The following is a 144,179-nucleotide window of genomic DNA, read 5'->3' on the forward strand; positions in this document are numbered from 1 at the left end:
ATTTCCTATTTAAATAACATAAATTTTAGTGAATAGTTAGGTTTGCTGCTACGGGGAAGATGTTGAGTTGTGTTTTTTTTAATTGAAATATTGATAGCTTAGTATGAAATAAGCCAAATTGCCAAATTTGATTAAAATATATCCATAAACAAACAAACTAGAACAGTTTATTTATTCTCCATAAGAATAACATGGGAATTTTAAATTTAAATTTTTTTTTATTTTCTCCGTAGTCAATGAACATTAAAAAAAACTTCAATATACTAAATTATTTGTTTTTTTAAGCTCTTCAAAATGGTCTAGAGAGAAATTTAGAAATTTAAAGTTTTTAGGGTCAAAAATGAGAAAAACCCATTTTTACCCCATAAAACCCCCCATAAACCCCTTGATCCCATGGTCTGATTATGCTGGTTCGCGAACTCGTTCGAATAAATGTAGGTTTACACGTTTGTACCAAATTTCATCAAAATCGGATCAATTTTGCTCGAGTTATCGCGCTAACGGACACACATATATATATATATATATATATATATATATATATAAATATGTATATATAAATATATATATATATATATAAATATATATAAATATATATAAATATATATATATACATATATAAATATATATATATGAATTTGAACGGATGGTGTTTTTGGCCTCTGGGGACCTCAAAACGAAAAAGTAAATCGGTCCCGGGTCTAGGTCTTACCATGAGACCTACGGTAATAGCTTATTCCCTATATGGGAAATTCGCTAAAAGGGGTATTTTATAAGCAGGTTTAGCTACAGAAATTTGTGTATAATGTGGCTAGTCTACTCTAGAATACACTATAGACTTACTGTTATATATGATTCAATGTTAGAAAGAGCGTAACAGGTATTGAGGGAGAGATCTTTTAGTGAAACAAGGCAGAAAAGGCGCTCTAGCTTATTTTATTGATGAATGAGACATTTGCATTATATTGAATAATTTCACAGAACTTAGTTAACACAATGAAAATAGTCATTTCAATGAAATTTAACTTCTTTACTCATATTCACCACATGTAAAATAGTTTACCTTTGGTAGTTGCTCGGTGTAATGTTTGAACTAATTAACAAGATTTCCAATCAATCAAAAAGTTCAGGTGTACTGTTATCGCTGAATTAAATTATGAACATTAATCATGAACATTAACATCAACATCAGTGGTTATAGGTTTTCTATAAAACGTTCAAATTAGTCTCAACAATCAATTGTGTTGGTAACAAATCTATATAAGCTGCTTCTCCTTGATATTTTGGTAGTTCGCGATTTTAACTCCTGGAACAGCTTCCTGGCCTAATTTCACCCGGTGGGCGTCGCCGGAGACTTCCGCTTGAGTGATTGATCACGTGTCCGCAAGACGGCTGTCCGTCACCGCAGTCGTAGGCCTTGTGGTCAAGTACCGCACTGAGGTCTACTGGAGTAGACATCTCACTTGTATGGGCCAGTCGTGCCGAATTCATTTTCAACAGGCATATAGTTGAATCAGCCACATATAGAGTTTGCTACCCACTAAAATTATATTGCCTCCAAATTTTGGACTGTGTTACAAAACACTACAGTATTGACTGTGAATATATATCCTGAAAATTAGACCAATTCGTATATACCAAGGCAAAAATGTGGTTCGGATCCCACTATAAACTGTAGGTCCCTTAGTTGCCATTAGCTGTATGGGCTATTAATTAACAGCTGTGTCTAAGGAATAAGTCGGTCTTAGTTACTAACAAGACTACAAGATTGCGCCACTCATCCTACACTCATCTCCATTCATACTTGGCTTAAAATACCTACTTTGTATGGTCGCTATGTCATTGAAAAGAATAAAAATAGTATAAATAAATTTAAAAACGTTTGGGTATCGGCTGACATATGTAATTGACAACAGAAGACTCTGTCGGTTGCTCAATTCGACAACGTTGAGGTTTATTAAAAGAAACCTGCTATAACATAACATGGAGGTAAAATACATATTTTTTCAATAGCTTCAATAACTTAAAATTAAATACTGAAGAATTTCTCGTGTAAAGTTTTAATTAGGTACAATAAAACCATCCATATATAATGTATTAACGTCTCGTCAAAACGCTGTCGTTCTTACTAAATTAGCCATCTATATTATTACGTTCCTTTGGAAGACATCCTCAAATATTACAAACATAAAGTTGTGTGAGTTGGGTTTCACTAAGCTAGTTAAAAGGAATTTTATGGAATTAAGTTTTTTTTTTAGATTATTTTGTTAATGTTGATAACTGACCTAATACTTTTACTAAACGTTTCTACTATTGGCTATTAGATTAGACAGTTGTGTTATTAATTGGTTACTTAGATTCTAAACGTTTAACATAAACATTATTTTAAAACATTATTAAAAAAATTCATTTCAATGAATGCGGTTTATTTTTAAAGTTCTTCATCAATGTATTTTATTCTTAACTTCATCACACTCCTTTAATCTATGACTAAATATTAAATATGTATCACCCATATTTTTCCTGTAGTAAGACGATGACTGAAAACAGTAATAATACTTATACCGATGTAAATATATATTTTTTTACTGAGAACTTTGCCTTTATAAAATCGGCCCATGTTTTCGATATGATTTAACAATGCACCTCCTACCATTTAATGTACTATTACGTTCTAAGAAAATTGTATTTCGTTTAGCCCATTTACTTTACTCCAAATGAAATTGAACTCCACATTCTGAGGCTGAAGGTGTTGTTTTTCACACAAACGCAATTAGTTGTAAGTGCGTTTTCTCGTTAACTTACACAAAGTGATTTACTCTTCGATGTTACGCGGACTCGTAAAAGTTAATAATCGTAATAAAAGTAGTTATTATAACTCGCAGTTGGGTAATAATCGGCTGCCACTTACGTGTAACTATAATTTACGACTTCAGGCGCTGAATATGTATTTCTCTAGACGCCGTTGGGTTATGGATCTCTGGGTTTATGGCGAAGATAAGTTCGCAAGTTGACTTTTATCGTGGTTCATTTTAATATCACATTCACTATTGTTAGTAATGAAAAATTAGTTATTTCAAGTTCTTTGGTTAAGATACTGTATGGAAGAAAAGTATATATTGCCTATTATTTAAGCTAAACCATTGGTTTAAGCCCTTGAAGCTTAAAAGGGTCCAGTTTAAGTTGTATTCCACCAGCCTGGAGACAACTCTGTAGTCTGAAAGATTGAATGCTGTCTTCATCGTGTCTGGTTTGCACCTCATGAGAAGTTCACCTGTTTGTGATAGAGCTAGGTGTGAGAGGCCCACCAGAAAACTGTGAATAGCATAGTGGAAGTTGATAGAAGGTATTAAATTAATTGAAATAGCACTTCAAACCAGGCAAATTTCGAATTTTTCATACCCTTACTGATTACTGTAAAAGTGTCCACTAATAACATGTTTCAAATCTGTTTGGATCCTATTTTAAAGATGATGGAAGATATAATCAAAATAGGTAAAATTAAATCTCTGCAAAAATACGTGGATTTAAAAAAGCTTAGTAGAACCTCAATCAGTTGAGTAATGGGTTGGATGGATGTTAACACATTAAATATTACTGTAAAAATATAATACGTTACGTAGAAGATGTTTTCAAATCCAGAGATGTATGTTTTTAGCTATTTTGACCTCCAGCTTAAGGGTAGGTTTTGATCCAAAACATTAACACATAGACTTGCTACGATTGGTTGGTGATGGTGTTATTCAAACAATTCCCATCAGTTCAATTCCCACGACATAATTCTTACTCTCTATCCACAAGACCAGCTGCAGAAAAAAGAGAAAACTTAAATTAGGTTTAATACATTTCTTTATTTTTGTCATTGAATTCTTATTACACTTACCAGGAAAACACGAATTTTTTCACTAAAACGTTTTCAACTTCCACATCATGACATGACTCAGAGTGACAGAGGGAGAAGTTATCAAGTAACCCGATATTTTCAACTATCGCAGGATACCGACTCATTAACAGCTGATTATCAGCTGTTTTGTTATAATTACCCCTAGTGTTACGGATAACAACAAACCTACCGTTTTTGTTTGCACTACGTCATTGTGTCACTGTACCAAGAAACGTCCTTTTTAAATTCTTAATTTGAGCCTAAAATATAACCAAATATTGTTCAAATATTAAATACTTACTAAATTACCTATTTTTCATCTGCTTTATTTTATTTTAATTTGCATTAACGACTTGATGATAGTAAAAACTACAAAAAAAATGTATACATTAGGGATCAAATGTTCAATAAAGTTATTTAGCCAAATGACTCACTTTAATTTATAAACGGATGGATTCGATTTCAATTCCTTGCAAGATGTATCTACGTACAAGTATATAACATATGTTCCTATAGATTCCCCATATTTTCCAAACAGCCGAGTGCACTGATGACAATAACAAGAGAAGTTAATGATAGTAAACATATATTAAACCTTTGACCATATAATAATGTGGACCATCCATATTTCTATTCCCAAAGGATGTGTTTTTTCATCATCCAAAGTCAATGATAAACTGTCACCCTACGCTTGGACAACATCCTAAACAATTCAGAAAAGGTAGAATTCGCCGGAAACATTAGTTAGCCATCATAAACACAGCTGATGTACTGTGAGAGTCAGACTTGGGGTCCGAGTCGCAGATTTACCGGGTAATACACCACAGACACCACGGCTCGATATTATTAATAAACTACAATAATTACAGGTGTTCGCCACCCAACGCAGTGTAAACAGAATGGTCACTAAATCAGAACCCTGTGGTGCGCCTCGCCGGTTCCCGCTGCGCTCGACACAATCATTCCACTTGTTGAAAACAATTTACATTTTTATTGCTCATTTTGTCCGCGCGATGCTAAACCAAATGGGAAAACTATTATGAGATCTATTAAATTCACTGTTTCAGACCGTGGGTCACTGAAATATCACCGGACGTTCTGTTGAGCGGGTACCGTTCCCGCCGTTTTTCGAGCTTTCGCTCTTCTTGTAGTCTTATTCAATGCCACAAATACTGAACAGAAACTGTATGTATCATAAACATAAGCATATAATGATAATGTTACTGGCCCGAAAGTGAAAATTATTTAAGATTGCTTACATGGAAATCTCTAACCACATGCTAATGTTATAAGTATAGGATTCGGGCCAGTTACGTAATTTGTTTATATTTATGATCCTTGCCGCTTTCTGTTGTAATAATCGTGAACAATACCAGACTAATTAAAAAAAATCATTTTACGTGTTAAATTGCTAGGCCTACATTTAATACGGTATTCAGGATTTAAAAAAGTCTAAATCTAAAAGTTTAAAGGTTTGCATTTGCTTAAGTCAAGTGACAAAATATATTCAATTGTAATCTTAGTTTTGTTGTTTTATTATTATTCACTTACATAAAAATTTTTGTAATTTCTGTAATTTTTTGTCTAGTTGACTTTTCTATTTGTCGTAACGGGGTGAGAACACAGAAAATATGTATGTGTTTCTCTATATCTACTGTAAATAACAGTGGCACATCCACTAATGATTATCCTTAACTGTGCGATTTAGATTTATATAACTAAATTAGAGAATTGGATTAACCAAATCATCTAAGTGACAGCATTAGTTATTGCATTTGTAAATAGATGCAATGTAAACAATTATGTTTTTTCCAAGGTCAACCACGGGTCACCAATCATTTTATACAACTCAAACAAAAACATCCACGAATGTGATCGTTGGTCTACGGAGGTTAGTTTTTAGATTATTTATAGTGCATATCGGTGCATATATGATTTATCTTTATGTACAATATTTAAGCTCAACGAGATTGGGTAGATTACGTGTGAAACCTCAAACAAATTCACATTTTGCAGGATCGATTAGGATAAATTTTAAACAATGTTAAGTATGATAGTTTATTTATAATCATGAAGATTATAACACAATTCCGTGGTACAGTCTAGTTGGTGGACATTGCCACACCGATTTTATCACATTTTGTTATGTTATTGAATTTTACAGCAGTGTCGTCGTCACTTTTGCTCCTTCACTTGTTGGGGTAGATTACCCAAACTCAGCAGCTGTATTGCATCGCTAAAATGTCAGGCGCCGCCCTTGCAAGCTAAAATAGAATACTGCTCATACTAATTAGGTTTGCAAAGAAACAAAACTTTGGAAGTAAATGGGAAAATTAATACCACATGACTACGAATAATTCCAGTAATTTGAATTGTTTGAATATGTTTATCTTTCAAATGTTATCACTCCACTTCTTCTTGTTGGGATATTTTTTTCATGAACGAGGTAAGTAAACCGTTTTTATCAGCAAAATTACATTGTAGACTCGTCATAGAAAAATACGAAGAGTATATTTTTAATTTATATTTTTCGTGTGTGGCGGACTATAACGAAAAACTACTATTTGTTTTTCTGACTTAAAAGGCAGAAAAGATTACAGTACCATGTTGGCCGAGATTTCAAATCAGAATTTTAAGCGTACTTTGCCGAGAAAAGGTATGTTCATATTTTCAGTTCCACATACTAATGATTATTTTTGGTCCTATGTGCCGAATTTAAGCAAATTTACCTATTTTACAAAATTTCCCAGAAACACAAATTTGAACCAGTTTATCAAAATCCAAACTTACTTTAAAATTATTATATATAATGTTACATTAAACAATCCGAAATTAAACGTATTTTAGAGGCTGACACGACATCGCTGCGATTTATACGGCAGCGAGCAGAGGTTGTAAATTCTCCCGGGTTGTCGGAGCATAAATTTGTTTGCGCGGTGGACACAGACGAGCACGACGTGTGCGTGTGTGTGTGTCTAGGTATGTCTGTGTGCGTGTGTCTAGGTGTCAATAGTTGGACCGCATTAGCCTGTTACAATAAATCATCAAAGACCACACAACACCGTCTGGTCCCCATTAAAGCTTCCGTCGTCTACCCTCTCCGTTCCACACACGACAAACGGGTCGTCCGTCTTGACCCCGTCATTTGTTTACACTAATTAAAGGGAAAACACCGTCTCAAATATTTAGCACGACTTTTTACGCCGTCTATTTTTAGTAGGTTGTGTGACTTTGATAAAAAGGTATTTATGAGCTTTTTTGGTAGAGGTAGAGTAATATGTTAAAAGTTCTGTTGAAGATGTATCTACACACTAAAAGTTGTAGTACGTTTGTGTATTTTAAAATTAGATTTATAAACATTGGAAAATGTAATATCTTGAACCATTAAAGTAGATTTTGACATTAAAAAAGTCTAAACATTTGCCATCAAACAAAGAATCAAAATCAAAATCAAAATTGTGTCAATATTTTAGATGTTGGTGCGGATTATACGGAAACAATAAAATACGTCTCCAACACTATTCTATGATTTCAATTATACTGTACAATTTTACAAGACAGAACTACTTATTCTGCTAAACCATTACAGATTGATAATTTGGGATCGCTTCTAATTACGTAACCTGGAGTTGAACACATAAATTAGTAATCTCAATGCTTTGGCACACTCTAATTGTAAATCCCTGACTTATGATTATTTAAGTACACTTGATCTCTCATAACATAATAATACATCCTTGGCTGATGATCTAAGTACGCTTTAACCCCCTTCACAATGGCTCTTCCCTGAATGCGAAAGTACGCTTCAAGTACTTGATAATTACATTCAAGTACGCATCCAAGCACTTACATATCGTAATTTTAATCTCTTGCTGATAATCTAAGTACCCTTCTTCTTCCGAAATAACGCAACATAACCTAATCTATGCTGCGATCAACGATCTAACCAAGGACGCGTGTTAATTCCAGTCTGCGCATACAAATACATCGCCGTCTTGCACGAACCTGCCGACCCAAATATTCTAAACGTCCTGTCTGCAACAGTACACCAATACACCTGCATGCTGCTTCCTGGCTTAATACTCTGGAAAACCATAGTGAGGAATTGATTCTTTATTTGGTCATTATTCAATCACAAATATGATAAACCAAGGAAATACTAAGAGATAAACTCATCAAATCAAAATACAAAATATTTAAGATAGAAATAATTACTCACTCAATTCTCTGTGGTGATCATGATACAATATTTTGGCCGATAGAGATGTCTCGCAAAATTTTAAAATTCGTCAATCGGACTTAGCATGACATACTGACTGCTTTCAACCCAAAACTAAATGAGCGAGGAACGAAATCACACTTTTGGTCCGTGTGATGACTATTAGTTTGTCCTGCATCATTTTATTGATGTAAGTAATTCACAAAACGAATGTATTATATTATTGATCAATTTAGGTTGGCTCACGTGATTGCTCTCGTTGTGTTTTGCTGTAAAACAAACAACTGTTACAGACGCATTGAACTGTTTGCTGGTTTTGGTCGTGTGAGGAAAGTTAGATCATAGTCTAATGAACACAGTATGATTAATTTATGGTTAGATGCACCAGATATCAACTTCAATGCAATAAGAAATGCATGAAAAATAACTTAAATGTTGTATAAGTCTGATTTAGAAAGTGGAACTGAAGTACGATAGTCTATAAAAAATGCCACAAATATAATACCACAATCATTGGTACAAATGAACTAAAATTAAATTATTAAAGTATTTTTCTCAAATTCATTCGCCTTGCCAGACTTGGTCAACGAGGGAAAGTGAACGAATTTAAAACAAAAGTTTAAGCTGCAGTCTCGTAAAATTTAGGAACTGTCAAAAATATTAACAGGGCATAACTCGACACTAAAATTATCCACCCCTACATGGAATTTCTTTCAAGGGTCAAAATTGATACTTTGGATGTTTGGAATTTTTTAGAGTAAACCTCAATAAATAGAAAGTCGTTTATTGTAATTTTCATTAGAGGTTTTACTCATTGCGACCACTCAAAACTTAAAAAGTAAGAACTTTTCACATTTTAAATGATTTTTAACATTCCAGAATGTACAATAAACGTGAACAAAATTTTCAAAAGTCTATAGGTTTAATGGAAACATTAAATTTCCATAAAAAATAATCCTGCTACACGCATTTACGCAATTGAAATTTAATACTCTACTTCATTAATTCACTAAAGTGGACCGTTTGCAAAATCACTCATTAAACTATCATTATAAAAATAATTCAACCCAATTATTTCTATTAATATAGTAATTAGGTAGATACATTACAATGAAAAACACAATTAAAATGTTTTACAACACCACCAGTTTAAACCAGTTTGGAAATAATATTAATTGACATCATTATTAACTAAATAATTAGACACTTAATTATTTGTGTTACCCATCACTTAGAAAGAAATGACGTTTGCCATTTGGACTTTGATCATGGATTGTTTTGCAACAATATTTATTTTACATTAAAACTTTTTTGATCCTAAAATAATTGTGAAATATTTTCAATTAACCCATGGTATATTTTATGTTAAAGATACAACGTCTCTTAATTCAACGTTCTGTTGTTTCTACAGTCATATTCTTTGTGAATAAGAATTTAAAATTGTATTCCTTGATTTTACAACACCGTAACACAATACTACGATTTTCAGAGCGATTATAGTTTATGGAGAAACCTCAGAAGTCGCAGTTTTATGATATAGGAAGAACGTACTTCGTTGTTGAGATGTTGTAAGGAAAAGGAAACGCATGGTTGTTTTACCGTGTTTCTTCGTGTATTTTTTATTAAGAAGGAAGCAGCCACGTCACTTATATTTGGACGTTTTTTCCTGCGGTCAAAGATAATACTTTTGTGCTACTTAGTCTCACAAAAAGAATCGTTCATGAGTGTTGCGTTGTAAATGTTCAAGTGGAGGTATTGTATGTATTGTTGGTGAAGTTGAGAAGGAATGTTTTTATTGTCAAAAATGTTACTGTCCGAGGTTGCTGTTGTAGCTTTTTCACCAACTGTGTTGCCGTAATGGTTGTCTTGTGTTGTACTTTTTGTTATGCATCATACTTGGGTTTTTTTTTGTGTTTGTGTCACTGTCGGAGTTTTATCTTGTTGAAGTTGTGTTTTTTGATTTATTGTAAGTGATTTGTATGCTGACGACGCTGTTGAAATTATCAACTGTTTTAGGAGAGTTTATGTTGAGGTAATAGTTATTTTTGTGATTGGTAGGCCTACGGTCTACGTATTGTTGCGACTCTTGTTGCCTACGGTGTTCGCTGCTAACCACGTCACTGCTGTGGTTAACATTCGTTGTACATTTTGTGGTTTAAACTACTGTAAATGGCTTTGCTGTGGTTATTGCGTACTACGGTTTAACTTTGTTGTGTTGTTGTAGTCTACTGTTTTACATTTGTTGTAATTGCTATGGTATACATACAGATAACTGATGTGTGCTATATTGAGGTTGTTGCAGTTAAGTGTCTACTAAACTGTAGTAGACAGTTTAGTAAAAACTAAAGTAAAAAGTAGTAAAAACTATAGTAATACCCCCGCCGCAGCAAACCTGCCGTCTAAGCGAATTTCCATTTGGCCGAATTGATTTTCAATTGATCTATTTAAGTAACATTAGGTTTAACGAGTACCTAGGTTTGCTGCTACAAGGAAACTAATAAAGTAGTGTGTTTTTAGTAAAATATTGATAGCTTACTATAAAATAAATACATTTGCCAAGTTTGATCAAAATATATCCATAAACAAGCAAACTACAACATTTTACAATATTCTCCATAAGAATAACATGGGAATTTTAAATTTATCATTTTTTTAGTTTTCTCCGTAACCAATAACCGTACAAAACACTTTGATATACTGAATTGTTTTTTTTTTTAAGCTCTTTAAGAAGGTTTAGAGAAAAATTGGGAAATTTTGTGTTTTGAGGGTAAGAAGTGAGAAAAACCAATTTTTACCCCATAAAACCCCCCATTAAACCCTGTTCCCATGGTCCGATCATGCTGGATCGCGAACTCATTCAAGTTTATCCCGCCTTACACCTTCAAACCAAATTTCATCAAAATCGGATAAAAATTACTCAAGTTATCGTGTTCACGGACACATATATATATATATATATATGAATCTATATATATATATGTACCTATATATATATACATATATAAAAATTTGAACGAATGGTGTTTTTGGCCTTTTATTGACATTAAAATGAAAAAGTAAATCGGTCCCGGGCGTAAGTCTTACCATGAGACCTACGGTAATAGCTACTTCCCTATAGGGAAATTCGCTAAAAACTACAAGTAGTTTTGCTGTGGTGTTTGTGGTGTACAGTTTAGATTTGTTATCGTTGTTGTAGTCTACTGTTTATGTCGGTGTGTAATGTATCCGTATCGGTGAGGTGGAAGGAGGTGTTCAAATATGTTGTTGTGGTATACAGTTTAGCTCTGTTGTGGTTGTTATAGTCTACTATTTCTGTCGTTGTGTAATGTATCCGTATTGGTGATGTGGATGGAGGTGTTCCTATGTGTTGTTGTGGTATAAAGTTCAGTTTCGTTGTGGTTGTTATGGTTTACAGTTTAGATTTGTTATGGTTGTTGTATTCTACTGTTGATATCGTTATGTAATGTATCCATATTGGTAAGGTGGAAGGAGGTGTTCAAATGTGTTTTTATGATATACAGTTCACATTTGTTGTAGTTGTTGTAGTATACAGTTTAGCTCTTATGCGGTCATTTTGGTCAACTGGTTATATTGATACGTTATGTATCCGTGTCGGTGAGGTGGAAGGGGGTGTTCATTATTATGTCTCGTAAATGCTTTGCTAAGACTGTTTGGTATACATTTCAGCTCTGTTGTGTTTGTTGTGGTATACAGTTTAGCTTTATTGTGATTGTTGTGGTCTACTGTTTATACAGGGTGATTGATATAAGTGTGCCAGCCGTTTTATTCGAAAACTATAAGAGATATCAAAAAAAGTTAAATGGTAACTGCCATGTATTTTTTATTAAAAAAATTGTAGTCAAGTCAAAAAAATTATTTTAGCCGCCATTTTTCCAATATGGCCGCCCACTTTGATTTTTCTTATGGAACACCCTGTATTTTATGATGTATTCTGAAAGAAAATGTAATTTTAAGACGATTTTATTCTTGTGATTTTTTCATAAACCTAACCGTTTCAAAGATAATAATGGTTTAAGTTGTGAAATTTTGAATGGGTTTGAATAAAACAGCTGGCATGCTTGCTTAGGCCTTTATCGAAACTCTTTCTTATGCAGAAATTTCAAAACTTTAACCATTATTATCTTTGAAACGGTTAGGTTTATGAAAAAAATCACAGGAATAAAATCGTCATAAAATTACATTTTCTACCAGAATACATCATAAAATACAGGGTGTTCCATAAGAAAAATCAAAGTTGCCGGCCATATTGGTAAAATGGCGGCTAAAATAATTTTTTTTACTTGACTAAAATTTTTTAAATAAAAAATCCAAGGCAGTTACCATTTAACTTTTTTGATATCTCTTATATTTTTCGAATAAAACGGCTGGCACACTTATATCAATCACCCTGTATAGTTGTGTGCAATGTATCCGTGTCGTCGAGGTGGAAGGAGGTGTTCATATGTCTTGTTGTGGTATACAGTTTAGCTTTATTGTGATTGTTGTGGTATCCAGTTTAGCGGTGTTGTGGTATACAGTTTAGCTGTGTTGTGATTGTTGTGGTATACAGTTTAGCTGTGTTGTGGTTGTTATGGTATACAACTTAGCTGTGTTGTGGATTTTATGGTATACAGTTTAGCTGTGTTGTGATTGTTGTGGTACACAGTTTAGCTGTGTTGTGGTGGTTGTGGTATAAAGTTTAGCTTTGTTGCGGTAGTTGTGGTACACAGTTTAGCTGTGTTGTGATTGTTGTGGTACACAGTTTAGCTGTGTTGTGGTGGTTGTGGTATAAAGTTTAGCTTTGTTGCGGTAGTTGTGGTACACAGTTTAGCTGTGTTGTGATTGTTGTGGTACACAGTTTAGCTGTGTTGTGATTAATGTGGTACACAGTTTAGCTCTGTTGTGGTTGTTGTGTTACGAAGGTTAGCTCAGTTGTGCTTGTTGTGGTACACAGTTTAGCTCTGTTGTGATATACAGTTTAGCTTTATTGTGGCTGTTGTGGTATACAGTTTAGCTGTGTTGCGGTGGTTGTGGTATATAGTTTAGCTTTGTTGTGGTTGTTGTTGTATACAGTTAAACTGTGTTGTGGATTTTGTGGTATAGAGTTTAGCGGTGTTGTGGTTGTTGTGATATACAGTTTAGCTCTGTTGTGGCGGTTGTGGTATACATTTTAGCTTTATTGTGGTTGTTGTGGTATACATTTTAGCTTTGTTGTGGTGGTTGTGGTATACAGTTTAGCTGTGTTGTGGTTGTTGTGGTACACAGTTTAGCTGTGTTGTGTTTGTTGTGGTATACAGTTTAGCTGTGTTGTGGTTGTTGTGGTACACAGTTTAGCTGTGTTGTGGTTTTTGTGGTACACAGTTTAGCGGTGTTGTGGTTGTTGTGGTCTACTGTTTATATCGTTGTGTTTAGTATATCCGTGTCGGCGAGGTGGAAGGAGGTGTTCATATGTCTCCCAGATGCTCTGTCGCGGATGATTTCCCACCACATGGTCTCTCGACTTCCTCAACTCTGACCTGGCCTGGAACCTGCCACTTCCATCGTCTAACCCTTCCCTCCGGCTCACCCGATACCATCACGGGACCTGGGGTTAAACAGGAGCTTCGCCCTTCAGGCATCAATTCCGTTGTATCTCATCCGTAAGCGCGTTTTGTTAGTCTCAGCTTCAGTAAAACTAAAACCGTGGTTCAAAACTTTGTGTTTTCAAGCAGATGATATTTTAGGTTTATACTGGCTCTGTTGCTGGTAGTCCTGGGAATTTGTGTGTTTATGACTACTATTATTAGTGAAGCTTAACTTTCTAAAAAATAATAATCCTAAATCTATATTTGTTTGAATGAATATAGATTTAGGCAACATTTAGTGTCGACAATGCTGCTTCAGATTAAATAAAGTTTTGAGTGAAGTGAAATATGTTTATTTAGGAAATGTGCTTAATATGTACCTATCTCTTCAGTCACACATTACTGTCAATAATATTCCATGTTAATATTAACCAAACTTCATCACAGATAGAATGTCCTATTGTGTAATTTAATTATTTTCTAATACGCCGATTTTTAAACCCATGACAAACTAAGTGGACAACTTATTGCAAGCTTAGCTTCCTTAATGTCTCCATCATCTACCCCATTATAACAACTCTAAGATATAATTTCTATTTTTGTTTTTACCTCAATTCCATATGCGAAATATACAGACTTAAAGTATTAGAACAATTTGTCCTACACATCGCGGTATGTTGTGAATAAGTGGATGTGGATTTAATATTTTAATACATTCACCATTTACTGACGTTTACTATGTTAAAAGGGCAAAGACTAGGGTATTGCGTGGTGCAGAGCTGCTTGCTTTTACAACTGAATTCATTATAATAATGCTGAAGGTAATTTGTAAAACTTTCACATTAAATATTGCCAAGAGTCTACAAAAGATAATATCCATACGGTTTTTACCACTAGAGTTGTGTTCAACAATTTTTTTCATCATAACATATAAACAGATTTATTACGTGTGCATATATTACATAGTGTTATAAATTTTGTCTGGACAAGGTTAAGTAGTACAATAAATTGAAGTTAAAATTATTTATGTCCTCTGTGATTTATTAACCGTTATCACAATTTGTTTAATTGTAAAGCCATTATATTTCGATATTGAGGTAGCCATTCTTCATTCTCCAAAATCGTCCAGTGAATCGAGTCTAGTCCTAGAGTAGACCCGTGTGCACGCGGACTAATTATATACCTAAGTATACTAAATATAGGTATTATTTTACTAAATAAATGGCCTTCTGTATGCATGCGTACAGACATTTATCAGTACACGTACTAATATAGAAGTTGTAAGTTTTGTAATAAAAATTTAGTTTTTTGTGTCACCGGTGTGTTGGGAACTGAGTTGAAGAATGGACACAAAAGTGTTGAAAACACGGTATTGTTGACGTATATCACTGATCAATTTAACATAGGTCTACTTATTGAATTCTTCATAAAATTTTACTTTTAAAATTGTCTATATTTTTAACATGAGTTTTGACATAGGAACATTGTGCTTATTCAGTGCAAAGGAAATATGTTTTGTGCAAAAACTACTGCTGGTATCGCCTATAGGGGTAATTAGGGAGAAACTGATAAACTGTGCTTCCTTTGTCCTACGTGCGTTATTTGGAATGTATAGAATTACGCGTGTGTTTAGAATTCAAATTGCTAGTTGTATACTTTATTGACAATTTCACAAATAGTAATACTATTAGTCATCCATGGACAAAGTACTGCAACAAGTACTTGATAAATTGAGATTTTAGAGGTTATCGAAATCGTAATATCCAACTTATTTTAGAACAATACAAACTGTAGAGTTCATTAATATCATTAATTGAGTTTCAAATTTATGCCATAGCTAACCGAAAGAAATAATTCAAAAATTTATAAAGCTCCTCCCCAGGTATCACGATAACTTCTAACGATTATAATCAATTAATCTTCACTCATTTGTTCACAATTCGTTGAATTACTACAACTGGGCACAGGTAAGCCAACAAAATAAATTTTACAGTTAAAAAAGAATTTATGTAACAGACTAACTCACCAAATATTGGCGTGTTATCAGATTCTTCTTGAATCGTACTCCCTAATTTCAACTAATTAATTTAATTAACAGGGTTTGACATGTATAACCTAAAGCGATACCGGATCTACGTAAATTATGACCATCATGTCATTAAGAATAACTGTTAGGCAATATGACAATGACCTTTTTGACATTATAGAAATAATTGCATACATTTAATTGCATTATCTATTTTTAGCATAATTACCCCACTTTAAATAGGAATTAATTGTAAGCAGATAAGTTTTTGTACTAATCACATTGTGCATGTTGTGGGTTCATGTCGTCAAGATAGTGACGTGTTTGTCAATTTACTGACATTCTGGATTTCCAAATAGAATATGCGTTATAAGTATTGTCAATGAATATTGTGCATTGTTTATTTTATCACTATATCGCTTGCAGTCTACCTTCCCGTGTAACGAGTTTTTGTCATACTAAATCATTCCTAAGGTCAATTTATACTGTATTACACTGTATAATATGTATGTATTATCTCTCATGTATTATTTATTACATACCTTTTAATTTATTGTTATTTGTTTAACTGTACAGTATAACTTACATACAACAACAGCTTCAATCTCGTACAGCAAAACATTATTTAAAAGCATAAATTGTAAATTGTTCAGCCTGATCAGAATACTAAAAAACAATAATTAATGTTTTATTTCCTGTATACAATAAGGTAGTTTCGGTGTTAAGAGTTTATTTCTTGTCGTTTCATCTGCTTAGATTATATCCAGTTATGAAATGTATTATTTACTGCATAGTTTAATTTATACTACAGTGTACACAATACATCTTTATTACATCATTCCACTTCGCAATGTATATTACAGGGGGTTCTTTCAACACCAAACACTTTGGTTACACATCCCAGTTTCATTCTATAACCCTTCCACTTCAATGTGCAAATGGAAACACCCGATTTCACACCCAAAAGAACCCTTGCAGCAGCGTGATTTTTGTCACCTGAAATCACACTCAGTTTGAAAACAGAAAGAAATCCCAATTAGGTAGATTTGAAACAGTTGAATACACCGCGACCCTGTATTGCTAATTATTTTCGCTAATTGATCAGACTCAAAGACCCCAAGTTTGGGGTCGCGATGCAGTTTTTGACTTTACAACCCCATTTCTTGCCTCTGCCGAACCTTTTTACTGCCATCGCGCAACGGCATCGTATAATATAGTCTTGAAAAGGGTTTCATACATTTACCACTCACAAACACTGTTCATACAGACGATGTGATGACTTTATAATGTTCCGCAGATACAATGATACAAAGATTTTATTTGGCTTATCAAAAATATTGTTACAGGCTATCTCAAACAGTGCCCCAGCTTAATAAGCATAAAATTTCACTTGTATTAAAACATGTATTACACGGATGTACATTCACATTTCTTGTCCGGACTATATTAAAATTATATAGTCACGACTCTCTTCGTTATTTTGCTGAAAACTCGGGACTTGTTGTTAAGTGTCAAACTACGGCGATAGTGCGTATTATAAACCGAGTGAGTAGGACAACCGAACGCATGTTTAACGACCAATTATAAACTGTGTTTAGAACGCAAAAAAATGGTATTTGATTCAAAACTGTTGAAATTTTAATTTCTAACGATCAAGTTTATTATACTTAACCTATTGGTTAGTCCTACCTCTCTACTCTATTCGTTAGCAAAAAATGAACTCACTTGGTTAACTCTAACCAATAAGTAGGCCTACTAATTAATTGGCGTTCAAAGTCATCCTGGTTTATAAGTTAAACCTGGACTACATAGAATAAACTTAATACAAAACCCAGAGAACTCTAGGGCAATTTGGGATATTATAAAACTCATTTTACGGTAATAAGTCTAACCTCCAAGTCAAATTAAAAATCTGTAAACTACCGAAACACAGTAAACAGTTCAATCAAACTAAGTAGCTTACACTGTTGGATTCTTATGTAATTTTTACCAACTGCTTTCAAATTACTGTCTTGATTACTCAAAACCCGTATTAATAGAATTTGGTTAAGTGCAGATTTAGTGTACACTCTATTCCAAAACTCCACTTAATAGAGAACACACGTTTAAGTTGAAAATCGACGATGGTTTTACAAATATTTGCATTTTCGCGGCGAGAGTATTAAAGTCTACCCAGAAAGCCGAAGGGCTCATTTCCCTGTGTAAATACAATTCGTTTATTTCATCCAGAACGCTGGAGTAGGCAAACAGAAAGAAGTGACAAGGAAAAACAGGAGTGGAGGAGAAAATCAATAAAAGAGTTTCTTGAAACCTCCCTCCCTTTCCTTCGCCCGCTCCCCTTTCTCAGGGAAACGTAAGCCATCTTGATCGTGTAAATGTGACGGTGTAGTATCAAAAATATATTGTTGGGTATTGAAATAAAATGTCTTTATTCTGTCCAAAGGTGGAGATTTGTCAGCCTGGTGATAACAAGGAACTTTGCACGTTTTCAACTTAATTTCATTGGACTCAGTAGATTTTCATTCTATGTTTGTAAAATTTCCTGCGCGATTATTGTGAATAATGTACCATGTGAAATGAGAAAATATGAAATATTTGTATTCGATGAAGAATTATACTGTACATGGCTCAGATAATTAAAAAATAACATTAATGTGTTCATTATTCTATCCCTAGGAGATTATCTAGTGTGACTGAACTCCTAACCTAACTAGTAAATAAAAATCATTTTCTTGCATTTTGTACGTCTTATCCCAAAATTAAATTTGCTTTGAAGACTCTTTTTGTCTTTAAGTTTTATCAACCCGTACTGTTGTAGTGAGTTCATTTTCGCTTTACTATCTTACCAATTAAACGTTGTCTAAGTCCTATTCTGTATGTGACTTTTAGCTGGTCCAACGTATATAGAATAGCATAAATTTAAAGTAGACCTATATTTATACATTTTCATTTCTAGCATTTGTGGGTTCAAAGTATGGATCTTTTAAATTTTTAAAATAAAATTATTTAAAAATCGGACGTAAATGGTAATATTACAAATAAAAGAAAAAATATACAAATAAAATGTATCTTAGTTGAGGGAAAAACAAGTAAGTCTATCACTATGCAACACAGTTCACATGCCTTTACAATTCCTAACTTTACATTGCATGCATTGTGCACAATAAATCAGCTGTTGTATGCATACTTCATGATAGGCATGCATACTTCACCAGTGAATGTGATGTTTATAAGAAGTTCATATAGTTCCTACTGTTGAGGTCATGATTTACTGCCAAAGTATAGGCTACATTTAGATTTGTATTAAACAAGCAAAACATTAATCTTGTTACTTGTATATAACAGAGCAGTTGACGTTTCAATGAAATGGTAAAATTTATAGCTATTAGATTGAATTTGAACGAAGTTGACTTAATTTAGTTACATAGTGTGTTACTGTAAATTATTGTTTTTTGTCGTTGTCTAAACATAGCATTTTTTTTAACCGATTGACCAATTTATTATATATTTTTTATAAAGTCATTATGTTTGAAAATGATTAACATTGCTATAATTTTAAATACTGATTTCCAAAGATAACGTGACTAAGGATAAAAAAATTTTGACACCATCACACTGTGAGAGAAGTTAAACTTTTTGTTTGAAGGTCAGTTTTTTGGTGATGGTATAAGTTCCAAGTTTATGTTATTTAAGGTACTATTGGGAACATTTTCCATCACAGAAAAGAAATTTGAGGACTTTTCGGGGTCTAGAATCTGATCCCATCCTAAGGAGAGAAAGTACTAAATAATAACATCATTAGGTTTGCTTGGATTTGTGTACTATCCACTATCTTACTCATAATTTTTATCTATCTAACAATTTTATATTTATTTATTTTCGGTATAACATAATCTAATTTTTGGCCATACAAATCTTGATAATACCATTCAACAATATTCGTTATCTTCAAAATAAAAATCCCTTCTGTACGCATAGAGATGGGATGCTTACCAAGTATGATACTGGGTATGACTCTCAATTTTGATTCCGTAGTCCACTTCTGGTGCAGCATCGACAGTAGTGGTGAGGTGTTAGGATGGGGCCCAGGATTGGAGGATTCAGGAGGCGTGGCTAGTACCCATCCTCCCATACTGCTCCACTGTACACACCAGATCATCTCCTGACTACCATAGCTGCTAGAATCCTGCCCATCTGCCCATCTACTCACCGGTGTCATTTGTGTTTCTTATACAAGTGGATTTTTTTGTCTAATCATATCTCTGACTAGATAACAGTTTATCATCGATCAACCATTCTTATGATTTTTGTCATAGCATGGCCACCAATCGTTAAAAATTATTGCTAAATTAGGGTAAAATATAGGTACTGCATTTCCATTATAAGTTCATTTAGCATTATCTGCCCATCCACACTTTTGCAGCAGTGAATAATTACCAGTGAATGATACACTCTCGAGTTAATAGGCATTCGTGTTTCTTATACTATTTAAGTAGATTACCTTTCTCATACTATTTTGACTATCGTCGTATATCACCTATGCATAAAAACATCTGCCTTGCCAGCAAATGTTAAAAATATTTTTTTTTTAAGTGGTGAACATACTAAATGTGATTTTCTTAGCTAAAATACTTCAAAACATGGTCTTGAGTGTTTCATATAATCTCATATAACATACTCATATAACCCTTTCATATAACATACTCTTAGTTATTAAACAAATTTAAAATGTTCAAATACAAAAAATTAACAGAGTATTAATATAAGTTATTGCTGGTAAGCATCCTTACTGAATTAAGGATCACCAAACGAAGTTTATATACAGTACATACTCAAGTCCGGTGAGCAATTTCGCTTGGAACACATCATGACTAACCGCAAACCATTTAAGATTTTATCAATCTTAGCTGCATTAACAAAACATCATAATTATTGATTGGGTTTTTATTATTTAGTATTTATTACATGACAGGCAAACTTAGTGACTGAAGTCATATTAATCCAAATGAGATGAATGTATTTAATATCATATCATATACAAAACTGCTTGTAGCGAAAAATAATTATTTTGAAAGAAAGAATTGCAGTATATTTATGGGGAACAATAAAATCATAAACTAAATTTTTTATTAATGTGTCACCGTAACCGTTCTATATTTAATTCTATTACCTATTAGCTCATTACCTATATACCTATTACCTATATTCTATGGTATATACTATGGTATATTCTATGGTGGTTATATGCATACTTCACCAGTGAATGTGATGTTTATAAGAAGTTCATAAGTTACAAGAATCTCTGAAAATAATGGTCTAAAATCTGTCTTCTAAAATCTATAAAGTAATCAAAATATGGATGTTTCCACTATACTCAACCCCATATTTAGACCCCTTTTTATTCTCTGCGGCACACCGCACGCTGCTGCGTTCGGCCATGTTAGCGTTTAAAATGGATAGGCGATGACCAAACAAAAATATATGACTTTTATTTGTCAACTGTATTTGACAAGAAAATATAGAACACATTATTTTTCTAATATAATAGCAAGTGTTAATAATTTAAAACTAATTTCAAATTATGGACACATATTTATTACTAAGAGCAGAAAAACAGTAACATTTAATGGAGATGTGAGGTCCTAAATAAAACATTGCCTGAAGTGTCGCAGTATATATTTTCGTTAATATATTACAAGTACAAATACAAAGGTGTGATAAACCGTTCTTTGTACAAACAAACAACCATTTCGACAACTCGCATCACACAGACAGGGTCAAAAGGTGGGAAATTTGTAAAAACATGTAATACATGTGAAATGCCATTTCATGGTTGTCTTACAAAGACAAACTATTCTAAACAAATATATTTTCCTCTGCTTTAGGTTCTTAATTTTGAAACCTTAAATAATACAATAGCGATAGTTTGGTTCAAATAATTCCAAATAAAATCGTTTTTAAAGCGCAATTTCTCACAAATAATTTTTTCGTCAACATTTAACCCTGCTCACAAATGTACATCACAAATATTTTACGTAAAACTCAATTTGTAGGAATATTTACATCAGCTAAGTAGTTTACGATATAACCACATTAAGTTAAGTCACTCCCTTACGATTGCTTCTACGTCCCGTATTTAATCTTTGTTACAAAATAAAACAAATAACAAGAAATATCAAACAAAGATAAAAATAACAAAAGGGTACATAGTTTTGTGCTCATAGCGTAAATTGTGAAAGGACAATTAGTTATACTATTCTTAATTAGAGTTTTTACTCTAGTTTATAATTTTGAGAAGCACTGAAGGTACTTAGTTTAACTAAAGGACGTACTTTCTCGAGTACTTATATGCGTATTTTACAATCGTATTTACATAATATCAGAAGTGCGATGAATCTATTATTCGATTTGCGAATGTTTAGTTTCTATCGATGTCAATAAATAAGTTAAATGTTTACATCAGTCCTACCAGGCTAGGGCAACTTATGTACAAACTAAAGTACAACTTTACACATTACCTCCATTACGGTAGGTAATTACGAGCAAATTGTAGCCTAAATATAGCGATTGCTTACTAACTAGTTTTTGATGTCTCAGACACTGAGAGCTGTACCGTAGTCAGTCATTGGGAGACATTGGAAATGATTTATTTATTTATTAGCAAAATAAGTGGCAAATTAGATTATTTTAGTTTGCATTCTCTAACGTTGTACTGTATACCAAATTTAAAAAATGACAAATGTATGAAACTATATATAAATATTCAATTCAAGAGTGTCAACTAGTTTTAAGAACTTTTTTCATGCATTAGATACTTGATTTAATCGACTGTCCTACCGGTATGATGTGTCAGGGCTGTAACAGTTTGTAACAGGGCACGGCAACCTGTTACTTTATGGCCTAGTTGCATAGTCTGAGTAACCTATTTCTTAATAACACGACTGAGTAACAGCGTAGCAATAACATGTAATGTTTGTGGCACAACTACATCTCAGTCCTCTTTGTTGGTGGCGCCACTATTTATTTCTCTAGCAGCTCGGTTGGATAGCCAATGTAACCTGTTACTTAGCAACTGCATAGTCACAGTAACCAGTTAGTAAGTTGCGCTCCAGCCAGGAGTGCGTGTTCGCCGTGTAACCGTCAGTAGGCGCGCCGAGCGTGATTTAGACCTTGCGCACGACGGCATAAACAAAGCGGCAATATTTGTGCACTAAGTGACATTATTTACGGGACACCCTGTGCACGCAGTGTCCGCCTCCGCGGCAAGTGCATGGCTACACAGTTACTAGACGTTGACTTCCGCAACACCTCATTATGCTGCGGCCACCAACACGACCTAATTTTTATGCTATTTAAGATTTTAAACAAATTTCTTTATGTTAGCGTTAAGTAAAATGTTTTTATAAGTATTGGATTTTAGAGCATGAGTTAGTTCAAATGACTATTTTTTTTTATATAGAGTACCAAGGCAACGTAAAGACGTAGTTATTATAAATTCACATTGTTATGGCAATTTCTAATTTTACAACCGAAGCTCTGTTGCATATTTAATTGGAAAGAACAATGGAAACATTTCAAGATGATATCCGCCAACGTTATAATAGTACCGCTAACAAGAATTAGGTTTTAACGGTTTCCTCATGAAATAAACGTGAACATTTCCATGGGGCAAAAACACACAATAATAATAAAAAATAAAAAATAAATAAAAATAACAAGATGTCCTGTGCATTTCCATTTTCGTGATGTACAATAACCATACGTCTTACCGCTTATACTTTTCTTCAAACAAAGAAAACACTGTCGACACTCTTGAATGAATCATTTACTATTGGTTGTAAAATAACGTAATTAAAATTTGTTGTGGACATTAATGATATTGTAGTAAAATTGCAGGTTGTAAGCTTTGCCTTAAACTCCACACTTATCTTGGAGTATACCATCTTAGACTATGAAAAGTAGTAGTAGACATCCCATTTCCATGTACCAGTTGTAGCTAGTTTTACAAATAAAATGAATGTTTCTAATTATACATACTGAGCTATTTGGGATTTTCCGTATCCAAACAAAGATTTGAACTACACCAATCTAAAGGGACAAATCAATGTAAACTAGCATTTTGATCACATAAATTATCTTAATATCAACATTTACAAAGAAAATATAATTTTGATATTTGCTTTGTCGTGATGTTCCAGTGAGCTGAAAACCTACTGCGTCTGTTTTAGGACTATGTCCACTTGTGAGCGCCTCATATGTCTTCAACTCCGAATGGGATGTCTACACTAGTATCTAAGGTCAATGTTACAGTTTAGTCTAATCATTACACAATATCTCGTAAACAATCACTCTGTTTGTCCATTCACTAGGAGCTGCACTCTAGCGGCGACGGACTCAGGTAATGCTGTGGACTGCCGTGGGGCGGTAGATGGTACGCCGCCTCCAACGCCGCCCCCGAGCCGTCCCCACACTTGTCTCCGGACTTGCCGCCTCCAGACTCCTGTTTCAACATCATCCGACGCCACTTGGCCCGCGCGTTCTGGAACCACACCTGCGAACAACGACGTGGATGAGTAAACCAGAAGACATTGTGGTGCTTGGATGAGGAACTAATCAGTGGTGCCTCCAGAAATATAATATCAGTGTAATATAAACTATGAGAAGGGGAATACTAAAATTAAAAATACTAGGCAAAGTTCTCCTATAGGGAAATCTATTTTCAACCGTCTATAGGATACATCCTGAAATAAATTAACAATGCAATAAACCAAGATTCTTGTATTTTTTACTCTGAGGTTTAGATCAAGATAAACTTTTCATGACAATTCTGTCCCTTTTTATGTGGTTTAGGTCAATGGTAATGGTCCTCATTATGTGGTTTATGCGAACGTAAAGATTTATTTTTTGTGGTTTAGGAAAAATAAATGTCAATACTTTCAAGAAGAGTTACTTCCTTTTATCTGTCGTTTTAGTCAAGATTTTCAAGATCAACGTTATGAAAATGTAAGCTCGTTGTAAGATTGTAAATTCACGATAACTTGTAAATAAAAATTAATTTTAGTCCACAAAAAGCAGAACAAAAAGAACGCGACGACTTTTTCTCCGTTCGGCCTAGAGTTTCAAGCACGATCTCCGCCCGTGTCGATTCGGATCACGACTTATCATCGTGACCTCAGACCCTGATGATCCCAAATGACTCCAAACAGATCCTAATAATATGACGAGCGCTACGATTTGTAACCGTTTATAACTTTGAAATTAACCTATAACCGTTGTGCTTTGAGGATATTATCGATGCGTTTGATTATAAACAAATAAACACCGAATAGTAAATGTTTACGAATTCAAGCAGTAGTTGTAATCAGGAACTATATTTCTGCAATATTTAATCAAAAATACAAGTAATAGACCTACTTTAGAGTATAATACAACATGTTAAAGTGATATTGGTACTTATTTTTTGACTGTGTGATTTTTCCAAAGGTAAAACTTTATACAAATTGCAAAAGACATGATTGTTTTCCACACGTTTCAGAAATACCAGAAAAATTAAAAAAAATTAATAGTCATGATAAGTGTCAAGCTAATCAAGCTAAAGAAGATATATTGTTAGAGGTGTGTACGTGTGAAAGAGAGCTTAAAACTATACAATTTTCTTTTTGGACACAATTGATTATTGTAAGATTTATCAGTAATTGATCACAAAAAGTGACTCATTGATCTCACTCTAAATTTAGTGGTAATTTGTCATAATTTTGAACAAATAAACTATCGAGGAGTATGGGGAGGTAAGATAACCTAAATAAATCATCCAAAAAGGCGGTTGTTGAACATGTTAAAATACTCAACACTCATGTTCCTAACGATAGGCCTAATGTGAATCCAAAAACATTGCACCAAAAAAGCTAAATCCGTGTTAATTATTCGCCCTATTTATTTTACGACGCGAACATCAAAGTGGAAGTGTCGCGGTCGACAAATCATAGAAACAAAACTGGTGCTAAGGTGTGTAATAAGCGACATTTGATAAACGACGCGCGCATAATGAGCGGGGAGGCGCGAGGAGCGATTAGGCGCATCTAGGCATCCCAACGTCTGTAGCGGCGTCTGTAGTGTATAGTGGCAGCGGCTCGGCGCAAATTAGCAGCAAAGGCGACGCGGTGTCGTCCATCTTGTGACGGAATTATCATTGTTGAATAATGACGAAAAACGCGCGAGCCAACGCCGGTTATGAGCGATGAGCCGGCGATGCCAAGCGCGTGGAAAATAGTGCAACATCCGCTTTGTTGGTAGGATTCTATAGTTTCCGGTGTGGAGATGAAGTGGAAAATGTGCTCTTGGGAAGATTTATTTACATCAAAGAAAATATGGGACTGTTTGTTGGTGTTTTGGTAAACAGTCAATCCAATCGGCAAGAAACAAAATTTTAGAACGCAGTTTTATTTGCGAACGTTTCTGTATTACAGTCTCAAAATTAGATCAAATGCCTGACTTTTGACTGGTTGTATTAGTACAGGAAAAATACTGTATGAACAAAATAGTTCAGAGATGAAACTTTGGTTGGTCCTCGGTTAAACCCGTCCATACGATCAACACGAAATTTGTGGGGCATCTTTCTGTATCTAAAGTTGTCTGTCATAAAAATTGACTTAACTTTTAGTTGGTCATTACACCTCGGGCCTTTAAAGTTACCTTGCCTAGCAGATAGAATTATTTTATTAATTGGTTTGTAAGAAACAACGAGAAAATCAATGTTTGCTCTATTTACTTGTTGTTACGCACTAATAAACTTAAACTTTTTCTGCTAATCTGTAGATTAATGCTAAATATTAATCTTACGAGCAGGGTGGATTGTAGATAGTTTAAAATTTAATTTTTGGGTGGATTTATAATTTTAATCGGGTTTTATGTTTGAAAACCCTCTTAACTAAACCACGAAAACACTTTTTTAAAGTTTATAAATACAAAATATACGCACGAAAAAATTTGTTCAAAGTAAATTTTAGCCAATAAAAATTTGGTCCCAAATAGTTTACTAAATTCTTGCTACACTTTCGAAAACCTACTTTAAATGTTTAAAGGGCAGGTTTAAAGAGCTACTCTGAAGTAAGCCCTCTCGACCACTCTACTCTCCACTCTGCTGGGTCATTCTCTGTGTGAACGTAGACCGCACAATACCAGACATTAATTACTACATTCCAGCCTTGGCATTATCAGGACTCACCCTACATGTGTAATTACAGACGTGTTAATTGCCTGAGTAATTGTGTGAATTACCTTTATTTCAATCGATACCGTGTCATCAGTGCGCTATGGGTTTGAGTGTTCGTTATAGAATGTAAGTTTTAATTGAGACATGAAAGAGTAGTAGCATTGACTTTGGTGGGAGTATATTTTAATTAAGGAGTATGTGTAATCATTGGTAATGAGTTTATTGATGTTTCATATACCATTGACTTTGTATACTAGACTACTAGTGTCCATTTCTAAAATATGAAGCAAGAGTCAATGTGAAAATGTAGCTTATCTTGATCAAATATGAGTAAACTATCGAATTGTGGTTCTGTAATTAATTAAACTAAATGTTTGCGTCGGTGTATAGGCCTACTCCACCACAACAATGACCAGTTATTTTCATTTCGTATTTGACCACGTATTTCTGTAGTATTTTGTCCTCTACCACGTGTTTAGAGACTACACCAACGGCTTAAAGATTTTGCTTTATTTGCAACATGTTGTGTTTGAAGGTTTTACTCTCCGACTGGTTTACAGCAAAAAGTACGATGCTAGCTCCCAAAAGCATTGATCCAATAAGAAGCACTTATCCCAAATTAATCCGACTCAGATTTCCCAAAAGCAGCCCCTCCTGGCATACGCTCACGCACACACACATGCGTTCAATCCATCACAAGTCGGAAGGAACTTGCCCCTTCATCTCTGAAGCGAACCAGAAGTGTTTTATTCCGAGGTTCAGCAATTAGGGAGAGAAATGCCCCGATCTCAACCGAGCCTGGTTCAATTCGGCAATGTTGACAGATATAGAACCTTCTCCCCTTTACCCCCTCCCCCTCCTACCCACAATTTGACTGAATTAGTCTACAGCTTCTATCATGTGGTGAGTGAGGTTAGGTTTGACTCTTTGGACGGGTGGGTATTTTCGTTCTTTGATTTGACTCATAAAAGGTCGCCGGTTGATTCTGGGAAGTCAGAGGTTTGTGGTGGTTCAAAACTGGATCTAGCCAACCTTGATCATTTAGATTTTCAGAATTGGTCTTGGCTAAACAGTAGATCTTTGTCAGCAACAAAGCTACATCATCTCGCTTCATTCTACGGTATTTTTACTTTGCTTCTTATCTTATATATTAAAAAAATTTGGTTTTTCTTTTCCGAGTTCGTTTGGCTCTTCTACCCGACCGATTTTCATGATTGAGGTCTCAAATTGAAGGTATGCACGCTCAGATTTGCCATCAAGCATCGGCATATATTTATCTATAATCCTACTCGGCTTATACGTAAAAGAAATTTGCTCCCCATGTTATTCTTATGGGAGTTAAATTTGGTTTATCTTTGCCGAGTTCGATTGGCTCTTCTACCCGACCGATTGTCATGATTGAGGTCTCAAATTGAAGGTATGCACGCACAGATTTGCCATCAAGCATCGGAATATAGTTATCTATAATACTACTCGGCTTATACGTAAAAGAAATTTGCTCCCCATGTTATTCTTATGGGTGTTAAATTTGGTTTATCTTTGCCGAGTTCGATTGGCTCTTCTACCTGACCGATTTTCATGATTGAGGTTTAAAATTAAAGGTATGCACGCACAGATTTGCCATCAAGCATCGGGATATATTTATCTATAATCCTACTCGGCTTATAAGTAAAAGAAATTTGCTCCCCATGTTATTCTTATGGGAGTTAAATTTGGTTTATCTTTGCCGAGTTCGATTGGCTCTTCTACCCGACCGATTTTCATGATTGAGGTCTCAAATTGAAGTTATGCACGCACAGATTTGCCATCAAGCATCGGCATAAATGTATCTATAATCCCACGTGGATTATACGTAAACGAAATTTGTTCCCCATGTATTTCTTATGGGAGTTAAATTTGGGATTTTTTTGCCGAGTTCGTTTGGCTCTTCTACCCGACCGATTTTCATGATTGAGGTCTCGAATTGAAGGTATGCACGCACAGATTTTCCATCAAGCATCGGCAAATATTTATCTATAACCCCACTTGGTTTATACGTAAAAAAAATTTCCTCTCCATGTATTTCGTATAGAAGTTAAATTTTGTTTCTCTTTTCCGAGTTCGTTTGGCTCTTCTAACCGACCGATTTTCAAGATTGAGGTCTCAAATTGAGGGTATGTACGCACAGATGTCCCATCAAGCATTGGAATATATGTAGCTACAGTCCAAACCCGGATTATACGTAAAATAAATTTGCTCTATTGGTAGTTAAATTTAGTTTTTCATTTCCCAGTTCGTTTGGCTCTTCTACTCGACCAATTTTCATGGTTGAATTTTCAAATTGAAGTTATGCATGTCCAGATTTCACAACAAGCATCGGTTTAAGATACAATATACAAAATAAAAAAAAAATAAAAAATACAAGGTTAAACCCGTCGAAATCAACTGTTGAGGTAATTCTATTTTGGAACCATTTGGTTTGTTTGTGATTCAGCACTATGCCAATCTTAATAATCATAATTAATTACACAAATGATGCCGGAATTTTACCGAAGGTTCTTATATGAAAATAAATAGGATAACGTAATTAGAATTGAGTATAGATATCAACTTTCGTTTTTTCGTTTCGTTTAGTTTTTTGTTTTGTTTTTGTCTAAATAATCTACTTTTATTTGGGCTATCGGTATAATATCGGGCTATACTTTTATTCGGGCGGAGGGTATGTTGAGTTGAGCTGACTCTGAACTTTAGTTTCAAAACATTTTCCAATAGATGATGACAGTGAACTATTGCAATTCCCTATTGAATTCCTCAACAGCCTTGAGATGACTGATTTGCCTTCTCACAAATTAGTCTTAAAGGAAGGTGCCATTGTGATGTTATTAAGAAATTTAAACTACACAGCAGGTCTTCTAAACGGAACAAGACTTATTGTCAAGAAAATGTATGAAAACAGTTTAGAAATCATAACTGGCACAAATATTGGACCACGTGCACTATTACCCCGCATTGATCTCTCTCCATCAGATTCTACAGTACCATTTTCTTTCAAACGAAGACAATTCCCCATAAAGGTTGCGTTCTGCATGACCATCAACAAGGCGCAGGGCCAAACGATTGATCGAGTTGGTGTGTACTTGCCTGAACCAGTATTTAGTCACGGTCAGTTGTACGTCGCCTTATCGAGAGGAAAATCTTTCTATACTGTAAAAGTAGAAACTAAATCAAAAGGTGGACGAACAGCAAACATTGTTCGGAAGGAAGTATTATAAAAGTCGTAATATTAATAAAGATTACCAGATGGAGGGAACTACACCTGAGAATATGCGTACATGCAATTCTACCGACAGAGATGTCTATTTTACAAGAAATATTGTTGTTAATAAAACATTCTTAATAAAGCCTCATTCACGCTGTGTTACATATGAGTTAACAAATGTACGTGCTTTCTCTGTAGGTGCTTTTAGGAAGTGTGTGGATATTGTTCTGGATTAATTGATTTTCAAAACGGAATAAAATACATCGGGACGATTTTCTCTGTGTTATATGGAATGTGTTATACTTTAATTTGGTCATAAGGCGAAATTAATCCAGCAGCCCTATAAGAGTTTAATTAAAATTGTACCGCCCTTATTAAGTTTAGTATTTTATTTTTTTATTATTAATTTCGATGCTGCGGAGCAGCACGGGTCATCTAGTTCAGTTTAAAATACCCAAGTTGGTGTCCGTTGCTATCTCACAGTAACAATAATAATAATAATAATGTTCATGAAAATATTCTTTAATGAATATTTTTCTAAATCTTAATCTTCAACAATTGCTACGAACAGAGATAGTTTTGAAGGGTGAGACATAGCTATTCTCAAGCGTGGCTTGGACATTCTAATTACAAGCAAGGATGAAGTTCTAGGGAACAATATCCTAGTGGTAAAATCAAAATTGCATTTCTATACCATACATCGCTACACATACACCTATCGTAAAGTGAACTTTCCATCGTGTTGTTAAAATTTTCACCAGTTTTAAACTTAAAAGGAAAATTAAGCAACCGTTGGACACTGTACCGCAGTATAATACCGTTTTATATCATACTCCGATCGTAGTATCAAAAGTCGAATTTCAGTAGTGCTGTCTTCCATATAGGAGGCTCATTTTACTATAATTGTTTTAAAACGAAAACTCGCCTGGTGGTGAAATGGCTGGTTCTAAAAACTGGGATGTCTACTTCAGCATGTTAAAATAATGATACTCGTACAACTACATGTAAGTAATACTCGGAAGTTCTTTGCATCAATCCTATAACATTCGCTCCAAGCTCTTGAATTACATGAACCAGAAATTAAGTTTCATTAACGTTCCACCACTAGCTCAGTGGTTACGAGTAGTTGCCAAACATTATTTTGATTTTTGCAGTCAGTCTACAGATTTGGTACTATTATAAATAAACGACAGCGATAAATTTAAAGCGAATTTAACTCCGCTAGAAGGCGGGAGACAGAGGTTGGTAGTGACAGCCAAGATAAAACCAAACATCGTTATCATATTTTTTTCTGAAACGTGGTACTAAAAAGAGAATAACCATGGCGGTATACTTAATCTATATGGCGAAACCCAATGGGTTACACTTGATTTAAATAACACCGACATTATAAGGCTAAGTACTTTACGGTGAAAATGAGTGAAGTACAGTATGTATGTTGATTGAATTAGATGAAAGTTTTGAAACTGACTAAGATCAGCTTATCCTAGGCAGAACCATTTGAAAAATGATCACGAAAAGCTGGGTTTTGATCATCAATACATCAACGCTATCAGGATGTATTCTACTTTACATTGCGTGTAAAAAATGTGTATATTTGCTTCAGTCGTGAAAAGTAAAAGATAGGCCTACATTTAAGCCATCACAGAACAAAGCAATGTCCAATAATTTTGTTTGAAGAATACTGAATTCAAGTTTAAAATCCAACATTTACTTTTCACCATTTCAAACACTCAAAATAAAAACCCGTCCCACTTCGTCACACATTTTTGCTTACAATGTATCAAATATCTCAATCTCCAATTAGTTGTTTCAAGCAGCTCTATAAAACCGGCGGTGACAAATATAACGGTCTTTTTACTGGACGTAAGTCCTAATGTATTATTCAATTGCAAGATGCGCGCTCGTCCGCCATTGGAACAGCTGATGCAGTTACAGGTTAGCCACCTTCAACAGGTGATTGCGCAAAAACTCGCAGTTGGCCATACTGGAATTCCTCTTTTGTTTTTACGCGCTCCGAAATAAAATTCAATTATTTGTTCTTCCCAGAATCGGTCTGTTCGGATAATTTGTCGCCTTTATTGATGACATCTGCAGGACCTGGGAACAGGTGGTGTTGGAAATGTGGAACACTGCGTTTGGTTTGTTTTTTGTTTTAATCTACTGCAAATTTGTAAATGTTCAAATATAGTCTTGGCTCTGGTTTTTAATAAATCTATTGTTCAGTAAAACTTTGAAAACGATTATGCTACTACTATCTCATCAAAAAACTTCTAACAGTATTTTTTGTTCAGGGCCGTTGCCGCTAATGACACATTTTGAAAACAAAACTAGTATTTAACTGAAGCCCTAAATATTTTTAAATAGACAAAACATCTGAATTCCTTAAATTTGTAGTATAAGCTGTTTTAAATAACCATATCCTATTATCTATATCACTATTAGTCTACAAACAGGTATATCATCAATTTCTAAATAGGCCATACAGTATATCAAAGCTATACAACGATATACTCTGAGTACATGCCAGTAATGTTGTAAAGAATCTATATCATATACGCTTTAAAGACTTCATTAGAAGCTTTTCACTAAAAGAGTATATTTTAAACTGAATCTGAATATGAATGCAGGTTGAGTTAGGTGTGTTAAATTCCTTGTGTACCTTTACTATTGACTAAGATAAGTTTTTGTTGGCCAGGATCATTGTTCAACTACAATCCCATGCACTGTATTTCCATTACACAAGAGTGTTTACACCATCAAAGATCCGTCTATTCAGTACAGCACAATGCAAGTACGACGTAGACAACAGGTCGATAGGAGCTCGCGAAACTCCATCAGCCCGGCAGAATTTAATAGTCTAGGATAAGAAGGTAAACAAAGGGCAAAGGAAAAGGTTTCGTTCCGCGCCGGTGAAATTAATTCTTGACGAGTCGTTAAGAAATAAAAATACGAAGAAAAAGCGGGAACGCGGCGCGCACCTCTGTGATGGCGGACGACAAATGGAGCACCGGCCGTTGAAATATTAATTATGTGCTTTGAGACGACAGAAAAACGCCACGGAGATCTGGAGCGCACAAACGCTAGCTCCTCGTTTTTCTCCCGGCGATTTCCTTTTTTTCCCGGAGGATACACGACATTCCCTCCATAATACAAGCGACCATCCGCATTCTCCGAGGGCCAGATCAATGGAGGACGGTTGTCGCGATGGCAGGATGATGGCGGCTCCGACTCAAGTGGTGAAGACTGCTACTGCTCTGCAGTGAGGGAAGATTTATCGTGTTTGATAACTCAGTTAATACCGAAACCCCACATAGGCTGACGTTAACCGAAACCCCCGGTCTGTGAGACCCCATTTGAAAAATAATGGACCCCGCTTAGAAAGAGTTTTAAAACGTTCAAGCATTTAGTCATGTATGGCGAAGGAAAAATTTTTGATTTTAAAGCTTTTAATAAGTGTTATTGCCTAAAAAAATTTAAATAGTAACTATATAGGCTACACAATTTACCTCACTCCATTAGCCTACTCTCCTTTTTCACGTATCTGGTTGAAAATTGAAATACGTCACTGTCTCAATGCAGCTAAGTAATGATAAATTATAATGATGAAAAGCAACTCCTTTGAATGAATTGAAATAAGTGTTGTAGTTTATTTCATTTTAAATTTGAATAGATAAAAAACCAAATCCGTCGGTACCTGTACAGATCTATTTCATCATAAACACACCGACAATGAACTAATTTTCTGTATATGAATAGTTGGAGGTATACTTATTAGGAACAGGTGAAAGCTATAATGGCTATCGGCGTTGAAGACATCACCACCGGTTATGCAAAGACGAAAATCCCGACAGTTTATTTATTTAGGAAAGTTATCTAAACAAAACAAACCTACGCGATGTAAATAATCGATTATAAGTAAACATCCTGATGGACGTCAAGGAACACGGCGAAGATGGGGAAGTAAACTTCTACTTTCCCTGACCTTGGAGGCGGTAGACGGAAGGTGTCGGGACTACTGGTGGCTCAGTAAATTTTCCACAAACAACACAGAAATATTGCAAAGCAAACTCACGAGCACCAGAATTTTCTTCAGGAAAGACTTTAATCCCCCTAGTTTCGCATTGTTCACTTTATCAGCATCCGTCACTTCTGAAAATATGATGTTGATGGCTTGGCTTCTGTTATGAGGCTTCCTTAGGTGTGAGAAGCAAGACTGACTTAGTGTTCCTGCTTCGACTTATACTAGGCCTACCTCAGCTGAAATTCCTTTTTACGTTCCTGGCAGCAAAAGATCCAGAGACAGTTTCTCAAGGACTCGTCGCTCTTCAAATCATGGGCACAATGCGCCGGATCACGACTGTTAGTAAAACTTTGTCATACGAGATTGGCATCTTTAACTGTTGTGCCTCCAAAATTAAGAAGGTATAGTTTCCACTCAAATTCATTTGAAAACTTAAGATCGGCTAAATGCATCGCTAAGTTATCAATTTTTAAATATTTTCCTATTAGTGCTTTTTTCTACTCCTTTTGGCATATCTCAAAAGTTGCATCGCCACGTCTGAGGCAATATTTTCAGTCACTTTTCATGACCCTATTCATGGTTTCCTATGCTTAACAGATTTTAAAATCTTTTTATTAGTCTTAGAACACACAACATAGGATTTTTGTGAACCTAGGTGGACCGAAAATAGAGAATGAAGCCAGAACTCACCTGTAGTACCCTCTTAGGCAAACCCGTCTTCTGCGAGAGCTGCTTCAGGTCCTTGGCGTCGGGGTTGTGGTTGATGGCGAAGTATGACTTCATCGTCCTCAGCTGATGGTGTTTGAAGGACGTCCTCATCCTCTTTGTCCTCTGGTGGTGACTTCCGTTGGCGCCCATCCCCGGAGTCCCTGGGCCGAATGCCACGTCGAGGTAGGCTTCTGCGTTCAAGTCTGAAAAAAAGAAGTAGATGAAGATTTCGGAAAGTCAAAAGTTGTGAAAAGACTTAAATTGTTGCGTTGAAGAAACTATTGAGTTTTTTTTAGATTTTTTGTATGGATCTTCTTAGGGCAAGAGCGTCGATATACAACACAGGATTATTAGAGGGAAACAGGAATTGTAAGATTTATTTTTCTTATCGTGATCCAGAAGAACAACGTCATCACAAAGGTAGGGAATTTACCCTGATACATACCTATTCACATTTACCAAAGTATGGCGAAATTACAGATTTGTAACGAAAAAAACTATTAAAATATTTAAAAAATACCATCAGTATACGGTAAACTAAAACGGTAACTGGTATACAGTATACGGTAACCTAAAAATACCCCAATATTTTTACTATTAAAATAAAATACAGTATAACTCATAACACTGTTACATTTTTTATACATTTATTTTAAATTATTATAAAACTCAAAGTAATCGTGTTAGTATGCTACAGACTACAGTACAGTACTAAAACTAGCTAAAAACCTGTAGCAAGACACTATCAATGTTAAATCATCCACAACAATTGATCTAAGTTTTATGAAAATAATCAATCAAAACCAGCTCAGACGGGGATTGGTTGTTGACACACCCTGTATAGCGTACAGCGGGCCAATCAAGGCGTAAGCGGCTTGTACTGACAGTAGCCAATTAATTTACCCAAATCTGACATGGAAGTGATTGCGCTGTAATCTGATTGTGTTTTTAGACACCCTTGCGCGGATTACCAAAGTAATCCCCAGGTAGCCTAATCAAGTGTACTTGCCTGCTACCGCACCCCCTGAATATCCCCCCCTCACCCCCTTATAACGCCGATGTTTCACAATATCAAACACTGATCTGATTAACGTTTGTCGTAACATGAAGCATAGTAGGGATAAACAGTTGGAGTATCTGTTGTAGACTCACAAGCATCGATAGAGATTATCATTCGATGCGATTTGACAAACAATCGAACAATCGACTAGGCAACGGGTTCGTCCTGGTTTTGGTTTACAGTCAAGTATTAAACAAGTTACACGATCGCAACACATTTTCCCATTCATATGTTTAATAATGTCATTCCTTTTTATTAAAACGTTTTTATTAGGTCGCTTTCTTGTCCGCTACAAATTTTGCAACCGATTTTATACTAACTTCCCGATGAGCTAGGGACTTGAAACTTGAAACATATCTCACAAATGGAAGACAATGCAATATTATACAATTTAATTTTCATATTTCCCTTGGGCTACGCCCCATGGGCTTGTTTTTATTAAATCGATTTCTTGCAAATTTTGATACTTCCTGATGAGCTAGAGACTTGAAATTTGAAACATAGCTCACAAATGGATGACATTGCAATATTATATCATTTAATTTTCATATTTCCTTTCGGGCTACGCCCCATGGGCTTGTTTTTATTAGCTCGCTTTCCTACAAATTTTGATATCAATTTTAAACGATGTTCCCTATAAGCTAGAGACTTGAAATTTGAAACATAGCTCACAAATGCATGACAATGCAATATTATATCATTTAATTTTCATATTTCCCTTGGGCTATGCCCCATGGGCTTCCAAATTTTTCATGTTTACATTTTGAAAGGATGTAAATATATCAACTAATTTAAGTCAGCTGTAAATACTTAAATTTTGACAGTTCGAAGAGCAGAGGTTAAGAGGTACAGGTTATGCTCCCAAGAGATTCTTTATACAAACAAACATGTCAAAATAAAGATAAACAATCTGATTGCAGGTATCAAGGTGTTTGTAAATAATGTCAATTTTTGTTTATTTAGTATTCTATAAAGTAAACAATAAATATTTCGAGTGAATGCATTGCAGAGAAGTACTATATTTCAGAAACATTGCGATTAAATAGATTGATATATTTATAGTTAGTAGGTAGGCCATACATGCAATCCAATACATAATTATATGCAAAGAAACTCAAATAAACCTTAGATTTCCCACATGCCTCTGTCTTAATCTGATATAGATGCTTGAAATAGATTTAACATGCACACACATTAAAACTAAAAAGTATAAAATAATTTATAAATAAAAAACTTTTTTAAACAAAACGTTTTTAAACGCCCTAAAAAGTAGAAAATAATTTACAAATAATTTATAAATATGTTGAGAGAGTATAAGTACTTGTACGATTTAAAACGAAAAACGTTGGGTGCATGCAATTAATTGATAATAATACATTAGTTCAGTAGGTGAAGGTAATTGTAAACTATCTATTGCATGCACCCCACGTTTTTCGTTTTAAATCGTACAAGTATTTATACTCTCCCAATATATTTATAAATTATTTGTAAATTATTTTCTACTTTTTAGGGCGTTTAAAAACGTTTTGTTTAAAAAAGTTTTTTATTTATAAATTATTTTCATTCATACAACACTGTAAAATAGGGCCATCTATTTTTGGGGGTGGGGGGGGGGTTGAATTACCCACACTTTTATTCAAAGAATTACAATTAGATTAAATGTTTGCATTGTTGCAATATTACCTACTGTTGTTTACCAACAGCGCTCAGCTCAAGTACAGCACAGTCAATTGACAACATCGAAACCTTCAGAGGTAGAACTAAACAGATTATTCATTGACATAAACATAAATTAATTTTCATAAACAATTCTATAATATAGATTTAGATTAGATAGTTTGGATGACTACTATCGTTGAATTTTATTTTTGAAAAGTTTGTATTTTGTTTGAATAGTTATTGTGGAAATGATTTAGATCTAATCTGATTTTAATTGCAAAATCAAAATATTTTTATCCATCAAATTTTCAGCATTATTTGAATGGATAGTTTAGGGGGGGGGGGAGTGTTTCGTAACGTTGTGATGTGAACGGGTTATCAGTTGATAAGGTGACCCTCGCAGGATGTCTGGCAGCTGATAACGAATCTCACTCTTTCTCTCTCTTTTCATGTAGACCTAACTCACAAGAACGTGGCACCGGTATGATGACAGCTGATCGACCATTAATTACGATATATGACGAGGTCAATAAGAAAACCAATGATCGAAATCGAATGATATATCAAAAACTGTTTAATAAATTCGTCTTGTTACTAACGTCGAACTCTTATTAGAAATCATCCTCAATTGAATTCCAACGACTATAGCTAAGTTCAAATTCTACACCGTTTGGGATTGGACCGGCAACCTTCAGGAGTAATCGCCTCCAACTCCAACCATTCGGCTACCCAGACAATTTTAATATGACCATCATATATAACCTTTTTTACATGAGTGCAAACATATGTAAATAGCTTATATGACGTGTGTATGTTGGTGTGTAAAGCGCGCCCACACATGGCAGGTTATGTTATTGTCTACACACGCTGTATATCAGACACAGACAGACCTTTATAGTCAGTAAATCACATCTTCTTTAAATAGCCGCAGGATTATAAGCAATAACACAACGACAGGTCGGCCGAACGCGAAATATTGGCTCTCAGACTATATATCAACAGCCGGTGCGGGTGAAAAATATATATCAAACTGGCTGGAAGGAATCCATGTGTGAACGGAAATCGGACGATATAATATTCGAGTGTTGTTCTATTAGTTTTTAGAATGAGAATTTGAATTTTTTTCTCAGTACAATGAGTAGCCTATATTCAATCAATCAATCAAAAGTAAAGACTTGGGTGGTTGTTGTAAGGTAAATATGAGTGAAAAAAGAAGTGTGGATACTCTGTGGAGCTTGGTTTCAAAAATAACAAAATTTTCAATTTAAAACCACTTTTTAAAATAATAATTTCAATAAGCCTAATAAAGAGCTATATAATTTGTGGGTTTGATTGTAAGGTCGGTTATGAACAATTCATCAGATAATTCTGATAAGACATGTGACAGCTATGTCTAGTAACATAGACCCGGTTATTTATAAAAATATAAACAGTAAAATAAAACACGATTTTGTAGTTCAAGCATGAGCTAAGAAATCAATAATCCTCCTTATAAATAATTTGTGAGTTATTAAAAAAGATCCTACTTAGAATCTCACTGCTGTTTTCAAAAGGTACAAATATTCCCAAAAATTAAAAAAAAACAGGTTCCTTATCATTTTAATATTTTTTTAGCAATGTCAAAACAATCAATAGCAGTAATCTAAACAGGAAATAGTTACAGACTGTTCACAAAATCGACCTGGTGATATTTCATGTATTTTAGGCGAGTTCTTTAACCTCCTAGTTAGTTACCCAGCAATATTTATAAATATTTCTGTGGTCAGCGTACACAGAGGAGGGATATATAAGTGACCTTGGCGGTGACTGACAGTATTGTTATTAGTGACTCAGCCAAGGACGTTATAATCACGTGACTAAGGAGTCATCCGACTTACAACAGCCTAGGAACTGATAACAGCGGCCTGTCCTGCATTGGCTCCTGCTTAAAGGATTGTTTAAAAAAGTAATAATGCGTCTGTTACAATTACCTCAAACATCGTTATTGCTCTCGGTTTTGTATAAATGTTGAAGATAGTATATAAAAATATGACTAATAACACTTGAAACATTTATTTACACTTATACTGCTGACTTGTTAAATGGTTAAAACAAAAGATGGTAAGTGGTGATCGATTTCGATTGGGGTATCCAATCAATATCAGACCCAATAGGCGAATCTTATTGATCATCCACCATCTTTATTATCATCATCACCAGACTGTCTAATGGGCCTGATGATGATGGGAGTGTCCAAACGAAATCGATCAACACTTATAATATTTTATATGTATTTACCGTCTTGTGACTCAAACAGTTAAGGTGTAAATATATGTTTCATGTGTTATCACTTGAAATTCTGTGTACTATTATTACATTATTTTTTTAAATGATAAATTCTTGATTTCGCATCAATAAGCAATTCTCACTAAGCAACAATTATTTAGTGTGGTTCCTACTTAATCATCTAACTTTTAATTGAAATATTTTATAAACTAACAAATAAACACCCAACACCAACATTCCCCGTCAGAATAAAACTAAACTCAAGAGAAGCAAAACCAATCGGTGTAAGCCCGGGGGATGAATAAATAAACAATACATCGGTTCGACGGGAAGTAATTTTTTACTGTGACGTACTCGTGTAACCCGGCTAAAAAAAGGTACGATAAACGACCGAATCGAATCGAATTCGTGCCTCTTTAAACCCGGCAACCAACGTAGACCGTACCTCAGTGAAAAACAACGAACGCATCGCCTGGAGCTGACTCCTGAAATGTATTACGACCACAAACCAGACACAGAGATACAGCTGGAGCTGACCGTCCGCTGTCCGCACTCCGCTATCCGCAGTCCGCAGTCCGCAGTCCGCACCTAATCGAACGTTTATTTACGGTCCGGAACGGTAATAATCTTGTAAGTGTCAACCGGACGCTTTACGATATTTTGAGTGGTTTAATAATGTGCCAACGAGGCCAGCATTGATCGTAAACTAGAGAGTTTAGGAGTTTAATAAATGTATGAACGTATGAATAAAACATCACCAAGGGGTTAAATATTAGAGCGAGGTTTCAAAATAATTAATTTTAAATTTGGTTTGGACGTGTAATTATTTGAATCATGTAAATGTTTACGCTGCGCACAGAGTTACCGAGTTTTTTAGTTTGTGAAATAAACACTCGAATTTTATAATTAATATATACCTTTGTTTGTACCTAATGTGGGTAAAGGTGGCAGTATTTCAATAATTCAATGCAAATTGGCGATTTAATCTTGTTTAGTGCAAAACAATTTTTTGAAACGTCCGGTTTATCGTTTTCGAATCCTTTGAGTTGGAGTAGATATGCATAGACAATTTGGTAGAAAGATTATTTTTAAAACCTCGCAAAGTGTTGTTGAGAATAGTCGATCCCGCACTCAAAACTGAGACGATACACGATAAGTTGGCAACGCACTCAAACCACAAAACCCTCCATTGCTCTGAACTATACAAAACGATAAATCAATTATGTAGATAATCGATGACTTACCAAACCTAACCTAACCAAACAATGACGTTTTGGTTTTACGTTTTACACGTCAAGTACTGTATCTTCCACAGAAGAAACATTCCAAAAATGTGTTTTTTACCATCCTTCCATCCTAATTTGTAATCTGATAAAGGGGATGCAGTATATTTTAACGGCTGAAAAAGAAACTAACCAAACCAAACAAACAAGTTTAAGAGTAATTGAAACTTTATTTAACCTAACCTAACCAAACAATCACGTGCCCACACCAATAGAACAGACAACATAACAATTACTTATAACTTTTACTACCGGCTCGTGCGAGATGGAGCAGGATCAATTAAAACTTACTGGACACCATATCGGGAAGTCGTTCGTCCGAAGAGAGTGACGAACTGCTGTAATTGGTGGACGAACTCGCGGAGAAAGCCGAGGAAGAGTTGTGTGGCGTGAGGTACTACTGAGGTACGCAACGTAACTACGCTACGTGCTACGTGATAAACCGTGAAGTTGACGTAGTGACGTATGTGACATGACAAGGAAAAGTGGGAAAAGTGTGTCGACCGATACCAAGTGTCAGGGTTGCCTGAGGTGATTAATGTCTGCGTACTTTACTGTAGCAGAAAAGTGGTTTGGGAAAAGTGTTAGTTTGAGGATTTTAAAAGGGGACTTTACAGTATTCTTATCAAGTAGTACAGACTGTTAAGCAATAAGTGTAGATATTAAAATTCGTGTTATGTCATAAACCTAAATATTTGTACGTTTGAAATATATTTGTGGGTTTTGGAAGCAACTGCATCGGAATCTTATTAAACTCTAATTACAACTATTTAGCTTCTGATAAAAATTCTAGTACAGTACATAAATAAAACCAAGTGAGCACTTTTTTACTGCATGGTTAATACACAAAGCTCCGTTATAGTTGGTCGTAGTTGCCCTAAGCCCTAAAGTCTCGTTCCCTAAAACTCCTTCAAATACTGAACATGGTGCTGAAGAGGACCAAATGCCTCGAATAGTCATTGGGATCATTACCAACTGAAACGTCACGACAATGTCACAGGATTGGATGGGTTGGGTAACGTTATTGCTAATAAGATAGGTTGAGTTACGTTAGGTTGAGATGAGTTAGGTTATGTGAGGAGGGAGTTGGGTAATGTGAAGTTAGGATGGGTTAGGTTATGTTAAACTAGCCTAAATAATAGTCATTTTTGTCAACTATTATCTACATACAAAGTTCATCGGCAACTACTTAGCACATTCAGAGAAATGCGCATCTTCTGCAGAGTTTCCTATGGACGCGTCACCACGGCTGACGTCTCCCCACAGGAAGCAGTCTCCTTGCTCTGCTGAGGACAGATGATCCGTGTGATTCCCCTCATCACTGTCTAAACAGTTCCGGTGGTCACGTGACTGTCATACAGGGTGTTCCGGTGAGGGACGGCGATTGAGACGGATTATTGCGGGGACAATTTGTGCAACGAGATGTTACCGGAGAAATCAATTTTGGTGATAAATTATGATCTAATTTTCTCATCTGAATCACTAGGATAGCGACGTACTTTGGGTATGTATTTTTCGCATTATGAATGTTGATTGAGCTTGGAACGGGGGGGGGGGGGGGTACGCGTAGTTTGGTATTTATTAAAAAAAAAAGCTTAAACAGCGAGGCAAAACTGAACGATGCCATTCAAGACCCTGCTTTCAACTGTTTCAGTGTTTTTATTTGTTGTTCAGTTGGTAATCGTGTTTGTATTACCTTACCGCCGTGTACAGTCTGGTACAGTCCCAGTCACAACGTGCTAATGGTTAACAGCCCCAGTAAAGCCAGCCGTCACTTTATGACATCTTTTGTTCCGCTCCCATAAACTCGCACATTATCGTCCACTTGAGATCTCCTTCGTGAGTATTTTGGCCATTCAACATTTGTTTGCGATTGTGATAAATATATGTGATGGTGAAATGGGGTTTAACGTTTTTGTTTTGGTGGACTGTGTAATAATTTATTGGTCCAGCGAATAAATTGGTTAGAATGATACGCAAAGTGATTGGAAAATAAAATTACTCAGTGTAAAGTATTGTCCATCTGTTGTTGGAGAAAGTTAATACTCATTATGGGTTTTGACGAATTCTTTTTTTGTCACCTCATATATTGTTACTACATTGTAAACTATTATGAGAGCATTGTACTGTCACTGCAATGTTAGAGCAAAAAAAGGAAAGAAAGTTGTACCGTACGTCAAGGTCTGTTACCGTCAGCTTAATCTACTGTCAAAGTATTCAGCTATACGTTTGATCATAGATAAAACAATGGTTTGATGTACTGCCAGCGTGAAAACTGCCATTATTATATCATTTTCATGTGAACGTGAACACAATGTGCTCTAAGGGTGAGTTACTGCCAGCTAGATAGTATGTCAATGTAAACTACTGCCAGCAAACAAAACTGTTTACGAGAGTAAGTTACTACCAACGTAAAGAACTGCCAATGATATATCAACGTGAACAACCGTCACTGCCCTATCAACCTCAATGTCTTTGTCTACCCAGGGTGCTGGAGCGTGCCCCGCGGTGTAGGTTTTTCCTCGCTCGCTACGCTCGGACGAGTCGCCCAGCTCGCGCACTCGCCGCCAAATCGATTACGATTGCCTATCAAGGTCGTACGATGACAAATCGCTCGCTCTTCGAAGGTGTTTTGGCGTTCTCACGACGCGATGATGTGTTGTGCCGGTCGTTGCTCACTGTCTATATCTGGCCATGGGTAAATGTTGATCATTCCGATAGCATTGGGCCGTAACATTAAGATATTTCCTGCATCGAGATAATGCTGTGAAAATTTTAAGAAGAAATATAAAAGGTTAAGTTGTGATTTCTTTGAGTAGGTTATATCCTGTATATGGCAGCTAATAGTATAAACCAAGCCGTTATCGTGAGGGCTTTCGGTGTGTTATTCGAGGACATTTTTAACTTCCTTCAAGAGTTTTGAATCTAAAATTGCCAATCAAACAGACACAACAAAATATTGCCACACAGATGTTAGTAAAATAGTACATCCATTCTTAGATTGTTAAACAGCATGCAAAATTGTATAGGCTATTGACTGTAAGAAACTGAAGAACAAAATCTAATAATTTGTCCACTTTAATGGAAAGTGGTTTATCGAAAAGAGGATACAGTTTCAGCGGCTTGATGTGTATACAGAATACTCTTTCAGCAGTTTGAACCTTTTCCTTTTACGAATAAAAACAACAGGTGAGGTGATAATATTCTAACTTCAGTGCAATACAGTCATCAATAGCATCACTAATGTTAAACTACAACTATTAGTCAAACAAAATCCGGCATACTCACAGGACTCACCTAGGTTCGCAGTCATGGACTCCAAGTCCTTCGGTTTCCTCTTCCTGGGCCGTCCCTTCTGCCGAGGCGTGGGTGCGCCGTTGAAGAAGGCGGGGGGTCGCGGCTGGTCGACGTGGGGGTGCGGCGGAGTGGCGGCCAGAGGCGGCGTAGGGCCAGGGCCGAGGCGGGGGTGGTAGTGCAGGTCCCCAGGGTAGGGGTCTGGTGGAGGCGCTGGAGGCAGCTCCTGGTAGTGGAGGCGGCAGAACACCGCTCCGTCCCGCATACCGAAGGTGTCTCCCTTGGCCAGAACTGTCTGACAGACGGCGCAGGAGAAGCAGTGGACGTGAAAGACCATCTCTCTCGCTCTCATCACCAACTCAGACGCTAGGATGGCAGCTTGGCACCTTCCGCAGCGCTTCATGCCGAACAACCTGCAAAAGAGGTGAATAATTAGGACAAGCCCAATTGATATAGTACACCTTAGTGCTATGGCAATAGTGTGTTGCGATTAGATTGAGACTAAATTACCAACTTCCAACTAGGATGGGAACGCAATTATGGGGTTTTCTATTGAAGTGGATGATAGCTATGTTCCGGAATTAGTTTAACTGTTACGTTAGCTCAATGATCAAGAACAACACGATCTGTTTCAAACTATCAAAAATGTCTTGACTTTTCTCATGATCGAACCGGAGACCTTCTGATTGTTCTGACCTTGTGAGGCTAGCTAATAACCACAAGCGTAGCAGCTATGAATACTGTATCTGAATTCCGTCTATTTTTCTCATTCAGTAGTCAATAAATCATAACCCCTCATAAATCCGCAGTCAGCCAAGGATTTGGGAGGATGTAAAAATGAGCGTCTTACGATAGAAATAGTATTTCACCGTCATTGTCTCTCGTTAATTAAATACTAAAAATTCGCACGTTCTGGTACAAATAAAGTGTCTTTTGTATGGAATCTATCCATAACCACCCGTTTATAACCAAAGTGTCCACAGTACGTTGCTATGGGTGTGGGTGATGGGTGGCCGAGTTCTGGTAGTGGCTGTGGACGGTGTGGTAGGTGGGTAGGTGGCGGGGGTGACCACAGCGCTATCTAGTGGTCGACGGCGGCACGACCGTCATAACCGCATGGCGATAGACTCTGTACCGTGTGTGTGGTCAACACACGACCAACACGACCCTGGAAACTATGCAACTACCGCCAACTACAGCTGCAATCTCCAGACTACTACATGCGACATTCTCCGCAGTACTTCCAGGAACTGACGCTGCTAGACCTGCCTCTCCACTCCAGTCACCGGTGTCACCGTTCTATGGAGATTTGCAAGTGATCCTATGTTTAATCATTGGTTTTAGACACGTGTAAATATTAGCCAAAGTAATATAGTGTCAAATTAAGATATTGTACAGAAAAAAATTGAGTAAATAGCTGATTTCGTATGGGCGTAAAACCACTAGTTGGAACCATTTTGGGAAAAGGTGTACAGCCACTACTCTAAAAACTTCTGAAACTGTAATTTGGAGTTTTGTTCTTCAGAGCATCACATATCGCTAGCGACTGCAATGATAAGATACTACAACAGACCAGTATTTAACCAACATTTGAAGTACTATATCAGCACGACGCTAATGGTTTCGTAAAATACACGTCCCATATAATTATATATTTCAAAAAAGTCATTACGATGTGAACACTTAATCTTTTTTCACCATGAAGCGACCTTGAGTATTCTCCCACCACTTTATCACGCAGACACAGACAACACGCACGGTCTACGTCGGTCGGCGGAATATCGGCTATTAAACAATAAATGTTTATAGCGACGCCGCAGACATGCGCAGCACAAGAGATGTAGTGCGCAGCGCCCGACAACCGCCGCAGTGCAGGCAATTGATATATCACATCGTGTTTATCAATGCGCCTTGTTTACAACTAATTACAGCGATCGACTCTCCGGGAAACGCATATAAATGCCGCTTCCAATGCGGGATAGTTGTATAGATTTACGCGGCAAGTCGCTGGCTCTGTCAGCTACGTCTTGTGTTTTTATACAACGTCATATGTGTAATATGACGTTCTGCGAGGAAGGTTTATCTGCCGATCAGGTGGAAGAAATCACAGCTGTTCCTTCGTGCTGGTTCATGTACGAAACGGAATCCGTTTAGATAAACGGTAAATTGAAATGTCAGTCAGATGGTGCAACATTTACAGTTCGCCAATGCAACAAAATACTGTCAGTTATGTATTTATTTAAAAGGTCTGACTGAATATTTTCAAGTATATACGGTAGAAAATTAACCGTACAATTTTGAGAAGCTTGAATAAATTTCTCATCGGTCCAACTAAACGAAAGATTTTATTTCATGATTCTGATAAGATATGTAGAAATTTAGTCTGTTAACGATTAAATATAGGCCTATATGCTTTCCAGAACGTATAGACGACATATTGATGTAATTTTGTATGACTGATTACAAAATAAACTAACAGGTTTAAATAATCGAAGTATGGTGAAATTGGATGGTTCTGATAGGATAGGATGACCTTCGTCTAATATTATATCAGAATCAGAAACGGCAGAGTAGAAAACTGTTTGTAAAATTTAAACAATTGAAAACTTAAGCTGCTAACCAATATAATATATCTTCTTTGAACTGATAGAATCAATAGCAGTATTAAAACAACCTCTTTATAAAACCCAGTAAAAAAGCTTAAGCCTCTCGAACGTAGAATATTGTTATACCTTAATTGTTGTAACGAGAGGTGAGCTGCGAGGGCCCTTGAGGCGAGAGTCAGCTTGTAAATGAGTCTTAGATATTTGACTAATTGGTGCAAATCGTCCTTGTGGCTCGTATTTCCATAAACCTCGTGTAATTGGGACCGAAAAGCCGCGAGTTTGACCCAATTTCCTTTACCGACAATGAGACATCTCATGGTTATTCAACGTAGACGCCCAGTCCAGTCCAAGATTGTGGATGTGGTCAAGATGGAAAGCCTGCGACTGACTCAACAACAGCTATACTAGGCGACGTTTAATTAACTTTCCAGTAAAAAGTGTATTGACTTTCATAAGAACTTGGCACAGGTAGGTTTTCGATGTTGACTTTTACGGAAGATCTGTTGGAGAAAAAGTGTTTTGTAATGTTAAAGTTTACTACATAAGAGGAATGTGGAAGATTTGAGAGAAGTTGCTGATCACAGCAGCTGATCGGATGATTGGTTCCAACGCCTTCACAGCTGAAGGTTGCTGATTAGAATCTAAACAAGGTAGATTTTGAACTCAGCTATTTGCCATCAAAAAAGGTAGACTTTAATTTTAAAGACTGCTAATTTTAAGTGATTTCACTCAAAAAATTATACCAGCCATTTCTTATTACTGGAGTTAGATGACCTACATGCACATTTATATTTGACATACTCAAATCATGAAGGAAACATAAACGTTCAAGCAGAATATGATATCTGAAGGTCCAACAGCGATAAAATTCTAAGCCTCCACAAGGGTTTTCAACACATTTGTTATTTGCATAGATCTTATCGCACATCTTATCGGGTATGTTCCCATGGGGAATGTATGGACCCCTAAAAGGAAAGAGACATTTAAAACAGGTTGCGACATTTCGGCAGCGCAACGCCCACTGGACTTTTCGATGCCCAAATATTTGTTGGCGAAGACACCACGCTCTGCCACCGACTTTTATTTGCTGTCTTGGAATTTACAACAGGCAGAAAGGTCCGACAATGTTTTCAGCTTTGATAGCGCGGACGTTCGGGAGCAAATGCCGATCGTAAATTATAGTGCTTTATTTTAGAGCTCTTTGATTTGCAAAGTGGTTTTATCCTGGTCAGTTTCAGATTTATCTTGAGATTGAAAAACGATGTTTCCAGTCGAGTCTGAGGACATTTCCGATGCAGATGTTGTGTTACTGATGTCGAATGTTGGATGTTGAAACTGGTGCCTGTCGAATGTAGATGTTGAATGTCTGACTACTTTTCTGCACCCGTTTCGAAAAAGAGAAACGGCCGTTATACAACTGAAATGTTTCATGACACATTGTAAACTGTAAACTGATTGGCAGTCAAAAGTTTTTGCCACATCACGCGTTGATTGAGCAAAAGGTTAAATTGCTGTAGTTTGATTAACCAGATAAACTCCGGAAATAATTTAATTTTTATTTTGCAAGATACTGCAATAGAAACTCCTTTGTAGGAGAACGAACCTAACTTTTAATTTCATAGAAGGTTTTTTACATAAATGATCAGTTTTATCTACGATTAAACAAGAATATATTTCGTCTCAATACAAGGAAAAACTTGTGATTTTCCCTCAAATTTATTATCCTATTATAATTCAATAGTAAGTATAAACAATTCCATAATGTATACAAGATGATACAAGTCAACAAATTTGGAAGGGTTGAAATTACAGAATGTTCCAAATCTTCGTTCCAAAACCATTCCCAAAACCGTTCCAAAACCATTCCCACCGTAAACCAACTGGTTTATGTACTCGGTCGTCGCGGGGCATTCCAAAAATGAATTTGAAGTATAGAATTTCAGGTGATATTTTTATGAATTCTTTCCACAGGATTCCACCCAATAAATCAACAAGCATTCCGTAAAGGTCGAATTCGTTTGCGACTGCATACTTGGAGAAAATATCCACTGGAAATGTCACCGACGTATATTTTTTACATTTAAATTTATTTGCTTGATAGTCAATATTTCATATCGTAATATATCTCGTTCAAGAGTATAAAATTTATAGTTTTATGATGCAAAATCCTATGTACAGTTATTTACTTGTAACTATGGTCTGAGTCTGGAGAGGGTCCAATAACTTTATTACCTACTCGTTTGTAAGGTGTAAACATTTATTCATATTTTGATTTCCACCATCGATAACTTTATTTCTTATTTTGAAACAGTTGAAGAGAAGGTACAGTAAGTGAGGTACATTGTAACACTGCTAAGATTCGACCAGTCTTGATGGAATAGAATTGATATGATGGTAAAAGTTATTGATAAGTTTAATTATTTAGGTAAAGGGACGTTAAATCCGCAGCAAATTTACCAAAAGTTCAGGAGTTTAGAGTTACCAACGATCATATTATAAGAAAGTTTAGACTGACTCTTCAAAAAGGTTGTTTAGTTGGCGTAGACACATCAATTGCAAAATAATAATATAACACTGGTGTTATTTTCCGAACAATATTTTAGCGTCATTTATTGTTATTTCAACTATACTGTACTGCAACAATCAATTTACACATTTACATTTCAGATCCGGGACACCCTTTTCCAAAAACCCTTTCGCTTCCCACCGGTCTCCTGGAACGCTAAACGCTACCCTCTGCAATACCGCAAATCAAGGGTGATCGACAGTTGTAGTTGTGAATGCCCGTGGACGGATGGGGCGCAACCCTTCAACCAGTTATTTTTTAGCGAGTTTGCGTTACAAACAAGAAACAAACACATTGAGACGACCTGCTGCGCGCGCGCCGCCCCGCGAACAAAGGCATTCTACCCGACCAATAAAAAAACTGTTTTATTGTGAGTGAAAAAAGAAAAGAGAAACACAGTTGCAACAAAAGCATATCCGAGTCTATTCAGTGGTGGACCCGCCCACCGTACGGCCGTGACGCCATCTATTGATAACGGTGATAACGAGCTTCCATCTCACACTCGCTGTCTCTCTCTCTCTCTCTCGATCTCAAACTACTGGTCTTCGGTCTTGGATCGGTCTGGGTCATTGAAGTGAAACGTAACTCAAACGTCTCAAAAGTATTAGATTAATGTTAGCCTTACATTGATTGAATCCTGCAAACTTATTTCATAAAAGATCGAGTGTTTGATAGTTAACAATTAAGGTATTTTAAAATAATGTGATGTTGTGTAAAATAAAATATAACCCTGGACTTACTTTTTATGTCCTTTTCCATTCCTTTTTGGATTAGTAGTATTAACTCTTGAGGGGCCAATTCACATTCAAGTAGGTCTATGATAGATAAAAGGGTAGGCAACTGCAATGCTGAAGCTAATGCAGACTACATCATGAGAAGATACCCAATCCAAACAGTCTTTAAACAGCGACTCAAATTTTTGCTGGGTATTTCAAGTGGATTGTATGAATATGGAAATTTAAAAAGGAGTGAGATATCCTGTGTAGCGTTGTCACTAACTGTGATTGGGTAATTCTTCGACATGGTTGATTGATATAAGGATAGCTAGCCTTAATTTTAAACCATCAAACGCTACTGACTTTTCTGAGGAACAAACCGTTAACGAACTAATTAATTTGTGAGCATTATAAGCAGTCAGACATCTACTCAGCTTCTGTAAAACTACCCTAATTATTGTCTAAGTAATTTGATGATAGAGGATAATAAGGATAGGGTATGACACTTTTTTGAATATGGCTTTTCTTTACATACTGAGTAAGGCGAAAGGGAAAAGAAAAATATAAAAAGAGAGCGAAAGAGAAGTTAAAGAAACTAGTTGATTCAACTGGTAGCCTCTAGTCCTAATCCACTGATTGGGTTAACATGTGTAACAACAGCTAACGATAAATACATGGATAACCCTCTTCAAAACCAGGTGTTACGATTTTCACAAATCACCAACCCATGAGATGGTAAAGTCCACTGAAGCAGATAAGTTGAATAGATCCTCAGCCTACATTGTTACTCGTTGTTCCCTTGCCTTCTTGATCCGTTAGTCGCATTTGTGCAAGAGCGTAAACAGTTTTTTCTCCGGAAACTAAAGATAATCCGCATTAGACGATGAGGGTCGGTTGCGGTCAAGTGGACAAAGATTATGTGGGACTGGCGTTGTACAACGTGGGAACAATGCTAATCTGGGGCTACGTCCCCTAGACCTCAGGTTAACTGGACAACAGATAATGCTGCAGGATTAGGTCATGCCCGTGCCCTAGGATTGGGATAACAAACTGTCCCTGGTCATCATCTGTGAAGCTTTGGGAACTTTCGAAAGAATTAACTACGGTACATTCCAAAACTAACGCACATGGGGCTTAATACACTTTCCGTCCGATAAAAAAATTGAAGATTTTATGTTGCTTGGTCAAGATAAAGCTTGGGATAAGAATAGGCTGATGACACTGACTGGGTATAAAAAAATCGTTTATTGTGATTATGCGCCATAGAATTCTTTGTTTGAGAATTTCGATTTTAACATTGTTGTACTGAAATATGGTATCACTATTTACAGGGCAATGCAGTAGTTGAATATTGGACTACCATAATACATATTCATCTGAGTAAAAACAGCATAATTGATTCTGGCTGTATAGTTGAGTGTGCCTTTGCCAATTCTACGAGAGGTATGTAAGGTATACTATATTCAAATACACATTATAGGCTACTACAACTAGGTTTATACCGTTACAGAAACATATATTGGTAGTTTTAATGCTTTTTATTTCATGACAAGCTGTTGCGTTTCCACACGTCATGTTAGCCACATTGACCAATGCAGATGACCACGACACTCTATAGTCTGATCCTACAATTACACGTTTGACTGCTGAGCGATTGCAACTAGCCTGTAACACCTCGAAGAAGACATCACATCAACCCCGACTCCAGATGAATGTCCAGTTCGCACCCGTCACCCAGCGGTCCTGCGGCCCAGTCAAAGCGGTCTCGCGTGCGCCCTCGCTAGTTTTTGTGCCGGTCCGCCTATCATCTGTTTATACCCGTGAACTATTATGGTTCTTGTGTGACCCATAAACTTGTTGCAGGAGATCTCAAGCACCCCACAATTATTCATTCCTTTACGCCGCGCCGACTCCGCCTTTGCCGCGCCGAGCCCCTTGTGCAAACTTTATGGTAATTGATTCGGTGGGTCACAATATTGTGTATTGTGCCGGGCAAAAACTAGCGGCTCCATTCACAATGTTCACGGTGGTTGCCTCCATCTCAATTTGGAGCCTCTTAAACCGTCATAACCGTCCATCAAACGTTGTTGCCGCCGTCGTTTGATACTTGCTTTGTGGCCTGGGGTTACAATGGTGTTTAGTGTTATAGTGTTGAGTTTTTGCTTGGAAAGTAAAAAAGATGCGAAATTCCTGATTTCAGGTGCATCTCAGAACTCACAGAGAATTCATAGGCCCAACTTTATCAACTTTACTCTGTCCATAGTTCATTTTTAGGTGTACCTCTTCCGACAAGTTCTGCCACAGTTGCATTAGTTGCACATTATACCTCACCTAGATAGAATTCAAACCCTCAGTTTTCTATTCAGGTAACAACTATTCAGTTACACTTCAGTCTAAATGATCTCGGAAGTAAATACAGTAGAGTGACAAACAAAACCAACACAAGGTCGTATGTTATATCGTTCAGCTAAATGAAGTTAAATTTCAATTTTAAGTTTACGATCTGTTTGTTAGACAACCAATGTTTTGAGACTGGTAGTAACATTTCGCACATTTGTAAACAATGTTTTGCTATATTTACAGACAGGTAAAAGCTAAGTCTAATATAAGTCAGTTGAGACTGAGACTACACCTTGCGTACAAATGATCAAAATTATGGATACAGACCGTCTCGAGAGAAATCTGTTACAGAACTGCAACAGCTTATAAGATCTAGAGCTCAGATAAGTTGACGCGATGGTAATTAAGATAAACGTTTGCTGAAACTGTATATTTTTTTTAGAATTCCTTTATGTATCATTTGAAAGCTTAGCAAACTATGTAGAGAAAAGTGTGTTTAATATTTTAAGCATTCAGCAGTATGTACTCGATTGATGTATGATAAAGAAAAACATTTATTAAATAGTAGGTATACGTATCAGTAAATATTAATATTATTACAGAGAAAACAAGTTTTATATGTAACAAAGTTAGTTTCGATCTAAAGTATGACAACATAATTTTAAATGCATGATGTTGCTCGTGCAAAGCTCGTGTAAGCTCTTAATAAGTTTTGTTTTTCTTGTGTAACTTAACTATATGCATTTTACTATGTTCCTTAAAATATTAATCCATCCAAGCATTTAACAAATGTTATGAACTGCAACAATTACTTATATATTATATATTACGTATGCAACAAAAATAATGCCAATTCCAGAGCCTAGCAATATACTATAACACTATAATGCCTAGCGACTTTCCTATTTGACAGCATGAATTATGTATTCATAGTCAACGAATCGACATCACTTGATTCATATCCTCAAGATAATTGGGGGAAATATTAAAATAAAGAGACAAGAGACAGATGCGAACATAAATAATTCAGGAGAGAAATGATTCATGTGAGTGTGTCTGGTTTACATGTTTGTTGAAGGACTAATTATTGGGACCACAGACAGCTTCCCACCTGAGGTGGCAAACAGCCAGAGAAGAAGAAAAATGGATTTCACTATTTTGGGAAGAGAATACTGTACGTAAAAAGAGAAGTTTAAGAAGTGAAATGGAAACGTTACTTATTTGATAGTGCAAGTCCTTCGATGCTCAGGTGATCCGGTTGTCTTGGTTTGATGAGGAGAAATCATTATCCTGTTATAATTAATATACGTTCTACCTTCAATTTACATGTAAAAGTATATTAATGCAAACGCACATGTAAAAGTCATCATACTGCAGAGAAAACACGGAATATAACACATCGACCCTGACTAAACAGTTTAACACCTCTGTTATTAATAATATAAACGTTATATCTATACTATTATATAAAAATCTAATGGTGTCTGTCTGTATGTGTATTACTAATAGGTGAAAAAACTACTGAACCAACTGGGCTTACATTTTACAAAAATATAGCTACCATACCAAGGACCATTATAGAACTATTGACATTTCGATACTGACCGTGGGCTTTGCCCCTTTGGCTTTAAAAGTTCTGAGGTGAACATTTTAAAAGTAGGCTAAATATTGATTGGTCTCCATGGCTGCGATGAGAACCCTAACAATATTTGTTTACATTTGCTTTGACATTTAAATGTAAACCAGAAGATCTGCCAAACTGCATATTTCACAATTTCAGACAGCTGATACAAAGAAATTAAATATAATATTTTTCCATAACTATGAGGTAGGTTCATTTTAATCTAACCTTATATCATGGATTATTTATTCTAAAACTATGCCAATGATTATAGAAAAAAAGATTCTAGAGCCGTTGTTGTATCAACTCCGGCTTTGCTTTGGATTTTTTAGAGCGTCTAAGTTATGAAAATAATGTTATTGATATGTTTTCATGGAAACAGTATGAAAATGACTATGTATAGATGTTTTGTATGAATTTGTAGGCTACTTGGAATAAATTCTAACTGCTTAACATGTGTTAGATTAACTTAACATAACTTGCACATCACATTGTTTTTTATATGTACATTTAGGTAAATTAAGTTATTGTGTTTTGCTAAACGTATGCTTCAATTAAACTAAAGAATATCATCAATAACTAAATTGTATGTCGTTGATTTTTGTTTTCTAAAATCTGTTGTATATGTGTAACTATATTTAATTATCAAATGGTAATACAAAATACTCTTATTTTATCTTAACATAGCTTTCAGTTCACATTTACTTTATTTGATACATTTATTATTTGTGTTTTGCCACACCACTGATTAAATCAAACCAAGGAAAATATCATAAAACTAAGCAGTACACAGTGTTCCTTTGTTTTTAAATTCGATGAAATATCTGTTAATATGTTTACTTGGTGGTAAGTGTGAAAATGTAAAGGCAATGGAGGATGGAACTGATTAAAAGAACTGGTTTCTATATTAAGTTGTTTTTTGATATTTTTATTAAGTAGAATCAGAGATGCAATGAAACATATACTGTATTTGCTATTACTTTTTTTAGTCCTTGATGCTTTGATAATCATATTAGTTTTGTCTGCTGTCTTTAATGCCAAATTATTTTTTTACCATTTTTTATAGTACCTAACCTATAGATATAGTTTTTTTAACATTTCAAAGACTATTGATAAGGCATAACAATATTTCTAAAGTTTATAACAGCTGACTTGGTGTTGCTAATGATTTATTGTGAGTGAAGACACTGAAAATGGAAGGATTTGTGATTTAATATGAAGAAGAGTGAAATTTAAAAAATGTCCATTTAAATTTAATGATTAGTATTTTTACAACTTCAAATTTAAAATTTAAAATCTCAAAAATAAAGAAAAAAGATATGTAGTTAAGGGAGATGAAGGTAAATCATGTGTGTGAAAGTTTTATTTGAAGATTTGGTCAGTTTTTCTCATATCAGCCTACACAAGATTTAAAATTAATCAAACCCAAAATGGTGGTATCCACTACTTACCAGATGTAAAAGTCATAACTTAAACTATATTAAGGCCATAAAAGTTGAATTTTGTTACTAAAAACGTTGGTGGATGTGTAGCTATTATAGGCAACAGATGTAAAGATTAAAATGTTTCTATTTTGTGTCCTCTTCCCGTTGTAAAGCACGGGTACAACAGCTAGTTAGTAGATAAAGGAATAAAGGCAAACAAATACGAATTTGGTTGGATAAAAAGTTTGCCCTAAGAATGATACAGTTGGACGACAATATAGTTCATCATACGGGACACAAGTGTCATTTCAGCCCTATTTCATTTTAATCTGGATAAAACTAGTGTTATTGCAACTTAAGGGTCTAGTGATAAAATATACTATATTCTTATTCTGGCATACTAAGATTATGTCGAACAAAAGGGGTCCTTCTATCTCCCGCGAACCCCGGAGCCATGAAGATACCAATCCCACAATCCCAGGAGCAGCTGCCTGAGTCCTGCGTAGTCCAGGAGCGAACGGCAGACAGGCATCCACGATAACATTCTTCCTCCAGGATTTACAACAGGTGACGCGATGGCTGCCGCTTCTGTCGCACGATATGCAAAAAGACTCTTGTAAACGGAGATAAAGACATTATTTTAATAACTGAGGGGCGGTATAAATAAAGGTCGTGTCAGGGGCCATAAAGAAGCTGCGGCGGCGGCCCCCCGCGGCTGCTACGGAATTTCGTCCACGCGGCCCCACCAAGCCTGACAAATTGTACACCTTCAGGAGCATGACTTAGTGCGCCTGTCCTGAATATAGAGAACTTTATATGACCAGATAGGAGAACTACAAGTCAGTTGTCTGAGATACAACTGCGTGGTATCCTCGGGCTCTGGACAAATATGGGAGTCAGGAGCTACTGGTAGCTAGGGACCTATGAGTAAGCGACTAGAGATAGGATTGTGTAAGTTGAGCTGTTAAATTTTGAATCATTTAAGTTATTTAATTAGATTGCTGTTCCTTCTAAAAACAATGGTCTTGAGTATATCCTGAAAGTACCTATTTATGTGTTAATGCTCATTTGCCTCTTGCATGTGGTACAAAATAAAATTAACACGTTGAACATGCGCATGATCATGTAACTCTTAGCATGATTAAAAATGTAAACACCTAAGAAGAATTAGTAATGTAAAGTTCATAAATATGAAACTATAGACATTGCCTTTGACTATCAGTACTGCTACTATCAGTATCAGTACTGAAATATAATCCCATTTAAATATGAGCTAACCTCATACATCAATGCACCCCTAATATATTGTGGTACTGAATAAAATACTAATTTCTCTCCTAGTTTTCGAAACTTAAAACTGATGTGCCATTAAAGGAGCTATATAGCTGAGAGTAAGTTGACCTTTAAGTTAATTTTGGTAATATAAATCTCACAACCATTGGTAATGTCGGATGTTGTCTTGATAGTAATAATCTTGTAATACAGTTGTACATTAACACACAACCCACGTTTCACGCTTTAAATCATTACACCGACTAAACTAAGACTATTCTACCATCATGGTTGTTCCGATGGTAGATCGAGACACTGAGTAAACCACGTAGTCCACTCATGAGTCGTAAACTCTATGTTAACGTTTTATACCTTTCTGATCGCTATCCACTTCCAATCCTCGTCCGCTTATCCAACCAGTCCGTAGAAAACGAGGCCTTTCTTTTATTCATCGCGAGTATTTTCCTAGCTGAGCTACAATCTGCCTCATCAAGTGTCTAGCAAGTGGCGCTGCTAGCGGGCGAAGGCTGAACTATTTTTATCAACCTGGTGGGAACATCGGAGTTGGTTGCATTTTTATTGTGGTTACGTGGTTAGATATTGTACTCAAGTTCCATGGTTGAAGAGTAGTGAAGTCTAGAAAAACGGGAGAGCCGATGGAGACCAGGTCAAGTCCCTTCAAACGCACGCCCCCCACAGGTCTCCATCGGCACTCCCGTTTTGCTAATACTGAACATCCCAGTAAGCTAATTACCCTATGAAATGCCACGATCACGTCTCGGCAAATTCAAATACTCTGTCCACAAATGAATTTGTATGAAATATGGGTATCACGACAAGTTAAAATGTGAACCTAACCTAATGCAGCTTCTAATTTTTTTTAACTGTCTGACGCTCTCATATAAAGGCGTCAAACTTTATCAGCCGCTGGAGCAGAAAGACTTAACTTGATTTAAAATTAATTAAAACTTAACTTAACTTAACTGTCATCTAATAATGATTTAGTTTCATTGGTAATCGTACAAGTGACGCCAAGATGTATAGATAAACTGCACGCGTCAACAGTGCGTGAACAGGGAACCACCAACTCTGAGATCACAGTGTTTGTCTAGAGGCGTCATTACCTTAACCACACGTTACGATAACAAAGGTAAATTAATTTAACGACCGCAGAAATCCACAAGTACGAAACCCACCGGTGCCCACTAAGTAAAAAGAGTAAACAGCAATTTCTAACTGTAATTACACCGAATACGCTATTAAATCAGAGATAAAAATAAGTGCACCAAATAACAGTAAGCGAGCGATGGCAATAAGTTCACTTCCTACGGGTAAATTGAACAATAAGATGCTTTTTATCTCCGGTCTCAAAGAGCATGACGCGCTACCGGGAACCCCAAATTAAACTAGGCTGCGACCACGGTGTATAATTAGGTCACATAAGAATCACGGAGTCCCGAAAGAGAGATAATTGTCAAAACACGCCGCCAGGGAGCGTACCCTGGGTCTTGTCCACTCCGTTATCTCGGTCTGTTGTGTAATTATCGGTGGTTGTCAGCATATGCGTGACCGCGTTCACTTCCTTTACACGCGCTTTCATATTTATGTTAAATTTATTTTTTACTTAGTTTTTTGTTGACTGTGGGAGTGAGGGGCCAAGCGAAATATTTGACGAGATTATAGACTCGTGTGCAGTGAGATCAATGGTTGAGAGGAAGGATACAGAAAGAGGAAAAGAATGAAAAATAGTAAACCTAACGCCATATTATCTAACCCAACCTAATCTCAGCTGAACTAAATTAACCTTATACATTCTTAACATAACATTTCTAACCTAACATTCCTGGGGAAGGGGAAATGTAATTGTTACCGATGCGATAACTTCTGGGCATATTATCGAAACATCCTTTTGGCAACTGTGGTAAGTGACGCATGATTCATTTATATAACAATAATTTTAGCGTTATAAAGTTTTAGGATACTTAAGGAACACATTATTTCCCCCTTCCTCAGCATTCGCTTTCCCTATCCCTACAGACCGTAGTTGCTGTTACGCATAAGGAAAGATACACTGAAAGAGGAATGTGTGTCGACAAAAAGCAAAGGGAGGTACACTATGAGAACTACTATTTTAAACAAATCGAATACCAAGATGAATTCTAGCCTTTTATGGTACCGATTACCACCCTCACTTCGTTTATCCTTGCAAACTCGCGTGAAACGAAAACCTCATGGATTGAATTCTCACAGAAATAGTAGTGGACCTAAACTGCTCCCTTGCGGCACACCACAGTTGTCTTTGTTCAATGCGATTGTGAGCGAGTGTGTGAACAGTACACGTTTTTTCCTGAATATCATTCCGACCTAGCCTTCTACCGTGACGACTCGTATGTATACATCACTGTCAGGGTGTCGGCGCAGGAAACTGATTGCTATCGAATCTGTTCTTCTGCCAACAAAGTTATAGACCTGAAACTGGAGCAGTCAAACCTTGCGACTCACACAGCGACTTGCACATTATACAATCTGTTCCTAATATTGAAAGTACTCCAAGATATTGGCCTACAGTATCATCTATACTGTCGATTAGTAGAAAATTGTAAGGTTATATCTGCCCAGTTTTAGTTGAGGGATTTTAATAATAATTGTTTACTGTTTGTTTATTGTTATTTACTTAAGTATTACTCGAATACTTTATGTTTAAGTATACTCTAAAACAAATGAGAAACGTGAACTAAAGTATTGTCGGTCATGAAAAAATGCATAAAAAGGCTTCAAATTTTACAATAGGTAATGCAAACTGATTGAATTGCAGTGTCCAACAGTAGGCTTGTTTTATGAGCTGGCACAATTGTATGAAAAAGATATGTGCTCCATATACTAATCCCTATATCTAATCTTGTATTGAAAACATAAGATGTAGACACCCATGTATATATATATTTAGATTTGTGAAATTAACTTTGTCAACATAAGTGTAGGTTAAGAAAAGAGAAGGAAGTCTTATTTTGTTATGTTCCTTTGGAGCCAACACGTTAAATGTAATTATGTGATATTACTGTGATTAAAAGGATTTCCGATGAGATTTCAGTTGGGAACCGCTTCTTATCCAACGAAATTGAATCAAGGCAATTGAATAAAGATTTAATTGAATAAAGATAGTAACTTCATTAAAAATCGTACCCCTCTTCCTACAGCTGGTAAAACCCTCGAACGAAATACCACGAGCTTATCCCAAAGCCGATAAGGAGTCCAGCGGAATTCAGTTTTATAAGTTCAAAGAGGAGGATTCCAATAAAACGAAAGGCTCGAAATGCAACAACTCATAACTGGACCGTCGTTAATAAACTCGGCGTTTTATAGAAGCTGTCAGTTAACGAAGCTGCGAGTTATCATTGAGCGATGGAAGAGATAAGCGAGGCGCTACTGTGTGTGGTCGGTTGCTGACTGCTGGCAGTAAACCGAGGTTTTAGCAGCTTCTGCATTAAAATCAGCTGCTTAGAGGCGGCCACCTCGTAGCCTGTCACCGCCTCCGTAAATCTCCGACAGAGACGTTTGTTTACGCTTAACTAATACGTAGTAAAACGTTTTAGAGCCGCCCGACAATCCCTTCAGAATGCCTCAATAAAAGAAGGAACTGTTAAAGTTAATCGGTGAAATCTGAATGAAAGAAAAGTGGTTGGGTTAGACAATGGATTCTGCAAGTAGGCTTCTCTTTGTTGGTGGAATCGAAGTTATTGGGTTACGTTGATTGATTTTTGGATACTACAGGCAGACTTTTCGTAATCGCATGTAAACTGGTTTATTAAGTTAACCTTTTGACGAGCAACAGCAACAGCGTAAAAAAATATGGTTTAAAGTTTAAAAAGTTTTAAATTAATTGGTTGGATAACTATTAACAAATTCTAAGCATTATAGCACACTCTACATCAATTGAACTGAAATGACCTCAACATTGTCTTAAGATGAATTATAAGGTTTGTAAGTCTATTTGGGGGTATGTTTATAGTACTGTAATGAAACTTACCATAAGACAAATCGATTTACACCTCAAATCAGCAGTTATTACATAAGCCACTGCTTACCGATGCGATATCTTGTGTATGAGTATGAGGAATATACCATTTACTGTACCAATATTTCGTAGAAAGCTAGAAGGTAACAAAACTATAGTTTGTACACATAAGCATTATCGGATAATAATTGCATATTGTTGAAATGTCAAACTATTCAAAACATCTAAAGGCCTGATTCAAAGAGCCAATCAACCACCAAATGATTTTAAATCGGTGAGGTGGGATTGTTTATTTTAGTGGCGAACGTTTTTGGCAGGTCCCAGCAGAAATAAACCGAGGCGCAATCTGTCGGAGAGATCTTCAACTATTTTTACTCTCGCCGTCTCTCAGATTCTTCGGAGGGCTTGAGTGACCCGAGCAGCACGATCCGTCGATAGACTTGTCGCCACTTGGACCGATTAAAACCCGAGATCTTGATAAAGTGACCGATGAGACAATGGTAACCAAATACAACGCAGAGGGGAAAAACTGTATCTAGATCAATTTAATTCTGAGCAGACATGACGAAAATGTTGTGCTGACTGGGTACACATATTGAATAGTTCAAGAATAGCTTGAAAATATATGAAGAATGTAGTAGGTTACAGTTTAAGATCTAGGCTGAAGTATAATGGAAGATCGTAGAGAATTGAATTGTGATCAGTGATTTCATTTGAACTAGTCTTGAACTACTTTTTATCATGGACTAGGAGAGACGATTCACTTTCTGTTCTTAAAGTATCTTTCGATGAACTGCATTTTTGGTTAATTCTACATTCATGAGACAAGTCTTTGGTGATAAAGTTTTGTTTGTGGTACCGTAGTTAATTGTGATCAGATTATGTATTATTGCATTTTTTGTGAGGAAAAAACAAACGCTGACAACACTTAACTGGAATTTAGATTAACCAATCCCAATTTTTAGCTATGAATCACACAGTATGCATCTTTACGAACCAGAAGTAATGTCATTCATAAATCGTCATCACCACCCTTGGCAATAGCCAGTTAGACACTTTCCACCAATATTTCACTTATGAAGTATCTGAAGAATATTTGTTCATAGAGCTGCCATTCTGTTTTTTTAAGAGTGGCTTACACGACGATCGAGTCTCTTTAGTAAAAACCACTCATGAAAACAGTTCTTGAAGAACCATCGTTTATCCGTTCACTTATGACTTTCGTTTCAGAATATATTTAATAGAACTGTCTCTTATAATAAACTTTGCTAGTGGAAACAGTCCTCGAAGAATCATGGTATCTCTGACCCAGAGAGCGCCCTTTGATGTTAACGATGTATGGCTCTAATGTCTAATGTAATCCAGGTCTGGTACTTCCCAGAGAGCACAGAATAGAAATATTCTGTGCTCTCTGGGTACTTCCATGCTAGTGAGCTTGTACACTCCTGACGCTGAAGATACGCTGCTGCAGCCGCATTCCTGACTCCTTCCCTGACAGGCGAGCCTGGCGCCGGTCTAGCGCCATTGTACATCTCTCACGAGCCTTCTATTGTTGGAAGTTGCTTTTCATATTCGACATTGATTTTATCCGACGCGGCATTGGTAATTTGTAGCACTGCGCACGCATTCGTGTTCCCACCCGTCGAAATCTTACGACACCTTGATGACGTCACTGACCCACCGTCAAGTTCTTGCTGTTTCATCGTCTTCGTGCGTCGACACTCCCAACACCTTATCTGTGTTACAGGTCTCAACTCCGAACGCTTGGTGTGCCTTCCGTCGTAGTTCACTATGTCGATCTTAATATGGTTACGAAACATCTCTCAAGTGAATGGCTGAATGATAACTGTTTTGCAGAAAACTATCGTATGACTCAAATTGTCACTGCTCGGCAATATTTGGTTCTGAACCTCCTTTGGTTTGGCTAATCGGAGAATCACACTGAGCAACAGTAATGTAAACTTAATTCTATGGGACCAATAGGAAACAAGCCTCCCTGTCCCTCAACACTTTCCCGTGAAAGGAGAGTTTTTTTTGGGGGGGGGGGCGAGTGTTGAGTTGTTGCTCTTAACTCTAAAAATTTAAGCTGTACACATCATTGTATTCTGCATTTAAGTCCTTAAAATGTGGTTTTCATATAGCCGAAAAGCTTAGTTGACTAATAAGCCCACAATTTATATTCAACCACGATTACCCAATTCTTTGATAGACTAGTATTTTGCGCACATTACGCTTCACAAGACATAAGCTTGACCGACAATCCCAACAGTCCCAAGAGAGGACAGCCGCGTGGAGTGAGGTGTAAAGATCATTCTCGGGACACAATGTGCCCACATTTCGTCACGTCCAGCAACACGGTAGCGCCACGGGGGACCCCACACCCTCTGTCGTAAATAATGCCTAAACGCGAGTACAGATCCATATCAAGGGTGGCTCTTGAAACTGATCCTCGCATCGCTCAGTGGAAACGACACATTATGAATGTTTCACTTCTTTACGGCGCGTTCTCCCAGAAGAGCCAAGAGCCGTCACTGCGGGTATTCCGCGGTGGAAGCCGCAGGGCGTAAAACGAACATGCGGCATGAGAAACAACAAGAATGTTGAATACCTTTTAGATTTTGACTGATAAGCTTAGGAAGGATAAAGTTTGAAAATTGAAGAGCTCATGTTTACCGTAGAAGCTGTGAGGTGTTCAAGGAAGTGTGATGTATAGGAAATGAAGAAATCAAGAATTTTTAATATCTTTTTTAAATTATGAAGTATTTTAAGTTCCAATTAGGAAATGGAAGTGTTTATACTACTCGTAAAAGCTGGAGGGGGTGTAACAAACAAATGCATTTAGGATGGGAAAACAACAAAAATTACGCAAACATATATGCTTAAAAATCCTTAAAATCCTCCAGGGTGTAATATGAACAAAATATATACGCAGGTCTGAAATAAATAATGATTTTAATGTGACGAAGTAATCTTACTAATATATTAAAAACCCGTTATTATTATGACAAAAAACTCGATTGTTCATTAAACTGACTTAACGCAATACTTATTGGCTCTTTACCAACCACGTGTAGTTAATGTTGTATCACAGACAGAGACAGCCTTATCAATTTATTGACTACTTTGTCATTTATTCCCTGTCGTAGATAAATCCATAAAAACTCGCTGGGATGGTAATAAATCAGAAAATAAAAGTCACAGGTTTCTAGAGTTTTTACTGTTGCGTTCAAAGTAGTTAATATTAGCTATATTAGAGAGTCGTAAATTAAAACAGTAAAATAAATGCTATAAATTTATCAAGGAAATCATAAATTTTATGTTACATCCTTGATTAAGCCCTCAATATAATGTTAAATTAGTTAAATTGTTATAGATGAATGGACATTTTCACACATATAATAGGCTACTTGTATTGTGATTTTTTCAGTTGTTATCAAATTGATGTTTTACCACGAAAAGCTGACGTAAAGCTTGATAAGGAACAAAATATAATAGAGGTTCTATCTTTGTTTACTAGAACTGATTATAAGATGATTTATAATTGCTTAATAGTTTCGATAAAACCCATAAGACAGAAATTAAATTCAAAATTTAGCAGTTTTCTACATTTTTAATGTCATTGCCATCTATATTTTAAATTTAATGCAAACAATACAACAAATTATGTAAACAATGAATGCACTTTCAATTAAACCGCTGTAGAGCGTCTGCAAAACCGCATTTCCAAACCGCGAACAGATTCGGACAGCTCCCATCCCACATAGCCTGGGAATGAGCCCTTCTGTTTAATGGTTGAGTCGAAAGGAGGAGTTAATTTGGGAGTAATCCTTGTGATCAGCGTCTAAACAATCACTGCTGGAGGCTAGGCTTCTGATAATGACACCTGAGCGAGGCTACGATTACTTGGGTCCTCTTCCCGCGCCGCCGCCAACTTGCTGCAGACTGGCAAAAACTGACGGGATAACAACACCTTTCAACGCGTCTAAACACTGGCTACTGTTTAATAGCTGGGCTACTGTCTGCCCCTGTCTCTTGTTGGGTTTGTAGATTGAAAAAACAGTTATGTTGAACGTTTTGGCTCAGAAGGTGTATGCTTGGTATGTTCTGGTCCAAATTATTGATGCTGGACGTTTCTAAAAGTTATAGTCCTCCATCTTTCACAGCAAAAAGTGCGTAGAGCTAACCATATTTAATATGAATTTAAAAGTCTGTAGTCATCTGATATGAAGTAGAACCTTATATCAGAATCCGAATGCTTAAGGATTTTTAGACCAAAATGTAATATGCTGGACTTTAATGGACATGCTAGTTCCTCCCCAATCCTTCTTCAGGAAAGATTCAATGTACGACCCATGGTTTACTTGGACCACGGGAAATTATTATTCGTAGCTATTAAAAGGTCGGAGTCCCGAAAGGGGACAATATGAAAATTCTTTGGTTCTAGTATTTGCTATACTGGGTCTACAAGCGTTACAATTCTAAAACCTCTCGTCATAGCAATGACCCCTTCTCTTTGACCTGTTAATTTTGTCGTCCTAAATCTGGAACATGGCGAGTAATAGCATCTGTATTGGTTCAGGAATGAAAACATATATTTCAACTATATATTAGAGAGGTGCTCTCCTGTGCTCGCTATCAAAATTTTACTATACGTTTAGACTTATTAGACTAATTTGTGCTAATAAACTGTCCAGTCAAGTTATAGAACGAGTGTAGAGTGTGAAGTTAGTTCCTAGAAGTAACCCAAAACACTCCGGTTCACGAATGTTCCTTTACTTCCCACGTCTCGCTACTCTGCTGATACCGCTTGCTCCACGCAACTTCTTGCGTCAAACCAGGTTGATTTATTTAGGTTACACTCCCATCCCGTGTCCAGTGTAAGATAGGCTATCACCGTTCCTGACACTTTCTCGCATGCGTATCGCCGTTTTAGAGTTTCAATGCTAAAGTATATTTCAACTAGCCTTAACCCTATGTTTTAATTTATACTTTAAAAGTTTTACCTTTTATTGTCTGTCAATAAAACTCATTAATCTAGTCTAACTGGGTTACGTGGTAAACTTACGTTATCATAACTTGTTTGCCATGTCTATTGCATGTATGTTATGCAAAGGAAAACAAAGGATTTATCTTTTTTGAGTAGCTGTCTGACAAGCATGAGTTACATTCTTTTCGGTGTTAAACCAATTTAGTGTTTCACTGATTACTGTTCTTAACCTTTACTTTGTTATGTCGTTTCTCTGTTCTATTCCACTTTTCAGTGGTCCGCCCATTCCCTTTTCCGTTTTAGTTGTCGCGGTTTCAAGGGTTCTAGCATTGACTATACATCTCTACCTCTGTAGACGTGTATAGTCAATGGTTCTAGTGTTCCGCCGTTGTAGGTGTTCCGTTTTTGGTTGTTAGTATTCGTGGGCATTCACTTTTAATAACCTGTCACTAGGAGTAAGATAATACCGTCGCCACGACTCATGATTCAAACTAAACATTATTGTTGATTAAGTAACTCATTATTTTATTGTTTGGTCAAATAGTAATTGCATGAGGATAGTGCGTTAGGTTATTCTTGTGATCATGCATATACTCTTTTGGTACGAAAAGGGCGGAATACCGTTGAAAAACAAATGTATATTAAAGGTGGTTGAACGGACTGCCACGATATTTTCCCAACACTGAACAATACACATCACAATTAATTAAGATTTTACAGGCAATTGAAAAAAAATTGAATTCCAATTTGACATTAAGAGTATGAACGAAGACCGAAATTCAACGATAGCTAATTGATATACAACGGTTCCTATAACTTGACACTCCATCCATTAAAACCTCTTTACTACGAACCTAATAGCTTATATAAATCACTAGGTCTAATAAATCACCGTCAAAACATCCATCCATGAACTTTCGGATCGAATGAAAGAGACCAATGAAATCAGTTCTGGGCGCCACGTGATGCAATAAATAATGATATTTTGATGGAGTTATCAGACACATTCCTGGGCGAGGTCATCTTCCCAGAACTGATAAGACATCCTCGACCGCAGCGCCGCTTATCAGTCGGGCTACGGCGAGAAAACAACTCATGCGAGATGGACCTGTTTATGGAAATGACCGTAACTTCTATGGGTGGTTGCAGTGCGACTTGGGATGCTGAGATTCCATATCTGCATGAAATTTGAGTAGTATTTATTTTGTGGATTGAAAAAAAAAATACTCCAGAAAATAAACCCAACAAAGTACAAAAAAGATTTGTGGCTAGAACAGAACTGTGTTTTGGTATTTTCTCTTGGATGGATTCGGAACTTACACCTCATCCAAATGTGACAAAAAAATCCAAGGTTTTGCTGATTCAAAAAATAATTTTGAGAAGTTTTAGCCCTAGAACGGCAGAACTACTTTTTTAGTAGTTTTGAATACGTTGTAGAAATTGAACTGATTGAGGTCAAGGCTTTTATGGACTTTCAAGCCGATGACTTGAAACTTTACTCACGTTTATAATTGATTATTGGGCTTTGAATACTGGAACCAGCCATTCCTATTTATTGACAACGCCACAGAAGGAATGTCACACTATTTAAAACCGTTCAACTCATTTTCAGGTTAAAATAAGAAGCACCGTGCCCTGTATGAAAATGCTAATAGGTATCCAAAATATAGCGTATTAAAGTGGTCTCGCTGTAAGCTAATGAAATAAGTGAACTAAACGTTCACTAAGTTTTTAACCCTATTTTACATTTTTGTATAATAATCCGATAATCTCGGAACAGATAAGTCTTATAAAGATGACCGCCTGGTCGAGGTCGAACGCAGTCCAAAACACCGTCAGAGCAAACTTTGTACATAAACAATGACAGACCAAACTAGGCACATTTGACTTCAACTTTACTTATCTGAAAGCGTAAGTCATAAGGCCAACGATACCCAAGATCAGACTTTCAACAAAACAAAAACTGTCTGCTGCATATAAAATATTTTTTTCTGAACTTGGTGTATTTGTATACTTTGGGTATAAAGAATCAGTGAGATTCGATGGAAATATGAAATTGCATTATATGCACATTTTCTTTTGGTAAAATGATTTTTATGAAAAATATATTCTCTCGATAACAGAGGACAGAATTGCAATAAATAATCGAGGTTTCTCGATAGCAATTATCATAAAAGTATTATAGCTTATTTTTGATTGAGAAATCCGTAACGAACCCAGCGACTGCCCTTGAAACCTGGATGGCAACCCTAAGTCACCGAACCACTTTACAACTTTAAACAACAGAGGCTATTTCCGTTAACCTTAAGGCGGAAGCTTGATCGTCATGAGGAAATGCAGCTGAAAACGACCGTTGTCCGTCGTTTAAATAAATGTCGAAGGCATGTCCTCGCCCACGGCCCAGGCTAATTCAATTACTGACAACATTCAATACACCAAGCAGCAATTAAATTAGCATTAACACCAGTGTCGGATGGCAGGTGGTAGATAGCATCACTAGACTATTGTGCCGGCAGCATACAGCTGTTGATCAGATTCCGTCATAGTCATAACTGATGAAGACTTCACTTCACTAAGTGGCGGGAGATGCGCCAGTGGCAGCTGCCGAGATCCTAGGATATGCAATAAGTATGTTGAAATGAAAGTTTTAAGTCTAGAGTCAACTCGGAGGTTTTAACCTTAGGCTACGAAAGGTGGTTTAAACCTATTTATATCTGGACCGGTTACAAAAAGATTTTCATTGAAATATATACTAGACCTCATAAGATACTAGTCATAGAAATGACAAGGCATTTCACCAATCATACTTACCAATAATTAATTAATTGTCGTATAAAATATTTTTCCAAATTAATTGGGTGTCTGTAATGTCACAGTGAAATGTATTCGCAACGTCAAATTCCTTTCGAACATAAATACAAGTAATTCATACTTCCTCGGAACGCTTTCCCGCAATGACAGTTAATTGAACTGACTCCAGCGACGGTAACTGTCGCGAGGCATAAAACGATAACTGCTCAATAATCCAAATCCGCTATGCATAAAAACCGGATGCGAAAGTCACTCAAAACTGGTCCCAACGGCGGTCACGTCCGCAGCTTCCGTCGGAGCGGTCGCCGGGAAAACGATTAGACGGTTTTTTGTACGGCGGTCTATTTTTTTAATCCGGCTTTTTATCTGCTCTTTTTACGTGGTTGTTTGTAAACCAAACTGTACACCGCGGCAGGTCTCGTTACACAGAAGCGATGGTCTGTGACGGAATGACTATTCGATTGTGGACGTCCTGGAGGGAGAGGTGGGATTGGATGGGTGTCTAACGGGAGGCGTAGATGATCAGCGAAATGCAACTATTGCAAATTGAAATACGATTTCTTTAGCAAATGTAGTATGCAAACAAAGTAAATAGTACAGCGGTCTTCTGTAGCCCTGTCTAAGTATGGTATCCACTGTGTTTTTACCCTTTACAACTGCAATGATCTTCATATAGATCCGTTGACTAGATTCAAAAAGTCAAAGTATCAAGTTCAGTGATACTCTTTGTATTCTTGGATAGGACGAAATTACAAGTGATTTAAACACACATACACACAATCAAAAGGTCTTCTTACTTCGAGAACACAGGAAATTAATGTATCAAAGACAAAAATCAACTAGGTGTATGTTACCGGTGTCACCCACCAATCCGGATATCCTCTTCTGCATAACTATAACAACTCTGAAGACTGAATTCACCTTGAAGATTCAACTGAAACCTAACTTCCCAAGACCTTGGTGCTTCGTGGTGCTCGTGTCTTACAATTCAAATCGATCCTCCGGGTCACCTTGAGGAAGTAATAAACCCTTCAAATTAGACGACCTGGTAACACAAGCAGTAATTGCAACCTTGCAGCACTTGGCCGATCGCTCCCGTGCGAACCGCACAGAGTAATAAAGCTATAATTTAAAACTTAAAGCGGATTGATTTCGGTTCCCAAGGCATTAGTCCCTATTACTCCGCGAGGCCCCACTGTGTGCATACATTTGCTACCGCACACAAACTGAGCTTCGCGTGATCGCTAAACTCAATTAAATCGAATGATCAATTGCTTACTCCCGGGCGAATGATATTCGCCAGCTAATAACAGATTCGCCCGCTGAGCCGATCCGGCGCCGCGTGTCATCAGAGGTTTACAAATTGCTGCCCACCGCTATTCAGATTCTCCCATGCCATTTACATCAATTCCTTAACCATAGACTCGTAGCCGTTAGTTATACTGTAATCCAAGTTGCAGTTGCAGAGGTTCGAGAAGTCTTCATCTGCGGTGCAGAGAATTTCTTAGCATTTGCATCAAAATTACAAAATTGCGATGATTTTTATCAAATTTCCTCATCCGAGGTGATAGTAGAACTTTCATTACTTGAGTGATCAGTTAAGTACAATCTTACTTGTTGAGCCCAATATGACTTCATTGCACCAATATACCACTGTTGCAATTACTAATCTCAGATGGTAATTTTAAATCACTACGCCAAGGTGGTTGAAGGTTGAATCCACTTAACGAAGTTCACGCTTGCCCTTACAAACCCATTCCCAACAGACTCTACCTCGATACACCTTAATGTCTCTATCACACCAGGCCCGATTTCCCATTGTTTCCCACATTATCTGGAGCAGCTTGTGGGAGCTCTCGTTATACAATTCGCTATTTTTATCGCATTTGGACTTTTCTGAAGTAAATGACCCACAACAGGCCGACTCACGATTATTATTGGTTCGGGGGACTCCTAGGGTTTCGAATAACCCATTACCGATCATTACCAGCCATTAGGCAGGGCACGAGCAGGGGTCACGTGGGGTCTACGAAATTGTACATATCTGGACCACGAGCACGACCCTACACTAATCACACATGGACTTTCTTTGCCACTCAAATGTCGAATGTAACGAACGAGGATGTGTGTCAACGCCTAATTGAGAATCATTTCGAAACCTCTTCCTTGTGCAAATAATCGGCCGACTGACAACGGATGATTTGTGAAATCGGACGTCTGCCAAGATGAGAAAGTATTCCGGGTGATAGTTGGCCAATGTAATATTGTTTACTGCGGTGGATTACCCACTAGATTGCGATTTTATGTAATGCCAGACTAGGATGTATAGCTAAATTAAACTACTTAGAATCTGGCGCTCAGACAATCGAGAGAGCGCCGGTTTGAAACCCAGCGCCGCTTTCTCTTACAAATCTTACCCTTATTATTCATATTATTTCATTAATCTGCTGGAGATCGGGACTACCTATATTCAAAGTATCATTTTTATATTTTGGTTAGTGGCATTTTGAACTATTTATTTTTAACTCTGGCAAAGCACTCCAGATCCTTCCAATTTTGTAAAGATCCGTACCCCTCACACGGAATGGCTGTCCAAAATGTAACTCCAGGACGGTTGCCGTACTATGCGTAGGTTTCGCGCACGTTTCCTCTGCTGACTGCTGGGTGGCGCTGCACATTGCGCGGGAAGTCTAGCGTTGAGTCTAGGGGTCGCGGCCGCGCCCCGCTGATCACAGTAACAGTTAACTACGGCAACTCAGCTGATTTCAAATTGAAATGCGCTCAACTGCGTGTTATCCCTGCCGGGTTGAGAAAGGTCGACCCGCGCTGAATCTCCAACCCGCCGCGCCGGAAACACGGCTACCAACACGCGAGTTCTTGATTCTGAAATGACCTTAGTATTTACGACTTCCGGTCACCCATTACTCATTTAGGTTATGAGATTCGCACAGCTTTTTGTTAGACGATGATAAAACGTTTTGCCAAGTGAATAATATTAGTGCAGTAGTTACTGTGCGCTTTGAGGTTTGGTTTGCCATGCGTCCCGAACTGGATATTATCAGTATGAGATATGATAACCCTTGAAATATATTAAAAGAACTTTAAATTTTTATATTGTCTTCTGAGAAACTTTCCTTCCTTACAGCCAAGAGTAATGTTGAAAAGCTTGATCAGACAAGGAAACAAGCCAAATATCCTTGCAAGGAACAAACAATACCTTGTAAATTTGGTGTTCTAGACAACCCCCTTTAAAATTTCTGACTTATTGAGAAAGAGTATTGAATGGTTTAATAAAAAAAGTTTCTTTACCTATCTTAAAGGTCTCTAATCACAATACTGAATACCCACCAAATTTTGAATTTACATTCTTTTAAAAACTATTTCGTAATAAACCATTAATAACAAACAACTGTTGGTACCTGACGTTGATGAATTCGGTTATTTTTGACTCGTAAATAAATAGTATGTCTAATTTTCAACCCACTATAATTCTCCTAACCCATCACAGAAGGTTTAGAGTAAACCACCTTTCCACTCACTCTGAAATATCGTATCGTATCCAATCATAGTAAATTATTATTGTGCAGCATCGACCACATAATAATTAACTTATCTTATCACACACGTGCCTACGTAGTTAGTATTTAGTTAGATATTGGCGAATCATTTTGCCATGTTAAACTTATTTTAGCAATAAATCAGTCTTATATGAATGTTTTAGTATATTTTTCCTATTCTATAACCAAAAAAGTAAGTTTTTATTTACAATAGTTCACCCATCAGATGCTGATTTAATTTAGACTCTCAAAACAGCGACGTCACCTTGGTGCGTATTTTTTAACAATGATTTTTGCTATGAGTTTGCTTGCAAGTATAGGAAATTATTGGGATAAAAATAGCAAAACTGATTTCCTTATCGGCAATCCTACTAATAATTCTTGATTCTAGAACAAACAGTCGGAAGAAATTCAAAACTTAACTAAAAAATGAAGCTTTTTATTCACATAGGTGAGTGTTTATAGTTCTTGTCTGGTAATCACTTGAGAAAACTTAGCTTGTTGATGGTTCTAACTAAACCCAGTATGTTCATTTAGAGTTATCCCATAGACTGGTCCTTGATGGACCCTATTAACTATGTTTTGTATCAAGAACCATCTGATCGTTGTAAGTAGAAAAGATGTATCTTATTCTTGCAATACTTGTCATCACATTAAAATCCGCAACCAAATTTGTTGGCGTGATAGAGATCTCATCTAAACTAACTTACTTCCAAAAACAGACCTAACAGGTCCAAACTCCAAGATCACAGATATTTCAACTTCTAAAATGCCCGGAGAAATCCTCTTCCCCAGCACCCTGAACCAATTAGACATCTCGGACGGCGAAATGCAGATGAGGTTGACAACTCGCCACCCTGAACTGCGGCATGCATATGCATATTGTGGGAGAAGGATAGCCTAGATACGAGACCAGAGACTCCTCATTCATTGTTCTCGGGACTTCCGTTCTCACCGGGACACTCTCAACTCGATAACTAGGACCGCTAGGTAGAGCCTATCATTACACGTGCTACAGCGTACCCAGTACAGAGAACATCGTGATAATGCGAGCCCCTTGTTTATGTGACCGCCCTTCGTGGGCATCTGGACGAGACATCTCGGCTGGAACGAGGGCCATGGTCTACCGGCGAATGGTGCAGATTGCGCTGATGTATAAAATGTATGGGTAGGACAATTGTATGAGTATGATTGCGACATTTGGTAATGTGTTACTTGGAGCATCAATATACATGACGCGTAAAGTTTTATAGTCTACAAACATTGATCATGGACAGAAGCAGACAACCCTCGGTAAAGCTGTTGTAAGGATTTAAATGAAAATCAACTAAATGAAATGATCTACATACAGAGTTTGCTATTGGAGTATAGAAAGTGTAACTAGAACGAGTAACTAGAAAGTGTTATGGTGAAGGTTAAGGTTTGATTACCATTATCAATGGATGTTACCACATCGGGAAAACATATAAAAAACATTTCACCACGAATTTATAAACTAATTAGCCAAAAATACGATCATATATCACAAATAATTAGTTGATTCACTGACAACGTTGATAACTGACCACCCCGGTTGAATAGCAACGTCAACACATGTTACGACATGCCACCATGTCACCACGTATTCCGTCAATGATTACAACTTGGGTAACAGCAAAAACCGTATCAGCAGTTGCACGAAGGCTGGTCGTGGTCTGTGCTATCAGATTGTGCAGGGCTGGGGTTAGTCTAGTAACCCTGATATGTTATCAAGTCGCCTATTGTGGCCAGTCTCGGTTGAGCGTGATTCATTACAGCTATCTACGGTGGAGCTGGTGCTGACCGTTGCAGCGTTGCCTGGAGGCATCGGGCGCCCGACTTGTGGCTACCGCAGATAGCAAATACCTCATTGTCATTGTAGGTGGTGGAATTTACTATACTTATTTGCATACACATTTGCTATTTAATATGCTGAGGTTACTTTGTTTGTTAAGTATACATACAAGAGTAAAATATCTTGTCTGATGTGTGTATTTTGCAAATCATTGGTTGTATTTCCCTGCTTCAAGAACTATTAATATTATACTATTGTTGGCCTCCGTTTTTTAGCAGGATGGTCTGGGATCTTATGCGTGTTTAGCCGCATGTTCCACACTTCGAACTATTTTTTTAGGGGCTTTGAGTCTGTTGTTGAATAGAAGACTTTCAAACTGAGCTTGTGCAAGAATAACAGGTGAATTCTCAAACATACTAAGCTATGGATTGTGGCAATGCAAAAGGAATACATCATTGTACCTCTTAGTCAACGTTAAGTATTGTAATTGATTCATAAGGAACTAGGTAATTATACTTGCCTTGTGTGTGTGTTGGATGTACACAGGGTTATTTAGTTGTTATATCGTCGTTGTTTTATAAGGATATGTTGTTGTATAAAGTTTTTATATGTCTCGAATTTAAGATTTTTAAAATACCATGGCTGTTGAAAGGTTACCTCAAGTAGACGGACCCAAAAGAACCTGAGCAGCCTCTGGAGCGCGAAAAGGCTGTGAGCTCGTAATAGGTTGACAGAATAAAGGTGTTGTTTAAAATTAGGTGTAACGTCAAACTCCATAAGACGGAACGAAAGCAAACACTAAGTGAACAGGACAGTAATTGGTTCAAGCTCTTCGCTTGGTCGATTAAATGTGTCCAATCCAGCCAGCTGTGCAGGCGTCTTCTCTTAGTGAATCTATTTATGTTTTATCCCCTAATAGTTTGAGAGTGGGATTTGAAGAAGAGGATCGGTTTTGAGAACATTGGTCTGGTGCACCAGAATTGAGCGTATTGAATTGTTTTTTCTGAGTTGTTACCCAAGCTGTTCTGTAGTACAAAAGGTATTGTCAGAAGTTTATTGATTCTTTTCATAAACCCTTTAGCAATTGGTTGCGCGAGTAAGTGTTTATGTCTGTGTGATAGCAAGATCGTAAAATGATCGCATGGATTGCAAATCTAGAGACGCCAAGTGATTGTGACATTCTTATCAGACAATAGAGCATTAACTTGGCTGTTCTTCCGTGCCGATCTTAACGATCTTACGGTGTGATACATGACTGGTGACATGTTTGACAGAACCTATTTCAAATGGTTGATGTTGGGCACAATAATTTAATTACTTTCGGCGTACTTTGTGTCCATACAGCATTGCTGAATATAAATACAATGTTTGAGACGTCACGTGCAGCTTTTAATAGCTGATATATTAACTTTTTATTTGGATAGGACTGTTGTGAAATGATCAATGGACAAAGACAGCGGGTCCAGTTTCAAACCAGTAAGTACTACCGTCTTTCTAATGATCTAACTGGTAGCCTACTGATTGTGAGGGAGACCAATGCAAATCTACTCACTCAGCTCCCATCCAATACTTTAGTACCAACCCTACACCTTTTGGATTTTGAAGTGTCTATATTTATTCACTCCACCAATGAAGAACGTTGAACGAATGTTGGAAGCGACTTGAGAATTCTAAGTCACCCTAATGATTCTCGGGAATGTTATCTCGCCATCAGCAACAGCTCGTGCAGAGACAAATTCGCGTCCAGAGACATTACGTATGCAGCGGGCACCTGATTTATACAGGAGGTAACGCCTACGGGGAGTGTTTGACAAAAATGTGGCAGAGTCACAACACGGCAGCTCCCCACGACGACGCCCACAAGGCCCTGGGTGGCCCTTGGAGTCCGGGGCCCGGGCCCTGGGATGTAACAGGACCTGTTCCCGGTAATTAAACGCACAACATTGCTGCCGTGTCAACGGAACCCGGCAACACAAATCTATCCTGGCGGGGATGTCGGATTTCCAACTTTTTGTGCTTTCATGGAGGTTTCCATGTCTTAATTTGAATTTGCTGGATCTTTCTGGGAAGGTGGTAGCAATGGACTAAGCTGTGTTGTTCTCTTATTTGAGTGGGGGTTTGAGAGTTATAAGTTGAGGAAGAACCTAGACCTCATAGTCTACCTTGGTGGTATGCTGAGTACACTACAAAAGGTAGTATATTTGTACGACGCCGGGACACCAGATAACTTTATCGGTGAGTGTTAAATGGATGAGATGGTAGTTTTTTACTGACTAAAATCATTTGGTTCTCTGGCCAAAATCATTTGGTTCTCTGGCCAAAAACATGTAGCAAGATGACCAGGGTCGACTGGGTTCAGTACCGAACTGTCAACAAGAGACCGACTAGTTTAAAGAGGAGTACTGTAACCACTTATCTACCCACCTAGCGTAACCCCATACTGTATTGCATTTTGTATGGCCAGTTTCTGTTCCCTTAACTCTTTTTAAGTTGGGAAGGGTACGAACTGACTGAATGAAGATTCTAGACTTCAATATTTGTTCACATACTCAATATAAGAAGATATATGTAAAACATTACAACCGGGTACTTTTTGGTAATTATAAATGGAAATGCTGAATTTATCGCATGTACAGAACTACAGAGCTGCTCACGGCACCTTGTCATACACCAGTCTACTTTGTTTCATTACATAGTTTATGTCCTGCCTTGCTGGAGTTACGATCGTGTTCATTATTATCTAGATTCTCCACGTTTATGGCAATGAAATAAGTTTTTATTGACTTTTGAAGTCATAATTCCTAGCACTAAAACAAGGTTTCAGTAGTTATGATGAAAACAGTTTGAGAATAGCACGTTTATAAATGGAAAACAGTATTAGATTGTGTAGGTTGTTACATATCATGGTAATTCTTCTTTCCATATTAGCCTTATAATTTCCGTGCTTAAATTATATTACCTGATTGTAGTACAATTTCACTAAATCCATTTAGCGTAAATGTGTAAAGATGAATCCTGTTTGCAATGCATCCGGGCCTTGAAAGGGATTCTACAGAGATCACCAAGAACAAGCCTCGACATAATTATGTTTTCACGTTCCACTAGAAACCGCCTCCTCCCAGTCAACGTAGAGTATTGAAGGAAACTATTTCAACGTAAATCATTACGATGCTAGGAGAAATGTTGAACTTACGAAAACAATCAAGAACACAGGTTTTTTTCAAAACATGACTAAATTCTATCGAGTACGGTACTTGATCAAATGACTCACCGGTAATAGTCCTTCTTGCAGTAAATGTTGCCGTCTCTGGCGAAACAGGTGATCTCGCCGTCCAGCGCCCGTCTACACTGACAACACTGCAGACAACTACTGTGCCACCTCCTCTCCACGGCGAAGAGGTAGAATCGGTCGGATATCCTCCGTCCACACCCGGCACACACAACGTCCTCGTCTTCAGGAGCAGGTTGAGGAGGAGGTTCCTGCTTGGGCTCCACCTGGTGGTACTGCAGAGGAACCTCTCTCCTCTCACGGAACTCTTCTTGTTGGCAGCTCTTGCGGCAGAACCCCTGGTCCTCGGAGGCCGGGTCGTAGTGTCCGCAGTCGCGGCAAGGATGCGTGAACTCCGCCTCCGTCTTGAAGCTGCAGCAGCTCGTGGAGGAGGAGGACATAGAGTCGCCTGCCGGGTGGCAGGTGGTGGGCAGGTTGGGACTCAGGTCTCTAGATGGGTCGTACGCGGCGGCGAGCATGTGGGGCCTCTCAGGATGATGCTGCTAATAGAAAAAAACTCAGATTAGTTACAACTCTCCAGAAGCATTTAAGCCGGTGAAGAAGAGTTATTATTACACTATTAAAAAAACATACAACAAATAAAGGAATGTTGAGCAAATATATTTTTATTTAGTAGAGTTTAATTAACCTAAGACTCTTTAAAAAGGACCAACACAAGCAGTGCAGGATAAGAAACGAAAGATTGAACTAGATAGCTGTTAAATTACAACACAAATAATTATTTCAAACTCATGACAATCCAAATCAATAATGGTCACTCATTATGGAACGCAAACACAATTTAAATCTATAATTCGCCTAGACAACTAGAACAGGTTCATGTGTCATTATAGACAGGTGCCCTAGCGTGCGTCGTTGTATTAATACACGCTTGTAGAAGGTTGGTCACCGTCATTATATAAAATTACACGAATCCAGGGGTGGACTCGTTTAGCATGATTACGGTAGTTTAACTTAGCTAAAGGTCAAGTGGCTTCCTATGTGTTGACAGTTAAGTCTGGGTTTTAAATTAGATTTAGGAGCAGTATGCGATTTATTCACAATTGCATACACATGTGAATTACATGAAATGGGCGTAACTAGAACAATATGAACATTTCTGCTGCCATTATTATGTACAACTTAGATATGTGCCTGCCACAAACCGCCATGGAATTAGTAGCGCTAGAAATATTTATATTTGTTAAAAAGAAAAAAGAAAAAAAATGTAAATTTTGTTTGTTAAATTTTTGTGAATCAATTGGACCTCGCCGACAAGTTTTGCAAACTTGGCGAGGCCAAGATTTTGTATGATCACAAATAAATATATTTGAATTTGAATTTGAATTTGAATTTGAATTTGAGTTGACTGAACATTTGTTTAACCAATTATCCACTCTTTTTTGGTGAATCGGTATACATCTTTGACTTCTTAAGACAAAAAGAGAATATTTCTTAAGTATCAGTTCAAAACATCAAAACCAATTTACCCCCAGCCCAAAAATAGACATTTGGTGTGTTACTGAGTGTTTATTTTATCCTGATATGTTCATATATTTTTCAAATGTTCGTGGTTTTCCTTAAAACAATCAAGAATATTGTCTTCTTCGATTGCTTTAGTCGTCTTTGGTTTTCATGTTCTTTTGGTCAAAACATTGGATGATTTTCGATTGTTTATCTACAACCTTAACTTCAGACCAATCGATGCTTGCCAGCTTTGAAGATGAGCACTTTTGAAGAAACAACTAAGTCTTTAAAAGCAAGCCAGACAATAACAATGCATAATGGCAAGGCCAAATATTTATAGACAGTTAAAATTATACTCTTCAAAACATGACCCAACAATCGTTTGAGCTACCACGCGTGCAAAGGAACTCTTGTTGAAGATAAGATCAAGCAGGAAGCATAACGGGCTCATGAAAACTCGACTCGTATCATTGTCGCATTGCCTTTTGACAGTGCTTAACGAGCGAAAAACCAAGTTTGAACAATGTCGTTCGCTGGTAGCTGTTTTATAACGATAATGAAGTGTCATTCGCGAATTTCCGGAGTCGCGCCTGGGGGCCAGAGGGGCAGAGTCCCCAGCCCGTGACGAACGTCTTCATCGGATAATTGTGGAACACGAGATCAGCAAATAGCAGGGTGCATAGTGTAATTGTTGGATAAACGGTGAGAAGAGTGCATCCAGCTGCAAGAGATGCGATCTGGACTCGTGATGCAGCTTAAACAGATCCATCAACGTCACGGACTCTGGTGCATGAGTGGGACCTCTGGCCATACGGTGTAATGGTATTATTCAAGTGTGAATCGCTTGACTTGATCGTAAAATGTAAAGGCTAAGTGTAAGAAAGGGACATGTGGCTTTATTTTTTCCTGTACAAATAAATAATTTTCATTTTCATTTCAAGATGGATTTCTTTAGCCTTAGAGAATATGATCATTGTTTGAAGAAGCTGAAACCAAGTCGTCCACTTCAAAGATTAGTCTGAGATGTTACAGAAAAATGTTTAATGCAAGTTAAAATAGTAAACATTTCTGGTACCCAATCACAGTGAATAGTAAGATAAGGTACTTGCACTTTTCTTACGCATTAGGTTTATAATTTTTGTCTCAGGAGTTGAACTCAATTCGAGATGTTTATAAATTTGGCGAATTTGACGAAGCTACCCCTAAATGATTGTTAGGATTTGAGGAGAGCACGTTAATAGCATCAATTCACTACTTTTACCCTAGTCCAGCATATCATCATAATTGAATTTTAAAGATGAAATATATTTTCATTGTTATCAAGACCTCAGTTGCAGCGTGGAGGACCGCTGGGTAGCTGAGTGGTTTAGTGCTCGCCTGTTTATACATAGAAGTTTTTGGCTCGATCCTGAGAAAATTCAGTAACTTAATGATAGGTTAATTTGGGCTCGCGCTTGCCATTGGACAAATAAATTGTCCCGAAAAGTCTCCATTCAATCACATTATCCTTTAAATACACACCGTGATAAGCGTCGTATGAATCTAATGTATTCCAATAAGTAATTTTTGGCAAGAGGAACTGTGAAGCACCGCGAGTAGGCCTACTTGTAGGACTGTCATGTAATAAACAATGTAAGGAGAGATGCGCAGCCTAGTCGGTGCGTGACGTACATTACAAAGTAAAATTACTCGGTGGATTGCGCGATAACGGAATAAAGGTCCAGCGCGCACAATGCACTTCCCGGCGAAGCGCGCAACCGACCACCTCGGCGCTGCCCAATCAATTATCCGTTGGAGAAATGTTTGGAGGGTTGCTACTTAGTAGGGCTATTTTTCTTAGCGTACAGCAAACATTTTCTTGTGCTTTTCAAAACCGATTATAGGCCTAGATGAAATTCATAAAATAAAATAGATTGAAGATACGATTTATTGTGTTTTAACATTAATAAGGTTGTTACCGTACGCTTTACGTAAGGGTGGGTGGAATTACACGTGTTTATGTATGACTTTTTAAATTTTCTACCTATTGGGTACTTTTTAAATATTTATTGCTATAGAACTGTCCTAAGTCTAGCCTCAACAGTAATCTAACTTCAACATGTTTTTTTTTTTTAATAGCTTCTATAAATTGATAACCCATTGACAAGCGTCATCTTGGTCCATCCAAATTCGATCCCGCGTGATATTGAACTATCATCCTCCAAATTTAAATACTAGCAATACATTGCCTACTCAGGTTTGTGAAACAAGAGAAAAGAAATGAAAATGTTAACACACTATTTCAATAGACTTTACAGACATAAATCAAATTTAACCCTAGTTATTTCGGGTTAGTATTGTATTTTTGTAATTCGGCATAAAAAGAACTTAGTGTTCAATAAAACTTTAGAAGGTGCTGAAACACCACGTGTGAAACAGCAAAAATATTCCATATCGACTTAAACTACTTAAAGCCACATTTTGGACACCCTGTTCTCTCGACCTCCCGCGTGTGTTCTGACGTCTGTCTTCGCAGTTTTATTTTTAGAACCCCTCGTTTTCACCTGACAGTGAGATGACAACTTATTTGAGGACTCTTCAACCGTAGATCGTCCTACCTGAGACCTGGGGCAGGTCCAGGTCCAGTGGAGGTTCCTGACCTCAGCTGGTCAGTGGTCGTGGTTCTCAGTAGAGTATCCGTGTATTGTGAAGGCTCTTTACAAATAGGGACATAATGTGTAGCGTGTTGGGCGCTGCGGGGGTTCGACCCGCTGCGGGTTTTGAAAAATATAGTCCCGTGGAAGTAGTATAGCCGAAGATCTCTTTAAGGAAGGTTCTAATCTGAGTACAATCGTGTTTACCAGGTTTGGATTAGGTTTTTGCACTTCAGGGTAAGGGCTGTTCTTGCTGGGCGTCTGGACGAGTTTTTCAATCGTTTGTTTGGTTTTTAACGTAATTTGTATTTTATAAGGAAGCAGTCTAAGACCTGGTCTTGTTACTATTAACGTCAAACCTTTGTAAGATAGTATCATTAATTATTAGGTAAGAGATATTTTTTTGAGGTTAGGATGAATTCTTATCTACATCCAGACCGAATGCATTAATTCATATTTTAACAAGTGTTGTTTTTAGTAGCTTATAATTATATATTCGTAATTAAATATAAATCAAATTGAAGTTATTTTTTTCAGTAACAGTTTTTTGAAATGGTTTGTCTGAGAAGCCTAGCGACTGGAGTGCTCGCCTACAAATGTAGAGGTTTATGGTTCGATTCCATCTTAATCGATTCTGGACCTTAATGCTATTTGCCATTGGACTATAATTGATACAGTAATACTATATGACAAAATGTCGGCGTTACATAGTATCAAAGCGGCGTTTCCAGACAAAACAGCGTAAAAATGCTAATGGTGTTGAAACATTTGAAACGAAATTAAACTAAACCTACGCCAATTAAATACAAATCTCTTTATATTTATGTAGTTTTTTTACAAACTGCCATTGGCGAAGGAAACTGAAAAAAGACAACAGTCAGAATAAGTCTACTAGAAACAAACCGCATGTTTAACTAATTTAAATTGAACTTTTTCCACTGGCGATTTGTTACATAAAACACTTATGAATTACATAAACCGCAACTTGCGTAACCGAGATGCACATAATTGCAATGTTCACTATCAGTTGGCATTATACAAATGGCTGAGTGTATGTGTGATAAGGCGAGTATGTTGTACGTACGCACACACACACGCACACGCGCGTGCTACTTTCTAAACCTCTTCTCTCACGTCACAGCGTCAGCCACAGGACAGGTGTTGCTAGACGCAGGTGCGGAAACCTTTGTGGTGTTTATAAATAAAAATTGTCTTTGGACGTCATCGAACTCGAAATATATGTTTTTCAGCACTTATAGATTGACTTCGCAACAGAAGGTGATCGAATTAAAATAATGAACAACACCATTGAGAGAACGAAATAGTTTCTACACACAATGGCATCGCCATAAAATAATATACCTATGAAATTTTAAACCCATCTAACTTAGCCAAGTTTACGACAACTGCTTAATTTTTCATTCCACTATGTTCTATTTGAATAACCTACAAATAATCTTAAAATTTACTCTAAAGTAGTGGAGGAGAACCCCCATTACAATACTGTAAACCAACGTAACGTCAAGTCAAAGGATCGTTCTCTAAAAAAACGCAAAATAATCCAATGGCGAGAAAATATTCAGTAATAGGTATAAAGAACTGGTGTGGCAATTGTTAGTTGTCAATTCTACAGTAATACGATTCCAACAATCATTAATTGTTCCATTGTTATTAATCTCTAATCAGGCAAATTGTTTGTACTGTACTGTATGTATGAAATGGTCTTCGTTCATTCTCATACGCGACTTCAGAGCGTACTTCTAGTTTATTGTGACTTTATAAACTAATGAAATTGTTAAAATTTGTTTTCTTACAGTGTACTGTCAAAATCTTAATCGTGTTACGTAACGCCAACCTTTTATCATCAACTGATACATCGAAGCATTTTATTGTTGTTTCGATTTTATTGTGATGCATCGAAGCAATTGCTACATCAGCATCTCTCACGCTACTGTAGCAATGCAGCAATGTGTTAGATGCCATCTAGACAGGCATGTGAGGGGTTTGGCGCCGCACAGTGACAATGTAGGGGATGCTGCAGCTACTGTTGACTTCTGGGAACACTAGACTCCAGATACCATCAAGACATTCATAGTGGCAATGGTAGCCGTTATCTCTCGTTTCCATGGCTTGGCGACGATCTGATAAGGGAACACGCTTTCTTCAATCATAATACCTTGCAGAACACGCATGCACTGTGCGTTCTTATTTACATAAGCCAGAGTTGGAGGTATTCGTTGTGTGGATTATGTGTTTGTAGGTTATGTGGGCTATACGGGGGGATATCGTAAAATTTGTATTGTTATGTATGCAAGAATGGTGGGGAAAACTAAATTCACAGTTTTAAATACACTGAGTATTAGGTCCGAAATTTTGGAATATGATACGTATTTTGCCAATTTAATACTTTTTATCTTAGCAATATATCAAATAATGTATTGGTTAGTACTTTTAAGCGTTAAGGACGTTATGTGTGTAGTAAAAGTGGTCTTCTATACACTTATTATTGAGCAGAGCGAGCGAAGCGAGCGAAGCTCTTATACTACACTCCTGCTTTTTTATTACAAATACTCCTCCTGAACGGCAGAAGCGATCTTCACGAAATTTAACACAGTCATAGTACCCAACCATGGGAAGGTATAAATCTGAAATGGTACAAATCGGACCATAGGAATATTCCCTACATTAATGCAAACTTTTAGAAATTTAACATGGGCCTTATGGGTTAATTGGTTGCCATGACATTATTTGCGAGTAAACAATAAAAAGTAAACAAGAGCCTCGACATATGTTAGTCAACAAATCTACCACATTATAAATACAGTACAAAAGAAAAAATCTGATGAATACTAAAGAGCATATTAGTTAATTGCATGTAATACGAAGTGATTAACAATCAGTCATATATTGAGTGATTAAAATCATGACGTTTATATTTAATTGTATAATCGTTCTGTTCTTTTTAACAACAATGAATAGTCAACTAATTAGGCCTAGGCCTATGTAGCGTGGAGAAGGAGAAGTTAAAACGAGGGCATTAAAAAACACTATAACATAATTATACCGACAAAAATCACACTGCCCTTGATTTGCAAATAAATTTGTAAAAAAATGTACCTGTAGCTAAAAATACAAAATAATTTTACGAAATGAAATCACAACCACTTGGTTTACAGATAAGGTTTACAACTAAATGGTGTAACTTAGACAATAAAATCCCAAAGGATTAACACTAATATTGCTGTGTGCACTTCGAAAAGAATTAATCATTAATTAAATTAGAACTATATGCTCCTCTGTCAAATTCATGAGAAGATGTAACAACGTCGTTTTAAACCAAATATGCCTACTGGTAGGCCTATTGTCTACCACCTCGCTTTACTCTGCGATACTAACTTACAAAATAGTTTTAAACATTGCCATGTAGTAGTCTAAAGTTAGGTTGGAAAAAATATATAGGTTCCAGCTACTAGGAATAATAAGGTTTCAAGTTAAGCAAACTGCTTATTTTGATGTCATTATAAATGTTATGTAACGTACCGGTAAACCAATTCCTAAAGTTTTCACTTATTCTTTGTAGTCTACATTATAGTCGTATTGATAAATTGTATTGCACCAAAGGGAAATTTTGAAAGTGGTTGACAATATATTTCTTACTTTTAACTGCTGAAATAAAACTAGACCTAATTATATTATCGATTAGCCTATCTCACTTATTCGCTGTTAGAAAATTATTACAAACAAAAATTTAATGTATTTATATAAAAAATGCATTCTTATCACAAAATTAAATTATAAATGTCTCAGATAAAAAAACTGATTAGTGAAGTTAAGAGAAAATCATATTTTAACAAAATCAGAAGCAAAACTTTAAGGCCGCCGAGGAGATTCGAACCTGGGATCTCAAATAATGCACGTTATTGCCTTTTAATAATTCAGGTATCGCATAGGTTTACCATGATTCATTTGCAGGATATAGAAATTATTGAGCAGAGCGTAGCGAAGCTCTTATCATTGACTTTATAACTTCTCTTATACTACACTCCTACTTTTGATTAATAGCATTGAGCATAATTTACTACAAAATGAATAACCATAAGGGTTGCCAGAATTAGGCTAATGCACCATATTGCGTTTGGATACTGTAAATAACTTTTACAGTATTTTATGTGAGCAAGACGTGCCATTAATGTAGACTTTGAATATGTACTGCAATTCCTATTTGCAGTGTACAAATAGGAATTCCATTAAGGTGAACCAAATATAACACTCATAGTTTCGATACTGCAACACAATTCGTTGACATGAACCCGACGCATAATTGACTTTAAATACTGCACATAGACATCCCATATAAGTGAAGCAGAAGTAGGCCTAATCCTACCATTGACTTCGGATACTGCAATTCGGCATTTTATTTAAGTGAACGAAATAAATGGACCATGATTTAGGATACTGCAAGTAGACTATTCATTTACATGTACCATTGAGTTTGGATACTACAAGTAAACAATCCGTCTACGTGAACCGGACGTACAATTGACTTTAGAATCTTTAAATTGGCATTACATTTATGCGAACCAAATATATCATTAGCATTGGTTACTGAAAGTAGACATTTAACTTATGAGAACCAGATGAAACATAGAATATGGTTCCTGCAAGTAGACAATTCATTCACTTAATCCTGACTTATGATTGACTTTGGATACCTACTGCAAATAGGCATTCTATTTAAAATGCGAACCAAATATATCATTGACATTGAATTAATATGCTGGCTCCGCTCAATATTGCAAGCAGAAAACTGCATTGTACACCTAGTTTTAACTTGCGAAAGACTGTAGGCTAAACATGTGAAAAATATGTTACAATGGCAATCTATTTCGAGTTCTGGAAGTTATGTTTTTAGAAAAATGTATAACTAATTAAAGCTTTCAAAAGATAGAGTAAACAAAATATTTAACGACAACCCTGCAAACCTGTGTGTTAGCTATTCCATCACGAAATTGGAATGCTATTTTATCAATCTTTCCATAACAATCAATTCTTCCCCTTTCTTGGGTATTCACATTGACCTAGATAAAATTATTCCACAACGTACGACTTTACATCCTGTCGAGTAGAAACATGCCCCACCAGCCCTTGCTGCTATCCTGGGCTGCGTTTCCGAGAAGAGTATATTGGTGAGACTAGTTCTATTGTGTGACTCGCTAATCCCTTAATTCCTGCCCCAAACTGAACATAAGGCAACTATTTGCAGTCAATGTTTTCTCCACAATTATAAATTGTCACGTTGCATATGCTATGAGTGAAGACTCGCAAATGTGTAGGTAGTTAAGTAAAATATGGAACTAAAATTAAATATTTTTAGGGGTTGAAACGGGTAGAACTATATAATTTTTTAATGGATTTGTTGATTGAATCAAAATGGAATACAAAGAGAGTGAAAAATACATAAATGATCGGTCATTATCACACAGACAATATGTTTTAATATTTAGTATTTTAATATGTTTCACCTAAAAAAAAAAAAAAAAAAAATGTCAGTGCAAATGTAAGTGCAATTTAAAAGGTTGAGTAACTTTACTTAGATAAACAATTGCTACAATATAACTTACACACATAGCTGAAAAAGCCGCTTCTCAAAATTTAAGAAAAATAAATAGTTTACCTTTTAAAAAGTCGAAATAAAATGTCCCCCCCCCAACGTTTAGTACAAAAAACACAATAAATAAAATAAAACAAAAAATAAAGCGGGTGTTTCAGTTATGACCAAAAATGCTATTCCTATGTAAAATAACATTTAGCTTGATGTATGTGGTGGGGTTTTCACGTTCTATTCTATACATAAAAATAAGCTGCAATCATGCAGTTTTGTTTGCCTAATATTTTGTTTGGAAATCCCATCGCGAAATTTTGAGTTGATTAATGAAAAATCCAATTTAAATAACATCTTCTTAAATTTATACTTCAGATTGTTTACGCCTACGTTATAAACTAGTTCGTGATATATTAAGGGTGTGTTAGTGGCAAAGTGGTAAACTTATCGGATTCGATGAGTTTCATGCCCAACCGACGCCCACATAATAAGAGGCATACAGTACTGGAACACTTTTACAGAAAATCGATTAAGATTTAAAGTAACTTCTTAAAATGACTCTTACACTGACAAAATACATCAAACTTTTTATGATCCTTCGAGCCGGATATTTTTAAAATGTTTAAATGTCATGTGAAACACAAAAGAAACAACATATAATTTCCCCTTTAAATCCCGAACCTTTTTTAGTATTTAAACAGCATTTATGGGAGATAATAAACGTAGTAGGCATATAATTCATTAAATATGATAAAATCCACTTTAACTTTCACAATCTTCCCCCTCCGAGCGTACGTTGCACAAGACGCCACGCGCCGATATCTCGTCAAATTAACTGGACGATATTACACCGGATATCCGCTACGTAATCTCTATCCAGAAGATATCCACACAGCTGATTACTAATCCGAAGAGAGCGGACGTGTAGTAATCGCGTAAGAAAGGACAATGTCTTAACTTTTAATCGGTAAATTATTCAGCCTTTCACGGGTCTTATGGACCGCAGAGTAGTTAAATGAAAATAGCTCATTTCGTGTATAAAAAATATACATAATAAAAAATACAAGTGTAATTTTAATAGTTGTAAAAATGAGCTAAAATGTTGATTTATGTGGGTACTGCTTTGGGATCCTGAACAACAGTTTTTGGTATATTAGTACTGTATATACCCAGTAGACATATCATCACCGTGTTTAATTTTTGCAATGACTACCAAGATACTAGATGGGACATCGTATATTACCAACTGTATTAAGATTCTTACTGAAAGATATCATAACCGAATAAGTATTTTGCTGAGAGTGCTAGTGTCAGTATCTTTTATTTCCTCTTTAATTTTTCAAAATAAAGATGCTAAAGTGTACAATAAACTGTCCTTCCAGTTTTGGTTTGATCAAAAAGTAGATACAACAGAAGTTAGTTGTTCACCGCAGAAACTGTCAGAGACTCAATTCAATTACGTCAATGTATATCGTTATAATGCTTATGTATACTGAGTATTGTCATTGCTATTAGAAAACTCTATAGCAACTCTATATTGTATTTCCTCTTAAATGCCGATGGCTTGGACACTGACAAAATATTTTTGTGGCCCTTCGTGCCGGATACTTTTACAAATGAGAATTTATCAAAAAACCTAAATCTAGAAACGAAAAACTTTCTGGTAACTTTCTAAGCTACATGTATATCATCATCATTGCACAATTTCCCCAAATCCACCAACCCATACATCTTACAACAAAGAGACAGACCGAGGACGATAACGAGTAGGAGGCCGTGTCACCGCGGTCGCGGATGTTGTAGAGAACAGCTGAAAGTTAAGTCCGTAGATAAGATCTAGTGTAGACCGCTAACAAGTAGCCCGGCGTGTGTGGGTGGGCCAAACCGGCAACAATGCGCGTGCGCAGACAGGCTACAATCAAACTATCATAGTGCAGCGCAGTCGCAGTAAATAGTGCAACGGCGCAGTGCGCCACGACGCGAGATGGCGCTGGCTAGTGCAATCTGGTATAGACTTTGAGGTTACGTTTGAGTAATTTAGTTGCCAAAGATGGTTAAACATCGTAGCTGTCCATTATGTACACAGCGAACTGCTATATTTGTACACGTATGCAAAAATTGTTAGTTCCCTAGCTCTGAATTATGCACGTAGCGAAGTGCTAAAAAAAACCAGCGATATAATTGCATTATTTTAGGTTCAAACCCAGCTTACTGTGCTTCGCTCCCCATAACATGTACTCGTGTAGCAAATGGGGTTTAGTTAACAAAACGTTAGAGTAATTGAACCTGAAGCATTACCTAATAATAAATAGACCAAAAGAATGAAAGACACAGTAAAAGAGTTTGAAAATTTAAAATCGATTTCGATGATTTTTACAATGTTTAACGTTAATCAGTGCTCTATATAGTGTTCTAGATTTGTCAACGCGCACCATCACTACTTCTTTGCGCATACACGGTTAGTTTCGCAAAATTTAAAACTGTACTTGGTCAGGATCCCGCCACATAAACAAGGAGCGACCAGTTATCGTACAGTGTAGCCCTGCACCGTAAGAAACCGTGGGGTACAATTAGCTTTTAATTATTGTACCCCACAACAATTATTGTCAGCGAACCATGGGCGTCACCGTCTTGGCGATGTGAACAGACAACGGATAATTTATCGTTTCCCTCCGAGAATACACGGAAGGCGCGAGAAAAATATGGCACTGGACGATGAATTTCAAATTTGACACGGGAAAACTCCCCGGCCGTGTCGTTTTGCCAACGTAACACGTCCGAACAAATTGTTTTGAGCACCGTCAGTGACCACGAGTCTGGAATTAAATCAGGCTCGAAAGGAAATGTAAATGTACGACTCCACCCAGACGGAATTGAGGTGAAAATTATTACGCTTTGTTGTTTTGTTTGACAGCTTAATTTAAACGGCTACAAATCATTTTGCATTTTGAAAACGAGCTATGAATAAATACTGTGTTGAAATTAAATACTCGTATGATAAACTGTCACATACATAGTTTGTAACTGATTCATTTTTTGCTTCAAGATACAAAATAATTGTTTTTTTTAATTTAAAGATAGAAACAGTAGTTGGTTAGCACTCGGTACAACAGTCTTTTGACTAACGATATTCTTCAACCTGTCACGATATGATATGTTTAATAATGACAAACTTCCGACATAGAAAATATTTCAAACGCACATCAATCAACTGATTAGCACATATTTTACACTTATTTTGCAATTTGTTCGGAATTGGAGCAAATTAATAGGGTTAAAGGCAAACAGAATTAGAGGCAGTTAAGCTAATAGCCGATGTGGCTAGCAGGGCGCGCCGAGCGAGCTATCGATTACAAGGCAATAATTATCCGGTAAGCCTCTAATCACGGTAATTAACATAGTTGCGTGAACGTCTCAATCTGCGACACTAGCGATCTGGCGTACAGCGGCGACTTGGACAATTAGCTGTACACGGCCTGCAGATTATCTTACCGACAGTTCACGGTGGTAACGTAGATTTGTCTTATGGAACAGGTGAAGAGTTGTTAATGTATCTTCTCATAATAAGCCTACAGTATGATTACACATAGATTCAAAGTCGATCTTATCAGCGGTACACCAGCGGATTATCTTATCGACGGATTTAAGTTTAAGTTAATCTATATTTTTATAAGGATGGATTGAACACACGCTCTTACTTGTGCACCTATATCCACATTGTCTTCTTACAAAAGTATTATGTTACTTTTGAAAAAGTTTTAGCTCTGGGAGCTATCAAATCAAACACCAGTAAAGAGTGATCCCTTCACTCGAGAATTTTTTTCTAGAATAATATCAAATATGGTGACTGATCCACCTGGTTGCAGCATTATCAATTACCTCAAAGCCATTGGCGAACGGCAGGATTTGTCATAAGTACAGTATTGGTACACTGAAAACCTTCGTTGAATTTACCTAATAATCAACTGGCGTACAAAATTATATACTGTCTTTAGAAACTCTTAGCCTTTGTAAGCATCCACTTACCCAATGCATCCCGGGTGTGTACTGGGGTTGCACCTCATACACTCCCATGAGGGTGGGTTCCGTGTTCTGGCTACAGCAGCGACTCCCACCTAGCTCCTGGACCTGCACGTCATGGTCCTAGAGGCTGTCCGCTCCTCCACACCTGTAGACAGACACTACAGTCAAATACAATGTTGCACTCTCCTTCAAAGTCAATACAGTCAAATATAATAACAGAGCTTTCATGGATTTTATGGATTTTACTTTTTTGGAAGGAGCACCTGAAACAATGTAAGTGTACAAAACGAATCCTGATGTTTAGGCAAATTACTGGCGAGTTTTCAATAGTTCCTGCCGTAAGATTTGTCGTATCATTGCCAATCTGATTCTCTTGTTGTCCCATACCTCTAGTTTTGAACCTCAAATCCCTTGACCGTTTCTAAACGTCCTAATACCTCCAACGATTCTTCAACCCTCACTTCACCATCACCCAAATCTCACCACAGAACATCTCACCAATATGTCAAGTCAAACCATGTAAATTCGCATCACAACAACTCCAACATCTACAATGAACCAGGACTAACCTTCCCCTCCAACTAAATGAAACCAGCTACCTCACCACCAAAAAGAGACCGTTTGCCAAACTGTAGAACAGCTCTAGCTTTAAAATATTTTCATCACAAGCCAACCCCTCCACCCAATGCTAGAAAAGGCCTACGGCCTAGAGCAACTTCTTTCCACCCACTGGAAATTTATGATCATCACTGTCGGGGAGGTAGAACCCCAAGAGTTAAAGGTTAAAGTTAAATATAAATTTAATATTAGCGAGTCAGAAAGAATACTGAAATTCATTTTTGTCAGATTTGTTCCACATGTAACAGAGTTTTTCAAAATAAATTCGAAAGATCAAAAGCCATCTTCAACATTTTACACCCCGAACGCGTTTCAAAGAATTGTTTTGAACACGAAATGTTGGTAAACACGATGAAACCGTGTGATTTAAATGGCCAAACGTCGGCCGCGACTGTCGGGTGGAATTTATGAACCGTCGCAAGATCATTAATTGGAGCGAAGGGTAAAAAGCACAAAGCAGCAAGCAGTAGCATTGACAAATCCCGAGCCTGTAGAGGCGCTGCGGCTGAAACCCGTACGTTCGGGTCACTTTCCTTTAATTAGTCGACTAATTGGTCTAAGCTATTCACGGCTGTATGGTGTATATTTAGCATGATAGGTTCACGCCTGCCAATGCCTGGAAACATTCTGCGTCGACCAGACGAGTGGCTCCAACTCCTACACAACGTTGGTGAGGTGAAATTTACATATATTTTGGATTTTAATTTTGATAGTAATTTAGCGTAGATTTAACGTACCTATACGTTCATCGTATACATCGTTGATTCTATAATCTATCCTTTCTAAGAGTAGAGTAGTCTTTTTTATTTTTTGGAAACATTTAGTTGGCATTACAGCTCTCAAACGATACTAATACTAATAATAAACACACATTAAAAGATAAATCTTCTTCAGACATTCAAATTAGAAGAGTATTTTACTTACTCTTTTCAAAGTCATTGATACAAGCAATTTTAGATTTATATATCCCTAACTATACGAATAACTTAGACCAGCATAAAGTTTCAACAATTTGCTTCCATAAAGCTCTTCGTGAGAATTGCCCATGTAAATTTGCTACATAATACTGTATACAATAATATATAAAAATACTCACCTAGACCTATATCAAACAAACGGGCTAAAGCCAACGCCAACCGACCCACAGAGGCCTTTGTCCGTTAACGCGTTTGCAGCAAAGCCAAGTGAGATAATTAGTAATAAATATACATGAGGTAAGAAATGGTATTAAACAAACGGCCACGGCTTGAGACATCTTTATTTTATTGTGTTATGAATACGAACGATCAGTGTAGGGGCGTGTTGTTGTGACTGGTTATTATTGTTCGTAATTAAAGCTCAGGTCGATAGTTAATTGGTTGGTAGACCGGGAGCTACGAAGATAATTTATTAGGACGTGTTAATTCCAAAACTGTCCCGGTTGGAATCGACACTGTGATAACTGTAAGGTGAGTGACTCTACTGAATACGCATTCGTTTGTTAATTTTCTGATGGGATTAATGTGCAGTGCACAAAGTAACATTAATCAACCGAGGAAAATGATACAACTACACATTGATTTTTAAAAACAGCACAGCTGAAAAACAACGTAATAATAGTAATCATTTGTTTATTGCAGTAGAAAAAATTACATTGCAATACAAACGTCAAGTACATAATGTTTTTGAACAATTAATTAATCCATGCAATTATTTACATTTTGTCAGGTTAAAACAACAAAACAAAACATTAAGGTGAATTGATAAAAAGCAATCGATGACTACTATCAATCAATCAACCAGAAAATGTGGCATAGAAACTGATTCTTAACAGTTAATTATTATTTACCCTAGGCATAAAAATTAATACCTAACCTATTGAAAACAACGGTTTTCGATGCAGTTAAAACTATTCCTGAACCAAGCTTTTCAACACAAAGTAAACAGTCCCAAGCTGTCACTCCCGAGCTGTGGACGAGTTTCCGAATTTACGTCCTCATTTAATTTACCTCCCATTGTTTGAGGGATTACACGCTAAAGTTTTAATTATGCCTCCACGTCGACATCTTGTTCAGCCCGCTATCAGTGACACATCAGCCCAGCAGACATAAGTCTTCTTCAGCACGTACTCTGGCAATTACGGTACCGTTTAACGTGGTCCGTGCCAGTTTCCTGCGAATGAAATATGATGCGGCTTTTAGCTCGGATCTTTCCGGCTGAGACACTCCATGAATATTTCAGCCCCAAATGTGGCTACTTAAATCTTTATTTCTCTAATACAATCGCACCTGTAATTCTGCTCTATAGTTTATAGGCCGTAAACCCCGCGGAATGGGCGGTTTGCGACCTCTACAAGAAGTTAGGTGTTGTAGTTTTCGTTTATATCTGCGATGGTTAATTCATTAGGCCTTAAGTTTTTAAATACTTCCGTCAAATTAAGGTGGTGTTCTGTTACGAACAAAATAATAGGGGTTTAATTCGTAAATGTTATTTTATTGCTAACTGACGACTTTTTAAACCCTCTTATACGTTGTGGTGATTTTAAAAGATGGAACTGATTTAGAATGAAAAGCCCATATATATTCCGTGTTATATTTAAGTTAAAAGAACCACACAACAGTTAATTCCAAAGAAAAACCTATATTGACTAACAACCCAAAAACAAGAAGCAGTTGGTTCACTCTTTCGGAACGTTGATACAAATTTATTTCGCACGATGGACAATTTAAATTATAAATGCACGATAAGCGCTTGAGACAGAAACTATAACATATTAAACTTAAATGTACAGGTATGGTTACTTAGTTGTTTAATTGACTTTTGGATAATGAAATACCGTAATCTAATCTATATGGGTCCGTCATCACATGGATTTTATCTACTGATAATAAATACCTCGACCCCTCTAGACCATGTCTGAAGTAATGAGGAAAACAATCCCGGAAACAAATAAGGAAAATAAGTCTATATGGGCAAATTATAGCTAATAGTTGTTCAAATAAAACATAGATGAACTATCCAGCCACAGACTGGACTACTGTTAAAACTATGTTTTCTCTCTAACTTTTCGATACATTCTTTACAGGTTCTAAATATTACAATAAATCGGCCTTACAATTTGTTGAGGTTAAAAACACGTTGCGTCCAACGAAAATCAGTCATTTAACAACTCTCGGGGATCAATTAGTTTATATTTTAAAACTAGGTACAACTGTTATCGTGAGATCGGCATGTCTAGATCAATTCATAGTCACAGGTATTTTAGGTAACAACACTCTCAGAGTTGTAATCTTTAACTAAAGAAGGAGAAGTTATCAAGTAACCCGATAGTCTCAACTATCGCAGGATACTGACTCATTAACAGCTGATTATCAGCATTACTACATTATTAGCACCATACATTTCTATTTTTTGTATGTCATTGAACCATTGGCACAAGAAAGGTTCATTTTTACATGACAAACATAAGCGGAATTTACAATGACACACAGTTCACGAATTATCATATTACCTAGGTATTACCTCGGTTGTAACAATTGCGCAACTAACGTACGTATACGATATTCCAAATCGGTAAAAAATTGTATGTATATTTTTGTCACCATTATGCTCTATGCAAGTAGATAACATTTACATTATTCATTATGTATCAACTAACAGATTCTCAAATTACATTTAAGAATTAGGTTTGGCGTTATCCTCAGGCTGTTCACATCAGATGAAACACTCGTCCACAAGTAGGCCTACTTCACTGAAACTATTTAAATGCTATTGAATGATTAACGTAAGCATGTACACGATTGTTAATACCAATCGATAATCGGTAGGCTATGCTGTAGCGCCATCATGACAACAGAATAAAATAGCAAATTTACCTTACAACATATAAAAGTCATTGTGCAATTTCACAGAGAATTACAATTCCTCCCAAGAATATAAATGTTCACCCGGATAAATTTATACGATAATGAAACTTTAACAATCCGGGATTAAGTCCAATATCTTGTTCGGACGTATTATATATATTATATCTTGGTTTATATATTGCCGTGATTGGCTCAGAGCAGGGGCACCTCATTACCAAGTTAAGTGAACATAAACTGAATTGTTTTCACTTTCCCTGTTTATGGCCAGTTTCAAATGATTTATGAACGCCTATAAACGCCCGTCGGCCGTACCGCGGCTCTTTTTACACGCGAAAATCGCTTATCGATGCCTTCATTTCTAGTGCTTTACGGTCGAATTTCGTTTCCAAACAATGCATATTTATGAACCATTGTTGATTGTCCAGAAGCCTATTGTGAATTTAACTATTGTTGATGATAAAAAATAAATTAATAGCGTAAAAAATAATGATCAATCTTTGTGATGAAATGAAGAAGTAGCACAAATAGCACAACATTTTGTAACGCATAATTGTTTTTCGACAATGTCTCTAAGCATAGATTACGAGCACCCTAAATAGAAACTGTTTGAAAACCATCAAAGAACTCAACCTGTCTTCACACTAGAAATCGGACGAAGTCCAAAATAAAAAATCCAAATTTTGACAGATAATAATAAAAAAAGAAAAAAAAACACAAAGCGTCAATATATATAAAACAAATACTCACAAAAATCGCCGTTCAAAGTCGCGCTTCTCAGTTTACGCGTTACGTCATAAATAATTCAAAGGCAATGTTCGCACGATTTATGACGTAGTTGGGTGACGTGATTTGACATGACGTGACTTTGGACGTTATCAGATGTTATGTTGGTTTACCGGACTCACGCTGCACGCACCCGAAATGCCAATCATGCGGCGCATTAACATCTTATTTATGCTCTTGAGGTTTTATACGAATTTGGCTTTTAGTGGAGACGGTGGAAATGCAAATTCCTAAATAAAACAGGTGAGTCGATGGGTTAAAGTGGTTGTCCGACATATGATACTGCAAAAATGAGTAGTTTATCGTTCAAAGCTCTGTTCGTCTGCAGCTACGCATCACCCTCATCACACAGCTTTTCTCAATTCATATTTATTTGACTTCAATGCTTTAGTTGCGATCCCATTTCGTAACATGGATATAGCTGTAACTACGTAAACGATGGATGATAAATTGTCAGATTATAATTTCGATCACGATTACAAAAGACTTATTTGTACGCATTGCATTGTAAACTATTGACATTGACATACAGGTACGTGCCAATGTCGATTACGGTTAAATACGATCGACCGTATAAGTATATAAAAAAGTTATTATTTTTTGTACCTAAATAACTTATTGATCAGAATTGTACGAGTTGTCAAACTTACAGAAAGTAAATAAAAATAAGTCTGTTGACTCAGAAGACGTTAAATATAATTATATAAAAGATGGACCACGCTTGGGCACTCATAAAGTGCGTGAATTGGAAACTACTAGGAATGACCCGTAAAAAACGCTGTCCAATATGTGGATTATATGTTTATACATTTATACAATTTTAGCTTCATACTTTTAATTCGTAAAAATAACAAAAACACTGAATAAATAAAACATCGTAGCGTTGTTTCGCCGAAGCGTGGTTTGATGTTGATGCAAACGCAAAAATAATTGGTAAACGCCGCACGTTGACTGAAGTGAGGCACATTTTGTTTGCGGAGAACACACAAAACGCGCGCGTTCTGAAATATTAACACACCTGATGCTTGTATCTCTGCTGTTGCTCTTTTTCAAAAATAATTTCAGGACCTTTGTTCGTTAAAATTTATTTTTTACAGGTGTTGCTCATTAGTCAAATAGAATTTTCGCTATAAGAGATGTAAAAAATCAAAGATGTAATAAAAAACAACGTTAATCCTAATTTCATATTTTTTACCTTAATAGGACCACACCAATATTTGTTTTTTTACCTAAGGCCAAAAAGAACACAATCCACCGAACACAAAACAAGGTTTTCTTATACCAAATTGATAAAAGGATATGCGGTGCTAATGTTTTCTTTCTACGTTACTTAAGAAGTTTTCTATAGAAATCCACTATTGTTGGCAAATTAACGTACACAATGTTGCACAAATGTGTACAAAAGTCTGTGCTAAAGTTATTAGGAATTTGATACATATTAACATAATTAAATGCTGATACAAGTAGTCATTACGAATGTCGTACTGAAAACTAAAACATAACAAAAGGTCGACCACTTCTGAGCTATTGCAGCCTACCTACGTAACAAAACCAGAACACCAGTAACATTTGGAATGGTCGCATATAAAGAAAGTTGAGGAAATACACCATTAAAGTGGTCATAAACAGACAATTATGAGTGTAATATATGTGTGCAATCTTCATCTGATGCGCCGTAGAGCATTGTTGGACTCGTTGCACTTCGCTCTAATGCATATGTTCACACGCCGTGGCGGAGTTAAGCCCTTGTAGAATCATGTGTTGGATTTATTGTTTAATATTTCATATCAGTGAGGTTACAAGGCTTGAGAATGATTACGGTTAAACTGGTGTAATAGAGACCTCACAAGTAGTAGGATTTACAAGTTTGGGTATGAATATTGAACTCAAACTGAAATTGATTTTGGGGTAAGTACAAAGTAAATTAAGTGTGTTGATGCGTATCAGAGGTTACAAGTCTAAAAACTAGCTTCCCAAAGAATTATTTTAATTTCTTCTCAAATGCCCGTTTTTTTACACAATTTCTTAATTACCTGCAAACGGATTTGACTGATTTGAGTAGATGATATTAATTGCGTGTTCTAAATTAAATTTATAATAATATTCATTGAAAATTTTGGAGCATAAATAATAAAAACTCCATTGTAAATAGTTCCAACGATTACAATTAAGGCCTGTTAAAAATAAAGGAAACATCCTTAAAAAAACCCATAGACTGCTGACTAATACCGAAAAGTATTTAAATTTGAATGTTTGTTTACCGATTCTTAAGTTTGATCTATTGCATTTTTCTACACACTGTATACAAGAAGGTAGCAAAATATGTTGAAAACTGCGCAACTCTATATCAGCTTTCCAACCAAATGCTACACTATTGAGGTTTAGATCCGCTTATGTTCACTTTAGTGTTTTTTTTTTTTACATTTTAAAAATGGATAATAGGCATTTATTTAGCAATACTTGCATTTTTGTTTCAGTTTGAACAGTAAAACAGTAAACAATTACCTTTATTTTCTATTATTCCAACCGCCAAAACAAATAGAAGCAGATGCAAACCTCAATAGTGTAGCATATGGTTGGAAAGCTTATAAAATGACGCAGTTTCCATTAATTTTGCTACCTTTTCAATAATATTTTCTTTTAGTTATTTTTTGTTTGTTTTAACAATTAACTTATACAGCACGGAATGAATGAACGAACGAAGGAACAAATTGTTTACATTGTATGTGATAGATTTTCACCCAATTTGTACACTATAACATACATACACCAAATTATTTGCATCGTTTGGAGAACCATTGATTTCCAATCTATATACTTTAATAACTCCCACTTATAAAATAATAATTTGTTAGTGAATAAATTGCGGTTTATGTATTTATATACATATTAATTCAAACAATTGCGTTTGAATAAATAAATGAAACAAATATTAATTTAGATCTACTTAAGATCAACTTAAATGTCGCGTAAAGGAATAAACATTAAAATATTAAGACTGCACAACATCTACTCGTATAACAGAGTTGAAAAAATAAAAATAAATGAATTTTACCCCTTGTACCATACAAAACGCCTTATGACAGTGCATTGGACATTGAGAAGGTCATCGTCCTGTTTCATCTAAAGAAAAGTCAATAGCTTATTGATGGTTCAAAACTGGACCCGGCTGTCCTTGGTCATTGGGTTTCAAGAACGATCTCGGTTAAAAAAAACAGCTGATCTCAGTCTTTCAGTATTTGCAAACTGCACAATTATGCTCACTCACTCAGTACTCATACTGTACTCTATGTATTTTGGTTAATGTGTGGCATATTTGCCGTCCTAGCAAAAAATCCGCACAAATTATGAAATCCAAGTGCTGAATTTTGTGGTTAATAAATATGTCAACCTATTATAAAATGTGTTGGTTTGTGTAATAATTTGCGTTTTCTAATGAATTGTACCATTGAACATTTAAACAACAAGAGACTCCATCCCCATGTTAAAATTGTCGCCAGTGTTAAAAAAAACCATCAAACAGCAATTGATGTGCACCAGCAACTGATTTTGCTGATCTAAAATATTTCTTTCTGTAGATTATATTACTGTAGAATTATAATTTCAGTATTTCATTACCCACCAGTCAATGAAAGTACCTAACATATGTATTAATATATATTTTTTTTACGATTATTGGTTCATTTGGCACCCACTGCAATTTATCTTAATAAATTATAAGAATGAATATTGCTGTCAACAAACAATTAATTCATGAATCCAATATTGTAACGTCTTGAGGAAATATTTGTTGTATTATCTGTATTTGTTAAATTTCTTCGATTGTTATTTTTGTTTCAATAAAATGGTCTTGTTATTTTTTGCAATGCTGTTTTGGTCAATGCTTGATGGACTTATATTGTTATTTGTAATACAATTAGATAATTCTTTCTGCTTTTGTGCCAAAAACATAATAGTATATGTAAATAGTGTATCTGTTGATATAAATATAAAAAAATCCAAAATGTTATGCGTGAAAATAAAAAAATATAATAACCTGTTTAGTATGCCTAGATGAAATAGTAGCTATGTATAAACTAAATAAAGAAGCCATGCACAAACTGGGCGGTCCAAAATATAAATCACTCAACCAACCGAGGCAGGTTTTCAATTTCACCCCTGATCGCTATCAGAGACGAAATAATGAAAACTGTGATGATGCTCGATTTTAAATGCTAGCTAAGTGATTTATAACTTGATTCGCTGTCTACACTACTGACTAGAGATTATGTAAATAGCTGACAGCGGAAAATGTGATAGTTATTTCAAGAGTAATTCTGTTGAAGTTAAATTTCAACTTTCATATACTAGGCTAGTAAAGCCAACACGAATAATACGTTTTCGTCATACTGCAGCAAAAACATTCGTTTTTAATGCATGCGTTGAGGGTCTAAAGTAGGATTTTTACTCTCTAGCGAAATTTCGATTGTGGTAATCGTATCGATCGATATTATTTATCGATTGATTTATTAGGTAAGGGCCTATTGTTGTCGATTGCTCGACACTTTGAGAGATTATCTTTACATACAAATTATTTCGATTTCTAGCTTTGTTTTTGTTAATGAATGATGCAATATGATGAAAAATATAGTTCACCACACGGGTAAAAAGTGAATTTTTAACCCTCGCTCATTTACCGACCTCGGCTTCGCCTCGATCGTAAAACTTGACCTCGGGTCAAAAAGAGTCACTATAATTCCTAGTGATGAAATATACTATTGTATATATATATTTGATACATAATATTATCATTATTACATTAAAATATGATTAAAGGCAGCAAAGGAACAACACTTAAACATCTATCATGCAATTTTAGCATACATATCTTTAGTTGAGTCAAAAAATATTGGCAAAATGTATGATTGTCGTATATTGCTTCCAAACACTTACATGCATTATACATCTAGATGTATTGAACATTAAGACTATACCTATTATGAGTTAATGAGAAGTCGTAAAAAAGTAAAATCCGAAAGTTAACGGAAGTCTGTATAAATTGTCAAAATTATTTTAATTTTTATTATAAATATTCATGATCGTGACGCAGCCTCTCCAGCTTATGCTGGTATCAAGAAGGAGGTAATAAGGTAATAGTAACAAGTCAAAACTATAAAATGCTCGGATTTGAGTGAGGACCAAAAGTCTTGTTTTTATACCTAAGAATAATAGTATTATTTTTGTTACAACAAACATAATTTTTTCACAACAAATGCATACATACATCGCCAATGTGCTACAAGACAATTTGAGAATTTTAAAAATTCAATGATAATACTCTACTAATACATATTTATTGTGATAGATACAGTGTACATATTAAATGTATTAAACAATATAGAGTGACACAAAATAAGTGGATACCTAGATGTATATAGTATTGGAGCTCTCGGTTTAATTAACGCGCAAATTACTCTATTACAATCCGATGAATACTAAATAAATAGTATATGGAAGTCAATAATTCAAAATTTACATAAGTTTTATATGCATACAGGTATGAATATAATTTTATTACTAAACTGAGCCCAAGATTTGTGTAGTTTATTCAGTGGAAATAACCCGTACGGTATACTACAATTTACCCATAAAAACTTTAAATGCATTATAATTTTCGGAAAGTGCATTTGTGTTCACTCTTATTAGGCTACATATAAGTTTAGGATTTTGCTCTAAATATATTTTTTTCTTTTACGACCTACGAATATTTTAATAAAAATATTTTACTTCAATGAGTATCTACATTGAGTACTGAAATTAAAAATAATCTATTTGCTGTACTCGAAATAAGTTATAATTTCAAGCTACGCCATTGTTTCCGGAATCACCATTTGAAAATAATTTTGTAATTTATTACTTAATTACCAAAATAAGTTCAAATTATTATTCATTATAATTGATTTAAATGTATTTATTTATTTATTGTAGAACTGTTGGGAGTTTTTGTAGAAACATGTTGATTTAATTTGAATTAGTAGTTTTGTGATCATCCTACCTTACTCTAACTGACGATTCCAAATGCATATACCTACTATTAATTGTCAAAAGGAAAATAAATATTCTTATTTTTATTTTTAGACCAACTATCAATAGTAACGTTTAAGAAAATTATGTAAGGTCAAGAAGATTTAATTTATGCAAACTCTACTTAGAATTAATCGTTTGAGTTGTAAATAAAAGAAAAGAGTTTAAGTAATATTCTAACATAATATTAATAAATTACCTACAGTAAAACAGATCCGGGTCAGAATTTTACTCGGCTATTACTTATCTTACTTTACAGAAGTTTATTATTCAAAATACAAGCCATAAGAAATATAATAAATTAGAAATATGTTTGTCTCTTTTACTTGGACCGCCCTAACCTTCAATGATTTGTAAAACGCATCTATAAAGTAACATGACCTTTGGCCCATGTAATAAATAAGGCTTTATCTAATATTTAATTTCAGAATTTAAATCGTGTGCGTTTCAATTAAGCCATTAGTAAGACAAACGTCTAAAAATCAAGAGATTTATTCAATTTAGATAGCTTAGTTTAGAATTCACGTCAACAATATTAAAAAAATATATATATATTGTAAAAAATAAAATTTTAATTTAGAATTTAACTTGTAATTTCCATAGCGTTTAAAAGTGCAATTGAAAGTGTTAAACTGAAAACTAATTTATGTTTATAAATGTGAATTTGCAATAGGCTACGTATAATTGTTGTCCGTAAATTAACATAAAAATATAAATTTATAAAAGGAAGCTATGCATTACTGTTGTGCAAATACAATCCAACATTAAATGTAATTGTATGAATTAAATTTCTAGTCTTTAACTGTCCTTTTAATGTATGTATATCTTTGTTTATTTTTATATTGTTATATTTTATATTATTATTTTTTTTAGTTAATAAAACGCATAAAAAAAACTTGAGTACAGTATGTGAAATATTAAGTAGGCTAACTATAGTGATACATTACATATTGCAATTTCATATATACTCTAATTTATAACTTCAAACGTGGACATACATATACATGTATGTAGGTCTACACTCATATACATTCACAATAAATAAAAATGTTGATCTTATACTCATTTCTTAAATAAATGACAATTTAACTATCAATGAAAACAAATGATGTAAACAATACAAACACAAGATACTTACCACCGTGGAAGACTTAGCACCAAGACACTACACACTTCACAACCAAGTTCACTAGACACCTAAATATCACTGGCATACTCATAAAAGCTTGATTAAAAATCCAATGTGTCCTAGGAAAAAAGCGCGTTAATTAATAGTGCTCACGTTGCACTCGAGTTTCGCGTAGTGGCTCGCGCATGTGCCGGGGACGACCGAGGATGAGCGAGTGTGCGCGAGACAGCCGAGCAGCGCTGCAGCGGCCGCCGCGAGAACTAAGCGCAGTGGAGGGGGAAGAAGGCGTGGCCTGGGTGGTGGGGATGGGCGGGGCGTCGCGTAGAGGGGCGACAACTGGAATATTGAATGAGATTATTTTGTTGTCGAGACAAATACACGGCCCAGCCATGTCACCGCTGTTCGGTTCAATTGTGCCACTGGTTTAGCGGTGGGATTTTCACTTTCTTACAGGATTGGGTGTTTAATCTTGCGAGTTGAGAGTGTAATATTAGGCGAAGTAGATGATTTATTTTGCTAGACGTAACTTTGATCATTTACTTGAGTACTGAAGTAGGCATCCCAGTTATACCTCTGTTGTCAATTTGTTTTTATTATAAAAGAATGCATTGAAAGGTGGCTGTGGCTAATCGTAGTTAAAAAAATTATTAAACACTGCAAAGAACAAATAATGCCCCCTCTTCATCATCTTATCAACACATCTTTAGAGCAGTCCAAAATTCCCAAAAACCTAAAAATTTCAAAAATCCACCCAGTACATAAGAAAGGAAGCAAACAAGATCCAAGTAACTATAGACCAATCTCCAACCTACCAACAATATCAAAACTCCTGGAACGAACTGTCTACAACCAGTTAATAAACCACCTAGAAACAAATAAACTTCTTTCTACTAGTCAACATGGCTTCAGAAAGGGGCTCAGTACAAATACGGCCATAGCTAAACTATGTGAACATATAACAACACTCTGGGAAAGTAAAAACCATGTTTCAGGAGTGTTTTTGGACTTACAGAAAGCTTTCGATAATCTAAATTGGGAAATCCTCTTCAACAAATTAAAAACCTTTGGAATTAAAGACAAAGTTCTAGAATGGATACACAGCTACTTTACAGACAGTTACCAATATGTTGAAATAGATCACCAACGCTTCAGTTCGATAGTTTGTGTACAATCCTCCCTCAGAAGAAGTACAATAGGCATCCCACAGGGCTCGATACTCGGTCCACTATTCTTCATAATATATATCAACAGTTTTCCAGACTCCTTAAACCCTGAACAGAAATGTATTCTATTCGCCGATGACACTACCATTCTCACCCCCATCCAACCCAAAACTGACAATAGTAACACAATAAATTCAACCTTGGACAAAGCCACCGAAATCTGTGACACATTGAGCCTAACCATCAACAAAACAAAGACAGTACATATAACCTTCATGCCCAGCAATAGACATGGCACAGGAATTGATACAGATCCAGTCTCGACCATAACAAACTCAAACTCGACAAAATTCCTCGGTGTATTCATTGATAAAAACCTAAACTGGAGTGACCACATTGATTATCTCTGTAAAAAACTGACGTCTGCGCAGTTTGTAATTAGGCGAATCAGAAATATTACAAATGAAGAAACAGCGTGGGTGGCCTATCACTCCCTGTTCTCATCACACCTGAGATATGGAATAGCGGCGTGGGGATCAGCAGCTATTAACAAGATTGACAAAGTCCTTATCCTTCAAAAGGAAACCATCAGAACTATACTGCGGCTGGATTATCAGGAACACTGCAAACCCTTCTTTGTCCAAAATAAAATCCTCACCGTTATTTCACTTCATATTCTGGAAACCATCATCCTGGCCATAAATTCCTCGCCCAGTCTCAGACAAGATAAACACAACTACAATACACGAAATAGGGCAAACATTGATCTTCCACAACACACACTCACAAAATTCAGCAACTCCCCACTGTACACTGGTTCATATTTCTATAATTTACTGCCGAACTCTATAAAAGCCATTGACAAACACAACACATTTATTTACAAGCTTAAACAATATTTAATCAATAGGCCCTACTACACCACAGCAGAGTATATCGAGGAACACACTTTTCAACACCTTAGATAACGGGACTCACTTCGAGAACCAAACAGATGAATCTTGACGATTCCCCAATCACCCGATTGCGGAGAAGACTTCAGAAGTAAGAAGTAAGTAAGTAAGTAAGTAAGTAGTGCACTACACTATGAGCTTCATCAGCCAAGAAATTCTTATGGAAGACAAGTTAGGCCGTTTGCAGACTGCAGAGCATCCTGGGCAGTGTAGCCACCTGTGCGAGCCCGTTGAAAAGGTTTTGTATTACGGATTTCCCGGGATGTTTTGGTAAAGAACTTAAAAACCACATCACACAGAAGAAAATTGCTAACAGGCGTTATAAAAGCAGCCAATCTAAGATATGCTTGCAGGTTTCTGCCCCGTGAATGCTACAAGCTCTATATGTCTAATGTAGAAGCAAATATTTCCTCGAACTTTTAGGGGAGCCGTCAAAGCACAGAGGAAAACATCTGATATACCTTACCATATTTATTTCTATGGAATCGAAGCAAAGGATCCCAAATTGAAATGCACTCTTTTTGCCACTTTCTTCAGTTCAGTGTGCTCCCCGTCATCGCACTCCTCCATTACTCATGGCTATCCAGTCTTGAACTCTATTATATCTATGACATTTAGCAAGAAAGAGTTCAACCTAAAGTTGTAGCGCTTGGATATAAAGACGGGAGCTGGTATTGACAACATTCCCATTTCATTTCCTAATTACTGCCGTATCCTTCTGACTGGGCCCCTCCAAACACTTTTCAATTGATCTTCATTCACCCATCTCAGAATGGATTTTTACGATGTAAATCTACAGTTTCTAACCTTTTGCTTTTTCAAGAATATGTAATGCCCCATGGCTGCCTCCCGGAAGAATACACAAGTCGGCGATGTTTATATTGATATGACCAAAGAATTCGAAAGTATTGATCACTCCATCCTCTTATCTTAGTTTGAAGGATGTGGTATTTTTGGCCCTCTATTATCCTGGTTTTCCAGCTATCTGCAGGGTCACATGTTAACAGTGAAAATTGGCACATCGATCAAGATTACCTCACTTCTCTCCATCTTCTGGGGTCCCACAGGTTTCATTGCTGGGTAAATGTCTCTTTAACGTCTTAATCAACGACCTCCTGGACGTGATCAATGTCGATGCTTTACAATTTGCAGATGACCTGAAGATTTACTTAAGTAAAATCATACGAAGATCATCAGAAGTTGCAGCAAAGTCTCTCTGTATTCGAGGAGTGGTACGTTTCTAATGGCATGTCTGTCAATCCCAGCAAATGCTCTACAATAATATACTACCGATCAAAGTCTCCAGCTGAATACCAGAACCTGATATTAGGTATTCAAATCCCAAAGATCCAGAAAATAAAAGATTTGGGTGTTTACTTTGATTTCATCTTTAGCGAGATATAGAACCAACCCGTTAAACAATGCTAGAGAAAGGATATAAACTTATATTTACCATATATTTACCATATACAAAAGCGGCATATAGGTCTAGTTGCCAATACAAACACATTGATTGTAATTTGAAAATTTTATTGATAATTTAAAAAGGGAAAGTGCTCAAGAAGTATGTGGAAGTGACTGTCTTGTAGAATATAGATAAAACTAAATTTGAAAAAAGTAATGACGATGTACAAACACTTACGACAGGTTAAAAATGCACTTTAATTATTGTTAATTCAATTCAACAAGTCATAAGATACGTCAAAACAATTTAGTCAAAAGCAAATTTTACGTTTACAAATTTATATACAGTACCCTTTGCTATCAAGAACTACTTCGAATACATTTGAATTCGCCCTGATAATTTCGCATGAAGAGAGTAAAGAGGAAATATTTGACGTGTTTGTAAAATACAGTTTTATCTTATTGTACTATCGTAAAGTAAACATATTATGTCTTTGAGAAGGCAACAACCGTCAGAGTGTAAAACAGTAAAAGAGGAAAACGATCAGTGAGTCTCCTTGTTCCCCTTTTGTTAGGTTCAAATCAAAGCGTAACTAGCTCTTGTCTTGTTGTATTAGAGTCATGCTGCCTCATGAGATGACCACATCTTTGAGACAAAACCATAGATCACACAACTACACAACTGACAGGATACGTGGCTCTGAGGAATCACGAGAAAACACAATTTTGAGGCAAAACTACTCTAAAGGCTACATTTGACTAAACGACTCTATAACAACATGGGGGCAGATTAACTCTGAGGCAACACGAAAACACGGCTCTGAGGTTACACGAGACAACCCGACTGACGAAAAATGACGCAGAACAGTTTTGTTGTCTGTGGTTGCCACAGAGTCGTTTGTCTCGTGTAACCACAAAGTTGTCACAGAGCCTAGTTTTTCGTGTAGAGTGTTTTTCGTCAGAGCTGTATTGTCTCCTTTGAACTTGAAAAAGGTTTGTCTCAGAGTCTGGTTCTCTCGTGTTGTTGCATCAGAGTTCGGTTCTCTCGTGTCGTTATCTCAGAGTCTGGTTCTCTGGCATCGAAGTATACACAACCTTCAAGTAGTGTAACACAACTTGTGTTATATACTTCGATGTTCTCTGGTGTTGTTTCCTCAGAGTTTGGTTCGTTGCCTCAGATTCTGGTTCTAGTTCTCTGGTGTTGTTGTCTCAGAGTCTGGTAATCTCATGTTGTTGTCTCAGAGTCTGGTTCTCTCGTGTTGTTGTCCCAGAGTTTGGTTCTCTCGTGTTGTTGTCTCAGAGTCTGGTTCTCTGGTGTTGTTTCCTCAGAGTTTGGTTCGTTGCCTCAGAGTCTGGTAATCTCATGTTGTTGTCTCAGAGTCTGGTTCTCTCGTGTTGTTGCATCAGAGTTTGGTTCTCTCGTGTTGTTGCATCAGAGTTTGTTTCTCTCGTGTTGTTGTCTCAGAGTCTGGTAATCTCATGTTGTTGTCTCAGAGTCTGGTTTTCTCGTGTTGTTGTCTCAGAGTCTGGTTATCTCGTGTTGTTGTCTCAGAGTCTGGTAATCTCATGTTGTTGTCCCAGAGTCTGGTTCTCTGGGGTTGTTGCCTCAGAGTTTGGTTCTCTAGTGTTGTTGCCTCAGAGTCTGGTAATCTCATGTTGTTGTCTCAGAGTCTGGTTCTCTCGTGTTGTTGTCTCAGAGTCTGGTTCTCTCGTGTTGTTGTCTCAGAGTCTGGTTCTCTGGGGTTGTTGCCTCAGAGTTTGGTTCTCTGGTGTTTTTGCCTCAGAGTCTGGTTCTCTGGTGTTGTTTCCTCAGAGTTTGGTTTGTTGCCTCAGAGTCTGGTTCTAGTTCTCTGGTGTTGTTTCCTCAGAGTTTGGTTCGTTGCCTCAGAGTCTGGTTCTAGTTCTTTGGTGTTGTTTCCTCAGAGTTTGTTTCTTTGCTTTAGAGGCTGGTTCTCTGGTGTTGTTTCCTCAGAGTTTGGTTTGTTGCCTCAGAGTCTGGTTCTAGTTCTCTGGTGTTGTTTCCTCAGAGTTTGGTTCGTTGCCTCAGAGTCTGGTTCTAGTTCTCTGGTGTTGTTTCCTCAGAGTTTGGTTCGTTGCCTCAGAGTCTGGTTCTAGTTCTTTGGTGTTGTTTCCTCAGAGTTTGTTTCTTTGCTTTAGAGGCTGGTTCTCTGGTGTTGTTGCCTCAGAGTCTGGATCTCTCGTGTTGTTGTCTCAGAGTCTGGTCCTCTCGTGTTTTTGCATCAGAGTTTTGTTCTCTCGTATTGTTGCCTCAGAGTCTGGTTTTTCGCGGTGCCTCAGAGTCTGGTTCTTTAGTGTTGTTGCCTCAGAGTATGTTTTTTTGCGTTGCCTCAGTGCCTAGTTGTCTCGTGTAGCCTCAGTGTCTAGTTGTCTCGTGTAGCCTCAGTGTCTAGTTGTCTCGTGTTGCCTCACGTCATGTTGTCCCTGCCTGCAGTCAATGACGGGTGACTTTGAAAGTGAGTGCTGGAAGTAGACGAAGGAAGCAGATAAATAGCTCATGTCCTCGGAAGTCAACTTCATTTACATTTTTCCTTTCGACAATGTCCCCTTCACTTGCTGCCGTCAAACATGCAATCTTACCTCACAGCATCCTCTTGTAGGTACTTCCAATATCAGAATTGTCATTTGAAGACACTGAAAAGACAAGTAACGTTTTATTATGTTTGTTTACGAATTCACGGGATAGCTTAAATGACTCATAGTCCCATTAAAAACATTTAATTACAAAAAATATTCTTTCAAACAAAAGACGGTTATGATTTGTACGTGTACATTGATTTGGAAGTTTAAGTTTAAAGTTTTTTGACGGTCCAAAATCTGGTCTTGTTATCTAATGACAACCTATCAGAAAACACCAATGATTAACTATCAAACCAATGACAAATGGCAACAGACAATCGACCCTACTCGATTCCCCATCTGATTGAAAGGCGGACGCTCAAAAAACTCTGCTACCACTTGAAGTTATTTATTCATCTTAAATGGCTTGATTTGACATCGTGCTTTTCATGTTGGTTTCCCTTGATTTTTATGATGTCAATGTGTACCCCTCTCTCTTTTCATGGTTCTGTTTAAGTAGTACTGTAGTAATCCCATTCACAAAAGCGTGTGGGCAATTGTGTCGGCCAACTTTTTTTTAAGCCAGAGCTTTCGGCTGCCAAACTAAAAGGACATTTTTTTATTATACTAGGTGAAACACGTCGAAATCGACGGTTACTTTCAAGCCTTACGCTAATTCATCTAACTGCGATAAGTTGAGTGAAATTATACATATTTTGATTATTTAGCATTGTTTAAAGAGTAATAAGTGTAAAGACAATAATGATATTAGTTTCGTTAGTTACCAAGTATGGTTGATCATTCAATGAATAAAATATTTCCCATACCGTACGTCATCGGAGTTATTATTAGTATATTATCTGGTATCTCTTCCTTTGGAAGAACCTTTAAATAGTATTAAAATCGTATTGGTGGATCTTTTGTAGTTAAACACTTCCGTGATTTCATCAGTGTAATGCAGATTAATCCATGATTTTGTTTGCAAAAAAATATATATGTTTGTTGGGAAGACACGTTCTAACTTCAAAGATAGGTATATCCGTTACAGTGTAAGATTGATTTTTCCTTTTTCACGTCACGTCAGATCAAACGTACTTCTGTGCCAATGAATAACCCTCTATCATAGTTTTGAGAAATTCGTTGTGGGGCTACTGTTAAAGCTGGAATTCCTTGACATGGTGGATGTCAGTTAGTTGTCTCAGCCTTATCAATTACATAAAGTTGTCAATATAATCTCTCTACGGAATGTTAGGTGTAGTGGATTATACTTGAATTTGGCTTTTATTCTTGAACTGCTAGGGACCTCCTCGTTTATATGGTCGTGCGGCTTCATTGGCAACAAATAATGCAAATGACATAGCAACGTGGCATTTCCTTTTGGCAAAAAATACTGTAAATTGGCTGTTACGTAAATATTGACGTTTACATGCATTTTTTAATCAACGTATCTTATTAAGGACGATGTGATCTAGTTTAAAAGGAATATGACCTTTCTGTCATGACAGTAGCTGCTTAATTATCTGACAGCTATCTTAAATAACACGACATTTTGGCTGTAAGAATGGCACAATGAGTAAATACTATTTTACAAAATATGGATGTGGATGGATGGGCACCGTGCCCTTCTGCACTTGTATTATTTTGTATTGTATTACACAATCGAAAACTTTCCAATGATTGAAAACATGTATGACAATAATTTCATGAACCTATGATGATCTGTCTGGTAAAATATAGGCAGAAGTGGTGAAAAAGGCAGACAGACATCAACCCATAAAACAGATTAAGATAGTTCAATAAGAAATAATTGTAAGAGTTACTGTGATAAAAGGATTTTCCGCTGATTTCATAATGAAAAGTTTTGCAAAACATGATAGAGAAGAAAATCAATTTTAAAATCAGAAAATAGCATTGCATATACTTCTTTTGGACAATTCTAACTCCCAATAAATGTGTGTTGTTTAAATTACAATTTAAAAATTAACAGCTGTTTCATTAAAAATTATTATCCACATGGCCAAAATGTAAACAAATCTGTGGAGGGATCTTTAAAGGCGTCTGGGGCAGAGCCCTAAGGGAATTTACTTCGTCTTTCTTTTGATAAATCATCTACAGACCAAGACCTTTCTTTGGACACCTCTACCAAGTTTCTACGCCCATCCGTTCTCTCAAAATTGTGGAGACAAACTTTCCAATGAAATATTTAAATTGTTAATCTTATGGGAGAAAACTCAACTTTGATGGAAGATCCTGCATAAACTATTAAAGATTTCAAAAAATGAAAAACACTTTGCAAAACTACGGATCAGGGCCATTCTTTTGACACTTTAATAATTAAAATCGGTCCAAAAATGAGGGAGGAGTTCTGTTTACAAAAATCGGCTTAGCGCATTATATATATAGATATAGATAGATAGATAGATAGATAGATAGATAGATAGATAGATAGATAGATAGATAGATAGATAGATACTTTACCATCTTGTATATCTTATCAGCTATTGAACAACTAAAGGAAAAAAAATAACAATAGCTCACTCTTTGAAAGGCTCGTTCAACCTTATGTTCAACAAAGGCATAACTAAAACTGGTTCATATGCAGAAGAAATATCTAGCCTATTTCAGTAAAGGTTAATAGTTAGTTAAATCTTTGCTTGGACTTGGTTTGATCATCCAGCAAAAAACTAAATAATTTCTCGGACATGAATCAATTTCTCTGTATTGGAGAGCTTCTTCCAATTGCATAAAATTCTTTTTGTAATTTTCATCCAAGCACGCAAACTTTACTGACATACATAATGCGTGTACAGTTTTCAAAGTAAAAATAGTCAAATAAATCTTTATCATTTACATCACTGATTATGTTCCTCCAACATTCTCAGAGCGTTCACGTTGTTTCCCAGGACTCCCGGTGTACGTTACGAAAGTCGCAAAGACGCAGACATTAAAGTCAGCAGAGAGTCAGGGCCAATAATTTATTTGGCTGTTTGGCACCGGAATGGAACCTCGGGCCTATCAACACTTAGATAACAATAAATATCCCTCGGGTGACCTTAGAATGGAGACGTAGCGGCCGAGGGTGTCCGATGTCTATCTTGACAACTTTACTACACCCCGACCTCTCAATGAACTCTGGGGCCGGAACAAACGACCTTTTAACTGTTGCAGACCCGAATAAAACCTGGTGTTTCTGATCATCTGTCCTCGATTACTGGCAGGTGACCCTTCGGCGAGGGTTCTACCTTGATGTCTAAACTATGGGCAAAATGTAGACTAGGTAAGGTGAAGTTTTGAAACCTGGATTACTTTTCTTGAACTGCGACTCGACTGGTCTCGGTTGGTAGGTCTGAACATTGTACGGATGAAGTGTGTGAACTCTTCTCTTGCATGTTCAATAGGTTTGACTCAGTCAGCAAGGATCAAATGAAGTATGTAAACCTTCTTATTTTGCATGCTCAAAGTGCTTGTGTCAGGCGCTAATCATTTTCCAGATGAATGTTGTGTTTTGTCTATTTTGGATATTTTAAAAGGCTTGGATTTTGTCAATTAAGGTACTTAGTACGGATGAATTGTGTAGTTGGTTTTCAGAGTATTATCAATAGCCTTGTCTAAGCCAATAAATGATGCTCAGATCAAATGTGAGGTTTACTTTTTCTAGCGCGATCAACGAAAATTAAACTTCGTTAATCTCAGTCACTATGCATTTTTCAGATGAATTCTATTGTCCTTTCTTGTATGTACAAAAGGTTTGAACAGTCACTAAACATTATTCAGGCGAAACAAGTGCTTTATAGTTTCTTGTATGAACAAACGCCTTGAATCAGTCAGTATTCATTATAAAGATGAATTGTATGATTTATTTTCCCGTGCATTTTCGATAGCATAGCCTCAGTCAGAAAACAATGCTCGGATAAAAGTGTGAAATTTACTTTTTGTTGTATGATAAAAAGGTGAAAATTCTATTATTGCAGTGGATCAGTAATGTTTAATGCAATTGAAATTTTTTTTTATGAACTCAATTTAGTTTATCCTTATATACCATAGTTTCTAAACACCAGTAGTGGCACTACCAAGCTGTTCACTATTGAAAATTGATCAGTGCAAAGTCATACTATAGATAAAAGGAGTATAGACATATACAACTTTTATCTTTGGAGTATAGTGTATACTCCTTTAATCTATGGTCGTACTATTTTCCCGTATCTTTTAGACGCCTCAACCATATCACATTTTATCAGTCGCAAATCAATTGCGCAATGTCATAGATCACCAGCATCGCCGACATTAAAATACAATTAGCTGCTCGAGAACCGTTAAAACACGAAGGTACATTAAAATAAACATTACATCAGCACCGCCGCGCCGGCGAGGGTATAATATATCAAACGCCTTCTCTGATCTACATAAAACTCACATTTCCGATTCCTTGTACTTACAAGCCCAAACTAATAACAGCACTTGTGCGTAATGGGCTAGAACGGCCGAAAATGTGAGATCTCAATCGTACATGTAATGAAGTAATTTACGTTTATATCTCGTTTTAAATGTGTTCCTTATCTGACGAAAAGCAAATAAATGCGCAATGCTCTCCGTTGCCGTGTTGGCAAATAATTTGTATGCAAATATACGCTATCACGATTTACTTATTAGAGTTATCATAATAATTAGCTATAGCATCTGGCGGACAATAATTGGCCGGTCTTGAGACCGTAGTCCGTTACCATCGTTACGGAAGACGCCGCCGCCGCTAGACCGCGCAAGCGTCGCCCTGGCTATCATGTGACCATCGGCGTCGTGGCGCCGGCCGGCGCTGGTAATGTATGAGGTCAAGACTGGCTTAGGCCCCTCGCCCACTATACGATTTCGGTCGTACGAAACTGTGTCGGAACGACAACATTTCAACAGTGAACCATTGGATCTTATGAGAGCTTGCCCACTGTACGATAATCTCACGACTACGATAAACTGTCGTGAAGCAGTCGTCCACTGCCACTGTGATACACGACTGTCGTACGACTGTGTAACTCGCAGTGGAGTACACGATTAGTGACAGGAGTTTATGGGCAGGATATCTGGGAAAACTGTATCAAATATTGTTTTTATTACAGGGTAAGTAATAGATAACGGTTCTTATTGTTTGGTAACATAAGGATCCGAATTGTAATGTAAGACTAATTAATACCTAGGTTAGATGAATAAAGTAGAGATAAGTGAGTACAAAAGCAATTGAAATTAATTGAGATGTAATACTGTACTAACATACACATTTGGATACTTAACCAGGTACTGAAGTAGATATCTTATATGATACCGTAGAGCTGTATTTATATGTTACCGATCCTGTACTAATGTGACACATTGACTTGTGATTTGTGCTGCAGTTTCCACTGAGGTATTAGTAAGTTACTTTTGGGTTGGCCTGGTTTAAAAGATGTTTTAAAAGCTTACACTATTATACACAAATTGCCACCCTTACTACTGTAGCTGTATTCTTTATTCATATAGATCGTACTGAAGTTGAACCTGCCCATCACTGTTGCAAATTGCATGTAGAAATATAGCTTTGGGGGAAGAAACGCAAATATTTACTGTGATTAAGTTGGATAATTGTTCAATGGCGACATCTCACCTTCATGAGGGATTAGGACCAATCGTTAATTAATAATTAGTCTCAACTCGCAAGACCTCCGGTCTGATGCTAGTTTCCAAACGGAAAAATACCACACGATGTTTTTATAATTGATTTGGAGATTTTCCGATTTACTGTAATCGTGGACTAACACAAAGGTACATTTAGTATTTTTCCTTCGACTTTCACACGTTTACACTAGTGATTAACATAAGCGTGATATGTCAATTTCTTGTGATATTAAAACATAGATGTTACTTATTTCAGATAACATAAAAGGAATAGGGTTTAAACTTTACTGAAGTTGTTTTGTTTCTTGCTTGTTTTAGTATTATGTCTATTTATGTTTTAAATTAATTTTTCTTTTAATTGTTACAAAATAATGATATAAATCATTTCTAAAGTTTGTCACAATAATTACTTTATTTACAGTTATTATTTTGTAAACAGTAATCTTACTAATATTATAAATGTGAAAGTTTGTGTGTTTGTTTGTTTGTTTGTTTGTTTGTGTGCTTGAAGTTCAATCACGCATAAACCACTGGACGGTTTGTGCTGAAATTTGGCATGATGATAGCTCACATTCCCGATTAACATATAGGCATATTCTTATCTCAAAATTCCTTTCGGGCTCCGCCCCAGTGGCTCTGTAATTCCCCATGTTAACCATATGAGTACCGGTATTCATATTTAAAGGGAATTAAAGAATTTAGTCAGCTGTTTCAACTAAAAAAGTTGGTTCTATGATATGGGAAAGCATTAAAAAGTTACAAGATTTACCAACAGGGTGCAGCACTATATTTTTTTTTGCATTTAAATGAAAACAGCTAATTTGAACTAAGCAGCAACAAAAAACTGTGATTCGCAATGAGAACTGTCAAAGTAGGATTGTTTACAGTTGTTTATGTTTTTCTTTTCATGAATAATTTGTGATATTTTGCCAATTGTTGATAATTTATTTTTCTCTATTGTTTAGGTGAAGTGGTAGAACATTATGGCTATGGTAGATGTGTAATACTATAGAATACTGTAAATTTAAAAAAGCAAATTTATCAAACTGTGTCCTCCCTTATTGCAAACGCAAAACTTGAGTATAACTGCAATAAGCATTTTATACTTACATTCCAACCCCGTACGAAGGACGGGTACTCTGCTAGTTATTATATACTACAGTGTCTGTAAGGTTATTACAGCGAGATATTGATACTAGTTGTCTCCAATCTTAGTTCGGTTAGTCGGGGTGAGATTAAATTTACATTGTACATTTTTATACTTGAACATTTAGATTTATCTACCAATACACATTCTCCTGGTTCTTCGAGTCGGATCAAACTCAAGTAGTCTTTATTCTTTATTTAGACTAATGTGACACAAATAAAATACAACAATTAATCATGTGATTACAATGGATTTAGATGAATTAATCCATAACAAACAATAAAAAAACTAAACATATTATTGCAATATCTATTACGGTACAGTCAAATACCATGCCCATGCAAATGATTAACATGACTGAAATATCTTAATTTACTACATTGAATTTTTATATCAGATGGAGTAGGCCTACGTAATGAATGAATAATATCACTGAATTGTTTAACAATTGGAAGCTAATTTCGAAATTAACATAGAAAAAAATCTCGAATGACAGCTAGGCCCAATTGTTTAAGTCCAAAACTGAACAAACTAAATTTTTCTGCTTTTGTTCTAAATTAAGGAAACCTTGGAGATATATGTTCTACTGTTAATGGGCGCTGATCACATCTTTATTTTGATTTAATTATAAGTTTGAAAAACCAGACCACTCTTTATAGTGTACTAGTGTACCTGTTGCTCGAATTCGAGCAATTGCTAAGTATTACAGGGTTTATTTTAAAACGAATAACAGTCATAATTTCTGATGACTTTAAGATTCGACTTAAAGATTATGGAAATACTCAAGATGTACATAACAGATCGATATAATCAACATTTCTTGTAAACATCTTTTTTTAAAGCTGATCTTGTTTTTTAACGATAATAAATTAAACAAAAAAATATTTTCTATTTCTTCTCCTTGGTGGTGTTCTATGACTTTCCTATGTTTCCATAGTTTGCAAATCGGCTCTTTCAATGATTACTAAGATATGCAGCACAGCGTTAATTCAGTTTCCTTTTTAGTATATCAAATTATCCAGGCTCTTCCGCTTTTTCCATTGTAATATTTACACCAACCCAAATACAAATAGTAATTTCAACAAAGTCAGTAAATGTTTGTAGCAAACTGTTAAATTAGTAAACTTACTGACTGTTTACAATTAACATATGTTCTTCTTCTCATTTTTTATTTCTGACAACAGCTGGAGTTTCATAGCAGTGTTTGTTTACCATGTTAATCTTAAGGAGAAATACAAAACTTTAAAGGGTCCCAGGGCCTCACTCTCTCATTATTTCCCTAAAAATAAAGTTTCCGGCACAACTTCACGTTACGTTCTTTCCAATGACACCAAAAACATGTCAATCGGTTAAGTAGTTTCGGAGGAGTAATTGTCACAAAAATCCTGCTTGCGTATTAAATAAGTACGAGAGGTCGTCCAGTGGTCGAAACTCGACCAAAAATGTCCAATGTACTGTACTCACTTATCTTTTTTTACCCCACACTGTAAATAAAACATGTGATTGGAGTTTCTTCCATTTGTTTTGATTTTCTGTTTATATTTCGTTGTTATTTCGTCACCATGGCAACGCATAAGATCCATGTTAATATTTTTCAAATTTTTAAACTCATTTTTCGTGCTTATCTTTGAGCCTATTTAAATTTATAAAGGGATTCTGCACACCTAGAGGAAAATAGCTTTCTAACGGTATGCGTAGATTTAACCTACGATGCACAGGAGCTGAGAAAAAAGGTTTTAAAGAAACATGCTTGCCTATTAATATATAGATAGATAGATAGATTTAAGAAAATATGTGACTGAATCGAATTTTATAGGTCATTTTGACATTACATATAATTTTATAATAATAAGAATTGCCTTTCTCGTTAACTCTTAAAAAATGACATCACACGTACCATCTACCAGGCCCTTATCACACTTTCTCGACTCGTTTGAATCCCATAAACTATTCGCACTCACGAACCTATCTCCGAAACTATTTCAAAAGTCATCTCGAATCTCATAAATAACCAGTTTATTACGACAGAGGTTATGGTTGTCCAACAGTGTATCAGGGTGTGTTGCGCTTTCCAACGTTAACGTCCCCGCGATGGATGTCCTATGGGGTGTGCGCTATTAAAATGTGATCACGCGCGGTGAAGGGCGTTATCTCTTATCTGGCGCGATTTACGAGAGACCACCTGCTAGTCTCTTATCTCTCGGGTGATGGGAAGGTCTCCATTAGAGCGCGGTGGCTTTGGCGACGTTTGGCTTCTAGATCTACAGATTGCATCTGAGGTTCCCACTGCGCTGTGGAGGCAAGGGAGAGTTAAAGTTTGGTAGTTAGTCACTACCAACCACTAAAAGTAAGAGGTCTCACTTCTACATCTATATGTATTGCGCTTAAGGTTCCCGCTGCCCTTTGGAGCCACATTATAGGTTTGTTAGTTAGTTACTACAAGTATACTATATTTGTCATATAAATCTACATTGTATCCCTCTACACTGTGGAGTCATGGGAAAGTTAAGTTTGGTAGTTAGATATTTTTTGTCCTATGACGCTAGGCACGAGCCCGGAATTGTTTTTCACATTACTTCAGACTAGACCCAGGGGTTACGGCATTATCACTTAGATAAATCCATTGGTGATTTGTTGGGATTTGAACCCGGGACCCCAGGAACCGGAGTCACGCGCACTAACCACTAGACCAGCTCGCTCCCCCATACACCTAGATAAGCTACTACAAGTGTATAATAATTGACCTCTAGATCTACATTGTGTATATGAGGTCCCCATTACCCTGTGGAGTAGTTATGTTTGGTATTTAGTTACTACATGTATACGAAATATGACTCCTAGATATTTAAATTGTATTTTGAGTTACCACTACCCTGTGAAGTCGTTTATTTTCTAGCTGGTCTAGTGGTTAGAGCGCGGTATTTCGATCCCTTAGGTCCTGGGTTTATAAATCCCATTAAATCACGAATGGATTTTTATCTAAATAATATTGCCACAATCCCTAGCCAAAGTTATAGCTTGAAGTAATGTGAAAAACAATCCCGGGCTAATGCCTAGCGAAAAGAAACCCTGTGATGTGGGAGGGAAGTTTAGTTTGGTAGTGATATTAACTTAAATACCAGGACAAACACCCTTTTTATATTGAAAAAGCTGTAGCAGATTTTCTATTGTAATAGAACACACTTTACAACAACTGCTCTTATTCTTATAGTGAACCACTGTCAAAAGTATATTTTCTTTGTTGATTTCTGATCCTATGATTGTTGATACGTTAATAGTGACATGTTACCACCTGCGATACGTTATATGTGTGTTTGCGCCATGATATGAAGCAACATGTCAAAAGTGAATGACCTTGCGGTTTAGTTTGGTCGGGTACCAAGGGTGAATACAACCGTCATCAGTAATTGACAGCTGCAACCTCTGTCGGGTTTTTACTAAACTACGATAACTTGAAATAAAAAACTACCTCCAAATATCTTGGGAATCCGTTGACTTCTTGTCTCCAATCTCCATCATGCAAACCAAATTTGTTTGAAATATTAATCCAAGACAATGAAAAACGTTGAAAAATTCCATGATGCCGCTACGAATTGTTCTGCAAGAACCGATTCATGAATCCCATAGAAACAGACCATACATTCAGCATAATTTATAGGCCTAAACCAAACCATCGATATATAAAAATGCCTAAACCAGGTCCAAGTGTTAAAATCTGACGTTTCTTAAACCGAATTCATTTCAAATCCAAGACTAGGAAAACTTAGACAAATGTCCTGGCGGTGTTATAGGATCTGCACTACAAAGGACAATAGCGGTGAAGAAGCCAATGTCCCCGTGACGTGAGTGTTCTGCTAGTAGACCTAGTAGACTGACCGAGGCCACACAGAATGACATCAGGCTTCTGCAGATCTAGCAGAGATTATGGTTGGCATTATCATAATTTCTTGATAGTGGGATAGCTTTCAAAATAAGATAGCATCAAAATAAGCAAATATATTTTATTTTGCCGAGGCTATAGATAATCGATCCTTTGAAATTATAATGAGACAACTGCTATGTACTCAAGAGTACGTACATCCTGGGGTGGCGGAATTGTGCCCCCCTGGAATTGTACCCCCCTGGAATTGTATCCCCTCTGGAATTGTACTCTGGAATTTACCCCCTCGTAAAAATTTGATATTTATATGCACGAGCGGCTTGATCAAATATGATTAGATCCAATCCAAATTTGATTAAATAACTGGACGGAACGGAATAGTACCTCCATTGAATGGTTTTAAAATAAATAGCAAATCCCTTTGGCATTACGATACATATTAATCAGAAACTAACTATTCATATTTAGTAAAAAACGTGTTAATCTCTAGATACATTTTATAAACTGATAAATTCGTAGCTTACACGATACAATCGTGTGATACATACAATTAAGTAATTATTAAAAATGAATATGCATCATTTTTTACTACAAATTTGTAAGTACAAAACAGCGTAAAAAATATTATTGTTTATAGGACAAGAAATACCTAATAAAAAACAAATAAATTGATTTGTCCATAGATCATATTCAGACCTATCTATCCAATCTACAGTGTTCTTTAGGTACAAGTGCAAAAATCTTGTTAAATCGAGACAAGTATTTTAAACCCTTTTATGGTGTATTCCGGTAAATCCAAAGGCTACCTACACTAGAATGGAACTAAATTAGATAAACAGATCGAGAAAAACCTACTAATTTTTTAGTGGAAAAAGTATCCACTCATGTTTCTTTGTAATAAACTACTAGAACAAAACAAAATAGTAAAATTACGTTAAGAGTGTGTATGATTTAAATAAACATTTTAAAGAATGGTTTCTCTCAAAAATCTAAATAATATTTATAAAGATGTTTACGTTATTGCTGGAATTGCCATTGACAAAACTTCCCTTACGATTTTAACTCTCTTCAAGCAGAGATGTTTTGACGGTATTCTGAAAGGTGGCTCAGAAACCCTTCACCTCTTTTCCTTCAGGTGTTGTTATTTTTTACAAAGGCCAACAACCTTGTTGTATGCCAAGTGCAGTGAGCCTTATAGGAGACTGACCTTTTACAATGGACAACACAATACAAGGATTAGGACTATTCCTTCCTTCCGAGGTGTCCTCGACCCCTGCTTCCTCCTAGCGCAGGGCGGAAGCTACCACAGTCGCTGTAGGCCTAACCTTTCATATAGCAAGCGTGATGGCGGTTTGGTATAGGATAGAGGTATAGGGGGACCATACCTTCCTAAAGAATTTATGGGACTTCATATTTAAAGGTTCAAAATCAAAATTAGAAGAAATTCATGTGGTCAGTTTGTTATCTGTTATACAAGCGAAAGTGAGGTCACGTCGACGAAATGAAGCAGAGCCTTTACATGTTTTAATTTCAGGGTGTTTACATTTTAAATCAATTCACCAGAAGATTTTTGACAAGCCTTCGGATCACCAATAAATATCAAAATTGTGTTGGGTTTAGTTTCCGAGTTTTACTTTATCCCGTGCTAAGACGTGTAAATAGTTATTAAACATTTTTTTATACACTTAAATTAGGGTGGGTACAGCAAACAAAAAATTTAAACGAAATAAATAAAAGGAATAACTTGAATAATTTATAATACATTTTGAATAGGTAATGTAAATATATATTGTAGTGGTTATTTAAATTGCTCCGTGGGCAGTCGTCTTCTGCTAAGGAACGCTATTTACTACAAAATGAAAAAAAAAACATTAAATTCCACACAACCGACAAATGTTTCTCCACAACATTTAACAGCATGTAAAAATATGTATCTTGTCCCAAGTATCTATCACAATCTTAAATTATTGTACGAGTAAAAATGGCGTTTGACGTCAAAATAAATAAATAAAACACATAAATAAAACAGAAGTAAAAATTAAACGCGTTTCAAGGAGGCTAGACTAATTCAAGTTCGCGTCTTAAAGATGACCTGTTCTATTTTATTTTTATTTTTTATGTATAAAGGTTTTTATGATTAAATTAAGGTTGATGCTTCACATTAATACACCTTTTCATTTTTTTTTAACTAGTGATTGGGTGAAAAACGTAAAAACTCCCAAATAACCACATTGAGATTTTTTTAAGATTAGGGCGGATTTCTGTAAATTTACTATGATTTAACTAATCTTTAATGTTTTAGGTACTTCCTCTCCTCAGGACAGAACCAGATTCTATAACCATAAATGTCATGAATTTGTAAAAAAAATAATAATTGTGGTGGAAAGTAATTGAAATTCATATAACTTTCATTTAAGCTTTTATGAAAAAAAATTTAAATCAAATAAAAGGAAATGTATTAATGTGTCATACAGTGTTATTATAAATACTACCGATTCCCCGAGTGTGTAGCGTGTGCTACTCCCAGACCCTACACAAATATGCTATCAAGGGAAGCTTATCTGACCTGAGGTCACAGATTCGTCACGTTACAGTGATTTATCACAGGTTACCACTCGGAGCGGCCCGGGGGTATCTGCTACCCGTGAGTAATCGGTTCCATGATAACTGTTGCCGCCAGCGATAAGCTGGTTCAAATATTAATAGCCTCATAACCGATTTCTGTCTTAGTGTTATGGGCTTTTGAAAAACTATTAGATTGTAAATGTGAGGGATCGAGTCAATTTGTTGCTGTAAATCAGATAAGTTTGGCTCGATGAAATGTTAACGAATTATTTGGGTGTTTTAGTAATTGAGTAATAAGAATGGTAAATAGTTTAAGATTTACAGCACCGTGGGGATTTGAAATGTTGATCAGATTTATGATTTGTCTGGGTTTCAAATAGAATCTCTAAATAAATTCACCTGTGCAGGACTAGGTTTGATTAGATTTGTTACTTAGGTTAACTATACATGGATATAAGTTGAGTTACAAAATCATTAGGCATTAACAGTCCTTTAAGCATTGAAGCTTGTATAATACATGTATGCCTGAATACAGTACATATAGATTATACATTACGATATTCTGGACAACTACCGTAGATATTGTGGTATAGCTCGACTTCTGAGTTTTAAGTAAAATTAAACAATTTATATATTCAATAAACATTATGCCTAAACTGATTTTAATAATTACTGATTACTGTAATTTGATTGCGTAATATTTGAGGAGTACAAAACATCGTGTCCATAAGTTTGATTTTCTTACCCTATTGATTACATTCAGAACTATATTCTGTTATATAGTTTTTGGTTATCCGCCACTCAGCCTTACGGTCGGATTATCGAGTAGACGTATATAATACATTGATCTCTCAGCATGTTGTAGGGTAGGTCAGGCTACATGTAGGTTTATAGAGCATGCCGACATGTCTAGTTGGATTATCATGTAGACGTGTATACATTGATCACTCAGCATGTTGTATGGTAGGTCAGGCTACATGTAGGTTTATAGAGCATGCCGACATGTCTAGTTGGATTATCATGTAGACGTGTATACATTGATCACTCAGCATGTTGTAGGGTAGGTCAGGCTACATGTAGGTTTATAGAGCATGCCGACATGTCTAGTTGGATTATCATGTAGACGTGTATACATTGATCTCTCAGCATGTTGTATGGTAGGTCAGGCTACATGTAGGTTTATAGAGCATGCCGACATGTCTAGTTGGATTATCATGTAGACGTGTATACATTGATCACTCAGCATGTTGTATGGTAGGTCAGGCTACATGTAGGTTTATAGAGCATGCCGACATGTCTAGTTGGATTATCATGTAGACGTGTATACATTGATCACTCAGCATGTTGTAGGGTAGGTCAGGCTACATGTAGGTTTATAGAGCATGCTGACATGTCTAGTTGGATTATCGAGTAGACGTGTATACATTGATCACTCAGCATGTTGTAGGGTAGGTCAGGCTACATGTAGGTTTATAGAGCATGCCGACATGTCTAGTTGGATTATCGGGTAGACGTGTATACATTGATCACTCAGCATGTTGTAGGGTAGGTCAGGCTACATGTAGGTTTATAGAGCATGCCGACATGTCTAGTTGGATCGCCTCATCGTGCCACTGAGCAATAACTAAAAATGCGTAATTTTGAGAAATTAATAGAAGAGGAACACGCATCTGTTTATAAATTCGTGGCAGTGTGTAATTATGCAGTAGAATAAATATGTAAGTGGCATTATAGATGGGAGATATTGTATCTGCGATTGTTCTTGGTTCTAAAGCTGTCATTAAGTCAATTTCATGGGTTTGCTCTCTAAACTTACAACATTCTCTGGCAGTTTGCATAATCATAATTTCGCTGAAAGTCTTTATGGCCTTATTATTTATGAAGTTTTTACATGAGGACTGACTTTCTTTGAAAATCACTGTCCACTCATAATTCTTTCGCATAGGAAAATGGTGTTAACTGTTAGTATCTTTGTTTTGACTGGTGTTGTAAATTAAGCGATTTTTTTTGTAACCATTCAAGATTATTTTTCATTAGAACTAATTTATCTTTGTTTTGTTATTAAAAGATGTATTTTTATTTATTATCTTTAATCAATGAAAGGATCCAGTTGAGTCAGTTAACTTTAATTACTATACATTAGTTTTGTTAGAAATAACGAAAAATATTTTTCACCACACTATGGTGTTTTTAGTGGCTGAAAGTTATTTTTTGCTGGTCATGGCAGCTGTCATCGTCATTATGGGGTCAGAGCAGGTTTTTACATCCCTAGGGCCGCAAAATTAACTGTTTGCTTATTTACATAAAACAATAATGCATATGACAAGCTGTATCCATAGCATTGCAATAGACTTGTTTTTTGTCACCGCTGCCTAGCAACTGTTTTGTATTATTTTTGGTCAAATTATTTCTTCACACAACCTTGAAGTTGTAGTTGTGTTGACTGTTATAGTACATTTTTATTCTGGTGAATAGTGGTAATAGGGTATAGTGTGGTGAAAAATAGTGTTCGTACCACGGACCGAAATGGTTTTGCAGCTCTCGATCGTTTTAAGTTCTCGACTTCGTCCAGCAAAACTTCATAAGTTAAACGTTGAATAGTTTAAAAAATATAAATTTACAGCTTCTTATTAAACACTTGACGATTTTTTTACTTGACGTAAACTTTTACTTAATATTCGAGAATTCCATTGAATTGAATTACAGTGGCTACCAAACAAAAATAAAAATAAATCTTAAATTATTTTAATTAAATATTTACACCTATTTCGGTTAAAGTAAAACAAGATACCTACATTAAATATACGGTTGTTACATTTATAACAATAATAACAAATAAAAACTTGTGATGCATTTGAGTAAATGATAAACGTGTGGGTATTTTTTAACAGAACGTTACCCTTATTTTAAGCCTGTTTTTCACAAATAATTCTATTAATTACGTTTTCACATTATTGGGTATGGTAAGTAATAATTAAGTTATAATTCCATCACCTTCCTTCCAAGTCGAGAAGCACCATTAATTTTCCAGGCTTATCACCTCTCCAAATCACCCTCGAAAACAAACGAAATCCGGGTGAATTAAGAGGGGTAACCAGCAATCAAAATAATGAGAACCATTCAGCAAATTGAGTCATACATAAACATCTGGAAATGATATACTCGCTCACGAGTGCTGTTTTAATTAAAAATAACCGTGTTACTAATATAGGACTATACAATCCAATATCTGAGCATTTTCTTTATCTAAGGTTTGGTTAGGTTTTGACATGTTATTTTATCATATATTCATATTTTTGGATATTTTCCAATATCTTATGTACTTTTAGGTTCAGAAAGGCTATAAATTTACTGATGTTTATGTGTGGCGCGGTTAACTGTAGATAGGCAATATAATCTATTATTTAGGTATTTATCTAAGGTATGGTTAGGGGTTTGTAGACTTTTAAATATTATGTGGGTATGTTTATGATTTATAATCTGGAGTATGGTAAGAAAATGTTATATTTGGGTAGGCCTACTTCCTCATAATAACGGCGCAGTTAGAGGCAACAAAATCCAAGAAATATGCTTTTTTATCAACGATGTGGTTAGACGTAAACAAGCTATACAATCCAAGATCATGGCATTGCCTAATATATACTTCGTGGTTATTATTATGCAGAATATTTTATCAACTATATGGGTATTTCCTGATTTCTATCTTCTTTACGATTTGGTTTGGGTAGGCTATAACATTTAATATCTGAGAATTTCTTGATAAATATTGTACGGTGACAGTTAGATATGATATGTATCCAACATCTAGGTATTTTATATCTGCTTTACAGACTGTTAGGGGTTTGTAGACTTTTAAATATTATCTTTTGACAGATTGTAATTAATTACTAATGCCAGGTGGGATATTTACAGGATTTAAAACCCAATATCTCTGTATTTTTATACCTACACCGCACAAATAGGTTGGGACTATAGTTCGGCCGCTTAGAAAGCGACCTCCTCCAGCATTGGTTTAGCATTAGCGCGCAGGTCGTTTTCTAAGCGGCCGAACTATAGTTATATAATCCGAAAATGGATATTTTAAGGCATATTTTGAGCGGAAAGGCTAAAAGTCAACTATCTGAGTATTTCCTGATATCTACAGCCTGACAAGATTCGGACAAGTTATACGCAGTGTTCAAAAAAGGTGGGGACATAATTTAAGTACAGTAGTGATTCCTTGGGTGAAAAGAAGAAGAAAATAAAGAACAAAGCTTTTTCCAAAATCACTTCGTTAACCAGATAACCGCGATTTTGTATGCTTATCTTTGGATTGATTCAACCGATCTTTATGAAACTTGACATGCAAGTTAAAATAGAAGCGATTCGTTTGAGAAAATATATAGATAGTAGCTTAAATAAAAAAAATAAATAAATGCCCGCCATTTCGACATACTGAATTGGATAGTAGTGGAGAACTACCGGTTTAACAGCACTTGGGGCGTTTTTTCCCATAAGAATAACATGGGGATCATTTTTTGGCCACCAAAACCAAAAATCCTGATCTTTGCCTAAATATCCCTATATAATTGTCAAACCTTATTTCTTACTTATTCCCTATAAATATATTCGATATTAAGCTAAAAAAGCTATTTCTTACATTTATTTACCCTTACAAGTGTACATTTAGAGTAGATACAATAGGACAATATGACACCACTTTAGGCACGTTTTCCCCATAAGAATAACATGGTGAGCTTTTTTTGACCACTTTTTTAAAAATCCAGCTCTCGGCCAATACAAGCCTATATTAATGATCAAACACTATTAAAATTTCAAATCCACATCCATTCACAAGTATATTCTCAAAATCATCAACTTGACAGTGCGAGGTTTGTACGCGAACTTGGGCGCGCTCCCGGCTCACGGCGTGGGCATGCTCCGGGCTCTCGCTCCTGACCCATGGTTGGTCTTCTCGTCTCTAGTGGTAGCTCTTGATTAAGTCCTGGGTGGGTGACCTCCTGTTGAAGTAATTTCTAGTTAAATTGTTAAAAATCTTTAATTTCTAGTTAAAAATTTTGAAAATTTCAAAAATTTTGAAATTTTCGAAAAGTCTATAAATAGAAGTGACATCCGGGTGATATTTCATTCTGGACCATGAGGCCCACCTGTCAACACTGCTCCGTGTCGCTCTCCACCAAAAGTAACCTGATTCGCCACTACAAGGTAATTCATAAAATGAAGGTGAAACTGTGCAAAGTTTGCAATTTAATCTGTGATAATAATGTGGCTTTAAAATCACATATATTACAAAGTCACAAGACTTGTAATTTCTGTAAAACGAATGTTGTTGGACATTTTAAAAGACACGCCAATTCTTGCATAAAATGTCCATATACAATGATTAAATTTGTCGGTGAATCGATTAGAACTGACCTTGAAAGTACTCTGAAGTCTTGTCCTCTGCCGATAAAATGGACTTTAGTTAGGAGAATCAAATTTATAAAATATTCAATGGATCAAAATGGAAAATTAGTTAATGAAAAAGAATGTATTGCAGATTTTAGAAGCCTTACTACCTTAACTATTGAGAAGAGAGATTTAAAACCTCAAATTGAAAATGCACTTTTAAAGATTGATGCGTCGATTCATAAATATCAAGCCCAAGGCAGTGGATGGATATATGACCATACTAAATATTGGCAGTTGCATGTTTATAAGTATAAGCCTTTAACTCCAAAGTCATATATCCCCACACCAAAAAGTATTCAATCAAAACATGCAGTTTTAAATATAAAAAATTCTGATAATAAATGCTTCCTTTGGTCAATTTTAGCAGCTTTATATCCAAGGAACTCTAATGAAAGTGCTAATAGAGTCTCTAATTATGTACCCTATGAAAGTCAGTTGAATATGACAAACATAAAGTATCCTGTGAAAATATCTGATATAGATAAATTTGAAATACAAAATAACATAAGTGTTAATGTATTTGGGGTTGAATATGATAAATTTATATATCCATTAAGAACAACCAAACTAAATAGTAGTACTCATATAGATTTATTATTATTACAAGAAGGTCGTAAATTACATTACTGTTTAATTCGTGATTTTGATAAGTTAATGTTCCACTCTACAAAAGATGACCATAAGAAGCATTTTTGCAAGTTGTGTTTGCAACATTTTTACAGTAATGATATATTAGAACGTCATGCAACATATTGTAAAAACTTTGATGCCCAACGAGTGGAAATGTCTAAACAAGATACATTACAATTTAAAAACTATAAATATCAACTTAAAGCCCCATTTGTGATTTATGCAGATTTTGAATGCTTTATAAACTCTAACAAGCATACTCCATCTGGATTTGCATTTGTTGTCGTGAGAGATTCTAAGATTATTTCTGAAGAGTTATATAGTGGTGCAAACGTTATGGATGTGTTTTTCAAAAGGTTGTTTGAGACTTATGACTTCATTAAACGTCAAATGTCAATATACATTCCCCTTGTAATGACTCCAGAGCAAGAGGTATCTTTCCAAAACTCAACACATTGTCATATTTGTGAAAAGCCCCTATATTTTGATAGGGTACGTGATCATTGTCATTCATCTGGCCGATACCGTGGAGCTGCCCATAATGATTGTAATTTAAACTATAAAATAACAAAGAAAATACCAGTATTCTTCCATAACTTGAAAAATTATGATGGACATTTAATAATGCAACACTTGGGAAAGTTTAATCGTAAATTAAATTGCATAGCCAAGGATATGGAAAAGTACATTTCATTTTCAGTTGATGATTTAGTATTTTTGGATTCCTATAACTTTCTGCCCCTTCCATTATACAAATTAGCTTCAAATTTAAATACATTTAGATTCATAGACAATCCACTACTACAACGTAAAGGCGTATTTCCCTATGAATACATGACGGGACCAGATAAGTTTGCAGAGTCTCTACCTCCAATTGAAAAATTTTACAGTACTCTAACTAAAGAACATATCTCTCCCATTGAATATGAACATGCTAAAAATGTCTGGACCCATTTTAATATAAATAATTTACAAGAATATCATGATTTATATCTTAAAACAGATGTATTGCTACTGGCTGATGTGTTTGAGACATTTAGAGACCTGTGCTTAAAAGATTATAAACTGGACCCCGTACATATGTATTCACTTCCAGGACTAACATGGGAAGCCTGTCTTAGAATGACTGGTATAAAATTACAATTATTTCAAGATATTGACATGCATTTGTTCATAGAAAGTGCGATTAGAGGAGGAGTCAGTATGATTTCCACACGTTATGCTAAAGCCAATAATAGATATATGGGTGAACACTATGACCCCAATCAAGAGAGTGTGTATTTAATATATTTAGACTGTAACTCACTATACTCTACAGCAATGTGTGAGACACTGCCTGTGGATGGATTTCGTTGGACTAATGAGATAGACTACAAATACAATCAAAATGATAAGTTTGGATACATTTTAGAAGTTGATTTAAAATATGATAAAAGCTTACATGATTTACATAATGACTATCCATTAGCACCAGAGAAAATGAATGGCAAATTAATACCAAATTTAAATGACAAAACTAAATATATTTTACATTACAAAGCATTACAAAAATATGAGGAATTAGGTTTGGTTGCTACAAAATACCACAGAATTTTAAAATTTAGACAGTCTAAATGGCTTGCACCCTATATTAATTTTAATATTGAAAAACGAAAATGGGCTAAAAATGATTTTGAAAAAGACTTTTACAAATTGTTAAATAATAGTCTCTTTGGTCGAACAATTATGAATCAACGAAAGTTTCGTGACATTTATCTCAAGGATGAGTCACTATTAACAAAATATGTCACTAATCCAAGGTTTGACTGTAGCAAAAAGTTCGATAACAATTTACATGCTATACATTTAAATAAATTAGTTGTAAAGTTTAATAAACCTATATATTTAGGAATGACAATTTTGGATATCAGTAAAGTAATAATGTATGATTTCCACTATAATTATATGTCAAAATTTAAGAACAAAAGATTTCTTATGACAGATACAGATTCTTTAATGTATTCTATAGTTACAGAGGACTTTTACAAGGAAATAGAATGTGACTTGCACTTTTTTGATACCTCTGGATATAGTAAAGACCATTTCTTATACTCTGATAAAAATAAAAAAGTCACTGGCAAGTTTAAAGACGAATTAGATGGTCATATTATGTATGAATATTGTGGTTTAAGACCAAAACTATATTCTTATATTCCTCTAAAATGGTTATATGAAGAAGACAAGCAAGCTTTAGAGGTGAAGAAAGCTAAAGGAGCTGATGGTGCTACAGTTAAACATCTCCTTAGACATCAACATTATTTGAACTGTCTTGCAACTGGGCAAGATTACTATGAGAATGTGACAAGAATTAAATCTACAAATCATCATCTTCAAACCTTAACCATGAACAAGAAAGTACTATCGTTTGACGATGACAAGAGGTTTATTCTGGAAGATGGCATCAATACTCTTGCGCTTGGTCACTATAAAATTGATCAAACATAGCCAGGACTGCCAAGACATAGAACCCAGGATTAATTGTATATATAAACCTGTAGAATATAGAATAATGAATAAATGTAAATGTTAAAACTTCAGTCTTTTATTTATTTACCCTTACCACCCTTTTAGTCGTTATAAAATTGATCAAAAATAAATCAATATCTATATTATATACAGCTATATTTCGTTTTATCCCTGCATTGGTGACAGCGATTGTTTTAAATTGGTCAAATGACAAGTCATTACCAACATGATTGTTATACGTGTTTTAAATTTAAATCGCTCTGTTTGGATATTATTCGAAAATTTATGTTATCATGATACAATCACAGTTCAGTCTCAATTGCACCCGTAACTTATCAATCAACCTGCAAATCAATTGGTTGCAGTCAGTTTTCCAACTCTTTATTTACTGATGTTACATTTAATTTTTTTAATTAAAAAGGAAAATTCTATCAAATGTTCGTCGTCCATTTTTGTTGATTATATACAAACACTCACGTTGTCATCAAGCAGGTGTTTAAGAAATCCAAAAATATCGTTGAAAAGAAACCAGCTGTTGTGTTTGACAACATAAAAGTCGATTCACACATAACACATCACAGTTCAATCACATCAGTCACGACACAGTGTATACAACAACTGACTGTGACTGTGATGTGAATTTCTGTGTACTTCTTCACACAAATTTTACACAAATTTCACACAATTTTCACACATTTCACACAAATATCATGATATTTGTGTGAAATGTGTGAAAATTGTGTGAAATTTGTGTAAAATTTGTGTGAAGAAGTACACAGAAATTCACATCACAGTCACAGTCAGTTGTTGTATACACTGTGTCGTGACTGATGTGATTGAACTGTGATGTGTTATGTGTGAATCGACTTTTATGTTGTCAAACACAACAGCTGGTTTCTTTTCAACGATATTTTTGGATTTCTTAAACACCTGCTTGATGACAACGTGAGTGTTTGTATATAATCAACAAAAATGGACGACGAACATTTGATAGAATTTTCCTTTTTAATTAAAAAAATTAAATGTAACATCAGTAAATAAAGAGTTGGAAAACTGACTGCAACCAATTGATTTGCAGGTTGATTGATAAGTTACGGGTGCAATTGAGACTGAACTGTGATTGTATCATGATAACATAAATTTTCGAATAATATCCAAACAGAGCGATTTAAATTTAAAACACGTATAACAATCATGTTGGTAATGACTTGTCATTTGACCAATTTAAAACAATCGCTGTCACCAATGCAGGGATAAAACGAAATATAGCTGTATATAATATAGATATTGATTTATTTTTGATCAATTTTATAACGACTAAAAGGGTGGTAAGGGTAAATAAATAAAAGACTGAAGTTTTAACATTTACATTTATTCATTATTCTATATTCTACAGGTTTATATATACAATTAATCCTGGGTTCTATGTCTTGGCAGTCCTGGCTATGTTTGATCAATTTTATAGTGACCAAGCGCAAGAGTATTGATGCCATCTTCCAGAATAAACCTCTTGTCATCGTCAAACGATAGTACTTTCTTGTTCATGGTTAAGGTTTGAAGATGATGATTTGTAGATTTAATTCTTGTCACATTCTCATAGTAATCTTGCCCAGTTGCAAGACAGTTCAAATAATGTTGATGTCTAAGGAGATGTTTAACTGTAGCACCATCAGCTCCTTTAGCTTTCTTCACCTCTAAAGCTTGCTTGTCTTCTTCATATAACCATTTTAGAGGAATATAAGAATATAGTTTTGGTCTTAAACCACAATATTCATACATAATATGACCATCTAATTCGTCTTTAAACTTGCCAGTGACTTTTTTATTTTTATCAGAGTATAAGAAATGGTCTTTACTATATCCAGAGGTATCAAAAAAGTGCAAGTCACATTCTATTTCCTTGTAAAAGTCCTCTGTAACTATAGAATACATTAAAGAATCTGTATCTGTCATAAGAAATCTTTTGTTCTTAAATTTTGACATATAATTATAGTGGAAATCATACATTATTACTTTACTGATATCCAAAATTGTCATTCCTAAATATATAGGTTTATTAAACTTTACAACTAATTTATTTAAATGTATAGCATGTAAATTGTTATCGAACTTTTTGCTACAGTCAAACCTTGGATTAGTGACATATTTTGTTAATAGTGACTCATCCTTGAGATAAATGTCACGAAACTTTCGTTGATTCATAATTGTTCGACCAAAGAGACTATTATTTAACAATTTGTAAAAGTCTTTTTCAAAATCATTTTTAGCCCATTTTCGTTTTTCAATATTAAAATTAATATAGGGTGCAAGCCATTTAGACTGTCTAAATTTTAAAATTCTGTGGTATTTTGTAGCAACCAAACCTAATTCCTCATATTTTTGTAATGCTTTGTAATGTAAAATATATTTAGTTTTGTCATTTAAATTTGGTATTAATTTGCCATTCATTTTCTCTGGTGCTAATGGATAGTCATTATGTAAATCATGTAAGCTTTTATCATATTTTAAATCAACTTCTAAAATGTATCCAAACTTATCATTTTGATTGTATTTGTAGTCTATCTCATTAGTCCAACGAAATCCATCCACAGGCAGTGTCTCACACATTGCTGTAGAGTATAGTGAGTTACAGTCTAAATATATTAAATACACACTCTCTTGATTGGGGTCATAGTGTTCACCCATATATCTATTATTGGCTTTAGCATAACGTGTGGAAATCATACTGACTCCTCCTCTAATCGCACTTTCTATGAACAAATGCATGTCAATATCTTGAAATAATTGTAATTTTATACCAGTCATTCTAAGACAGGCTTCCCATGTTAGTCCTGGAAGTGAATACATATGTACGGGGTCCAGTTTATAATCTTTTAAGCACAGGTCTCTAAATGTCTCAAACACATCAGCCAGTAGCAATACATCTGTTTTAAGATATAAATCATGATATTCTTGTAAATTATTTATATTAAAATGGGTCCAGACATTTTTAGCATGTTCATATTCAATGGGAGAGATATGTTCTTTAGTTAGAGTACTGTAAAATTTTTCAATTGGAGGTAGAGACTCTGCAAACTTATCTGGTCCCGTCATGTATTCATAGGGAAATACGCCTTTACGTTGTAGTAGTGGATTGTCTATGAATCTAAATGTATTTAAATTTGAAGCTAATTTGTATAATGGAAGGGGCAGAAAGTTATAGGAATCCAAAAATACTAAATCATCAACTGAAAATGAAATGTACTTTTCCATATCCTTGGCTATGCAATTTAATTTACGATTAAACTTTCCCAAGTGTTGCATTATTAAATGTCCATCATAATTTTTCAAGTTATGGAAGAATACTGGTATTTTCTTTGTTATTTTATAGTTTAAATTACAATCATTATGGGCAGCTCCACGGTATCGGCCAGATGAATGACAATGATCACGTACCCTATCAAAATATAGGGGCTTTTCACAAATATGACAATGTGTTGAGTTTTGGAAAGATACCTCTTGCTCTGGAGTCATTACAAGGGGAATGTATATTGACATTTGACGTTTAATGAAGTCATAAGTCTCAAACAACCTTTTGAAAAACACATCCATAACGTTTGCACCACTATATAACTCTTCAGAAATAATCTTAGAATCTCTCACGACAACAAATGCAAATCCAGATGGAGTATGCTTGTTAGAGTTTATAAAGCATTCAAAATCTGCATAAATCACAAATGGGGCTTTAAGTTGATATTTATAGTTTTTAAATTGTAATGTATCTTGTTTAGACATTTCCACTCGTTGGGCATCAAAGTTTTTACAATATGTTGCATGACGTTCTAATATATCATTACTGTAAAAATGTTGCAAACACAACTTGCAAAAATGCTTCTTATGGTCATCTTTTGTAGAGTGGAACATTAACTTATCAAAATCACGAATTAAACAGTAATGTAATTTACGACCTTCTTGTAATAATAATAAATCTATATGAGTACTACTATTTAGTTTGGTTGTTCTTAATGGATATATAAATTTATCATATTCAACCCCAAATACATTAACACTTATGTTATTTTGTATTTCAAATTTATCTATATCAGATATTTTCACAGGATACTTTATGTTTGTCATATTCAACTGACTTTCATAGGGTACATAATTAGAGACTCTATTAGCACTTTCATTAGAGTTCCTTGGATATAAAGCTGCTAAAATTGACCAAAGGAAGCATTTATTATCAGAATTTTTTATATTTAAAACTGCATGTTTTGATTGAATACTTTTTGGTGTGGGGATATATGACTTTGGAGTTAAAGGCTTATACTTATAAACATGCAACTGCCAATATTTAGTATGGTCATATATCCATCCACTGCCTTGGGCTTGATATTTATGAATCGACGCATCAATCTTTAAAAGTGCATTTTCAATTTGAGGTTTTAAATCTCTCTTCTCAATAGTTAAGGTAGTAAGGCTTCTAAAATCTGCAATACATTCTTTTTCATTAACTAATTTTCCATTTTGATCCATTGAATATTTTATAAATTTGATTCTCCTAACTAAAGTCCATTTTATCGGCAGAGGACAAGACTTCAGAGTACTTTCAAGGTCAGTTCTAATCGATTCACCGACAAATTTAATCATTGTATATGGACATTTTATGCAAGAATTGGCGTGTCTTTTAAAATGTCCAACAACATTCGTTTTACAGAAATTACAAGTCTTGTGACTTTGTAATATATGTGATTTTAAAGCCACATTATTATCACAGATTAAATTGCAAACTTTGCACAGTTTCACCTTCATTTTATGAATTACCTTGTAGTGGCGAATCAGGTTACTTTTGGTGGAGAGCGACACGGAGCAGTGTTGACAGGTGGGCCTCATGGTCCAGAATGAAATATCACCCGGATGTCACTTCTATTTATAGACTTTTCGAAAATTTCAAAATTTTTGAAATTTTCAAAATTTTTAACTAGAAATTAAAGATTTTTAACAATTTAACTAGAAATTACTTCAACAGGAGGTCACCCACCCAGGACTTAATCAAGAGCTACCACTAGAGACGAGAAGACCAACCATGGGTCAGGAGCGAGAGCCCGGAGCATGCCCACGCCGTGAGCCGGGAGCGCGCCCAAGTTCGCGTACAAACCTCACACTGTCAAGTTGATGATTTTGAGAATATACTTGTGAATGGATGTGGATTTGAAATTTTAATAGTGTTTGAACATTAATATAGGCTTGTATTGGCCGAGAGCTGGATTTTTAAAAAAGTGGTCAAAAAAAGCTCACCATGTTATTCTTATGGGGAAAACGTGCCTAAAGTGGTGTCATATTGTCCTATTGTATCTACTCTAAATGTACACTTGTAAGGGTAAATAAATGTAAGAAATAGCTTTTTTAGCTTAATATCGAATATATTTATAGGGAATAAGTAAGAAATAAGGTTTGACAATTATATAGGGATATTTAGGCAAAGATCAGGATTTTTGGTTTTGGTGGCCAAAAAATGATCCCCATGTTATTCTTATGGGAAAAAACGCCCCAAGTGCTGTTAAACCGGTAGTTCTCCACTACTTTGGATCAAGATTACATTTTTTCTCTCATGAGTCGGTTATATTGTAATATACATACCAAGTTTCACAAAGATCGGTTGAACCAATCCAAAGATAGCATGTTTATGTAAAAAATATAAAATGGCTGATATCTGGTTAACGAAGCGATTTTGTTAAAAATGCTATTCTTGATTTCATATTTTTTTACCCAAGGAATCACTACGTAAATTATGTCGCCACCTTTTTTTGAACGCCCTGTATAACGGAATATCTGGGTCGTTCCTACGGTTGGGTTTAGGCAGGGAATTTAATCCAATCTACAGTACGATTAAGTTTTGAAAAGATGAATAATCGTACATCTGATTATTTCCTTTCCAAGGTTGGAATATATGTATCCAGTTACGGGTATTTGCTCTCTAATTCACCCGATGAAGCTTTGAACTGGCTACTTTTTCTAATTATCTAGGGACTTACCTACTAGGTATACCTACTACAGTAGTGTTATACTATTAGTGCGGTTTGTTTTCACAGGTTATTTTATCCAATATCTAGACATTTCTATATTATAAAAAAGTCATAAAACACCATATTGTGAAATGGTGGTTATATATAAAAAAACCGTCCCAAAAAACATCTAAAAATTAAAGAAAGGGGTGTACCAATAAGAAGTTAACTGTCCTTATCAAAATACAAAAAATGCTATTGGTTCACTTTAGGTGACACACCCTGTATATGTGGTTCTTTTCCTGGCATTCACTCTACGGTTAACTTAGGACTAAGTATACCAAGCATCTGATATTTGGGTAATTTTTATTGTTATCTGCACGGTAAGGATAGCTAGGAATATTATTATCTAATACTGTACTGTATCTGGAAACTTCAATGCGTTTACTATACGGTTAGTTTGAGATTGGTTGTAAACCCCAATATCCGAATATTTCATGGAGTTTTAAGGCAAGGAATTGCTTTAAAAATCCAGTACAGTATCTGGGTATTTCCTGATACCGCGGCGCTACTCTGTACTAGCTACTTGATCAAATATCTGGGTAGTCTACAGTAGTGTAGGTTGAGAAGGACTATACAATCCAATATCTGGGTGTTTAATCTTCCAGCGGTTAATGTTTGGAATACTATTATGATTTGTGGTTAATTGCTGATGCTTATTGTACGGTTAGGTTCGGATGGAGCTATACCGCTCAATATCAGGGTATTTCCTGATATCCACGGCTCTGTCGTTGGTGGTTCCACACGTTACCCAGAACTTGTCTGCCAAGACACATGGTTTCCGTCACTACAGTCGGTCTATCAGCTGCGTTACCACATTAATCATGATTACGTTCCAGCACGCACTCTTTTGTTTACTTGCCGTTTGTCTTTGTGGGAAAACTGCAACCTCAAGTGTATAAAAGCGCTTGTATTTGGGTTGTTTCCTACTCTATGCGCGGGCTTGTTTTAGAAGTTTTTTGTGCACGTGATAATGTTTCTGATATTGAAAGGCTATATTGAGTATGCTACTCATTTTGTTTTACTATCATAGCGGCTTAAAATACACATGCAAATATTGTTCCCGATAAGGCGGTTTTGTTTGAAAACCCCCACTTTATTATACATCGAAACACGTGGATGGGTGTGCATGTTTGGCTTTAGATTTCCGATACAATACAACACACAAAATCCAAATTTGTTGATATTTAATAATAATAATAATAATAATAGTAACAATAATACTTTTCTAATTTTAAAACTAACTCAGAAAACGAGCTGTTTCGTTTGCGTATCCACTAAAACCAAACCAAGATGTTTTATTACTAATTGAGATAGGGATTCACTCTTATGTGCAATTTTACACAAATATAAATGAAAAAATACTTTAGAATTTGATTGGTTTTAAAAGATAAGTATATATATTTTATTTCCTTGTCAAAATTATGGAATGTTGCCGGTTAGGCACTTCGTGAAAAAAGGAAAGATAATTTATCTGCAAGGACGTTTATAAGAAATAATGACAAAGACTGAAAATCTAATGAATACTGTACTACCAATGAATAGTTTTTAAAAATAAATTATAAACTGTGAATTTCAGCTTCACAGACAAAATAATTTATAACTTACCTTATATTCATTATTTTATCAACTAAATATAATAGCAAAGAAATAAATTTTGATTAAATTTTGTTGCGAAATGGTACAGGTTTTTAACCTTGGTATTAAAAAGATGATGTAATAGCCTAAGGTAAAATAAATTATTTATTGTTCGGGATGCTTACCTAATAAAAATAGGTCTCGGAATAAATATTTAAAACGAAAACAAACAGTCTAAAGAAGCATACTAAATGATTAAATATTAACATATGTTAAATATGCGTTATAAATACAATACAATTTAACTCCTCCTGTTGCAGTTCTTTATAAGTTCAATAGGCCTAATGCCTAAATCCTCTTTAAACGTTAATTATATTGTGAATAAATCTGAAATGTGTAAAAAAATTTGATTTAAAATGCAATCAGGCAAATAGTCTAGTCAATGAATGATCCTAAAGTGGGTGTAGAGTGCGTGAACAGGTAACTAAACGATTCCTTCAGAAACTTGTTCAGGGGGCTTAGGATGTTAACATACTAAAAGTCCTGACTCCTAGGGGGTGAGCCAGGGGGAAAAAGGGGGTGGAAGGGGGGGGGTAAAGGTACGTTTTTAGGGGTTTTAGATTATATCTGGAAAATTGTTAGAAAATGTAATCTTCTTGAATTTTATAACTACAACTACACTACACTTTTAAAACTATTTTCAAGATACAATCGAAAAACCCAAAATGCGTACCTTTACCCCCCCCCCCCTTTCACCCCTCCACCACTGGCTCACCCCCTAGGAGTCAGGACTTTTGGTATGTTAACACCCTAAGCCTCCAGAACAAGTTTCTGAAGGAATCGCTTAGTTATCTGCTCACTGCTGCTCACGCACTCTACACCTCATTCCTTGACTGGACTAAATTCAAAACTCGCTTAGTCTGATCGATACGGTATTCTAGAAGTCCACATACTCATTTCACATATTCTTTTTACTGCGTTTCATAAAATTGTTAGATGCCTTCATCATCATTATGGAAACTGCTACAACCGCTCCACGATGTTACCTACTGTCGAGCTCCTAGAATACGACCCAACACAACTACATTGTATTACTCATGCATTGTGCTTATCTGATGATTCGTGCATGTATATTTCACATTTGAATATAAAATGATGCGTCCGTTGTGTTCAACTGGCGCGGAGGATTGGTGCAATTACAACCGCAATCATACGAGCGCATTGGAGAACTGAACGTTCAATCTCGACAATAATCCGAAACTGCGACCATAAAATTGCAGGAAACAGTCGCTCCCACTGAATATTACGAGGTGATGATGTTCCTAGGGTAATTGTGTCTGAACTGAAAAATAACGTAGAATACCGGAGATAACGAAATTTAAATGTTTAAATGACAGCAATTAATCTACGCGATGCAATCAGGCTGCGATATTAACATAGGAAACGCTCCTTGGCCGCAGTGCTACAATTTATACCTTACTAATTACAAGGGTCCCGGTTAATTCTATATCGTGTAATGCATTTAAAGGAAACCACCGCGCTATCAGATGGTCCCTCGCATATAGATTTACACTCTGTAATAATTGTGATTAGATAAATTACAAGCCTACCCCGTGAGGCTTACGTGCAAAACGTCGGTTCTGTTACGATGGAAATCAAAACTGCCTGCGACTGGGGAAACATATGTCGTGGCCCGCCCCTCATTGTGTGCATAACAGCTAACAACCCCCTTCTCGTATTTTAATGTCGCACTTTTTGCGAGAGATTAATTAAATTAACTCCAGACGTTGGTTTGCTATTATTATTCAATGTTAACAGCCCTGACCGCTTCTAATAACTAGTCTACACGGCAAGGCGAGCTGCTGTGTACAATTAACTCAAGTGGACGATGCATTCGCACGCCACACATGGTCTGCTGTACCGTTCATTCATTCATAGTTCAATTGTCACAAGCCTCACAAGTAATTGATAAATAAGTGTTGTCGTGGTGTAGAAATTACAATACATCTGCCAGAAGTCACCTTGATAGCAAGGGGTTGCCCGTTTGTGACGAAATATATATTTTCTTCACCATGTGACCTCTGAAGTACAACGCACAGTGAGAAGACCGAGATGTACCATTTTCTCTGCGCCACCCTGTATAAGCAAATTTGATACTCTTTTAGAATATGCAGCTCATGCGGTCCTTGGTCCTTGGCACATGGAGGCAGCATAATTTCCTCAAGGTTGCTTGAAAGAAGAGTATTTTTAGTTTTTTTTTTGTTTTTTAAATCCAGAACGATTAGGCCTACATAATATTAGTATTTACCAAATAAAAGTTAATGATATGCAATATTCCTTGTGCCAGTCTAGTTAGCCTAAGTAACTAAATATATTTATTGCTAATATGCAGGACCCTTTTAACCACCTGCACACAAATTACTCCGATAGTGTGATTACTGTATTTAAAACTTTTATTAAAACGGTAATTGTGAACTAAATTCTTCTGGATGATTTAACATATGTATTTTCAACCTAAAATGACCGTGTAAAAAGAAAAGTACTTCACACAATCTCACTACGCATCGTATTCCCATAATTTTGCTGGATAAACAATGATTGCAAATGTTACAAAAACAAATAAAACATTCGTTCGTAGTATCATACCACGATTTCAAACTAAATTATAAGATTCCACGTTTAAACCAGTACAGTATCAGTTTACCAAAACGAAATGAAAACATCAAATTACCTCTCACACCATAACTCTACGATATTTACAACAGTTTTCAGTCGGGCGCATACAAGATCGCATGATACCCTCCAAATATACATCATCGCATCATCATTACTGGTATCTTGTATCTGAGTAACGTGCGAGTCAAGATAACGCCATTTGACATCTCTGGCAAGTATGAAATTAAATGTGAGATGTACGATGTTAATGAATAACTCAGACCGAAAATGATATTTATGGCTTCCTCCGCCGAGTACTTTTGCGGGTGTAATTGCCCAAACCAGTTTGCGAAGACGTAAACAGAAGTGGGCGCACTTTGGCTGGCAATTAATATAACTTCTCATGAGCCGCGGTTCACAAATTTATGCAAATGCGATGCGTCTAGTAACAGTATCTCGCTAAACGCTTCCTGAGGCCTCTTTTGGGGTTCCCATGACGAGACGAGTTGTTTAGGATGTTCTGAAATTGATTTCTGTTTAAGGGTTCTTTGTATTTTAAGCTAGTTTTTGAGTAAGATATTATGTTAAGCTTGGAAACAAATATTTTCTTTTTGATCTTTATGGATTAGTTCATAAGATGATTTAAGAATAAGTAAGAAAATTGTATTTTACTGCGGTACACTCTATATCGGTGGTTCAATTACTTAAACTCTGTTGAACATATAGTGCAGTAGAAATAATCTAAAATATAGCTTAAGGTGGAACTAATTGCAACACAAATGATTCTTGCTGTGAATGGTAGGTAGTATGCTTCTAATCAACATACTAAAAATATACATCCGTACTGTGGCGCAAAATACGTTTTTTGGCCGCCATCTTGAAAAAAGTGGCAACATTTTAATATTCGTAAAAATAACTTTTTGGGTATCAAATTATAGGAAATTTAATGCTGAAAAATGTTATAATAGTGGTTATAAGCACTATTTAGAAATACGATCGTAGTACAAAATATCCCCGCCGCAGCAAACCTGAAGACTAAACGAATTACCATTTGTCTTAATTTTCAATTAAATCTAGTAATTCTGTTTTAAACATCTTTGTACAACTAAATCTAGAGTTCTACTGGACCTATTTTATAACCTAATGGGTCATTGGAAAGGAATTCGTGTTGATTTTCAAATAATTATTAAAGTTTGATTTTTTAAGATTTGCTAGGTGAAACCCGTCAACGTCGACAATTAGCTTAGGTACTGTTGACTTTGCAAGTAAGATCTTTTTAACTATAAATCGATGATAGATAACTCCATTTTTAAACAATTTGGGTCGTTTATAATTTAGCAGTGTGCTTTAAGTACGTCCAATCTCAATAATCAATAATTCCAATGGAATCTGGTATTTCACTGAAGATTTTTAGATAAAAACATATAGGATAATGTAACTGCTGGAATACATTTTTGATTAAAGTAAAAATTGAAAAAATCCAATTTAATTGTTTTCGTAGGGTTATACATTTGATAGATTAATGATGACAAATATGTGCTTGCATAGCTTTGAGACCAAAATTATGAAAATCGGTCCGGTAGAAGAGCCGAGCGAACTCGAAAAAAACAAATTTAACTCCCCTAAGTAATGTACAGGGAGGCATAGTTTGTGCATAGCTCAAAATATACGTCAAAATGAGTGCTGACGCTTAATAGCAAATCTATGGTGTGTCTATAGCTTTAGTTTAAAGCCGAATTTACACAATTTAGCAAAACCTGCTATATAACTTTTGCTATATAACATTGCTTTATAACTTTTGCTGTATGAAAAATTTACAAACAATTTTAGTGATTCTGGTGCTCGTGCTATATGTTATACGTAGCACAACCTCATTCGCATTCCGTATCGAAATGTGCGCTGAAGAGACATTGTTCGTGGCAGCTATCGTGGTGATCTTGGAAGTCAGAGAGAGAGAGACAGACAGGAGCGAAGATTTTAGCAAGTTTTAGGTTTGACCGCTTCTTGCTTCGAGAAATAAGTACAGTGTAGCAGATTTATTACGGGACCGTAATGATGATGAATACCCTGACAATCCATAATTAAAACGCTAAATAAGGCAACGGTAACTTCAAAAACGTTTTACGTATGATCACAACGCCGGTTGTCCACGGAACAGTTCAATTAAGTTTATAATATCAATAGCCCCGATAATATCATCCCGATCCTAGGCACTGCCACTTTCCGTTTCCAGTCCTTCCATTGTAAACAAAGATCGCTGAGCAAAACCGTTCAGCGCTACATATAGCAGATGCTAGACGAAAAATATATGTATATCATTGCTACATATGGCAATGTTAGATGTAGCACGTATTTCTTTTGATATTTACCGACGCCTGATGGATAGCACAATT

The 144,179-nt window shown here is 35.9% G+C and overlaps 1 protein-coding gene across 2 annotated transcripts; it reads right to left on the reverse strand.

The window, feature by feature from the left end:
• Nucleotides 1-21,351: 21,351 nt before the first annotated feature.
• LOC128994556 (LIM/homeobox protein Lhx9-like) lies at nucleotides 21,352-103,793 on the reverse strand. Of its 2 annotated transcripts, none has more exons than XM_054419181.1 (6): nucleotides 103,604-103,793; nucleotides 91,160-91,301; nucleotides 77,435-77,934; nucleotides 44,439-44,848; nucleotides 34,857-35,077; nucleotides 21,352-24,243 (listed from the first exon to the last, which is right to left on the reverse strand). In XM_054419181.1, the coding sequence occupies exons 2-6, from the start codon at nucleotides 91,205-91,207 to the stop codon at nucleotides 24,058-24,060; spliced, it is 1,365 nt and encodes a 454-aa protein (XP_054275156.1). In that variant the 5' UTR covers nucleotides 91,208-91,301; nucleotides 103,604-103,793; the 3' UTR covers nucleotides 21,352-24,057. The 2 variants fall into 2 exon arrangements, with proteins under 2 accessions (XP_054275156.1, XP_054275155.1); XM_054419180.1 differs by having other exon boundaries at nucleotides 44,430-44,848.
• Nucleotides 103,794-144,179: the final 40,386 nt, after the last annotated feature.

Source organism: Macrosteles quadrilineatus, unplaced genomic scaffold, assembly GCF_028750875.1.
Source record: "Macrosteles quadrilineatus isolate MER2022 unplaced genomic scaffold, UCM_ALF_1.0 Scaffold_5__1_contigs__length_97177068, whole genome shotgun sequence".
NCBI classification, from domain to species: Eukaryota; Metazoa; Arthropoda; class Insecta; order Hemiptera; family Cicadellidae; genus Macrosteles; species Macrosteles quadrilineatus.

Excerpts from the sequence above, each read along its gene's own strand:
- LOC128994556 (XM_054419180.1), bottom strand. The coding sequence starts at position 91,207 with ATGGGAGTGTATGAGGTGCAACCCCAGTACACACCCGGGATGCATTGG. Across the intron at positions 77,935-91,159 it reads ACACACCCGGGATGCATTGG|CAGCATCATCCTGAGAGGCC; the intron begins GTAAGTGGATGC and ends TTTTTCTATTAG. Across the intron at positions 24,244-34,856 it reads TGCCTAAGAGGGTACTACAG|GTGTGGTTCCAGAACGCGCG; the intron begins GTGAGTTCTGGC and ends CGTTGTTCGCAG.